We start from the raw sequence: 103,330 nt of genomic DNA on the forward strand, positions 1-103,330 counted from the left end.
GGAGCACAATGGCCTTTGGTTTATAAAGCTACCCCAGTGCCTGTGGTCTTTGTCTCAGTGCCATTAAAATTCTGTGTATGCAGCAGGGGACCCGGCTGGAGCAATGCCACCATTCAACCTCAGCTGTCAGGTTAGAATAAGGTGTTTTTATATCTGTGGTGAATGGGCTGTGGTGGTGCAGACTGACTGTTAGGGGCAGCTGCTCTACACAGCAGCCACATTATAAAAGCCCTCCTGGTCCTTCCATGCCAGTTTTTGGTCATCCATAGACCTGCTGGCTTCAGTTAGCGTTTACCTCTGGTCATAGTGCTGCAAGAATTGTTAGTCTATAAGGAGTTTCCCCTAGCTTTCCATCTGGGTTTGAAATCTGCAGGTGGCACTGTTATGCACCTGCCAAACACAGCACTATCACTTCATGCTTCATGACAAGGGAAGTAGAGGGAAGAAAATTTCTTTCTGGCTAGTGCTCATTCTGAGGTCCTTTGCGATCTGACTTGTTTTGTTCAGCCTCCCATCAACCATGACCAACATGATGCTGCCCCCATTATTCTTCACTGTTGGGATGGGATCAAGCAGGTACTGAGCTTAGCCAGTAATGTGCCCGGTTTCCTCAGAACATGACATTGGGAATTGAGGCCAAACATTTCAGTATTGGTTTTATCTGACCAGAGAATCTTGTTTATCACATCTTTTTGCAAACTCAAAGCTCATTGTCGTGTGTTTCACTGAGAAGAGTCTTAATCTGTCACCCAAATCAGTGGAATGTTGCAGTGTTGTTTTTCTTACATTTACACAGGGCCTTAGAGTGACTATGGGGCTCTTTGTCACATCTCCTACCAGGGTTCGTCTTTCCCAGTTGCTCGGTTTAGCCTGGCCAACTTCAAGTTCTAGGAAATATTGTGGATGTTTTAAAGGTCTTCTGTTTAGAACTTCTGGAGGCCACCGTGCTCCTGGAATTCTTCACTGAGCAGCAAAATAGGAGCCGTTTGAGTTCAATTTCATGCACCTGCCAAACCCTAACTATGACAGAGGGTCTGAAATGGTTAGGGTTTGGCAGGTGCACTTCTCTCTTAATCCTTTGAAAACACTTTTAAAATTATGTTTGTTTGTTTGTTTGTTTTTTTGTCTTTCTAGGGTATTTATTACAGACTGCTTAGGAAAAAAAGAAGGAATTTGTGGGAAAAAATTATTTTGGGCATAAAGGAATTTTAGAATGGAGCTATAAGAAAACAAAATGTGACATAAATTAGAATCTGAACACTGTCTGAATGCAGTCCATATAAAGTGGTGTGTGTGTGTGTGTGTGCAAGTGGTTTATATAGTAGAATTGAGTCCATGAGGTCGCAGTGGTTTATAAAAAAGATGACTCCCGAGAGAGATTTTGGATCATGTGAACTCTGACAGCAGAGAGTAAGATATAATACACAGTAGCAGTGGGCTGAACTCCAAATCTTAAAACTCTATTGGGTGCCTGGTCTTGACAAATGTGAAAACAAACAGAAAACCAGCACTCACTGCTAAGTGTTCTTTTTAATATTTATTGTTGAGCAAGGTGAACCCGTTTAGACTGATGATGAGTGGGAGATTGTGCTGATATATCACAACCAAAACATGTTTTTCTTGCTAAATAAGAAGAAGAATGCTTGTCAGTGACTCAAGGTATTCTGTTTGCTCTACTGTACACACTCTGTATTAACAGAGCCTTGTGCTAGTATAGTAGCATGCATGTCAAATTTCACATGCAAAAAAAAAAGACAGACATTCTTACCTTGACATATGCACGGAGGGTGCATGTGTTCATATGTGGGTTTTTTTTTCTGCAAAGGCTGACACACACACACTCACGCACGAAAAAAAACAGAAACATACTTGAAAATGTAATCCAGCTATTGACACCAGACATGCAGTGCCTACCACTGATACAAACATGGATCAGCAGCGTGTGTCCTCAGCGCTTTGCTGTGAAGATCAGAAAGCACAGTGAAGGAGAGAAGAATCTACGTCAGACAAGAGCTTCTCCACTGGAAACTCATTAGATCGCAGAGGCCAGTCTGCGGAGGAGCTGACCTTGCCTTCTGTCAGCATTAAGAACTGTTGGCAGTCACAGGTCATTTAAGTTCTCACAGAGTATCAAAAAGACGATCACTTCAGTTAGGTGTTGTGTGGACGGCAATCATTTCTTGGGGTACACAGCAGACATTCTGCACACTGTCATGCAAAACTGACATCTTCTCCTCATGCTGGCTTTGGTCCTGAAAATACGCACTTTGCTCTAGATGTGAAATTGGTCGCAAGTGCCACAGATAATCAGTGTTCGGGGAGTCATTATCAAAGCTCGTGTGAATGTGTCATATGAGGCAGAAAAAAAAATATATGAACGCATGAATGGTGCTAAAACAGGTAACTGTGGTGGTGATTACAGGGCGCTCAATTCTGTGGTCCACAATTTCACATCAGTAAGTTGGTATTATGTATTGCCCCAGACGATCGATGTGTGAGTTTAGGCTTTGCATGTGCAGGTCTCTAATGGTGGCTTGTTGATGGAGCTGTGCCGCTAAGTGCACATAGCCACCAAAACCCCAAACCGGCTGGAAGTGGTTGGGTATATGTTTATTCAGCCATAAGTGTATGTTTTGGGATTTTTATTTGTGTGTGTGTGTGTGTGTGTGTGTGTGTGTGTGTGTGTGTGTGTGTGTGTGTGTGTGTGTGTGTGTGTGTGTGTGTGTGTGTGTGTGTGTGTGTGTGTGTGTGTCAAGTACAAATGCATTTGCTAGAGGATGGAATTATAGTAAAGCCACCACTCAGCAGCTAGTGTCTGGGGAAAAATAGGGATGGCTTCTCCATTTGGGCTCAGACAAAGATCAGTTTCAAGTGGTTGTTGGGTTTAACAGTGTTTGTTTTTGAAAAGTTGACAGCAAGGGTGACAGAAAGAACAGATTAGCCAGATAGTTTTATCAAATCAAAAAAAATTCTGGTCTTTTTGTGTGGTAGAAAGTGGGATAAGCTGCAGCTAAATATAGTGTGTGACAGTGTGTGTATATGTGTGTTTTGTTATATATTTTTGTGACGCGTGCACTGCAAGCATGGTCGCCGACGTGAAACACAAAGGCGCGTAGTCATTCTTTTATTTTCCGTTTCAATCAGATCCAATTTGCTGTATCCCCTTCTCTGCCCAGCCAAGGCTGCCCTCGCGTTCACCCAGTTCCGCCACACCATCCTCTGCATTTACCACCATAAATCTTGGGTGTGAACTTGCATATGGGTGTGGAGAGCAAGGGTGGCTCCAGTAATCAGCCATAACAGTGAGTCAGCTCGTAGACACAGAACCAGGCATGCTCCAGGCCACAGCAGTATACTGCAGCTATTAATACAGACTTTAATTAGCCCGCGACAAACACTGGCACAATCAGCTCAGTGTCGCCCATGGCTCGTGAGGCAGACAGATCAATAGGTCTGATCATGCCTTTTTCATCAGCTCAAATGAAAGCACTTTGTCTTCAAACTCAGCCTTGGACCTTGCATATCACCTTAAAGTCTTCTTGTGGCTGCACTAGCTGTGTGCAGTGTTGCGGATGGGGCCTGTATAATCTGGCTGCATTAGGGAACTATAAAGATAAATGAAGGGAGGCACAGAGTATAACTCATCCTGTCAGAGAAAGGATTTTAAGACGGGGAAACTTTGTGTTTTCTAAAGCAGCCCCTATCACCCCTACCCCCTATTACTTCCTAATTTCTCACTCTCCACCTCTAACTTGCTTTTCTTTTTCTTTTTTTTTTTGCAGTGTGTTTTTTGCTTTCAACTTATTCCTCCTTCCCCCTGCCCTCCATCTCACTCTTCTTGCTTGTCTCCTTCCCCCATCCTCTTTTACTGATGTAGAGGTATGGAAGTGTTCATTTACACTTCTTCTGCTGCACAAATTGCTCTTCTGCCTCTTTGCCAGCACATTTCAATTTGAAATAAAGGAGTAAGCTGCTTTCACAGTAACAACTTATTCCATGTGCTTTTTGGCAAGCTTTTCTGTTGACCTTCAAGTCCCAATCAGTACAGAAGAAAAATGGAAATAACTTGTTCTGAGTCCTCTTTTTCTGTGAATTGCTCAAATTGTGTTGTGTCTCCTCGCAGAGGTTACTGAATCACTGAATCACTGCCATTTTTACTACCCCCATTCACTGCTTCACTTCTTTTTACTCATCTTTTCCTTTGTGTTTTTAGATGACTCAGTTTTTCCTCCTCTTCTTCTTCTCTTTCTTTTTCTAGTAGATGATGTCCCACCTTATTTTAAGATGGAGCCCCCTCAGACCCAGGTTCACCTGGAAGGAAATCGCCTAGTTCTTACTTGCATGGCTGAAGGCAGCTGGCCCCTGGAATTCAAATGGATCTACAATGGTACTGAGCTTACGCGTTTCTCCTTGGAATACAGGTGAGGGATGCAACCTTGCTTGCCAGAAACGATCTTCTTTTGTACCTCTTTCTTAACTCTAATTATCTTACTACACGAGGACATTTTAGAGGGATTTAATTGTAACTAATAGCACAATTGCTCATTTTTATTCAAATTCCAGACTAATTTCTATGGATTTATTCAGGACTGATTTGGCTGCATATCTCCCTTGAAACATAGCATTTTGTGTGCAAGGGATTATCAAATTTATTCCGATTTGTATCTCACACTGTATTCAACATTCAGAGATGGTGTGAAGAGATAAATATTCTTTACTCTTCTCTCTTGTGGTTTGCTGAAACTATCACTGGTGCAATAAAAGACAATGCAAATTTTTTATCAGCTCATATGGTGTGGATGGGCCACTTTATATATAGCTGTAATAGGCTGTTTCACTTGTTTTGGAGTTCTTCTGGACACCTTGTATCCAGCCTCTAAACACAATGCTGAATTATTGGAACAACTCAAAGTGTGGTAAAAAGAGACCTTCAGTCTGCACTAACAAGTGCTCTGTGTGTGCGAGTGCGAGTGTGTGTGTGTGTGTGTGTGTGTGTGTGTGTGTGTGTGTGTGTGTGTGTGTGTGTGGGTGTGTGTGTGTACCCACTTGTACATGTACAGTATGCTTGTGTTGCATTATGCCTGCATGTGTGTTCACAGGTGACAGATGCTGTCCACAGTGAAAGTCACTTTCAATCCAATTTTAGCGCAGTTTCCTAGACTCCACTCACAGTTAGACTAGACCCCTAGACATGGAGAGACATGCTAAGGTGGTAGTGTCTGATTGCTATCACTGCCCTCCTCCTTCCCAAACCACCCACCATCTCCTCCCTGTCTGTTATACCTATTTTCTTTCACACATCCTCTCTCCCCCTCATCTTTTTCTTCTCTCCCTGTCTTCCCTAAGCATTTGGCTGCGCTCTCACGTGGCTTAGTCTCTGGGTCTGCCTTGCAGGCCAGCCCCTCTGCTTGTTATTCTTCACCAGCCCTGATCAAAGAGGAGAACTGGAATCCATTTAATCAGACCCCCCACCCACCTACCCCCCGAATTGCAGTGCAGTGGGAACATGGCTGGGGTGGAAACTACACTCCTAAGTGGCGGTAGCAAACCAGTTAAAGGGGGTGTAAGCTCTTAGGTTATCTTGCTAGTATTTCACATGCACCATTTAACATGAATGCACATAAGGGGGAGATACAGAGCTGCAGATGGCCTGAACATGTGATTGGAGTTCGTATGATTTGATGGGTGCTTGTATGATTTAATTCATCTGACTGAAGATGGAGGAATTGAGTTTTGTGAGTCAGGACCTGAGCTATTGCTGCATTAAAATTTCATTCTTCCGTCTTTGGTTTACTATCTACTGTCCAGTATTACATCAGCAACAAATAACACTTCAAAGTTGCTCTGTTATATTCCTTTTTTAGAACATTTATGTCTCATTGCAAAGAGGAATGTCATTAAAGCACCGTTTCAGGTGCCCACTGAAACATGTCAATTAATTTAGCATCTTGAGTGTGGGTGATAATAGCAGCGTGATGACAAATGTTGCTGTCTGTCATGTTGATGATGACTAATTGCAGTTGTGTTGTGTGTGTGCCCATTAGGTACCTGATCCCCTCACTGGACCGATCGCACGCTGGCCATTATCGCTGCATTGTGAGAAACCGAGTTGGTGCTATAATGCAGTGCAGCACTGAAGTGCAAGTTGCCTGTAAGTACAGGATTCTTCCCGTGTATCCCCAATTCTGCCATATTAAGGCCAGACACCGCTTTTGTGAAAGGCTAGTCATGCACAGCATGTGGATGAGTCACTTTGATTTAAGGCACTTAGCTTTTAGAAAAGTACATAACATTAATGCTAATACTGACATTTGTTTATTTCCATCCTTGGTTTTTTTTTTGTTTTTTGTTTTTTGCTGGCATGCATTTCCAGCATTTTCTCTTCCAGTGTCTCCCTCGTTTTAACTCACTTTTTATGTCTTCCAGATATGGGTGGTTTTGTGGAGGGTGAGAGGTCTCAAACTGTGTCCCAGGGCGAGGGTGCTCTAATCCGTGCACCACGTATACACAGTTTCCCCAGGCCCCAGATTACCTGGTTCAGAGATGGGCGTAAAATTCCCTCCAGCAGTCGTATGTAAGTCTGCGTTCACCCCGGTTGGATTTGTTTAGTTTAGACAAAGCATTTATGCATGTTACCTGTGTGTTTCTGTGCCTGTCTCAGCGAGTTCTCTCATATATGAGCTGTTGATGAATGCAGGGCTGCTGAAGCAGAATATCTTTCACTTTAGAGAACTCCAAGAGGTTCAATACTGCTCACAGATTTTTTCCAATCCCCCACACGCCATGAGTGAAGTTGAGCAGAATAGTTGATAAACGAATGTTGGCGCAGGCCTTGTGTTCATCATTGAATCGCCTCTCAGTGATAAAGCTGGTTATTATATTGGCCCTATTGACTTTGCAGGCAGAATGATTGAAGGGTGGAGATAGAGCAGGCAGCAGAGGAACCAATTAGACAAAACTGGACAAAAGGCCTCAATTGATGATACGTTTGACTGACAGCACTCACCCCTGGTTGGATTTCTGTCTGAGAGGGTATATGTTCGTGTGCATATTTTGCACAGTGGGCGCCAGTTTATGCGAATGTGCCATATTCCAATTGCAAGTCTGTGTTTGGGAGCGTTTTTTTGTTTTGTTTTGTTTTTTTGTTTGGAATCCTGCGTCTTCTGATATTTAATTTTCCTGAAGGAAAAATTGTGACTGTAATCACCTGAGATTAATTTTAGTTATCCAGAAAAAAGACGTAGGCGGTCCGTAATTTCACAGAAACCACCTTCTTATCTATTATTCAGCAGTCTGCTCCATCATGTCGTAGCTGACATGAAGACTTTTACCCTGGGTTACATTCTGAGGCTAGCTGTAAAAATTACAGCAGAATCACTCAGGGATATTCTAAGAAAAATATCAGTTCCTTCCATGAATGTTCAACCAATCCCAGAGCTAGTTACCATGTTTTTTTAGAGCTGGCTCTTATTAGAAGCGAAGCAGTGAAACTTTGCACCGTGACGATGAGAGTCACTGACAGGATACTCTACATTTACCGCTTGTTTGCTCGCTTTGTGTCAGGCCACATTGATATTCACAGTTGTGTGTGCATCCCTGTTTGTGCATTTGTGTCTGTTGAGTCTGTGAGAGCCTCAGCTCCTAATTGTCCAGGAGCGTGTCTGTTTATCCTGCACCGATCAGGTGGATGCTGGCAGATACAATGAACCTAATCTGGCCCCATGCTTGGCGTCAGCTCTCATTTTCACAAGTCCGTCAGCCTAACCCACATTCAGTCATTCAAGAGGCTGCTGGGCCACAGCAGTGACAGAAAACACTGCAAAGGACTTTAAACGCTGCACTTTTAACACATTCATGTTTTGTGTGTATAATCTGAAGATTGTCAGAATTACTCCAAATGTAATTACTATGGGAGAAATCCATGTTAAGTGCAATAAAAAAACAGTCAGGTGGTTGATACATTTATTGCGATTTATTGCAAAGTAGAGCCAATATTGGATATTTGCCGATATATCAGGGTCTGCATTTAAAACAATCAATAAATTCAAAAAGTAAAAAGAAGAGATGGGAGAAACACCCTTCAACCATGCTATGAGTGTCGATGTTGCATAGTTTGTCCACCAGAGAGCATGCTTCTTGGAAATACGTGTTGGGAATGATACAAAGACAACAACCAGCAGAATCAGGCAGAGTATAAATGACTTGTGACAATTAAATCAAATTACTTTTGAATTGCATTGTCATACTATCTCACTAAGGACTCAAGAATATCTACTACATGTAGTTATAGTATAAGTGAGTTCTTACTATGGACAGATGTTACTACTAACAAATGTATATCTGCAAATCTGATTATGTTTCATGTGTCTGCGTATATATATATATATATATATATATATATATATATATATATATATATATATATATATATATATATAGGACCCTGACTATGTCTCACATATACCTCAAATATATTTATTAGATTAGTTTATTAGATGCACCAAGCTGTTGTAGGACCTGACAATTTCTCTTGAATTATTAACAAAAATGACCAACAGAGCCAATCGCCAGCCGAGCAACTGCTTCTATGGACAAAACTCAAGACTGGCCAACAGTATGTTTCTGTAGCAACCCTCGGGGATCTATAACAATTAAAAATGACAGCGAACCCTTTAATGAAGTACTTTATATATTAAGTACGTTATAAAAGCAGGACATATTCTGAGTTATTTCCTAAATACACTGTGGTATATTGTAGATAGAAGTGCTCATAAAATTGTCTTTGTGTGCTTCTTTCTCGGATTTAATTTATGTGATATGTGCGTCAGTTTACCCTTCGGATTTATTGACTGTGTGAAATAACTACTCACTGGTTTAATGATTTGAGTGTTTCTGTGTGCTTGTTAATGCGTGTGTGTGTGTGTGTGTGTGTGTGTGTTTGGTTTGGTTTGGAGTTTGAGGACAAATTCTGCAGTGCACAGCAGTTGACTGGAATGAAATGGACTGGAAATTTCTATTCTTATTGACCACTCATAGCGCCTTTTAATTGGAACCCAAATTGGTGGCCTTAATTTGGTTCAGCTGCATTCTAACTAAAGGCAGTTTGTGTCTTTCTGAGGCTCGAATGATTGCTGCAGGAATTATTATTCGCTAATGTGGTGTCCCTAAAACTAATGCGTGCTTCTATTTGCATGGATACTCAGTGCCATCACCCTGGACAACACACTCGTCATCCTGTCCACTGTGGCCCCTGACGCAGGACGTTATTATGCCCAGGCAGTTAATGACAAAAATGGGGAGAACAAAACCAGTCAGCCCGTCACTCTCACAGTGGAGAGTAAGTACTCACACATGCACATACATGTGTACATGCAGAAACACACATCTAGGAAACAGACTTCTTCGCCCACACACTGAAAGCCGCAGCAGATTGTTTGTAGCATCAGTTGATTGCAATAGCAGATTGTTGCAGATGAAAATGTAGTTTTTAAAAATTGTTCATTTCCTCTTGGCTCAACACTTAAATACACATTTTTATTTAACACGGCGGCAGCACAACAGGTTGTTCAGCCAAACACAATAGAAACAGAGATAGCGCCCTCTACTGGCAGGCCATTTCTTTATTATTTGAGCTGTCTCTGCCCAACATACATAATTACACCCATTACATGCAGCACAATAGATGTCCTGCAAGGCCTCCTCATCCAACATCTGGCTTTTTTATATGTTGTGTTTCAGGTACAACTCCAGCAGCACCTCTCTGAAAGGTCCGTAAAGTAGACCTTGGGTTTAAATGGATTTATGAAAATGACGCTGAGCAAACAGGGAATGATTAAGCATACACACGCCCACATAAACACACAAATCATAATAGAAGGTCGGCCTCACTTATAAAACACACATATGCACGACTTCTAATAAAGTTTGGCATTGGTGGCGGAAGGATGGTTGCAAGTCAGATCATTACGTAGTTTAGCTGGGCCTGATGCCTGATCCTTGTCCTCCCACCTACTGTCACTGTTTTATCGAAGCAAAGTCACACAAACGCTCCCACCTTTTTTTACTTACTTTCATCTAAACAAAATCAGCCTTTCTCTGCTTACCTCGACAAGCCAATTAAAGGAGTCACTCAGTGACTCCTTTAATGGCTCCAGAAAGTTTTTCCCTTCTCGCTCCAGCATCCGCTCTTCATGTCTTTAACGCAGCATTTGTAATTCAGTCCTCAACATGCATGATACAGCAACGCTTGGGGATCAGATATCACAGGATATCACCCAGTTTGACCTTGCACATAACACCGTTGTAGTTTGCATCTGAAAGCCAATACATTTATTTATTTATTTTTACAGCTCCATTTCTTCATTTTAGCATCTAGTTGGATAAAAGACAAAAAGAAATAAGCAGTACAGCGAGCATCACATTCCTAAGGGAGCATACAAATGAGACAGAGCTGAGGTTAATAGTAAAATGCAAACTGGCGTTGCATAAAGCTCCATGCATGCATCCTTTTTAATATTCTTCAGATTGACTTGAGTTTACAATTGTTTTTAGATACAGACAGATGTAAACAACATGGTAACTTTAGTAGTGAGAATTTGCTATGCAAGTCACCACAGCAATTTTTGCATTACACACTTGAGGTCTCCTCAACGCTGGGAGTTCATGAACTGCAATGCATTAATTACTGTCTGCTGAGGAACCAGTCATGTCTGTTGGGAAATGAAATGAGTTCTTTGATAAGTCAAATGGAATCCCACTTTTTTGCTGTGTTGTTGGCAAACATAGGCTACATTTTCAGCCAAATATGTGGGCATTTCACTTAATTAAACAAAATTGTTCAATTTGTATGTTTACACAGATTTGTAAAACATTTCATAAAACTCAAATAGAAATTAAAGTGTTAATGGCCACTCTGTGTAACAGGGAGTACTTCACACAGCATGCCAATCATCACTTTTTCAGCCGCTTCAACATGACTCTGTCAAGAGTTCTAATTAATAAATCATTCATAAATTATACGTGATCTTGGTGATTTTCAGCTCTAAGTCTTCTTTGTAGAAGATTAATATTAATGTTGCTTGAGTGACTCTTTTTCACCAGTTTCTTTCTTTTTCTCATTTTCTCTTCACACTTACTTCTCAAAACCTACGCCAATCAAACCATACACAAAGTCTTGCTTGTTAATTAGGCGCAAAATTTACACAGATCTGCCAAATTCTGTAATCTCACAGAAGTATACCCAGTAACTGCAGAACCAAGTGGCTTCGATTTTTTTCCTCACCACTCTTTTAGGCTAAGGCGAAACATTTTACCACATTTAATTCTTTTTTTTTATAATATTTTTTATTGATTACTTAATTTTCCCACATAATAAAGAAAAAAACAAACAAAAAAAAAAACACACAAAAACCACCTCCTAACCAAACACACAACAGTGGGAGGACATAAAATAACAGGTGCTATAACAGATACATAAAATACATACAGAGTGCATATTATTTAAATCTCTCCATCAAACTAAGTACTGGTTGCCAAATATCATAAAACACACTTTCTCGGTTAGTCAAGGTAAATCTGATTTTCTCCAGATGAAGCACGTTTCCTAATTCTCTCAACCACATTTCAAAAGAAGGGGGTTTATCTGAGTTCCAACAGAGAAATATCACCTTCCCGGCCACTAGTGTAGACCATGACATAACCTGTGCCTCTTTCTTGTCCCTCACCCCTCCTGGTTCAGTCACTATATAAATCCCAGCTCACCAGCTCGGTCTATTTTGCCCTCCAAGCTCGGGTCCCCTACCAGAGGCCTGGGAGGTTGAGGGTCCTATATATATTAGGGGTGGGACTTCAAAATTTTGTTTATTTTCCCACCAGTCTACTACACAGACCAACGAAGGTTGGAAGTGCTCCTGTGATAAGCAAACTCCTGAAATTAAAGTTAAGCATCATAACTGGATAGTTTTATTCAACATTAATGACTCACTTAATATAGTTGGAAATTAATCATTCGCTCAGCTGTATTCCTTGATGTTGAAATGTGTTATGCTTGTTTTAACAGCTTATTTTGAATTAAAGATTTAAAATTAAACCACAAAAAGGAGAAAAAGTTCGTTCTCCGTTTAACCAGCTACTTTTACACAGCTGTGCTTCACACTCACGGTTGTTAGGCGACATGAGCTACGCAGAGGTGAGGACAGGTGACGCTGATATGAAGGCTAGCCGCTCACTTCCGGCCTTTGCGGTCTTTGTGGGCTGCGAAGGACGTGGGCCGGGTCCTTCGAATGATGCGGCCACTGAATTTTTGACATTGTATGTTCCGGTGCAAAGTGCGATTAAAATGCGTTAAAATTTTTAATTCGTTAATTTCCCTGTAAGGGCAGCACGGTGGCGTAGTGGTTAGCACTGCTGCCTCACAGTTAGAATACCATCTGGAAGGCCTGGGTTCGATTCCACCTTGGCCCAGGCCTCTCCCTCTCTCTGTGTGGAGTTTGCATGTTCTCCCCGTGCTTGCGTGGGTTTCCTCCGGGTACTCCGGTTTCCTCCCACATTCCAAAGACATGCACGTACTGGGGTTAGGTTAATTGGCTAATCTAAATTGCCCATAGGTGTGAATGAGAGCATGAATGTGAGTGTGAAAGGTCGTCTGTCCCTCTGTGTTGGCCCTGTAACAGGCTGGCGACCTGTTCAGGGTGTACCCTGCCTCTCGCCCTATGACAGCTGGGATAGGCTCCAGCCCCCCCGCGACCCTTAACAGGATGTGCGGAAGCGAATGGATGGATGGATAATTTCCCCGTAATTAATTAATCGAAATTAACGCGTTAAAGTCCCACCCCTAAGATATATATTTATATTTTTTACCACATTTAATTCTTACCTTTAATTTAATCCCCTCCAAATTTTCTAGGGACTAAAAAGCAGCTGTTTTACATGGATTGATTGGTCTTCATTATGCTGATTATTAATAATGTCAACAATACATTCAAGATGATATCTGCATCACACTGATGAAAGGATTTGATTAATAATTGTAATCCCTCAGACAGCTGCAGCACCACAAAATTTAGCAGTTGATCAATCGGTAATTTTCTGTATTTTTGAACAAAGGTTCAAATAAACAATATATTTACCTGATCATCTCCATCTCTAACCAAATTTCAGAGATGGTGAATTTTTTTTCTGTCTGTCAAACATGATAGCAATGATTTTTGCTTTCACTTTTTTTAATATCTGTGCTGCGATGAAGTAAATATTTGGGTATTTGGAGATTCTTTTGGGTTAATTTAAATGCTTTAATTTTGAAATGTTGAATTCATTCTCAAGAAATGTCAGCAGCATGTTAATTTGATTTTATTTGTCTTTTCCTTCCGTGTTATGTTCTGGAAAGTGCACAGCTTAATATAATTAATGATATCTAGATCAGCCAAACATCTGCGAGCGTTGGTATTAATTTGATTTGCATAAAGAAGAATTTATGCAAAAAGAAGATTAAAAGATACTTTGCATGTTAATATTTTTAGCTATTTATTGTATGTATTTGAGTGATGAGCTGGAGACTTGTACTCGGTAATCAAATGGGGAGTGGAACCAAAGAGCAGTAATAACCCACAGGAGGTCTATTTTTAGACGGTGTTTGTAGAGAAATCATTGCTATGATACTGTAGAGATTCTGCAGGAATGAGCCGGCAAAGGCTGTGATTTACAATTAGGTGTTAGAAAATAACATCAACAATAATAAAAACTTAATTAGAGCCCTTATTAACCTGAGGTAGCCCTGAAAATGGTCTCACATGGGCATCCGGAAACAAACATCAACGCAACACACACATACAACACACTGTAAATGTCCAATCACTCAGACATATACAGGTTCACGGGCCCGTACCCGTACTCCGGGGAGGTGGGGGGAAAATGAGATCAGATTCAGAGAGAGATCACTGATTGAGGGCAGTGAATCGATGGTTGGCTGGAAGCTCTGTGAAGCCCGTGAGTGATGGTGCCGCATTTAATCGCCTTTTGTGTTTGTCTCAATTATGTTACATAATGGCTTCTTAACACCTGGGCTAACACCATGCACAGTAAATGCTGTGTGCACTAGAAAGAGGATCTAAAGTAAAGACAGGAGTGTTAATAGTTGGGTGATAGCATGCCGGCTACCTGCTGGTGATGGTGACAAATTGTCAATCTCTGTGCAAGGATCTAGTCATGCTCAGTTGGCTATATCAGGCAGAGGCACAGGCTTAATCTGAGACTGGCATGCAATTTAAAGATTTCTTTCACTTTTGTGCGTTTCTGTGTGTACGATAGATGTGGGAGGACCCGCAGACCCCATTGCCCCCTCCATCATCGTCCCCCCAAAGAACACAAGTGTAACAGTCGGGAGAAACGAAGCTATCATGGAGTGTGTGGCCAATGCAAGGTAAATGTTCACAAAGAGGCACGTAGATACCGAGAAGAAGACTGCAAACACACACAGTCAGACATTCACACATTATCAAAACACCACCACCTTCTCTCACCCACGCATCTGATATTTTGTGATTTAAATGAATCTTGGAATCTTTTGTTTGAACATAATAAAAAGTGTTTTGCACATCTCTCATTTTGTACCTCTCTTCCATTCTTCCCTTTGATTCAAGGCTTCGCTCTGTTCTTCCAATCTTGCACAATCCCAGTTCTGAATTCTGACTATTATCTCAAATTCAAAGACTTAATCAGAATGACAGATGTATCCCATTGCTCCCCCAGTGCTCTGTAACCTTGAAAAAGAATATAAATCTATATTAAAAACCACGCTCTTGGTCTCTTGCTCTCTTTTTCTCCTTTTCATCTTTTTTTTTTTCAGGCCCCTTGTCAAAATGAGTATCACTTGGAGGAAAGATGGGGCAGTGGTCAATACAGGGATTCGAGATTTTGGCCGTAGATTGGTGATCAGCTTGCCTGCAGTGAGCGATAGCGGCTACTATGAGTGCGAGGCGTCACTCCGCAGTAGCAGCGTCCCCTCAGTCACAGCTGGGGCCTACCTGCATGTTCTTGGTAAATGACCCTACATTACACATTTTGACCCTGCTCAAAGCAGCTTAGCCTAAATGATCAAAATATTGCCTGTTGCAATGCTAATATTCAAGCTGAGATACTTTTCAGAGATGGCGTTGAAAGTTTAGATTTCAGTAATAACACTAACGTTGTGCAAATGCTCTATTGCCAGATAAGGGTGGTGATAACAACAGATTATTTTTGGAGCTGTTTTTAAAGGCTGTTAGTGAGCAATCGCTTTTCTTCTTCAAAACAGAATATCCTCTGTTTGTGAAAGAGCCGCCAAGTCACATCAGCGCAGAAATGGAGAAGGTAGTGGATATCCCCTGTCAGGCTCGAGGTTTGTGGTGTTTTTTTTTCTCGATGCTCGTGCATGTGTGAAAGACCGGAGAAAAAAAGGACTACAGGGTCACAGTGACCAGAGACAAAAAATAAATAAATCCTCTCCTCCCTCTGCAGGCACACCACAGCCAGAGATAGTGTGGTATAAAGATGCAGTGCCCATCAGCCCGGTGAAGATCCCCAGGTACAGGGTGTTGGTAGGAGGCAGTCTACAGATCAACGGTCTTCTGCCAGATGACACAGGGATGTTTCAGTGCTTTGCTCGCAATCTAGCAGGAGAGATCCAGACAAACACCTACCTTGCTGTTACTAGTATGTCCCCCTTGAAATCTTTTTTCAAAGTTATCCACCCGCCTGCTGCTTCATTCTGCTTGTCTTTCCATATCTGCTCCCTCCTTCCTCTGTTCTCTTTCCTAATCCTCTTGTCCCTCTTTCTGTCTCTCGCCCCCCCCTACACCCATCTATCTATATATCTCTTTGCAGTAACAGATTTGTCAACCTTGGATGCCCGGGCAATTATTGACTATTTTTGAATCAGAGAATGAGCAGGAGAAGCAGAGAGATGGAGGTGCCTTGTCAGATTCTCAGACCTGTCCCTGAGAATGAGACCTGACAGCTGCCCCTTTTGTCAAGTCCATTAAGCGCTCAGCTGCTGCCTGCTTTATTAGGGAGAAAGCTGTTTATGTCTCTCATTATCACCTCTGTCTTACCTGAATTTGCTTGAATGTATGCGTTTCTCTCTCTCTCTCTCTCTCACTCTCTGTGTGTGTATGTGTGTGTGTGTGTGTGTGTGTGTGTGTGTGGTGTCATGTGGCTGACCCCTCCCCACACCCAGGTATTGCTCCTAACATAACCGCTGGCCCCTCTGACAGTGCAGTGATTGACAGCATGTCAGTCATCCTACATTGTGAAACCTCAGGAGCCCCACGGCCAGCCATCACCTGGCAGAAAGGTGCGTGGGCTAACAGCATGAGGTATTGGGGAGATTATTATGCTGCATTTTGGTTTGTCAGTTAGACAAGAGCTATAAAAAAAGATGCAGAATATATATTTTCTCTAAACAAGCTGTTTTTCTTTACTGTTGCTGTTCTGCTTTCCCTTCTGTTTGTTTTCCCTGACATTTCTCCAATACTGTAATTTCTCTTGTTCTTTCCCCACACCCCCTTTTTCCTCCTGTCCTTTCTCCCATATCATCGATCACTTCCACCCTTCCCTCCAGGTGAACGTGTCTTGGCCAGTGGATCGGTCCAGCTGCCCAGGTTTACTCTGCTGGAATCGGGCAGCTTACTGATCAGTCCCTCCCACCTGTCTGATGCTGGAACCTACACCTGCATGGCCAGTAACTCAAGGGGCATTGACGAGGCTTCAGCTGACCTGTTGGTCTGGGGTAAGCATAACAGCAACTGGACACACTCTGTAGAATAGAACATTTTTATTGGAACACAACACAAACACAACATAAGACCAGGTGATGTAAACCTTGTGCTTAATCGCTTTGAATCTCTGTTTCTTCATTGTATACTTTGTTCAACATTTATGTAACATTTTTAAAACTCTGACATCCAGCCTAGACCTTTGGAAAATGTAAAAAAAAAAAGAGGGGGAAAAAAACCTTTTTTTTTATGAAATAAATGATGTGATAAGTTATAGAAGCAGTACATGCTTTTTTTTTTTTCCGGGGTCATTGGCAAGACATTCTGACTTACACATGAGCTCATTTTCTGTGAATAAATTCACATTAGCAGCCTTTGAAACCTTGTAAAATACTTTACCGATTGAAACTAGAATATGATTTATCCTGTTTCAGAGAGACAATGAGTGAAAGATGAGACCAATTCCTGAAATCTCTGTTCAGTTCACTGTTCAAACAGTCTCTGAATAACAGCCTTTGGGCATTTTCATAGCACGTACCCGCATCACCAAACCGCCACAAGACCAGAGTGTCATCAAAGGGACCAAGGCTGTTATGACCTGCGGTGTGACCCATGATCCCAGTGTCACTGTAAGGTAATCTGAAGGAATTTTCTCCCTTTCCCTTTTGGTCTTACCCCACATGCTGTTTATGTAAGTAAATCGCATAGCACCTTTTAAAAAAGCAATTCACTTTCGCATTCTCACACTTATCTTGACCAAGGACATTTTGGTGCATGGAGTTGCCAAAGATCATATCAACAGTGGGAACTGTAGACAACCTGTTCTACTACCTGAGCCAAGGCCATCCCATACTTTTTAAATCACTCCCAGTCTTGCGAATAAGCTTGGGCATCAGTGATGTACTTAATTAGTTTATGAAATCTGCAAGAGATCTCATAGTGTTTATCCACCCTTAGAAGACTTCCTATGGGAAGCATCTGAAACTCTTGGAGTCAGATTTAGGAATTAGTCCATCGCCTTCCCTCACTGATCAGAAAGTCTTGAGCATGACAGAGTGTGTGTACAGTCATCTGTCTCAGAGGGAGTGAAATGATGTCTATGGAGCCCAGTGATTAGAGTGCCTGTCACCTGTGGGCCTACGACATTGATCAGATTGCGGGGTAAACAGATGAATATGTAAACAGAGTAATAACTTCAGACAGCGCCTTTAATTAAACGCAACACAGAGGAGATTAGCTGGAGAGCCTGAATGGTTGCTATTAATCAGAGGAGCTCCTAATATTTGCATGGCTGCATGCATGTTTATATGTAATGGGGGGCGTCCATATGTGTGGGTGGGTTAAATAACAGGGAGCGAAATCCGTGGAGAACAAGCGCTGCGCTGCGTGTGTGACAGAGAGAGAGATTTTTCTGATTCAAACACTTCGCTGCCAGCTTCACAACGCTTTTGATTGTTGTCAGCGCCTCGTATGTTTGCTGTATGAACTTGCACGATGCAAACAAATTTGCTGCCACTCCAATCTGTGAAGTGTTAAAGTTGGTGTATGTGTGCGTCTGTTTTTGTGCGGGCTCTGGCATTTATGAGTGTAACGCAGTTTGCTTCTCGCGTACGTGCTTTCAGACACGTGTGGGAAAAGAGCGGCACCGTGATTGATGTGAACACGTCCCCCCGATTGCGTCTGGATTCCGATGGGACCCTGCACATCTCCCAGACGTGGTCGGGCGACATCGGAACATACACCTGCAGGGTGACCTCAGTGGGCGGCAATGACTCTCGCAGCGCCCATCTCCGAGTCAGGTTTGCGTATTTACCTAATGCCTCCCTCATCTTATCATGCTGTTTTGAGTTTAGTTTAGCTTTTTTCCTCTTATTTACATGGGCCCAGGACATGATGGATGGGTGTTTTCTCCACTGTTGTGGTTTATCACTGCTCTCCTCTCTAATCCATCAAACACCTCTAATATTTACAATGCCACACTCTCACTCTGACTGTTCAGTTCTGTTATTTTCTGCCTTCTTGTCTGATTCTATTTCTCTTATCACTTGTTGCCTTATGCCCACATTTGCACATACAGGCAGTTACCCCATGCTCCAGAAAACCCAATAGCAGTTCTGAGTACCACAGAGAAGAGAGCCATCAACCTAACATGGGCTCAGGCGTTTGATGGCAACAGCCCCCTTATCCGCTACATCCTGGAGGTCTCAGAAAATAGTGAGTTTTTCACTGAGCACCACTATCACCTTTAACCATGCACATCCAATTCAGAGTCACAAATTTAATAGTTTTTGTTAGTAATTTTAAAGGCGATATTGCTACTTTATACTCGAAGGGAGCACTAATTTGCAATCCCTCCTATTATATTACATTTCAATTGTGTCTCTAAAATTGGCAGTTGCATGCTTTCGTGCCTTCCTCACTCAAGTATAACTCAATTGCCTCACTTGTGTGTTTCCTTCCAAATGAACAGGGAAACCAAATTGCGTTGCTGCCCAATACGCTTATCTTCCTTTCACGTGATAAAATCAAAGAAGTGGGAATGTTTTCACCCATTGAGAGTAAATTGCTCAACCGTTTCTCATCGAAGCTCAAGCTAACTGATAAGATGACAACTCATTATAAGGAAAATGAATCTGAGGATGCAGATGGGATCTGGGTTTTAGATAATTGAATTGCAATCTGATATTTAGAGGGGCCGTATGCAAAATAAATGATTGTTTTTTATCAGGAGCCGCAATATTATTACTGAAAAATGAAACAGTGGTGTGCAATGATAGCCAGAAATAACAATGAATTTAAATTTCAGTTTGCAAGAGCTGGAGAGATTTTTTTTTTTCTTTCTTAAGAGTCTTAATGCCCTCACAAGGTCATTCATTATTCTCTAGCTACTGCTCACAACTTTATGTGCGTCCTCTCTATCTCAGATGCCCCTTGGACAGTGCTGCTGGCCAACATTGAGCCAGAGTCTACTGGGGTTACTGTTGGTGGCCTCATCCCAGCCCGGTCATACCAGTTCCGCCTGTGTGCTGTAAATGACGTGGGCAGGGGCCAGTTCAGCAAAGAGACTGACCGGTGGGTACTGCACTTAGCTGTTATGCATCTGCTGTATGTTAAAAATACTGCTTGTAGACTGTGTATCTTAATGTGTACACTGGCCGTGAGACAAGCATTGCACTTTGAAGGCTTTTACTGTTCTGGAACAAGCCGTTCTTCCTCCTCGTCTCGGCAGTTCAATAGAAAATCCTGTGATTATTTCCTGTAAGTCCACTTTTTGGTCTTCGCTCCTGTGGGAGTGAGTGAGAGATGAGCCGACTTCAGGATGGGCCTTTTCAAGATAAAGCTGTGAATGAGCTGAAATTGCGCTTTGTGAAGACTTGATGGGTGCGCTGACCCAGCTTCATCTCTCTCCCTCCTATTAACTTCCTTTGCCATACTTCATGAGTAAAATACAGAGAGGCTTGAAAGTGGCAGAGCTCAACACAGACTCAAATCTCAAGTGAATTTTCTTGACTAGCAAGAGGAAGCTGTCATAAACATGCAGGCCCACCCCTGCACGCTCTCACACACATTCTTAGCTCATCACTATTCACCTGTGCACACCACTGTCTGACCTTGTCTGCATCAACACAACCCATTTGCTTTTTGCCGAAAGACCCTCCTCAAACTAAAAGCCACCGCTACCCATTATGCACCTTTTGCACCGCACACTCATTCGTGGTGCCGAATTCCAGTGTGACTCTGCCCAGACAAGAGTGCACCACAGGAGGGTGACTGAGCGTCAGTGAGTGCAGGGCTTTTCTGAGGCATCTCTCTGGCACACCTCTTTGATCCTAAACACTCTGCTTTATCTCCTCCAGAGCAGTGCTCCGGTGCACTGGGAAGAAATCAAGATGTCATCTTAAATTGACTTAAGGGAAAAGTCTGCCTGGATCTCTCTTTCTTGTTCTTTTATATCTTTCGCTCACTCGGCCTGTCTCTCCATTGTGCTGCTCCATTTTTTAAGCAAGGCCTCTTTGATCTTTTTTCATGGCACGGCAAGCTGTCCCTCTGCGGACAGTATTATAGAGAATATGTTTTGGACAAAGACGCAGCAACACTTAACCCAACTTTCCTTTATGGTGTTCTTAAAAAAAAAGAGGAAAAAAAGCAGTCTTTATTATGTTTTGATGTCTATGATGAAATGGAATAGAAATATGCAGAAACCCAGGATAACTAATGCACGGCTTCACTTTGTCTCTGCTTTTACCTCTCTTTTCTTATTTCTTTTCTCTTTGCCGCTGCAGACTAACTCTCCCTGAAGAGCCTCCCAGTGCCCCCCCTCAGACAGTCATCGCAAGTGGCCGCACAAATCAGTCCATCATGATCCAATGGCAGCCACCCCCGGAGAGTCATCAAAATGGTCCACTCCAGGGCTACATCATCAGGTAAGAAGAGCATGACAACCTGCCTGTTTCTTTTTTTCTTTTTTCTTTTTTTTCCAAGGATAGGTGTCTGTCTCACCCTGTGCCATTCAGATGCGATAATAACTGTTATGTCAGTCCCTTTTTCTCCCTTTCCATTTTGCTTCATTTTTGCTCACTGTGTCTGTGGAATAATTGGTGCAAATTAAATACCTTCTTCTCCATCCATCTGTTGTCACTTCTCTTTTTGTAACCATTTTATAACTGAAAATGCAGAAAATCTGCCAGTAAAATCCTAATATATGTATATTGTGTTCTGTCTCTGTGGTCCCTCTCTTTCTGTCTCCCACTATCCTTCAATTACTCTGCACTCAGGTACTGTCTATCAGGGCTTCCCGTTGATTGTCAGATGAAAAACATCACAAACCCAGACCAAACAAGTTTGCTCCTGGAGGACCTCATCATCTGGACCAACTATGAGATTGAGGTGGCAGCCTACAATGGAGCAGGCCGGGGCACCTATAGCCACAAAGTCACTGAGTGGACTCTGCAAGGAGGTGAGAACAACAAACAGGTGTTATTATAGCTGCAAGTTGCTGCAAATGTGAGATCAGTTTATGACCTGCAGGTTAGTCCTGCTGCTTAAAGACAAGCCTGAAGCATGATGCTTGACTCATTAATCTATTAATCTGATCTCCAGTCATGTTTTCATGTGTTTTTGTTTTTTTTATGTATTTATTTACCAAACCAAAAATGGTGACGTGCACACATTTTAAAGAGTAGAGCCAGTACAGTTTTTATTTCCTGTCTGAGGGAGAAATCAGCATTTATCACAGAGCAGCAAAAAGGCTTGTAAGACGTGATGATAAGTCATAGGTAAGTGCAACAGTGCTGATTTTTAGCCTTAATAAATGTGATACAGACTGTATATAGCTATGAACCAAAAGCTTGATCAGATACTTTTCTAAAATTCGGCCCAGGCGTTTACTTAGCTTTTAGTTTTTGGGCTTAGATTCGTTACTTTTGTCTTTGCTGATTTTTTTGTCACATATCTCTGTATTGTTGTGGTAAATGGACTGGTTCTTAAAGCTTTTCTACTCTGCAGAAGCACTCAAAATGCTTTATACAGCATGCCTCATTCATCCATTCACACCCATTCATACAAGCACTTTTTTTTCTACACCGGTGTTTTCTAACATTCACACTCGAGTGAATCCATCGGCGAGAAACCGGGGCTTCGGTATCTTGCCCATGGATGCTTTGGCATGCATAGTGGAGCGGCTAAGGATCAAGCCACCAACTTTCCGATGAGAAGATGACCTGCTCCACCTCCTGAGCCACTACACCACCCCCCATGCATAACACATGCTTACTTCTTTTATTTATTTATTTTTTATATATACTTTGGAAATGTGTGCCTTTTTTGCACAGTGCCTCATTAACATGCATACTGTTATTCAGACGTTTTTCTGACTGCAACACTTAAAAGAAAAGATGTTTAGGGACTTTTTCTTTTTAATTTAGTTTCAATATCAGTTATTATTTTGTTCTAATAATATTGATTACCATAATTATTATTATTATATTAATAGTAGTAGTAGTAGTAGTAGTAGTAGTAGTAGTCGTATCAACATATGGGAGTATACAGGGAATATTTCTCAGGTCCACAATTTAGGAAGCAAAAAGGTATTATAATGCAGGCACATCACCTTTTGAAGACATCCCAGTCTCAGTGAACATCTGCATTAATTCCCAATCATATTTGTTGTATTTGCCCAGATTTCCAAAGACTAAAACTGAAGCTATCTTCTCTGTATTTCTTTGAAGCTCATTATAGTTTATTACACATATTTTTTGTTTTTACTTTAACTTTAGTTGGGTACAATAGCCTTGATCCTGACAGCCCATAGTTTTTTTTTTCTGAGCACAGATTTAATTGTTTCTGCACATAAACTATCAAGTGATGATGAGCGTCAGACTTGTGACATATCTTTTGATTTTTGCAGAGGGAACCTGTCTCGGTTGGCTTCTCTTCTCATTGTTCATGCTGAGTAGTGTAATTAGAACACATATTGTGAACTTTCCCCGGTGTCATACAGCTACATATTTCGACACGCCTACTGATTCCAACACCTTAGGCTTCCTGTTTCCCTGTCTGCTCAAAATCTTCCGAGGATAAAAGTCAAATTAGCAAAATCTGTTTTTTGCCTTTGTGGCATCAGATCTAAAGGGAGCGAGCTTTTAGATGTTTAGCTTTCAGAAATCTGGCTTCATAGCTTTACGACGTGACTTTGCAGCACAGCAACATGCTGACTTTTTCTATGCACCACCTTATGTATTAGCATGATGCAAGGTTAATCCAAGTTTTTAATATAAGATTAAATGATGTCATAATTGCTGACTTAAGTCAAAATCAATTCATAGACATGACAGTACGTCTCAGATGTTGCTGCTATACTTTACCGCACACCTTCTGGTTCAGGTACACTCTGCTGACTCCCAGTCAGATTTAAATTCCTTTAACTTGTATATAAAGCTCTGAAAGGCTTAACACACTCACATATCTCTGGATGCCTGTCATGCTAAATCCATTACACGAAGAGAGATCTCTCCACCATACTCAATATATATTCCCTTGAGCACCCATAAGAAAACTGCGAGTGTTCAAATTTCCTAATCTGTTCCATTTCCTGCTAAGAAGCAGTTATTAGAGGCAAACTCAGAAGTTATTTTTGATTTCTTTAGATTTTACAGGTGTTCAGGTTGTTGCATTACTACTCTGTTAAACTGGTTTCAAGTGTAAATGTCTAAAATAAAAGAGGCTGAGAGCAGGCTCTTAGTTTATTCCTACGGTGTATGAATAAACTAAGAGCCCACAGAAACACACATAGCTCCTGTGTCTCTCTTACTTATTATTATAATTGTGCAGCTTCAGCAGCACATGCCTTTTGTTTATTTTAAGCAACATTGCTCTTCAAATGCCTTCTGTCCCCCCCCCCCCCCCCTCAGTTTCTTCTTCGCATTTCTTCGCATATAGCCCTGCGTATAAATATTGTTCATTTGTATAATGAGCACTACATGTGTCTTTCAGAGGAATAAAGCTGTCTTTTTGAACACTTTGTTTTGGCTGGATAATGACCAACTTTAATTTTGAAATGATGGATTCTGTCTGGCACACCTAAGACTTAAACCTTGGAAACTTGTGCACACATTTTGTGTGATGCCTGATCAATTAGTCGGCTAATGATCGGGTCCAGCTCGGAGTGAGCTGCATCTGCAATTAAGCAAATGTGTCAGATTTCTGGAGAAACACAACCTCGCTGTGTTAAATTAGCAACACTATGAAACCTGGAAAGGATAGCAGACATTGCAATTTTTAATTTCCCCCTTTCTCTTTCACTTGCAAAACAATGTAAAAATGATTTCATCATCCTTGTCATTGTTAGTGAGTACGAGCAGTGAACATGTTTAGCTCAGCTCTCATTAACTGGATGTTTCCATCACTCCATTCAAGACACACGGGCAGATTATGCTGTGAATTTCAATACAATCAAATTAAGAAATGTGCAGGAACATGAAGACCAGTACTGGTCAATCAGCTTCATTAATGTGTAACTCCCTGACTGTTTGCTGGTGTTACATCAGAGTGGCATGCTCGCTTCAAACAAACTGCTGCAGGGTTCACCTGGAAGCTGCCTGAGGCAACTGCTTTCACACCCGGTGTGATTGGCATGTTCTTACCTCCCCAAATGAGCAAAAATAAAAATTCCCTCAGCCTGATTCTCACGCTCTAAATGAGGTTGGTCTGAAAGCTCCTCTTGTAGGCTTTTTCTTCCCCGTCTCATCACTGTTCCCTCTTTTTCTCCCTCCCCTTGCTTGTCTGCCTGCCCTTCTCTCCCTCTATCTTAATCTCTCGCCCTTCCTGCACCTCTTGGTGATTTTTTTTATTTTTATTTCCTCTGGATCAGTGCCCACTGTGCCACCAGGAAATGTACAAGCTGAGGCTGTCAACTCCAGCACTGTACGTTTTACCTGGACTGCCCCGAGCCCTCAGTTTATCAATGGCATCAACCAGGGATATAAGGTGAGCAGCTCCTTTCTGCAAACTAGTGCACTCTAGTGGTCAAGAAGGGCATTGTCGTTACAGTTTACAATCACTGTCAGGCAAGTTGTGCAGAAAGCCAAATTAATTTGTGCATCATTAATTTTTTTTTGTTTGTTTTAGGAGGGGTGGGGGGGGGGGGGGTCCCACTTCATAAATCATAAAAAAATGTCCGCAATAACGTCCTGTCTCTTATAACTTAATTTCCAGCTCCTGGCCTGGGAACCAAGTCGTCCAAATGAAGTCACTGTGGTTCCGGTGCGCCCCAACTTTCAGGACAGTGTTCACATTGGCTACATCTCAGGCCTTAAAAAGTTCACAGAATACTACACTTCAGTATTATGCTTCACTACCCCTGGGGACGGTCCACGCAGTCCGCCTCAGAGGTTACGCACTCATGAGGATAGTATGTGTCCCTATTCAGGAAATGATTTGGTATTTAAAGATAATTATGTGTCAGGCTGTTGTTCTGCTCCTACTTCTTGTTTTTATTGTTTGTTTGTTTGTTTTTTTTATAGCCCCCGGTGCCGTGGGACACCTTAGCTTCACTGACATATTGGACACCTCGCTAAAAGTTAGCTGGAAGGAGCCGCAAGAGAAAAATGGTGTTCTCACAGGTAATCATTAAAGATGACTATATAACAGTGTAATATCCCTTTGCATTGTCCAGTGTTTTAAGTCATCAAGACATAAAAATGTGATTACTCCCCCAACCCTTTCAGGCTATCGCATCTCCTGGGAGGAGTTCAACAGGACCAACACTAGAGTGACCCATTATTTGCCCAACCTCACTCAGGAGTACAAGGTCACAGGGCTCACTCCTCTCACTACTTACACTATCCAGGTGGCAGCCATGACCGCCAAGGGCCAAGGCCAGCTGTCTGCTTCCACTATTTCCTCTGGTGTACCACCAGGTCAGGGCTTTACTGAGTATAAGAACGATTTAGTATTTGGTAGTGTCCTTATATTGGGTTATAACTAGGATAGTCATTCCATTCAGCAGATTTCTGTTCAGCAGTCTGTAAATTCACGTGTTAATTTAATTTGTCTGTTCTCAATTCTCCACTACAGAGTTGCCTGGTCCTCCAACCAATTTAGCCATCTCTAACATCGGCCCTCGCTCCGTCACTCTGCAGTTCAAGCCTGGTTACGATGGCAAAACATCCATTTCTCGTTGGCAGGTTGAAGCTCAGGTGGGATTTACTTGTATTTTAAAATGTTGACATTTTAGGAATGTATTGCATTTTTTAATTCATTTCAAATGTTCTTTATGGTGGCGCTTTGGTTGAACAGTCATATTTGTTTCATTTGCTTAGCTGCTGATGTCGCTTCATTTTTCTGTGCATTTCAGATTGGTATAATTGGAGAAAATGAAGAGTGGCTAATGGTTCAGCAGCTGGCTAATGAACCTGATGCTAGATCACTGGAGGTCCTAGACCTGAACCCTTATACTTACTACAGGTGAGCACACACGCATCAAACCATTGTGCATCCTCTACACACAGAAAATCATCTTACACTCCTGCCTAATGTTAGATCAAAATTATTCTAGCCTTTAACTCTGCTCATAAAAAGATCCAATTCTCTGTTACTACATTCACCAACTTCCTTTTTGGACATCATTGAAGTCCCGTTTTATTCAATTGGAAACAAATCAAATCTAATCTTCTATATTAAACAGATTAAACACCCATTTATCCGCAGTTTTATCCACATCCATCTGGTTTCCTTTGTTGCAGGTTCCGAATGCGTCAGGTAAACATTGTGGGCACCAGTCCTCCCAGTCAACCCTCCAGGAAGATCCAGACCCTGCAGGCCCCTCCAGACATCGCCCCTGCAAATGTCACCCTGCGCACAGCTAGTGAGACTAGCCTGTGGCTTCGCTGGGTGGTAAGACACCACCCTTCATTTAACATTTGTCCTAATTCAGGCAGGCTAAAGTTAGTTGAGTTTTATCATTTATTAGGTCAGGACTCAATTTTAGATGTGTAGATTTTAATATGTTTTTAAATGCATAAGCATCTATAAGCTATTTTAAAATTACTTTTTTTTCTTCTGGAAATGTTGGGAAGTAATGTTGTGATAAGATGGAATTGGGGAAATGCCCTTGAGTTGTTAATATTAAGAGAGGCTTTGTAAAAATCAGATTTAAAAAAAAAAATCCATCTATCCATGTTCTTAACCACTTTATTCAACTTAAAGTTCTTTTTAAATGGACGGACCTACACCCTGTTTTCACAAAGACTCAGTTTAGAAACCTTTTTTTTTAACGTTGGCTTTTCCTTCTTCAAATTTCCAGCTGTTCTCTGGGCTCGGTTATATGTTGAATAAATGAAGGAGATGGTATCCGTAGTGGTTAATAAAGCTGCATGCTCTGTGTCCTTGGTTATTGCTGAGTTCTGTGTCAGCTTTTGGCCAAAGAACTCGTCGTGACATCTCTCCACTGCCATCACTGTGGCATTGCCTGAGTACTGAGACACAGAGACTTGTGACATTCCTGCAGCTCCTTAAAAAGGATTAAAAAAGGTAGATATACCAGCAAAGAGGTGTCAGCTGGGTAATAGGCTCTACAAATTGATGACAGCGCACTGATTGTGGCCTCTTTCGCAAGCTGGGTGTTAAACTGTCGTAAAATTTTGTGGCTCACTTCATGGCTGTGGCATAGAAGCGTCTGTGAATCAAGACGGCATTAATTCCAAAAACACAACTCCTATAAGTTCACTGCATTTAAGCAGATTTTCTCACTTATCATAAATGTACAAGTGCTGGTGTTAGGCGCTATACTCCATAAAAAATAGAGCTATCTTGTTCTCATTAGTAATGAGAGATGGAGCTAAAGAGTGAGTATAAAAATACTGTTGCTTTTCAGTAATAATTCATGAAAAATCACTAAAACCTGTATTCATGCCCTGCTGAGCAACCATGTTTCTATTGTTTTTCAAGACCTGTACTTTCTGAATGAAATAAAAATACTAAATCAGGATCGTGATAATTATTAACAGCTATTTTAAGCCATTTTCTTAAAATGCTTATTTTAACATCTAAACTAATCCCTGCAGTCCCAACTAATTATCAACACCGCTTCTTCTTAGCCTCTTCCAGAGTGGGAGTACAATGGCAATCCAGATCTGGTTGGGTACCGCATCCAATACGCCAAAGCCGGATCTAAAGGGGGAGTCCTTTCCCATGTCATCATGGACCGGCTGGAGAGGGAGTTCACCATAGAGGATTTGGAAGAGTGGACAGAGTATGAGGTCAGAGTTCAGGCCATCAATGGGATTGGCTCTGGACCGTGGAGTCAGCCAGTCCATTGCAGGACAAGGGAGTCTGGTGAGTAAGGAAATATATTATGATGGCATCTTAAAATTACATAGATATGGCTGACGTATTCAAAATGTCAACCTTTTTCCTCTGCTGCAGTGCCCTCCAGCGGCCCCACCAATGTTTCAGCATTTGCCACCACTTCCAGCAGCATATTGGTGCGGTGGGGAGAAGTCCAAGAGACCGATCGCAATGGACTCATCTTGGGCTATAAGGTAGCACACACCATTCATCTCACACTGATACACATTTAAGAATCACATAAAAAAAAAAATCATTGACTTTCTAAGTGCTAATATGCTAAAATTCAAAATTTCCCGCATCTTTCAGGTCGTCTATAAGGAGAAGGACTCAGACACAGCTCCCAGTTTCTGGACAATAGAGGGAAACACCAGTCATAGTATCCAGCTGACTGGTCTGGGCAAGTATGTCCTATATGAGATCCAAGTATTAGCCTTCACACGAATCGGAGACGGAAGGTGCAGCTCACCATCCATTCTAGAGAGGACTTTGGATGATGGTAAATTAAATTAATGTGCAAAATATCTTTTTTTGCTATACCTGAAGTTCTTTATCTATAAACAAAATGTATATTTTTCTTTTCTTAATCACCACACTTCTGTCACATATGACATTCTTCCCTAATGATTCTTCATTTGGTGTGGCAGTACCAGGCCCTCCAGTTGGCATCTTGTTCCCAGAAGTCCGTACCACCTCTGTTAGGCTCATCTGGCAACCTCCCGCGCAGCCCAATGGAATTATACTGGGTGAGTTTACAATAAACAGAGCTTCTGCCACAGGCTTTGATAGCACTGTGAGATAAAGTCAATGCGAGACAAAGCAGTGGAATTTTATTTTTATAACAGCTTTCAGTAAGTAGGAAATATAAAGGGCTGTGAGTGATGTATTAAAGACATTGAGAAAAGGTATAAAAGACATACAAGACAATAAAAAGACACAAATTAATGGGATGTCAAATGAGTAGAATAGAAGAGAAGGTGAGAATGAGCTCAAATAAAAAAAGACAGATTAAACAAGGAAATAAAATCTTACAACTCAGCTACAGTGCTGGACTGTCCAAATTAAATGTAATGAAAATCAGGGGAAAACAGCCTTAAGACTTAAGCCTTGATTAAAATTAAGTCTTAGTCCAAGAAGGGAATCTCCCTTCAAATTTCCCCATCTCCTCTGGTTTGATTTTGAACTGGAGCCAATTTGTTTTTCTTGCTTATCCCTTTTTTATGCGTGACTTTATTTTGAGATGAGTTTGTCTTCTCAGCTTATCAGATCACATTCAGAAGAAACTCTTCAAACAGCAATGCTGCAACCGTGGACGTGCTGAGCCCCAGCGCGCGGCAGTACACGGCAACTGGACTGAAACCAGAAATGGTTTATGTATTCCGGCTCACTGCTCAAACGCGCAAGGGTTGGGGGGAGGCTGCAGAGGCTTTGGTGGTCACAACAGAGAAGAGAGGTTAGTGTAAAATCCTGCCGCTAAAATGTATTATTTAAATTATCCACCTCTAAATATTAAGTCTGAGAGGGACCGCGTGTCTGTCTGTGCCCTTTAGCTCGACCCCAACCCACGAGCCGTCCCACAGTGCCTCAAGAGGAAGTCCAGGCTCGCAGAGTGCTGTTGTCATGGGAACCAGGCAGCGATGGCTTGTCCCCAGTTCGTTACTACACGGTCCAGTACAGAGAGCTTCCAGACAGCAACTGGACTGTTCACTCTGCATCAGTCAGCCATGAAACAAACTCCTATATAGTGGACAGGTATATATCTGTATATATATATATATAAATAAAAGTCTGCTTTAATTTTTGCATTATCAGTATTATTGTTAGTAGCTCTATGTGACACACACTTTTCTCTCTCTCTCTCAAGGTTAAAGCCATTTACTTCTTATCAGTTCCGTGTTAAAGCCACCAATGACATTGGAGACAGTGAATACAGTGAGGAGAGTGAGGCCATCACTACATTACAGGATGGTAAGAATTTGCGACTAAGCCAGCACGTACCACAGAGACATTATCTATTGATTTTCCCATTGAGTTGTACACTTTGTAACTGTGAAAGCATGCCTTTACATTTATGCTTTGACTTTGAATTGTCACAGTGAATACTTTACGTCAACAGTATGCGTATTGACTCTGGAGCTGTTCTCCACCACATTGTTTGAACTGCATATCACTCTCCACAGCTATGCTGATTTGGTAAAGCAATGTTTTCTTTTTTATCTTCTCTAGCCCCAGACAAAGCGCCAACAATACTGTCTGTTACACCCCACACCACCACCTCTGTAATGGTCAGGTGGCAGGTAGGTTGAATGGCTTGAAAATGTTTCTTTTTTTTTTTAATTGACAAAATGACAATAGAAACTAATATTAACTGGCCATCATTAGTATCGGGCATTAAGCAGACTTCCTCTCCTCCTAGCCTCCCCCTGAGGACCACATAAATGGAGTCTTGTTGGGGTTCAGGGTCAGGTACAGGGAGTTACACTATGACAGAGTACGCAGCTTCACTGTCCGCACAGTCAACAGTCCCTCAGCGAACTGGGCTGATCTTACTGGTGAGTTAAGTCCTTTTTGAAAGCTGCTACCTGTTATTTAAATATATTTAACTTCGCTTAATTGTCCTGCTTTACCATCGCCAAATGCTGCAGGTTATTCAAAAACACATAAACAGAAATGTCCTAATATTGCCACTCTTTCCCATTTCTGTAAACCTCCCTTTATCCCCCCAATCTCACCCATTTTCAATTTAAACTCCAGCTCCCTACAGCATCAGGAACTTGAGTGAATCTTCGCTCACTCAGTATGAACTTGATAGTAAGTCTGTGACTCTTTCTTTCATTACCCTCCATCTGTTTGCATGTCATCTGTGAAATTTTATTTCCACAAAATATGCCATTTGTATACTAATTTACAGCAAGTGCGCCTTCCATCCTCCCACTCATCTGTAGCCACTAAGGGGCCACCGCAGTTTCTTGCTGTGTGCAAATGACTTTAATCTCTCCAAGCTTCCCCGTCATTATTTCAGCATGCTTTCAGTCTTTTTAATTACTGACAGATCTTCCACATGTCCCCAAAACAACCTCACCTTTTCACCAGTTTGCTTCACAATTCTAACTCTTCATTGTTCTTCCAGCGGGCATCAGTATGCCTGTTTCTCTCTGGAGTAACTTCTTATTACTCTTTCATCCTAACTGTTCTGTTCAAATGCTGCTGTGGGTTCTCTGCTTGCAGATTTGAGTAAACACAAACGCTATGAGATTCGTCTCAGTGTGTATAATGCTGTGGGGGAGGGTCCTAGCAGTGCACCACAGGAAGTGTTTGTTGGAGAGGCAGGTATGTTCCTTTCCTCTCTGTGCAGCAAGTGTGCAAGTCTACTTACCCTTTTATCTTTATTGAATGTTTAGCAGATATAACACATTAAAGATAATAGCTCTATTACTTAAGTTCTGCCCTTATTCAGTCCCAACAGCCCCGCCACAAAATGTGGTGGTCCAGTCCTCAACAGCCACTCAGCTGGATGTCACATGGGACCCGCCTCCCCTGGATGCCCAGAATGGAGACATACAGGGTTACAAGGTATCAATAATGTGTCTTCTTTTAATGAATCAAACATCATATCTTTCATACTTAGATATTTTCATAAAAAAAAAAAAAAAACATCTGAATCCTGCATCCTGGACTCTTTTATTCTGCTTCTAGATTTATTTTTGGGAGTTTCAGCTCCAGAATGAGACAGAGCGCCTGCGCACGCTGTTCCTGCCAGAGCTTGGGGTGAAGCTTAAAAATCTGACAGGCTACACCACCTACATGATCAGCGTGGCAGCCTTCAACGCTGCAGGGGATGGGCCCCGCTCCCTGCCCACCAGAGGGCGCACTCAGCAAGCGGGTGAGTCACGCAAAATCTGGACGTGGACAGAAAGATTACAGTGATCCTTCAAAAGACTGGAGGGATTTATCTTGCAGCATCTAGTGTTTTGCAGTCTTAGGATCTATATATCTTATTCCTCTTTATCTTTAGTCAACCCCCCCCCCCCCCCCCCCCCCCCCCCCCCGTGTCATCTGCACAAGATGACTGCTCATTATTTAACAACATTGCTTTGGTGTGTGCATGGTTTTCAAAGCTTGTGAAAAATAGAGTGGTACAAAAGGTTCCTGAAAGAGAATAGGCAGTGCTTTCATTGTGTTATACTGCAAAAACTGCAGTAGTTACTGCAGCGTTAAGACAATTAATATTAAACCTGCCCCTCCTATTTAGCAAGAAACATTCTCACTAAAGAGTTTAGTTTTGTCTTGTGAGATGTAGTTTTAGAGATCTAGTATTAGAGTCTTTTTGGCACCTTTTCCTGGTCAAGCCATTGGGGATGAAGCCTAATGACAGCAGAGGAGAAAAGAATATAAAATGCGGGGGACACATGTAGATTAGGTTTGTTTGGGTTTTTTTGGCTACAACTACACAAAGATGTCTGTTTACCAGCTAGTGAAAGTCCCTCCTCTGCTTTTTTTTTTTTTTTTTTTGCACAGAATGGCTTACAGTGTATATTTCTCCCATCTCTTCCACCCCCTTGAAGGCTGTGACATTGGCAAAGGGTACAAAGTGCTGAGAACTTAAAAACACAGGCAGGAATTTTGGCTCCTCACACAACAGGGTACTGGGAAGTGAGCCAACACAAGCTTTTGTGATTTTTATGCAGAATTGTGCCTAAATCCTGACACTTAGCTGGATCTGGGCTGGTTCAGCACTCAGAATTCTCAAAGCTGTTGTTCAAGGTCACAGAATGAATTTTAGTGTCACTTTAGTGTCTGTTTTGGGGTTTTAGGGTATTAGTTGCCTATACTCTTATATGGGATTTTGTTTTGTCCTCTACTACAGTACCCAATTTTTACACACAGAATCATGCTGCATTTAATTTTTGCTGATTATTTCTTTTTAATTTTTTTTCCTAATTCTCCTAGAGTTCATGTTTTGTGTTAATTTGCATAACTTGTTTTTTTTTTAAGTATTCAGTTTTATCTCAGGACTTAGAAAGTTTCAACTATCATTGCAACTTGTCCCCTTTTCTTTAACAAAAGCACCAAGTGCTCCGAGCTACATACACTTCAGTGAGTTGACCACCACTTCGGTCAACGTGTCCTGGGGAGAGCCTAAGCAGGCCAACGGCATCATTGAGGGCTACCGCCTGGTATATGAGCCCTGTTCTCCAGTTGATGGTGAGAAGCTCTTCCTGAAGCCTAACAACTCTGCAATTGCTTGACATTCCTCAGCTTGCTTTTCTCACACAGTGATTTATGACCTCTAGCCTCCTAACCATACTCTTTTTTTTTTTTTTTTAACCTATGCTGCTTAAACTCATGCTCTAATTCGTTACAGATGAGTGTAGGCCCTGCAGTAACATATATGGCATGGCTGATAAAATATGCTGGAATGTTCTTGTGAGATTTTGTACAGCTTTCACTCTTACTGAGAGCAACATGGTTAATAGCCAGCTAAGTGTGGTTGCCTGGATCAGATTGACAAGTAATTGGGAGCAGAGGTGGAATGCTAAGCTGAGGCTGCTGTGGTCCTGTGGCTATCTGCTAATTGACCAAGAGTTAAGCCAATCAAAGTAATAAAGCTGCTGAATTCCAGTTGGTTTCATCTATCACATGCATTTGGTGTTATGCAGTGATGTTCTGGTTTCTGACAGTCAGTTTATCTGGTCTTGTGTGTGATTGTATGTCTGCACTTACGCACAAAGCTTGGCTCTGTGTTGCTTGTAGAACGCAGTATCTAGAGTCTTAGTGTTTCCTGTACAGACTCCTCTCCTCGCACTCCAGGTGTCAGTAAGATAGTGACAGTAGATGTGAAGGGCAGTGCTCCCCAGTGGATGAAGATCAAAGACCTGACTGATGGCGTCACATATAACTTTCGTATCCGGGCCAAAACACTCACTTATGGCCCTGAGGTTGAGGCCAACATCACCACTGGACCCGGAGAAGGTAGGGTGCTAAAGTTCTTATGTAATTTAAATTAATCTTTGTAGGGCTTTGTTGTCATTATTTCTACCATTCTTGTCTTCTCAGGAGCTCCAGGCCCTCCTGGAGAACCTTTTATTTCTCGATATGGAGCCGCTCTCACACTTCATTGGACAAGTGGCGATCAAGGCCGCGCACCCATCACACGATACGTCATCGAGGCCAGACCTTCTGGTGAGTCAGTTACATATATGCTGTTTGAGACTGAATCCGTCCAACATGCAAGTTTGATTTTAATCACATACTTTCGTATTTTGTCTTTAGACGAAGGATTGTGGGATATTCTCATCAAAGACATTCCCAAAGAAGTGACATCCTACACACTTAATATGGACATGCTACGAGAAGGGGTCACCTATGACTTTCGAGTAATTGCCGTCAACGACTACGGCTATGGATCCCCCAGCGCCCCGTCCCCTTCCATATCAGGTTAGCTATAATGTAAAATGAAGAGTTAATACAGGGTTGTGTTAAATAGTGAATATTCCTTTTATTTAGGTATTAACATCTATTATTTGTTTCCAGCCCAGAAAGTGTCTCCCTTCTATGAGGAGTGGTGGTTCTTGGTAGTCATTGCCCTTGTGGGACTCATCTTCATCCTCCTCCTTATTTTCATCCTCATCATCCGAGGCCAGAGTAAAAAATATACCAAAAAAGCAGACTCAGGTATGAAACACAACACTAAACTCTGCTAATATCTCAGTCTCTCTCTCTTTTTGCAGGCTAGGCTATCGAGTGGAATTTGTCTTCCTCTTGGACAGGTCTGCTGAGCACTGCATTTTAATGACTGCTGCATCCAAAGGAGTCTATCTTGTAAAATGGGAGTGTAAAGGCCCACACAATTAGACAAATGACCTTGATTTCCCTCCATTGTCTGGCTGACAGGGGAAAGATGAGACTAAATGTTATCAGTGAAACAGCTGGAATTGGCAGATGAATAAATATTATTGTTTGCATTTTACTGCAGCCTGGATCAATACTGGAATAAATGGTTTGGCAGTGATTTAATGCTCAGGTCATTAGACAGACTGAGAGTAATTATTTAACAGCACCACAAGTTGCTCCTTTACCACTGTATCAGCAGGCCAGCTTTCATGAGTGAAAGTCAAGGTTATTTTCTTTATACACATAAGGGTGCAGTAGAGGATTTTAATCATTGTTGCCCAGTTGTGAACCTGGGCTGCGTAACTGGGGGCTGCTGGTTTTATTTGGCATTAGTACCAAACACTGTGCAGGTCTCTCTTCTTTTGTGTCAAAAATTGTGTCGGCTGAAGAGTGTTAAATTAATCCAAAGGATTGAAACGTATTCTAGATTTGATTAATTTATTTCAAAACCCACACAGTGTCATCCTCATACCCCCGTCCAGGCAACCACTCCAACTGCACATCGCTGCCTCTGACGCACGGAGAGATGGTGCGCCTGGACGAGGGCCGCTTCCCAGCCCTGGAGCTCAACAACCGCCGCCTCTCTGTGAAGAACTCGTTCTGCCGCAAAAACGGCATCTATACCCGGTCAGTCGGCATCACTGCAAATATCTCCTGTCCTCATTATGAGCTGTGGTATTCAGCTAACCATCGCTTTTACATATTGCCGGCAAAGATTCCATTTCTCAGACATATTGCTTTGTCAGTTTTGTCCGTGTTTTCTCTTCCACTTCATTGTGTTACTTGTAATATTTGCAAGAATTAATATTTGGCGTTGTGTGTCCCGCTCTTCCCTCAACAGCAGTATATCATTTTTGAGAGAAAAAAAAAAAAAAAAATGAACCTTGAGGGCACCAGCTGGTGATTTGAGCCTCCTTCATCTCGTCTCATTGATATTCAGTGTTTGAGTGGAGCAAAAATACATATTAGGGGACAACACAATCCCGGCTAATTAGCATTCAGAAGCTCTTTGTCTGCTCATCAAAGCTTTAGGCAAGGAGTGTCATGAATTGCTGGTTGCGGACTCAAATGCAGACTTCTGAGACTTCGTAAACAAATAATGAACCTTTATTGAGGTGATGCAGGTAATCCTAAAGGCAGAAAGAAATAATATAAAGAGTACTTATGAGATAGAACCCACTATTTATTTTTGGCCAGAGGGTCTCTTAAACGCAGTGCTACAAGGGCTGTCACAACACAGAGTAATGTCAGCAGGACTCTGGTAGGCTGCCTCGTTGATAATGATTGTGTAAACATTAGATAAATGGAATTTCACAAGACTTGAGGCAGGAGAAGCTTGTGTGCAGACGTAGGTCAGGCTAGAGGAACGGACAGTCAGTTGTGTTGGTGGATGGTGATTCAGTGTCTGCTCCTTGTCACAACACTAAAAAAGATGTTTTCTGCACATTAGTGGGCACGTTGCGGTGGAATGTGCTGGGGGGTGCGTTAAAGGGCAAATGAATCTGTTATTTTCTCCTTGACCACAGAGGCCAAGGGGATCAAAGAGCCTTGAGCATGTAGCTCCGTCTCTTTGAAGAGCTCCAAACTGGTACCGTACTGTTTGTTAATGATCTGTAGACTAAGGAGGAAGAGCGGAAGAGCTCCCTGTGGGATATTTGAAGGGGTGAAGGAAAGAAGGATGAATTAGACAGATAATGCAAGAGGATAAATACAGTGCTCCTAAATAATTCAAAGCTCAGAATCTATTGCCCCTCCACCCCCTACACTCACATGGCTCCATCCTTTTTATGTCTGGTTCAACCTTGTCTTAATGTAGTTTTTTTTTTTCTTCGCAGTCCACCCCCTCACATCATCCCCTTTAACCCAGAGGAGATATCCCTTTGTTGTGTCAACTTTTTCACAGCTGTTGTCATGTTGTGTCTCCTAAGCTTGTTCTTGACATTCCCAGTGATTTAGCGCCTGCATTTATCTCAGTACATATGAACTTTTTTTTTTTTTTTTTCAGAGATTGTCAAGGTTGTCTGCTTTATGCCTTAATATTACACTTGACATCACAGCATTTTATGCTTGTCTATTCTGCCCCCACACACATTTTCTATTTCAGATCATTTAAACATTTACTTTCATGCAATCCCTAGTTTATGTAATTCTTTAGTCTCTTTTTCTAAAACCAACTGAGCAAACCCTTCTTTTAATGCATTAGCCTGACACACATACTGAGCCCACTGATGTAACGCAGTGATGCGAGGGTAGTGGTCCAGTTTTGGCTTTCGGGCCATCCAATTCAATCTCAGCAGACCTTGAACGCAGCAGCAGCCATTACAGCATAAGGATAAAAATAATTGTCTGCACAGATGTTTCTCTCTGCTTCACTTCATGGACTTAATGACTGGAGCTAAAAGAAGTTAAGCAGTTCTTTTTTACTTGACTCGCATTCATACTGTATGAGAACTTCTTAATGCTCACAGAGCTCAAGTCCACGCTTAGTTAGCCAGCTTTTCTGCATGAATTCTAAAATTCTGACGAGTCACTCTGTGTATTAATTCGGCTTTAATCACCACAGAGTGCTTTCATGATCTTCATCGTCATGCTTTTTTTTTTTTTTTTTTTTTTTTTGCATATATCCTGTTCCTGAGCTGGGCTCGAGTCCAGTGCCAAATGTCCACAAACACTTTGCAAAGATTAGAAGGAAATAGCAAAAGTATAAGATTCAGTTCAATTCAGTTTTATTTATATAGAGCCAAATTACAACTACAGGCACTTTATATTGTAAGGTAAAGACTCTACAGTAATACAAGATCAATTATAATCTCCGACCTGCCTTATGTAGCGGCTTCCAAGTATGCACAAATAACCCATGCTGTGCTTGTCTGAACTGAGCCATCATTTTCATAATCAATGAGTCCATACTGGATCCATTCATGTTGTTCCCACTGAACACTGTGTGGCTTGTGAAGCTTCATTTTTAGAACTGTTTTGCAAGCTTTGCTTTGTTGTCTCTGTGGTGTCAGTCACAGCACTGACACAGCTTTTTTACCCCCCCCCCCCCCAAAAACAGTGAGAGCTTTAGAAAATCAGTTCAGAGAGTGCAATTATCATTTCTTATAATATAACTCTTTGTCATTTTTTTGCTTTTATAACTCATGTACATTTGTCACTTTCTACATAATGTTTTTTTTTTTTTTTTTTTTTTTCCAGCTCTCCTCCGAGACCCAGTCCCGGAAGTCTGCACTACTCAGACGAGGATGTCAGCACTAAGTATAATGACCTGATCCCAGCAGAAAGCAGCAGTCTGACTGAAAAACCCTCTGAGATATCTGACTCACAGGTGAGCAGTGACCCTGGCTTACAATCTATGCCCAACCCTGTGTCTGGAATAAGCAATTAAATTAAAAAGTCAAATTCAACTGTTTAAATTTCTCAGCATGACAAAGTCCTCAGGGCAAAGTTGTAACCTTTTAAAACTAAAAAAAAAATCCTTCTCTGGTTCAACTTTCTTTTACTTTTCTTGCATTTGCCATCTATCCTCTTGATGAGCTCCACTGTTCCTGTCACAGTCGCCGCTTTGCTAGATGCAGAAGCAAGACAGCTGTCTAATTATGAAGCAGCATTTGTGACGATGAATTAATGACATTCTGCAACAAAATCTGCCTCAAGTGGATCGCCTCAAAATTAAATATCCTCTGTCAGCGTCGCACAGCGACGGCTGACATTTCTGGATCTTTAAATACCGATTTCTTTCATGGGAGGGAAATACACAGCCAGTTCTCATGTCTCATGTGTGCTGAAATATCTTCACAACTAATTAATTTTTGTCAACCAGAAATTGTTCGTCTTGGCTGCGATGTGATGATCTGAACAGCTCGGGGTGCGTGTAGAATAGTTTGGCCCAGTGAGGAGATGGGAGCTTTGAAGTGACGAGGGATGGCGGAGACAAATGGCAGAGAAGCCGATTGTAGCAGATTCTGAACATTTGTCTTCCCACACTTGCACCGTGTCTCCCTGGCCAATTTGCCTGGTACCTACACAGGCAGAAAATTGTTCAACCCAGTTTGAAAGAAAAAAACAACAACAACAACAACAAAAAAAACAGATCTCCCAGGAGACACAAACTGGTGTTATACTTTTCCTCTGCGTAGCCTCCCACTGTTTACCTGACACTTGTGCAAATAAATGGCGCTTCAACATCTGCTGAGCTGCAGTGTTTCAATAAAAGTGGTAGATGGGCAAGTGCTCATCAGGCACACAAATGTGCCAAATGTGTAATGCTTTCTGTGGGAGGCTTTTACTGTCTTTTCTTTAAACTGCAGAATAACAAGAGGATTCACTCACACAAGAATTTTCTACTTGGAAACTGACGGTTTGGTGTTGCAAGAAAAGCAGATTAATCCTGTTAACACGATCTTTCTCTAATTCTAGGACACACTTGTTTACATGTATCATATTTGTGCTCCGCAGAGCTATCGGTGAGCTCCTATAGCTGAAATATTCTCAATAGAAGTGATTATCTGCCCCATAGAATTGCACATGGATTCACAGATTTCCCATTGTCAGTAGGCATGTCCTGCTGTGCTTGTGACTCAGTAGCTATTGTGTCATTTGTCAACCAACTGCACAATACTGGAAATAGAATTAGCCTTGATTTGAGAGCATGGAAATGTAGCTGTCATTATTCTTTGTAGTAAGCAACTTAGTGTATGTCCTGTTTAGTGGTCTTGCGGTGCTCATTTTTTTTACTGCCAAAGTAACTTTGAATTGTTTTCCTGATTGACTAACAGGGCAGCGACAGCGAATATGAAGTGGATCAGAGTCGGCAGAAGACCCACTCCTTTGTTAACCACTACATCAGCGACCCCACCTACTACAACTCCTGGCGGCGGCAGCAGAAGGGTGTCACTCGTCCGCCGGCATACGGCTACTCCCAGCCCGAGCCCCTGGTGGAACAAGAGTCACGACAACACCCACCACCCGTGCCCCCCCTGCCCCCTCTTCCCCCTCTCCTCCCCCCGAGCGCCCAGTCGCCGCAGCCCCAGTGCCAAGGCCAGGGCACTCTCTTCAGGCCTAAGGGAAGCCGGACTCCCACCCCCTCCCTGCTGTCCTCCGACCCCCCCAGCCAGCACAGCACCCTGTACCGGCCCCCCAGCAGCCTCGGCTGTGCCGCTCAGGCACCTACCGCAGGCTTCTCCTCTTTTGTTTGACACACAGCTCTCCTTCCAATAACAACAGGACCCTGAGGACGAAACTTTGATTTTTGTTGTTGTTGGTTTATTTGTATTTTGCTCCTTTTTTTTTTTTTAATTTTGATTTTTCCTTATGTGTTACCGACAGAGTTGTTGCTCAATATTAAGCATTGCAGGCATCTTAAATAGTGCTTTCTCCTCTGTGAAGAGTGTATGTATGATTGTGTTGCGCGCGTATGGTTGGTTAATCTGTGTAATATGTACTTTATGAAAAGACAATCATTTGAAGGTTCTTGTGTTGCTTTAGCAAATTCATTTGAAGGATCGGTGATGTAAAGAAGGGTGAAGAGAACCAGAAGTTCTGAAAAAGAAATCCTTGTTTTTAAAACCCCTGTATTATTGTTTAATACGAGAGCTTTATGGAAAACAACCACCTTAGAGTATGGACCACTTGGCTTGCTGAGACTGGACAATGGAAAAACCAACTCTTATGGAATAAGTGATGTCTGACAAAGGGCGAACTGTTAGTGAGAAAATGACTCTTGAGTTGGAGAGAGGCACTTGCGGTCACTGTAGCCCTCAGCTGCCTTTAAGTCTCTCACTCTGCCTAATCATTGTTGGAACTGCATTGTGTATTTACTATATGTACTTGTCTCATATTGTTTACCAGATATTTATATCAAGCAGCTTCAAGCTCAGTATTTTCAGAGCATCACTAGTGAAAATGTTATGAATCACATTAAAGCATTGTGGCACCTTTATCGTAGTGTGAGGATGTTGATTGTGTGCTCATGTCAGTAGATATACAAGCTAAAACGACGCTAATAATGTGCATTTGTTTTCTTTACCGTTGCTCATGGAAAATGACTGAGAACCAAACACACAAATCCCCTCACTTCATTAGATATACACGTTCAAAGGCCATTAAATTAGGTACACCCGTCCAGCTGCTCGTTAACACAAATATGTAATCGAGCCAATCACATGGCATCAAGTCAGTGCATTTAGGCATGTAGACTTGGTCAAGAAGACCTGCTGAATTTTAAACTGAGCATCAGAATGGACAAGAAAGGTGATCTAAGTGACTTTGAATGCAACGTGGTTGTTGGTACCAGATGGGCTGATCTGAGTGTTTCAGAAACTGCTCATCTACTAGGATTTCCCCCACACAACCATCTCTAGGGTTTACAGAGAATGCTCCAAAAAAGAGAGAATATCCAGTGAGCAGCAGAGTTCTGGTGGAAAATGCCTTGTTGATGTCAAAGGTCAGAGGAGAGTGGCCAAACTGCTTCGAGCCAATAGGAAGACAACAGTAACTCAAATAACCTCTTTTTACAGCCAAGGTATATAGAAGAGCATCTCTGAGGACAGCAGATGGGTTACAGCAGCAAACATAAAACACACCAGGTGCCACTCCTGTCACCTAAGAACAGAAAGCCCGAGGCTACAATGTGCACAGGCTCACCAAAACTGAATAATAGGACATTGGGGGAAAAAATTGCCTGGTCTGATGAGTCTTGATTTCTGCTATAAGATTCGGATGGTAGGGTCAGAATTTGGGAACATGAAACATGGATCAATTCTGCCTTGCAACGGTTCAGGCTGCTGGTGGTGATGTGATGATTTGAGGGATCTTTTCCCGGTGCATTTTGGATCCCTTTGTACCAACTAATAAGCATTTAAAGGCCTACTGAGTATTGTTGCTGATTATGTTCATCCCTTTATGACCACAGTGTACCCATCTTCTGATGGCTGCTTCCAAGAGGATAATGCGCCATGTCCCAAAGCTCAGATCATCTCAAACCGGTTTCTTGAACATGACCATTAGTTCATATCTGCAGTAACTTTGAGATACTATTGAGAAAAACTTCTGAGGAATGTTTCCACCACTTTCTTGAATTTATGCTATGAAGAATTAAAACATTTCATTTGCAAATTTGGGGCTGAAAGAATGCATGAAACTGGTCACTTACAAACAGTAGCAAATTATTTCATAATAATGGACAGTATAAGAAAACAGTATTATGTATAAAATCCATCAATAAGCAATGTCAAATATTTTGTTCATGTTATGAAGTAACATTGTATTTATATAATTTCTGAATACATGGTTTATGCTCACAGGACTGTATACACATGAGATATTTTCTATAACATCTTTTGCATAGCTGGCGCTTTATAAAAGATGAATGGAAACTGCTGTGCTGGAGTTGGACCTACAGTATAGTGTGTACACTAAAACAGTCAATTTTCAAGGTCTAAAATATAATGTCTAATTTCCAGTGTGAACATCTCTGTATACATCATTAAAAAAAGCGGTATGGCCATCTTCATGCTAGCGCTTTAAAATAAAGCATTCTATTTTGTAATGGCCTTTTCGTCATGAATCACATTTTATAAAACTGTGGAAAAATAATTACAGGACTTATAATTCCATCATAAAGAGAATTAGTCAAGAACTCATTATAATGAAAATGTAAACCATTTCAAAACCTGTAGAAGCCTGTTTTTGCACATTCAGCCTTAAAGTAGTCTGATATGATCTGAAATGCAAAGTCATTTTTAAGTGACACCTAATCTTACAGTGCAGAAATGACCTGAATCTCAAACAAAACCACATTTGGGATGCAAATGAGCATGAGATACAGGGAAGAATTCAAAGAAGAACCTGATCCGGTGCAAGCATGCTGAAAATCTGGGAGGTTGTGGGACAGGTAATCCCTTTATTTCAGGCCAGAGAACACTGATCTTAACCAAGGAGCAGAGGGATGGACGGAAAGGTTTAAGGAGAAGGTGAAAGTGGAAAACATCTTCACTGCCATGGATATATCTAAATATATTAAATTCTTCAGACTCGGCTCAGCTCATCTATTTACTGTTAAGAGATCACAGACAAATTTTCCTCACACATTCAACCCGAATAGAGAGACAGAGAGAGACGCTGAGGGGGAGACAGAGCAGGAAAGAGACAGATCTACAAATCTGCCACAGTTTTTCATTTCAGTGAATCATCTCCTCGTGGGATTGACTTAAACAAAATTTGTCCTAATTCTGACTGTGTTTGTTGGAGTTCATAAGACCACATTTGCAGCACAGCTAACTTGACTGGTGACTGAAATTGGGACAAAGTTATGCTGTATGATAAAGAGGGAAATGGGAAGTTACAGCTTTCGGATCATTTTAATGAACAAAAATGTTAAAAAAGAAAAAAAATGCAGATCTCTTCTGGTTTATCTTATTTCACATAAGAGCACAGTATATCATACAGTATATCACCGCTATGTACACTTAGCTCTAGCCTCTTCTGCCAGATCAGTTAATAAACCTGAGATGGATAATGATGTTAATTTCATGAACACTGTCAACACCCTCAGCTGTGTTCTTTTCACCACATCTCTCTGCAGTGCGCTGAAATTTTCATTTAACTGTTTAATCAACCAGGACTGCCGAGACATTTGCCCTTATAAATGAATTCACCTAAAACTGTAATCTCCACAGTTAGAAATTTTCTGGCTGACATGGCTAAATGGTCGTCTTGCGTCTGGCAGCTCCGCAGCACAGCCGTCTGCTCACGCTATAAAGTTTAAAATGAACATTTGGGTGTCAAATGCCAGAAATGAGAACAAGTGAGAATACCTAAAGAATGGGGTGAAGTACAGGCCCAGACAGTTTCGGTTAAAGCATCATTTTTTGGTGATTAATTAATTGGTAATTCTAAATTAACCACAGGTGTGGATGTGAGAGGGCGTGATCATCCGTCTCTGTGTGTTGGTGCTGTGATGTACTGGCCACCTGTGTAGTGTGCATCCTTAGGCCTGATTTAGACATCTGCGCTGGGTCTCTGCAGGGCCTGCGTACGTAACCTACATTAATGGCCAACGTCGTTGTCGGTGGTGTGCCAAAAAGTGATCGTCGGCAGCGGTAATTGCAATATAACATTACAGTTCCATAAATATATTTTAAGTGCCCAAAAAGTACTGGATTGATTATAATGTAGGTACAATAATGCAGCATCATAAAGATACTTGCAAAACAGTTCATTTCTTTCTTTTAAATATAAGCCCTTCATAAATCCTGTTTATTATAGTCTATTTACCCATATAGACAAAGACATTACACATAAAATCACTTTTTGGCACAACACAGAAACAAATTAAATGCTGGGAATATTTTCCCTCCTGGGTCCTCGCTCTTTGTGGTCAGCTTTTTTTTCAGGTGCAAACAGATTTGTCCCTCTAGTTTTTTTCACTTCTTTGTGCATTTCCTCACGTCCATTCCAATAGTTTCAGCAATTATTTGTGAGTCCTTATATTGACGCTATAATTATGTCACAGTGGGGGTGGGGGGCTGTGTGCAGGAAGGGGTGGATGCAAATGCAGGACGCCACGCAGACTTAACTAAAACTATTTTATTTTCAGGTACTTGAATAATATAAACACAAAAAACTCGAAATCTCAACCACGGCATAAACAAAGTGGAAGCCTGGGAGAAAACTGAAACCAAAACTAAACTATTTTTTTTTTTAACCTTTATTTATCGTCAAAATGTCACAGTAACAGTAGTCATGGAAGAACAGTGTACAATAATAAACAAGGACATAAAATGAAAGAGGAATATAGTCATAAAATATAGAGATAGAAAACTGTCAAAAAGGAACAGAAGCGGAAAAAAATAAATAAAAAAGAAATAAAAAGAAATTACACAAATAAATGCGAGTTACAACAATAAGTTATAGTCTTTCCAAATACTTATTGTTTTTATAGCCTTTTTGTTAACTGAGTTTGAGATTGAGTCAAGATACAATTTTACATCTGTTACGAAGAGGTCAAAAAGTGGTTTCCTGTGCATTATTTTACTTTTATGAATATGAAATTTAGCAAGCAACAATATTAGATTGATAAGGTATGTGGGAGAGGAATTTTTCGCCTTGAAATCTGTGATACCAAGCAAAACATTTTCAAAAAAAGAAGGAAATCTGGTTGAATATAGTTGGATAGAGTGACAATGTCTTTCCAAAACTTCGAGCATGTACAGTTCCAAAACAGATGAACAGAAGTTTCTGGGTAGAGCTTACAAAAAGAGCAGGAAATATCAATATCAGCTTTGTATTTCTGAAAAAAGTGCTTAGTTGGATAAAATTTATGAATTAATTTAAAAGAAACTTCTTTGATTTTATTAGTGAAAAAAACTTGTGTGGGAGAGACCAAACTTTTTTCCCAATTAACATTCTGCACAAAGGAGTTCCAATAAGATACACAAGATGGGGATGAAACCAGATTTTCTTGGAATAAAGAACGGATTTTGGAATTAACAGCTTTTAACCGAGTTGAGAAACAGAGCTTACCGACAGCGGTCTGTTTAGCGTCAAGAGGGCTCATAGGCTGGATGGAAGGAAAGTCAACATCTCTGAACAACATAAGCAAGCCAGATGGGATAGCATCAAAAACAATACTATATTCCCTTGGAGTGACAGGAATCTTATACTGTGTAAGAAATTCCTCATAGCGATAAAGAAGGCCTTTATTATTAAATAGCTGATTAACTTGAATAATGCCATAATTAAACCACCTCTGAAAAAATAATGACCTGTTTTGAATAGTATGTTAGAGTTGTTCCAGATGTAACATCTCTGTCCAAAAAAACTCCAAACTAGAAAAACACACAGCAAGGGGGGACGACGCAACAAAGAACAGAGGAAAACTAAGGGCTTAAATACACACAAGGGGATTAGGGCAAGTGAAAACAACAGGGGACGACAGGTGAACCAGATGAACCTAATGACAAAGAGGAAGCAAAACTAAACACAAAGCACAGAGAACACGAGACTGTCAAAATAAAACAAGAAGTGACCAAAGGGAACAGAGACGCAGACCTGACACTGAACACAGGGAAACACAAGGAATCAAACGTAACCAAACCCCACAACAAAAGAAAAACCCCAGAACAGACACATTAAGAACAAACCAAAAACACACAGGGTCCAACGGACCCCAGACCATGACAAATTATTATTCCTTATATTGAAACAATGATTGTTACAAACTGCAGTGAAAAGGTAGCTGGAAATGCATGGGAGGAATTGATCTTGCTGAACAGGCCAATCAGAATCCTCGCAGGCTGCATCAACATCTCTACAAGTATTACAGTAACTACACGTGGGATTGACGCAGCCCACAAGGACTGTGATTACCGTGTAGGGTTCAGAGGGGTTTCTGTATGTAGACCCCGCAGAAGTCTAAAGAGGCCAGATAGAACTAAATAGAACTAAATAGAACTCTTACCCAGTGTGAGCTGTGATCCTTAATTGGATGAAAGGAAATCACCTCCATTATTAAAGAAAACACTAATTTTGTTCCACCTGACATCTTTATATTGTCAGCTGATAAAAAGCTCTCCATTATACAACTGAAATTTGACAAAAGTTGGAACACTGTGCAAAATATAAATGTAAATGTCTTAAACTCATTTTATTCACAGCAGAACATAGAAAACATATTAAATGTTTAAATTGAGACATTTTACTATTTCAGTATTTGCTCTTTGGAATTTGATGGCAGCAACATCTTTCAAAAAAGTTAGAACAGGGGCAATAAAAGGCTGGAAAATAAGTGATATAAAAAGAAGCAGCTAGAGGAACATTTTGCATCTAATTAGGTTAATTGGCAACAATTGGCTACAGTTCGGTAACATAACTGTAATATCTTTTTATAGAGCATCTTAGAGAGGTTTTCAGAAGTAAAGATGGAACGATATTCACTGATCTGTAAAAAGCTGTGTCGGCAGATTGCAGAACAATTTCAGAATAATGTTCATCAGTGTAAAATACTTTGAAAATCTCATCATCTACAGTAGATAATTTCATCAAAGGATTCCAGGAATCTGGAGTAATCTCTTTGTGTAAGGGACAAGGCCAAAGGCCAGTACTGGAAGCCCCGTGATCTTCAGGCCCTCAGGCAGCGCTGCATTAAATTCTTCTCTCATGGAAATCACTGCATGGGATCAGGAACACTTCTAGAAATCATTGTCTGTGAGCAGAGTTCACGGTGCCATCCACAAATACAAGCTGAAGCTCTAACATGGAAAGAAAATGCAATATGTGAAAATGATCCCGATATGCCACCATCTTCTTTGCTCCAAAGCTCATTTAATATGGACTGAGGGGAAGTTGAAAACTGTTCTGTGATCAGACAAATTGAAATTCTAAATTCTTTGGAAATTATTGACACCGTGTCCTCCATACTAAAGAAGAGAGGGACCATACACCTTCTTATCACCACTCAGTTCCAAAGCCTGAATCTCTGATGGTATGGTGGTGCACCAGTTCCTATGGAATGGGCAGCTGGCACATCTGGAAAGGCACCCTCAATGCTGAAAGGTACATACAGGTTTCAGAGCAACGTATGCTCCCATCCAGATGGGGTCTTTTTCAGGGAAGGCCCTTCATATTTTAGCAAGACAATGCTAAACGGCATAATGCAGCTATTATAACAACACGGCTTTGCAGTAGAAGAGTCTGAGTGCTGAACTGGCCTGGCTGCAGCCCAGACCTTTCACAAATTACAAATATTTGGTGGATCGTGAAATAAAAAATACAGCAAAGAAGACCCAGGACTGTAGAGCAGCTAGAATCCTATATCGGACAAGAATGGGACAACATTCCTCTCCCAAAATTCCAGATACTGGTCTCCTCAGTTCCCAGATGTTTATGGACTGTACTTCTGTCTGCATATTTTCAACATTTAGAGCTGAATGTTTTCACATTCCAGGTTACTGCCATTCTAATGATTGCAAAATCAATTGAAAATTAATGGAGGTCAAAGTGATATTTATCATGTAATGCCGAATCATCCTTGCATTTCTTGTATTAGGGTATGTATTCAGATTAGCTCAATATCGTTACGTTATTAGCCCCTTAATGTCACCATGTTACTGTTTTTAGGCATAATTTTGCACAAACAGGAACATTAGACATCGAAACACTGTGAAAGCTCATGTTATGGCGAAACAAGCAGCTTAAGATTACACTTAAATTTTTATTATCCATAAGAAGAGAGCAGTTAAACTGAGTATTTGGTGGCATGGGGGTATTAAAAAAAGTAACAGAAAAGGACGTCAGTGCAGTTATATTCTCATCATAAATAGCCATGTTCTCTCATCAGCTGGTAGAACAGATCCTGGGAAAAAAGCCAAAGGCAGAAAAAACTTTAAAATATTTGTGAAGGACACCAGCATGCGCAGCTGAGTGCAGAACATTGCGGTTTCGGAAAACAGCATGGAAAGACAGACTTACATCACTACATGTCTTGTGAAAGACAGAAGTGAACAGTCACCTCTCTGGGTAGAGTGACTCATGTCCTTTAGTAATTATCAACTATTCACGCATTCCTTTCTCTTGAGCTCAGGGTAAAACCTGGGGTGTACCTTGGCAGATTTCTGCTTATTTGCATTACAGAAGTCACTAATGAGTGGACACTGACCGAGGTCAGCTTATCAGCCACAAGGTCAATACACAAGATCAATGCACAAGATCACAGGGTTCATTCACTCAATGAAGTCTTTGCTGCCGTCACACAGAGAAAAATGTGTGGATGTGTAACTATTCTGACTACAATTCTTAGGCTGGAAGTGTAAAAGAAAGGAAGCCAGAATAAAGCTCACCTTAAAGTAACTGGGAAATTACATAGTGCTATATTGGAAAGAATGCAAAAAATAAAAGCTTATTGCTCCTTGCAATATAATAAAATCCTTAAAAGGCTCGATTTATTCTTGGGTCTGGCAACATTGGCTTTAAATGACATTATCTAATTCTCTAATTATTAAGTATTATGTTATTGATTAGTTTTATAATAAATTATTTTCCAGGTTTCTTTTCTGTCAGTGTGTCGCCCCAGTCTGAGCGGCCTCATGCTGGCATCCTGTGTCTTTAAGGAGCCGAGTAAAGAGGGCGTGTTCAAGCGCACTACCGCAGCAGGCATTGTACTGAGTTATTGCGCTTCAGAGTAGAAGCAGCGTTTGTAAGGATGTTGTGACAGCAGCTGTAATATTGCTCTAAAAAAGCGCTACACTCACTGGTCTGACTGCGTTGTTTGGAGTAGAAAGAACCAATCTGAGCGCCTCACATCGCGTTTCGTTTGATGAACGCACCCCCATTGTTGGTCCGCTGGGGGCCTAAAAGTGGAGCAGCACCCGGCTTTTATGAATGGGGATGCTCGGTAAGGGTGTGCTTTAATATCTGTACTTGCACTTAACATAAAATGAACCTTTTCCTCTGTGTGTGCAGTTCATTTATGCATTTTATCCGACGTTTTATCGGCTGGTTCACCTGAGCGCACGGGGCTGCTCATGCTTTTGCTCCGCTGGCCTATTATTGTTCTCCTGCCTTTGACCCACCCAGAATCAGCGCGCTATTGTAATGTGATCGAACCTCACCGATCAGCGGTGAACACAAAAGTGAATCAAGTGCTGTGGAAGTGTTACTCATTTGCTCGCCACAGCATTTCTTTGTGGAGAGGTTTGCTGTCGACAGAATCGAGCCATTTTGTCTTCAGCATCTCAGAAACTATAAATGTATTCGTGTTTTTAGTTTGTCTGCGAATGCTTTGAAGCTAAATCTATAAACTATGTTTCCTTTGCTTAACTTCTGACTTTACTACAAATGAAAACTCCCATAGACTTCCTTTTTTTTTTTTTTTTAGAGAACGGATGATAAACTTCAAAAAATGGTCAGAAATAGGCCAGCAACGTGTTTGATGGCTGCGTTCTGGAGTAATATGGTTGCACAAATGCAGATTTTCTTAAAACGTTTTGAAATGCTTGTGTTAACTAATTCTATAGGGAGTGGACTGTGATAGAAGGACGTGATTTGGCATATTTTCTCAATGTTGGAGGTGGCTTTTGCATGATCAGATAAAGGTTGGGGGGGGGTCATACATTATACAATTTCTGTCTCCACATGCAGTTCATTTTGTCCAGGTCATCATACACGGTTTACTTGGTAGCTGTTCAGTTTTCCTGGTAAAAATGGCATCTGATGAGTTCACTGTCTGGCAGTGTGAGGTAATGGGCCTCAGGTCTCCAAGCTATCGCTCAATCACCACTGCTCTGATAAGAACTCTCAGCAATCGTTTGGAGAGATAATGTTATCAGAGGTCGCTGCTCTTGAGGAAGTTTAGGAAATTTGACCTGCCTTGTTCAAGCTGTACAAGGCCTTTTTGTGAGATGTGAGACTGTGCCATAGTGTGATGGAGTCAGGTTGATGACACTGCAAACAAGCAAACATAGTTGCCAGCATTTACATGTTTTCGGCTGTCTTTAGTGCCCCCCCCAAAACCCCCAAAAAATGCCTCTGAAATGCCTTTCAGACAAAGTGACATTTTTTTTTTTTTTTTTAAACCAGCCTGCACAAGTCCTGCTGAGTTCTGTTTCATAAATTACAAAGTTGGTGTCTAATTGCCTGCAGGAGATGGTTCGTGCCTGAAGGTGAAAGTTATCCTTCCTCCTTGTGTTGTTGGACACCGGTGCCAAGCACCCTGTTATTATGCACAGCACAGTGCAGACAGCATTTGTTGGCTCACATCCCAGGAAGCGCAACCTGCTAATAAGTTTGTTTACAAAAGCAAGCAAAATTGTTCACTTTTAATGTGGAGGTTCCAAAATACGACTGTGGTAATGCTGGAAAGAAACTCAGTTATTAGTGGGTACTGGCTAAATAGTCCTGCACCCATGTTTGAACATGTCTGCAGTTTGTGTGCTCATTTGAGGCTTTGTGTGTGTCCTGTCCAGCCCCTTCGCATTCCAGGAAATACCAATATAAACTGTTTTTTTTTTTTTTTCTTTTTCTTTTTTTTTCTGGAATTCCACTGGGGATGGTAGCAGGGAATATCTGGGTTACTGTGCAGGAAAGACTTGGATTTGAACTCTCTCTCAGTACTTAAAATGTATTTTGGCTTTCTCTTCTGCCATATGGCAACAGTCATTAGTTCACTGCCTCTTACCTTTTTGTAACCTTGGGCTTCTCATATGACAGTGTGTGAATGCTGTGTTTGTTTTTGTGCCTTTTGTTTGACTGCATTGTGTTCTGGTCCTATCCTGCGTGGTGCTTTGTTGCCCTCTGTGCTGGGGTTTGTCAGCATGAGGAAAATGTTTATTCTGTACTGTCATCCTGTTTCCTTGTTACTGGATGCAAATATTGCATGGAGTTGATGTCATTGTAGCAGAAGACAATGACGGGGACTTGTAATGTTTGACTCCAGATGTGATCCGAGACAGTCGTCATCTTATCAGGGACATTCTCTCATTTTTATTTGATTTGTAATGCAGTTTTTGCATGATGTTTATAGTCCACGAGAGGAACACCATCGATGCACAAGCTTGTTTGATGTGCTTAAAATAAAATTTAAAAACCTCTTTAGTAAAACAAGTTCTTCTTCGTCCCTCCAGCCTGTGCTTTGTTTTGCTTTTCCGCTGCACTTTCAATCAAGATTCTCTCAACCCCATCATTTTTCTGACTTCCTTTCCATCGAGGAGAACAGTTTTCCTCCCAAATGCTTCAAAATAGAACCCCACTCGCTCTCCTGCAGCACATAAAACACCCACCACACAGACACCTGGGCCTGAGGCCAGAGCTGTCATCAGCTGCTGTGACTCAGCTACCTGGTGTGGTGAAGATCCTGTTGTAATCCTTTTCTAAAATAATTAAAGTCACTGAGACCTGAAGCTCTCCCTGCACTGATACATACTGCATCTGGAGTCTGCTTTTGCACACACAATGTCCTGCATCCCTTATTAAAACGGAGTGTTGATGGAGATAGGCTGTTCAAACAAACAACTCGTGTCTGTAATGCAGCATGATGGAGAAAAGCCCTGTTTACATTATGAGTGGTCAGGAAGGGCCGGCTGAAAAGATTTCCGGAGTGATGGGAGGGTTTACTGCCTAATTTTCTCCCTACCCTTCCTGTGGATGTACCCTCCAACGTGTTTCTTCATTAACTGGCTCCATCATGTGCAGCTATGTATGTCCAGTCTGTCCTTTTGGGAAGCTGTTGGTTAATTGCTGTTTTGAGGATACTGGTTTCAGTGATGTATCTCAGTGGTAATTAAGTTACAGTTTTGCAACTGTGTGCATCCACATTTTAAGGATGCTCAAATTTCTCCGTGCATGCAGAAAGGGACAGTTATTAATTGCTTGAGACTGGTTGTTGATCTTGTAGATCCAGCTGGAACAGAATTTGGGGGGGGGGGGGTTGGAAAGGTATTAGCTTAATGCTGAGTGGTTGTGTCTGGCATGCTCCCTCATTGATATTGCCAGTGTGAGCCTGCTTTCTGTTCATTCCCTGTAATAATTCGGAGACACTCAAAATGCCAAAGTTGTGCCTCCCACCCTCTGTTTGTATTTAGATAGCATGCCCAGTACACAGATGACGTTGATGTCCAGCCATGCAGGCTCCATTTTCAGTAGTGCAATAGTAACTTTTTATTCTGATCAGAGATGATAGCTGAGCCGGGATGGATAACATTGTTTGTCTATAAAAAAAAAAAAAAGGCATTGTAGATCCATGAAAATGATTATCAGCCTCGTATAACCCACAGAATACTTTTCAGCATTATTGTTTGCCATCCGCTGTTTGTGCCTGTAATAGAAGCTGTCAGTTTGATCACAGCGGAGGATGGAGAGAAAGAGATGCTGTGTCATGTCTGGAGGCTGTGTTGGTTGTAAATGTAAAAGAGACAAGTCATCCCCTCGTGGGTATCTGAGTTCAGCTGGTACGCGTCGAGCACGCCTGTTTTCTGCCACAAACCCTTCCAGTGGCTGTCGAGGTGTCGCCTTCTGTTCTGGTCTTCATCACTTTTCCTTATTCCTGCTTGATGATTTGCTCTACTTGTAAATAGCAGGGACTTGAATAGTCAGCTTATTGGTGAATACAGTGACATTTTCAAGTTTCAAATGTTGCTTCTTAAATGTAGGTAGTTCTATACAGTACTAGCTACTTTTGCTTCTTATGTTGAAAAGGGTACCTACAAGTTTTGTGGTGAATGTGATGTTTAAAAATAAAGTGAAATAAAATAGGTTTGCAGGAAACCATGTGTCCAATATAAGCTTCTCACTGGCACGTGGTGATTGCCATCTAAACAAAACTAAGCCACAAGTCTCAAGTCTAGCTAACCCCACATGTCAAATATGAACATCTGTGGTAGAGTAACCCGCCTCAGGTTTGTTTTAGTGATGGGTTTACTAGCAGGGATGGGTCATATAGCCTCAAAATTATATCACAATATTTCAAGAAAAACTGCACTAAAGATATTTATGACAATATAGAAAAAAAAATACTGAGCGTTTTATCAATGCTTGCTGGCAAAAGCATTTGTAAGTGGAAACAAGTAAAGGGTATTTTCTATACTTTCCCAATGAGCTACTCTCATTGATGAAACGCCTCCTAATTTTCTATTGAAACAAGGTGCCAACAGCGGAAGCAGCAGCAGTTTAACAATAACTAAACTAACTTAACCATGTCACTCATCAGGAGCTGCACAATATTGCCAAATATTCATAAATACAGTGAAAAATATTTTCTACCAGTTGTTTAAAGTCCTGCTTTTCCACCGTGTTGTGCACACTAGGGAATATAAATGTTTGGTGTTGCTATGGCAAATATATCACAATCATCCATCCATCCATCCATCCATCTTATGCTTATCCTGGATGATTTAACATGGCACAGCCCTGTTCTCTAGTAAACTTAAGCATGATCATTTCCCAATGCGGTGTTATGTTTTTAACAGTGATAAATGTTCTTGTTGCTTTGTTCTTGCAGCCTGAGCCACTTGCCTCAAATATTCCTCTCACTGACGATCTAAGGATAGAAACAGATTCAGTACTCACAACACGAATACCAATTCAAAAACCTACAGGTGCTTTTATTAGCAGGAAGGCTCTAAAAACCTGTTGTTCTTTGATCCCTACAGAACGGAGTGCCCCGCTGGGCGAGGCGTGACACTAGCATAACATACCTCCTCATAGCAGCTTGTGAGGTATTTGTGGGCACAGAAGAGGAGAAGAAAAAAAAAAAAACCAGAACCAGGCATTTTATCTTCTCTTCCCTGTGTTAATATCAGAGGAACTGCATTGCTGATGTTTATTCAGCTCCCAATGATTATTGATGTTTCAGCATTCACCATTTTCTGGAAAATGGTTGTCTTAGGATGTGTGATTTCCTGATTTGATTACAATGTCCATTTAGGGCTGTCATTTTCTAGAGTTTCCTGGAGTGCCTGGTGGTGATCTCAACTGTCTTGTGTTGGTCAGCCATTGATGTGCACCCCCCCCCCCCCCCCCCCCCCCCCAAAAAAAATGTCTGGATCAAAATGATGTGCAACAGAGAAAAACGGCTTATTGTCAGACTGGATGAACTGAAACAACCCTCTTCTCTTCTACGTATCAGCAAAGTGCTTATTAATAAATATTGATTTGCCATTTTAGCCCCATATCTATCTGTTTTTGTTTTGTTTTAAATAGAGCTGACTGCAAAAAAAGAAAACTTAAAAAAAAAAAAAAAAAAAAATATTATTCATTCTTATTCATTGTGATCATTTCTGTTATCATGTCTGGTATTTCCTCTTCGTACTCATACTTAACAGATTTCACATTTGCTTTGGTCTGTAGACCAGGGAGGATTCCCCGCACTCAAAATGAGTTTTCAGCTTTCTTGCTGTATTGGAGCTGCGTGGGGGAAAGTGGTGATGGGGCATAAGGGCACCAAAGACACGCTTTAGGGCACCGACTCTGAATCTCACACGTAAATGGCACGTCTCTTTGATTGCACCAAATGGACCATTTAAGCAACGGCTAAATTTGGCTTTCACGTAAGAACAAGGGCTTTATTTGTAAATTCTCATTAGAGCAGCATGTTTTCTCATTGCTGTATTTATCTCAGAGGGCATCATCAGCTTGACGTCTGTTGTCCCCCGTTTGTGTGATTGAGAGATAATGTGATTTCCACTGTTTGTCCTTTGGCTGCTCCTTCCTAAATGAGATATTCAGGCCCGCTAACTGAGTTGCATGGCAGATACCTCTCTACTTAGAGGCCATTTGTCTGCGTAATTAGGATGTGTGTGAGTCTGCGCAAGCCTATTACTGAACAACTGTGTACCTCTTGCTGGTGTTGCACTTAAACATTTGGGAATAAATTAGGGTTTTTACAAGCAATCAGAATGTTTACAAATTGCACCATATTCAGAGTATTTTTCAGGCAGAGCAGTCTTCATGTTTTTTTTTTGTTTTTTTTTCTCGCAAATTTACAGTGCATGTTGCTTCCCTCCCCCTAATGTCAGTTCACCTTCTGGTCATTCAATTGTCCGTCCAGGTCAGTGACTTCAAATGATGCTTACAGAGAGAGCAGTGCTGCAGCAGCCCCCTCCGACTTCCAGACAGTAGAATGCACACAGCACAAAGAAGACACATCAATACTTAGTTCTGGAAGTGGAACATAATTCATGTTTGAAAGTGGGCTCGTGTGTCTGAGTGATCTCTTGTGTTTCCGTATTGATTGGCGTAGTGTGAGAGTATTGACAAGTAGTGAGAAGTTATGTTCGTATAAGGTTAGCTGTAGAAACTTAATGGATGCAGGTTAATTATCTCAGTGAATTTTGACTCGTAGGTTAAGCTTGCAGCTACTTTTCCCCCACCCACTTCCTCCAGTGTACAACTTGTCTAGCTGTCAGAAATGACTCCAGTGTTGTTGAGGTTACTGTATCATTTAGCACTGTCCTTCTGACACCATTGTAGAAATAAAACAACAGATTTTTGCCCTTTTTTTCCTCAGTGGGGCTGAGAGATTTTTTTTTTTTTTTTTTTTTTTTCCCCCATAGCATGGAACATCTCCATAGCATAAATACATCTGACAAAATAGGTTTATTTATGAAAAACAATGTGAGATCACTGAAAACGTGGAGAAGCGCTGCAACTGTTTGGAAATATTCCCAGTGTAGTTGTGGTTATGCATGTGTTGTGCATGCATGCATGCATGTACTGCTGCTTTTTACTTAGCAGCTAAAAAAAAAACACCACATCAAAGCAGGTCAAGTCAACCTCCTAATCTACACATATCTGTTCAGTCTGTGCTGGTTGTAAGAAGCTTCACTGTCAAACTGAAATGATACAGATGTGCTTCATTTGCTTGCCAGGCCTGTTCCTGTCCCACATTTTGCATCTCCAATGGACTCTGTTGCAGTTAGACCGTGAGTGTTGTGAAAGCCTGTTTATAAAGCCCCCCCCCACCCTTGACCCCTGTTGCTGTGATCCAATGGTTCCCACGCTAGCTGCTGTCTTCTCAGGCCCTTTCCTACTTTTTCATTTATATCTCGCCCTACTCGTGCGTGCATGCACTTCCACAAATATGATAAAGCTATAAATATAGAGTTGGTGTCTGGTTTGATGCAAATGTGGAACTGCAAAGTTTTCTGGTATGATGTAGTTTAGATTAAGCTGACAAAGAGAAGTCTGTCTGGAAGCAGTGTGTGGTGGTCTATAGCAAGTTTCTGCTCCCATATCCCTGCAATGGGCGGCATAGAGCTTTTCAGCCTGATCCTGGCCTAGAGGGTGATATAGAGAAGTGGGAGGGAGGCTTTTAGTATCTCCGCTTTTTTTTTTTTTTTTAAACCACTGTATTTTTTTTTTTCTTCTTTCCATGTTTATGCCACCCAGGAGCAACTAGTCAGGAAAAAAAATGCTGTTATTTTGGCTGGGTGTGAATATTTGGCCTTCATTATTTCCCTGAAACAAATCAGAACAGGCAGCTACAATAATAAACATATTTCAACAAAAAAGTGACCTTGTTTATGTATCTTGTTAAAATCGTTCAGAGTTCATGGAAAGTTTTGTCATTGCATCGCAGCCTCTGGTTTATCTAGCTTGTTTTTTTGTTATCTGCAGCACTGGAATATTTCTGTGTTTTAATCAATTTCCATTTTGGCCAATAGAAAGTAATAACATGAGCTGAGTGAAGTAAACTCCATGGCTGACATAAGGCCATACGTTGCGTTTGAAGCCTGAAGCTTCCTGTGACCTCTGACAGGAAATGCTGTCGTTTGCACTCGGGAGGGTGTTTCTATGGAAACCAAAGCAGGTGAGGGCATTAACAGGAAGACAAGAAGAGGCTCAGCTGGCAGACGGGGGGGGGGCAGAAGAATGAGGTCAATGCACTCAAAAGCGTGCCACTTGAAATAGCTAAAATCACTTCAAGTATAAACAGCTGTGACTTAAATATGTTTTAAAGGCTTGCTTTTAAGACAGTAAAAGTCAACATTTGAGTGTTCATCTTCCTGTGTTAGAGTGAGTAAACAAAGAAAAAGGCATTGTGATCAAGCCAGAGAGATACATGCTTAAGGCGGCAAGGTAAATCTTTTCTTCAGGCATGCGTATGCACAACCACAGAGATTTTTCCATCCACAAGTCAGTCGTGCATCTGTTTTTGATGTCTTTATGTAGAAACCGCTTGCACTTCACTTTGTAGGCCACCATGAGAGTGCTCTTTTCATGTGTATTTTATATTATGGGATAGATGGTTAATGAGACACCCTGCTCCTGGCCTCCAGTGCATCACCTGACAAAGCAGCGGTGTCTGGCTGGCAGCCTGTGGCGGGGTTTCCTCTGTCTGAGCTCTCAATAATGTAGAAACACATTTTCTGACAGCTGTCACAAACCTCTAGGGGCTTAAACGCTGTTGCCTAAGAAGAAGATAGATGGGGAATACTTTCTGTCATTTCTCTGTTGTGATAATCCATCTCTATAGTTAGATGACAGGGGTATCATTGTTTTTGATGCATGTATAAGTGACTTTTTGTTACTAGAAGATAAGGTTTTGGTCATGCAGTGAAGTTATACTTTGCAAAAATCTGGCAGCCCTCAGCTATCTTGCTTTGATTCATGTTGGTCTGTGGCTGGTTGTTTTGCTCTCAGTTATAATACTGTTTAAATAAAATCCTGTGATCTCATTTTTTCCAGTGTATTTTAGAGGTTATTTTCACAGAGATTTTTTTGAAGAGTTCTGCTTATCATTATAGAGCTGCATAATTGATAGCTTCAGCTCTTGCAATTAGTGGAACATTTGGAATTCCTTCAAATGTTTTCTTTTTCCTTTTCATGGAATTAAAGAGCTGAATGCTAAATTTCTTAGCAACATAATGTAACGTCTGTGCTGTAGTCGGACTGTATAGATTTCTATACATTTCATTCATTTATTTATTTGCTTTGTTGCGTTTGATCCAAGTCAGTATTTGTTTGAGTGGGCACTTTTTGAAGTAGTTTGAATTAGCAGGGTTTATTTTTTGACTGTCAAAGTAAGTAAACACACAGTATTTTGATGAGAATATGTTTACTTGATGTTTGTCTTTTCTTTTTCAGGTTCCCTGGCTGACTGGATTTAAGGACCATCAATATTAATTCCAAGATTTCAAACAAAGACTCTCCCAAAGATTCTAGCTGCTGCCCAGCTATCTCTTATTGCACAGCAAAACAAACACTTAATCAGCCACCATGCCAATCTTGAAACAGTTGGTGGCATCCTCGTCCCAGACCAAGCGTCGCTCCCGTATGGACCTGACCAGGGAGATGATCAGTGCTCCTCTGGGTGACTTTCGCCACACCATGCATGTAGGCCGCAGCGGTGATGCTTTTGGTGACACCTCTTTTCTCAGCACACGCTCAGGGGAACCCCCTCCAGAGTCCACATCCTTTCCCCGCTCTCCTCGACCTGGACTCTTGTCACGCACCTTTAGGAGCAGCAAGCGCTCCCAGTCAGTGAACAGAGTGGACCAGCAGAAAGATAACACCCTACTGGTCCCTGGAGGATCACCCACTTATGTAAAAAACGCCATGTCTCTGCCCTTTCTCAATGATGAAGACAGAGAAGACAGCATTGTGGCAAAGAGTTTGTCTTCAAGTCCGCTGAAGCAGCACAGTGAGTTGGATGGGAGAGGTGCAGTTGCAGCTACTCATGTTTTAGAGCTGGAGGAACGAAGCTTTGGTGAGCTTACTGAGCTGCCAGAGAGCTCTCTTCACTATGGAGGTGGAATGAAGCATGCAGTGTCAGTTATGTCATTTCACGTTGACCTGGGACCCTCCATGCTGGGTGAAATCCTCGGTGTGATGGAGAAGGAGGATGATGATCTTGGTTATGAGGAGGGCAAAAGTAGCGAGGGCCGCACCTCACCACTGCTCAGTGCCCATGGTGAGGAAGAGGTTTACATCGAGAGTGTAAAAGACGAAGATGCAAAGGAGCAGGTGGAGGCAGACAAAGAAACAGCAGAGCTGCAGCAGCAGGCCTCTATGCTTCCAGCCAGCTCTGATGATCTGAGGCCCGAGGATGGAGGGCCTTACACTCCAGAGTACACTCCTGAGATACGCCCCAAACATTTGCAGCACCTAGACAGCTGCTCTATGTCCAGTTCTGGATCTGCTGCTCTGGATGAGAAACCTAGCAGCCAGATGTATGCAGGAGATACAGACAGCGCCACCTTCAGTGCCCCGCCAGAGGAGGAGAGCAACTTTTCCTCTTTCTTGGAGGATGAAGATGATGAGATTCATGTATAAGAGTCCAAAGTCTACTTAGGGGGGGGGTGAACAAGCTGTGGAGGTGGTTTATGTGAAACTGGCAAGTCCTTTGACAGTGTGGATTTGCAGTTAAATGGGTAGACGATACTGTAGTCAGGAACTGTGCGAATGGGACTGTGAAGAAGATGGAGGATTTCTCCATTTATAGGGCTACAAAGAAACTGTGACTACTCCTTTAGGATGTGCCCAAACATCATCTGTCAGACAGCCTTACCCTGCACTCTTTTTCTGTCAATCTGTGCCTCCCTTTTGAACACTGAGGGAACTGACATGGTAGGGAAGACACTTTCTGAATATGGAACATTCCAGAAGTAAGCAGGGAGTAGTGGTTAGAAAGGAACTTTGTAGGAAAAACACTTTCCACAAGTAAAACTCAGCTCAGCCTTTCTCTCTGCCTCTCTCCTCTCACTTGACGTGTCACATGTGCTTTTTTCATTTGGTTCGCCTCTTTTCTTCACTCTGGCTGTGGGACATCATGAGGCCTGAGCTGAACAGAAGGCCTCTGTCACAACAGGATCACTGGTGGGTGTCTTGTCACAATAAAGGGAGCTGTGGTTGTCACTGGTGTGTGAGGCCCTATACTGAGCCTCTTTCATCTGAAAATATTATAGTAGCACCATAGATCTATCAGATTTTTTTTTTCTTCCCTCCCTTGGTCTAACTTACATATTTCAGGGTCCTTGTGAGACTGCTCAAAGGCCACCATTTCCTGCTGTAAAGCTAGACTGCAAAGCCCATACCAAAATTGTCTCCTTTTTTTGGTAATTCATTGAGTTTCACATAGACTTAGACTCAGTAAATTGGAGAAAAACAGGGAAATTAAGGTAATGGAGATGTACTGGGCTAAACTGACAACATAGCAAGGTGTTACTACAGGAAACCAGAAGTGGGAAAAGTAGTGTGACACACTTTTAGTTGCCTTTTTATATCTTTTTTTTTTTTTTCCACCCAATGGACAAACATTTTTCTGATAATTTCCATTAACTAACACAAACTGACTTTCTTCCTTTTTACTTATGTCAAGTTCGACTTGAAACTGAATAATGTCTGATAACCACTTCCTTCCTTTTTTTTCGGCACATCCGAGCAACTGCAGCCGTGCAACTGATCTGTGTAGAAGATTTTCATAACTCAAGGGACTACCTTTTATGTATAAACCATTTTCACCACTACATATGAGTAGGGCTTCACTGTCTGTGACTCGCAAATTGCGTGTACCAGCAGGCACAATTAAATCAGACACTACTAGTATTTAGTGTTTAAAAACTTGTTTTCTATAATATTTGTTTAAAAAAAAAATACAAATCTCTGCCATTTTTGTTATGTGTGCTTGGAGAGTGGATGGCGGGGAGAGACACAGCCAGCAATGGATGCAAGAGCATTAAGAAAAGATTGTTATTTTTGTGCAAGTTGCATAGTCATTGCACCTCGACTGCCTTTCTTGCATCATTAAAAGCTGCGGCCAGAAGTATTGAGGCTTAGTTGGGCTGATTGATTCCACTGCCTTAACTGAAACTGACAGATGTGCCAAATTGTGATTTTTGGGAGAGTCTGCCACATACATTTCACTTCCTTCTCTGTACCAGTATTCACTGTGCAAGTTTTGGCATGCAAATTAAGATGAAGATAAGTGCTATTAGATGTGATATCCTGTAAGAAAAGGAAATAGAAGAGCTTGCATAAGTGAATATATTTCACTCACGCGCCGCAATATATGCGAGTAAATCCAAATGTTAAGTGTGAATGAGAAGTTGTCTGTTTTCTGTATGTTATTACACCTTATTTTTGTCTTCTCTGTATATTTACAGCTTTTTTTGTTTCTGTACTACTCAAAATAACCTATATTTTTCAATAAAAGCTTGAATACCTCCACTGTTTCATATTTGATTGTTTTATGTGAGTAAATCAGAAAGCAATGTGTGTTGAGTGCGGCCCACTCAGCAGCATTAACAAAGGAATTCCTTAAGTGTCTCCTGTTTCCTGCCGCTATTCACTATCTCTCCCAGCAGAGGAAGGAAGGAAGCAATTGAGACCTTATTGCCCTTAGTTGGGCACTTTTCTTAAATATATAAGCTGAAAATGTTGAGTGCATGTGGGAGAGAGAAGCATCTTAACTTTAAGGCTTATTTTAAAAAGTAAATCATTTTGAAAACTCTGCAGATGGGAGACAGGTGAACGATGGATTCGGGACGAAAGGTTTATCATCGAGGAGAGCTGCACTGACAAAACGGCGATGACTGGTAATTTCTCTCACCCTGGTGATTGGAGGATGGATGAGCTTTGTACTCACCTGAGACCGGGATCCTGTTCATCATTGCTGACTCAAAACTGCTCTGTCACTTTTGATTTTAAGGGCAATGCTTTGGCTTTGCATGCCCCAGTGAGCCCCCTCACAGTCCGGGCCAAAATCCAGTGCACTGTTTTGTTAACTCACACTGTAGACAGTTCAAGGTCCTGTCCTGCATCCCTCTGCATTGAAACTGCATTCTGAAAACAGTGCGCCATTTCTCTTTGGTGGCTCATTTCCATTGAGTCTTTCATCTCCACTTCAGGGAATGTTTAATCTCTTTCCACTTTGAGTTTTTCATAGTCACATTATGCCAGTGTCCAATCTGCCGGAGGGCTAGAAAAAGTCATTATTCTTACACTTGTGGTAAACCAGCCCATTTATATTGATTGTTGTGGTCAATACAAACCAGTAGTGGTATTGATCCTTCTTTTCTCTGCCTTTATAAAGTCATTATTCTTCGCTCAGATTGTTAGGATTTTTCTTTGAGAAAGGCTAAATCTTCCCTGTGTACCACTTTGGCATTTGATTCTGAAAATCTTCATTTTAATCGTTCTCTATAACTGAATTATACAAATGGGTGACAGTAAATGGAAAATCACACAAGAGTGATGTTTGGGGGGGGACCACCAGGAAGCACTTCAGTGTACCTTAGCACTGATTCTTCAAGTCTCTGGAAATCCACTGGAGGGATGAAACCTCATCCTTTTGATAGGTAATCATTCATTTGGTGTTTTGGTGATGGAGAGCTTTATCTAGCATCATTTAAAAAAAAACAAAAAAACAATTACAGCACAGGCAATGGCTCATGTTTCACATTTTGATACTCCTCAAGCCATTCAGTGCCACCTCCCCACCCCCACCCCCACCCCCATGGTTGATGGATTGGGGCCTTTTCAGCTCAAAATAGGCCACTCGCATTAGGAGAGAAATATTTCATCACAGGATAAAGGTGCATCATTTTGAGGAGACCTCTCTCTCAAAGTGGACAGATGTACCCAAATGATGCCTGCTTTGTGTCTCCACAGTATAATGGAGCCCCCAGATTGCCTCACTGTAGGGTCAAGAGCTCAGGTTTTTCCTTTAATTTGTTACTCATCTGTTTTATCATTCTTATGGGGCTCACTGCTATAAGCACGAAAGCTGTTGTTTACTGCCATCTAATGGTTGTAATGGTTATTTACTGCCATCTAATGGCAGCTCAAAGCTCACATGTACTGTAGTAATGGGTGTGTCAGGGTAAAGGCTGATTTGACTTTGGGTTTTTAAATTGATCTTATCAATACTTGGGTTTCAATGCAAACCCAAGAACATATTGGCTGCTGTTGCACTTAGCTTTAAAATGTATGTAAATGTCCAAAAAGAATATATTTTTTAAAATCTTTTGGACGTGAAGACAACTGTCCCACACTGGAGACTGCTGATTTGTTCAGGGGGCTTAAGCCACCTCCCTTCCCCATAGAAAATCGTTGTAATTTGAGGCTTGCCTTGCAGCTGTTACACTCTCTCAAACACCCATTATGTAGTTTCTCATCTGCTTCGGAGGCTGTCAAATGTCATTTCCCTTTCGTTTCCAACTTTCTTTGAGAACTGTATTTTTTTACTTGAGCCACCAATGGGAGGCGCTCATCGCCTTTAGGTTTATTAGGTTTAGGAGCCCCTGCTTGGACTCAACCTTTTTCTGCCAAATTCCATCAGCAGACTTGCAACTCTTCCAGGAGGCTGAAGGCATGCTGAAATCTGGAAAGTATTAAACAACCTGCTGGTGAAGGGGGCTAAGGAAGGGGAGGGGTGGGCTGGGGGGTGAAGGCGAGAGAGAGAGGGGAAGCAAAAAAATGGGGGGATGGGGGAAAATAGGAACAGAATATGAAATCCTCCATATACTGCCCCCCCCCCCCCCCCTTCACACACACACACACACACACACACACACACACACACACAAATTCCAGAGCACTCCCCAAAAAGCTAGAGCATTTTCTTTCATATCTGCAGCAGCATTTCGCAACTCCGTTTTTTTTTTTGAATAGGTCATAAACAAACTGCCGTTTCTCCAGTGTAACTGTGCTCAGAGGGGGAGAGGTTCGGTGAGTGTGTTGGTGTGCTGTGTGTATGAGAGACTGTGTGGAGATGTTTGCTGGAACACAAGTGGAAGACGAGTGCCAGAGTTGAAAAGCCCCAACTGTATGTTTGTGGTTGGTAGCAAGAATAAAAAAAAAACACTGGATGGAATCCAGACATCCTTTCCCATGCTTTGATACACACATCTCTGAGCTAATGTATGCATGGTGTGCAGAAGGGTGGACTAAACCCCACTGAAAAGACCTGCCCTTAAAGTATGTATAGAATTATAATCATAATTATTATCGTGAATATCTCTGTATTAACAAAAACAAAAAAAGAGTTATTCCTTTAGGAGAGTGAGATGTAGTACTGTGGATATTGGTGTTAACAGGAGCTGCTAAGATAAACACTCCAGTACCCAGTATTGACCTCTTGACCTGTAAAACCCAGCTCTCCAGCAGCAGGAGACCACACACGCACGTGGTGGGGGGAGGAGTACAGAGGATGCAAAACATCTCTGGTGACCTTGCCGTAAAGCGCCTCAGATGCCATAGCTGAAGACTGTGAAAGATTAGACCGTACTCCAAATGTCAGTGCAGCTTTCCTGCCCAGGGATTTTTGTGAATTTGTCAGAATGTGGGTATGGCTTCCTCACATGGAAAAGTTATTCTAAAGGAAGCAGCTTCTGTCCCTTTCGTTCTCCTCCAGTTGTTGTGCAACGAGCAGTTTCCGTTATAAATGTGGAGACTATGTCATAGCCTCCTCGGACCAGGCTCAAATCTTCATGGTAAAAATTTGTTTTTTTTTTCCCCCTTAAGCAGGACCACATTTCCTGAAGTCAACATAGATTTAGCAGACGTAGATCATTTGTTCAACAAAGTTTTATCACTTTTATTGCTGTCAATTGAAAATCAAATAACTGGAACAATGTAACACTAAGGATAAATGGTTGAATTTTTTTTTTTTCTGTATTCACCACGTAGTACTTAAATTTGAACACAGAAGACTAATTTTTGCCATCAGCATAGAAAACATGATTCATACTCTTATTTTCCATTTTTTGCTTCTGTTTATGTGGTACGGTGTTAACCCCATCGCACTCAGCTGCAGAGAACAGGTCCTGCAGCCATGTGTGTCCCCTGGAGGTCTGGCCTGGCCTGCACTCAGCCATGACCACAATGGATAGGACTGGAGGGTCTGCTGATCTCTACACTCTCATTCCTGCCCGAGGCTGTTTTCCTCACGGTGCTTATCCACAGCTGGTTGAAGCTGAAGGAAGGCGAGCATTCTATATACCTCAACTCCAGACACCCACGCATTAGGTCTCTCTCAAATGTAAACCTTTCACACATAGAATTTTGGACTGTTATTGGCAAAATAACACATTTGCTATTCATTAGATTCTTTAAATACAGAGTTAATGGATTTACATATAGAAAAAAAACGGGTTTTTCTTCATTCATCTGGGAACCCACAACTGATAAAACAAGGCCTCAGGTGTTGATCCCGCAGTGAGACCTGGCGCCATTTCCACAGAGGCAGCGTGTCCACACAATGTAGCCCTTGTTTGCTAGGGACAGCGTGCCCACAGTGGGGCAAAAACTGACCTGGAAATTGACCACGGAGGGTCACTTCCTGTTGCCCAACTTTAAACTTTGACCTTCCAGTCCTTCTTCAATTTGATCTTCCCCCTCTCCTGACACAATGAGTAATAGTTGTTTAAGTTATTCACAGCAAGGGCAGAGAGAACTGAAGAGCAGACAGAGATCAATGCCTGGTGCTAATCTGGAAATAAGTGCATCCTTTCATACACCACATTTCATTCATTCAAAATCTCTTCTATTCAACAATCTGAAGTTCTTTTGAATATTTACTAGCCTGCATTAAGCACATTTATGAGCATCTAAGTAATTCCAGCTCTCCACATCAATCATTGTACTTCAAAATTAAAGTCTACATGAGCAGATTTTGAAGTTTAATGCCACCCCAGCCCCCCCTCCTTTTTTTTTCTTCTTTTTGTCCAATAAAGTGAAAAATATGCAGCTCAGTAGCGATGGTGTTGTTTCAAAAACTGTTTGAATTCCCAGCTAAGATGAAAGATATTTAAACTAATTCTCATTCACATCACTTGGTCGAGTAGGATTAGGATGTGTTCAGGCTTCTGCAGTTACAAAACACAGAGCCCACTGTTCATTTCATACTGCACTCACTAATATCAGCACTGGCAGAGGCAACCAGACAGACTTTCCATTACAGACTCCAATCACCTTCCTGTTTTCATGCGACTTTATACGCAAGCTCTACTTTGCTAGTGGAAACACTGCAGCAACCTAAAGCCTCGTTCACTTTCCTCAGATCTCAGCAGCGTCATAAATCAAGGCGTGTCTGGAGATAGAAAACAACACTAGGCTGAAGAATCCCAGAGCTCCATGTGTGGAGATGATTTTAAAACACACTGTACTGGGTGTTGGTCCGCCATTTAACAACTCCGTCATCCAGTTTATGCGCTACTCCCTTTGGCCACAGTTCCCTCAGGGTTGAGCTGGAGAGGAGAGGGGGAAAACTCCAGCAGATGCTGGCTCTCTTTATCGTCGTACAGGCCAGGCTTAGACGCACCTCCTCCAAGTTCACATGGCCAATCAGAGCTGACAGACCATAAACAGATGTATTGTGTATACTAATGTGCTCTCTGTTGGGTTGGGTTGACTTGAGTTTATTTTGTTTTCGGTGATTATTTAAATGATTGAATTAGATGTGAATCATGTTTTTACTTCAGTAAAACAATTAAAGATGTGACTTTGAATTCAAAACAGCCATCACACCGACTCGAGAGGATGATATCTGAGTTCTTAAATAAAATTCAGCATCCCGCAATAATGTGCATTATAGCTTACACACATTCAGTTCACTCATATACAAGTTCTGCCTTGTTGAATTAAAGAAGTCACACAAAAAGCTCAAACAGCAGTGGCAAACATCCGCTACGATCCTAAAGGGCATTCACGCTACAAATGTAAATGCTGGATAAAAACCAGTGTCAAAAACAGCACCGCACAATTATTTGATCTTTTAAACAACCTTAACGTTCTCACATCTGTCATGAGAATGTTTCTCTTTTTTTTTTTTTTTCAGAGAGGATTTAGCCTTGAAATTTAAATCTATCTGCAGTGTTTATTTTAAACATAAACACTCAGTGTGACGCTTTGCATGTGATGTAGAGGCGTGTCTGGCTCTGAGCTCAAAAGATCCAGCTGAGCATGAGGCCATCTCTTAAAATTCCTGTATCAAACAACTGCCTTCTGGCAGAATACCTAGCATGGTAAAGCCTGGTTTAAGCTCCCTCCACCCTCTCCATCTGTAGCTGTTTACTTTGATTGGCAGCACTCTGCAATGCTCAAAGAAAGTTGTTCAGGATTCATCTCAAGCGAAGGATTGGCTTACGCGCAATACCATCCCAGGAAAAATGTCATGTTGACAGCAAAAGCCTCAATCTTTGACAGCGAAGCCTCAATCTTTATGTGAGTGGGACTTGTATGTCTGTGTGTATTTAGGAATGTAAGAATGCTTACATTACGTGGGCGTTTGATCGACTTGGTGAAGTATAGTGAAGTTGGACATAATGTGAATCAGAGCAGGGTGGAACAGAGAGAAGGAATGGATCAGTAATCACTCCCCCAGCCCCCTTTAAAAAAAATTCTCCTGGTGCATGATCCAGCTGTGCTGCAGCTTTGGGCCAGCCAGGAAGTATTGGAGCCGGATACAGGGTGGAGGGAGGGTGAGGTCACACTGCTGTTGGACCTGGGATGGGAGGATAGCTGTGGAGAAAGAGGAGACACTTGGCCCGCTGCTGCAACTCTATCCATTCTCAACTGCACTGTTAATTAAGCCATTCATCAGAAGCATATGAAATACCCACACTCTTTCACCCAGTACTCCGCACAGAGCTGCCATTTTGAACACTATCAAACACTGACCCTCTCTTTCACATGTGGACCCATGCACACACAGATGTGCGTAGTGAAAGTGAGTCACCCACAGAGCCCTAGGCATATTTAGAGACCACTGTGTGAGTGCCTGGCCCTGCATGCTTGGGATGCCTTGGGTGTGACCAGGGTGGCTGTGTGTGTGTTGTGTGTGTGTGTGTGTGTGTGTGTGTGTGTCTGTCTGTTTACAATCGTGGCTCCAGCTGCCTGTCGTTTCCAGCTTGTCCCATCAGCTCTCACTGAAGGAGAAGAGCCAGCCAGACAGTGACTCAAGCAGACACACGCACGCACACAGGGGGAAGAGGTAGTCAATGGAAAGAGCTGCAGATATTATCTGGAATTTCCTGGTCACCAGCAGTTTCTCTAGTGTCATTTTCAGCCTTTCATTGATCATCTCATATTACTGTAAACGTGCTACATAAAGTTATAGTCATTGATGAAAATAACAGATCTGTTCTTCTTATTGGAAGTGATAGAGAGAGCTGAAATGTTTTACATGATTTTCCATTGAGTTTCAAGTTTATGCACTGTACAGCAATAAGCTAAGTTTGTATGGTGATTCTCAGGAGTTGGCCAGCACAGCCTGCTCCCTCCTCCCACAACCATGTGTGTCGTTTTTACAGACTCGAGATCTACAAACCCAACCATGACCTCAGAGAATTAAATATTCTCTGTGGAAAACCCCCGTATCCCCAAAGTGGCATTTCAGACTTGTCAGCTGCGTTGAATGTGTAGTTTTCCATTTGCGAGTGTATAAGGGGCAAAAAGAGCGAGAGAAAAAGAGATTTTGTTTGTGACTTCAAAGACGTGACAATTTTTCATGAGCCTGCATCTCTCCGCTGTTGTTTATATAGTCAACATATGTTTGTAGTTGTGGTATTTATGCAACACACAAGTTATTAAAAAGAGAGTGTCTTGCAGGAGCCCAGCTTATTTAGCAAAGCTGAAACTGCATTGTAGGCTCAGCGTAATGAGAGCCCAGGTAATTGTTTTGAAAGGGTAACTTTATAATGGAAAAATATAAAAGCAACCCCTGTTTTCAATTAAGTCTTTCCATCCCATCCCCCCACAACTCTGAAAAGTGCAGAGTTCTGTCCATGTATATTTTCTTCTCTCCATTCACCACTTGCCTGCACCGTATGACCAAGTATGGGTTTTAATGTAATTTTTCCGGCTGCACATTCTAAACCACAGTTTTTGGCCATGGAAAAAAAAGGCCTGAGTCTGCATTTACAGCCATTCATTTCCATTTTGCATTGATTCAAATAAATATTAAGAGAAAATGGAAAACCTACAAAGTCAAGTAGAATTTTTCTTCACAGCTCTGTGTGCTTTTTCCTGACCACACCCTACTTTTTTTTGTCATGAAAGGGAACTCGGCAGAACAGATGTTTTGAAAAACTCAAATGGGTGGGGGGGGAATAAGCTATGGTCTCATCTGGAATGCGTAAAACACAACAATACATCCCACAGAGTGGGCGGGAACTGTTATGACTTAAATCCTCCCAGAGCAGTATAGGATGACGGTGTGGGCTGTACAGATCAAGATGTTCTTTCTGTGACTCTCTTCATATATTTGCAAAACATACAGAGGTCAGGAGGACACTGTCTTTTAATTTCATCTTATGGTTTCATTAAATTAGCAAGATGTGGTCTCTTGTGATTCTGCCTGGGTGTGTGCCATGTAAATACTGTCTGCTGAAGTAATAATGTCGCAATGACCACTGAGTTCTTGTGAATCAGAAGGTCAGTGTTTTGACAGGCATGTCAGGCCTGGTGTTATCCTGTGGATAGCCTGTAGGCTTTTCACATCATATATTAATACATTATTATGTTAATGTCTGAGCTACTCACCACTACTAAAACCATACCTTCCACTGCCAGCAGGATAGCTTTAACCGCCTCTGAATAACCATTGCTTCTACATGTTACTGCATCCATCCATCCTAGAGGGACCCTGTGTGACTGCATGGGCACAGACCTGCTTTGGGATGAATGGGAATTTTAAATGCTCAATATGCTCACCAAGGTCAAATTCAGTATCTTGTACCCTGTTAAAATGTGGCCACAATTTCATTTCTTATATCTTGTGACCACGAAGTAATAATTATTTCCCCACCCATAAACCAATGTGTCAAATAAAATTTTTGATGTAAGAAAGATACAATAATCACCAAATTACATAAACACATACTTGATGTACTATCATAAACCAAGTTATTGTCATTGGCACATTTCACTCAAAACTACAAACATGAACTTCCCGGTTAAACTAGAGGAAGATAGGGGGAGTCTATAAAATTGGTCCTTCTGGGACTTGAAGGTTTATGTGAATGTTTTTTAGTCTGAATTATATGACAGATGAACTGACCGAGAATCAGCCTGCTTGCAAGTTCAAAGTGAGGAATAATGGGGTCAGGAAAGGAGCAAAAATACTAAACTGGCTGTGAGTTTGTTGATGTTTTCAGCTGTGTGTTTGTAGTATATGCTGATGCACTGAGGTGTCTGCCAGAGTTTATCGGTCCATCCTCACTTCCTCCTTCACTCCACCACTGAGAGGAGCTGTCAGTGGGTTTGGCGCAGATCTTCTGTGAGTGGGCTGCTGCCCAGACTGATGCCAACATATGAACACACACACACACCGCACACACACACACAAACATCTTTGCTACAAGCCAGGCTTTACAGCAAGGCCACAGTTTCCTTTGGCCAGGCCACAGTCGCTAGGCTACCCAGCACATATGTATGTGTATCACCACATTACCGAACATTTGATCAGACACACTCCTCTCCAAACACTGAGACTGAGCTGAGGCACCGTGAGCATTGTGGATTCCATTATCAAGTTTGGTTTCATGTTTCAGCAGGAGTGACTCATAGCTAAGGCAGTGAGTCAGATCTAGAGAGATAAAAAGTGAAACTTGTTTAACAACATGCTAATGATTGTATTTTTTTTTCTTTTGCATCATTTCTTTCACACATATTGAGAGCTTGCCCTTTGTTAGTTGTCCGAAAGACAATAATCAGCTCAGCTGTTTTGCACAAGGAATTTATGAAAAGCCACTGCCAAGAGTAAGGGTGTGTAAAACCCATCTGATGCACCAGCTATGTAAAGCATCGTCCTTCATAAAGTAAATGAACTCAAGTTTTTACTCTGGTGTATCTTGACATTTGACCTTCGAAGCAGCTCTGAGGATAATTCCTACAAAGCTACAACAAATGCTGTGCTAATAGCCAGTTAGAGGCAGGTTCCTCCAGGTAACCCTGACTTACAAATGCTTCAAAGTGCTGGCAACATTTCAGGAAAAAAAAAAAATTTCCTTCCCAGCACCTTTCTTCTGGTAAAATTTGAATTGGCAGCCTGTGAAGTAAATGCTGCGATGTTAGCTGTCAGAGGAGGACAGCTACACCGCCTGGAAAAGATAGCACAGCAACTGGAATGAGTAAACTTCTGATAACAAGAACACAGGAATTATTTTCTTCACTGGGAGTCGGAGTGGATTTCAGCTACAGATTTGCAGATCTCAGAGAAAATGAATCATATGACCACGAGTGTTTATTGCGACATACTTGATTGTAATTAAAAATAACTAGCATGGAGTGTGTCTGATGCAGCTTAGATGCTTATCCATAGATAACAGAGCTGTGAGAACTGAGTGGAAATGAGAGCAAGGCAATTCAAATTGAATTCTTTTATAGTTTTTATTGCTTCATTCTAAACCCCCGAGGCCAGAATCACTGCGATACCAAGCAACAGTCTGTGTTACGGTCTTGCCTTTTGGGATGTGTGTCTTGATGACATCGACTCCAACAGGAAGCCAGGGGCTAATGATTACCACATGTTTAGGATCGCTAGGGTGCCACAATCTGGACTTTGTCGTGCTGTATGTCTCTCTTTTATTTGGTTGTTGTTTCTTCATATGGAGGAACAGAGTCAGTCCTAAAAGGAAGGGAAAAAAAGTCTTTTAAACATCTTTGCCTCTTTAATCTGATTTACAACTCAGCCAATGGAGATCTTCAGCTCAGTCATGGCTCTTATTGCACTTTTGAAGTTTAAAATGAGAGCGGTGACACCTCATCCTTACACTTGCACACACATTTAAGATACAAATGCTGTGGATTAGTGGCCTGGTCATATATGAAACCCGTGCATATTCATGAGCATTGTCTGCTGTCACTGGGTGTCAACACGTTCCCATGGCCACGCAAACCTTTCACACAGGTCAGCCGGCGGAGGCGTTCTGCTTCAGCTCGTTCTATCTGTGGGATGTTATCTGATAGTCACTGAGTGGCAAAAAAAACAAAACAAAAAGAAAGCACGGCACAGAAGGCCAGTTCAGCCCGAGGCTCAAGAAACACACACAAAAAAGTGTCATGCACATCCTGGAAAACATAGACAGCATATGCAAGAGGAATGTCACTGTCAGCAGGTTCATGTGTTTGAAAGTGAATCACAATGAAACCAGGCCACAGCACAAACAGCCTAAATGAACAAAAAGTTCTGTGAATAGTGCAGAAAAGCATCCAATGATTTCCAGCTGTGATGAGCAAAAGATGTGATTTTTTTTTTTTTTTTTTTTTTTTTTTTTTTTAGCTTCTCAGCAGATGGATGTCAGAGCTTCAGTTTTTCCTCAGCTTCCCATAGGTGGAGGGGCTTCCTTCATTCCTTCATATTCCCACATGTAAAATCGTTAACTGTCCCACTAAGACGTCCTTAAGGCAAGCAAGTCAGGGTCAGATCCAAAACCAAGCCCCAATCCACAGTTGTATCACTGTTTCCTCTCTCACATGTTTGCTATTGGAGATGAAGCAGTCCAAAAAGTCATTTAGCCACTCCTGCAGGTGGAGACCAGCGCTGTAAAACTGGGCTGGGCTTGAGCTGAGGCTGCGTCACTTTTATTACTAAACATTAAGCTATTCCTGTTAATCCAGTTTGCCACAAGTCTAAACTTGACTTCTGGTAAAAAAAAAAAAAAAAATCCTGATACAAGCATATAAAAACGAAACTAACTTACCCGAGAAAGAAAACTTAAAGTAGCTCTGAGCTCTGAGCCTTTAACACTGGATCCAGGAATTCTTGTGTAATTACAAATGCAGATGAAAATGTCAGCAGCAATGGAAATCAAACTAAATACAAAACAATAGCTGTTCATACTGGAGATGCTGAGTGTTATCTTGGGGTTACTTTCATTTTTTTATTAAAGCATTCTTTTTTCAACAAGACACAGTCTAACTTTTCATATTTTTTGTTTGTATTTTCATAAATACAAACCAAACAGTACAGTCACTGTGATTTGGTTTGAGGTCAGCTGTTTCGCCTGAAGTAAACAGGTCTCATAAATAAATGAGGTTTAGTTAAGGAAATTTTTTTTTTAACCACCCTCTGAAATGTCTCACGTGTCTCGGAGAAAGTCTTAGTTAAAATGATGTTTATTAAATTCATTTGCAGCCTCGCTGCAGTAACCTTGCTGTTTTCACCGGTGTCGAGTTGCTTCTGCAAGTTTGCTTTGTGATCCTCTGAAAAGACAAGATCTGTGTTTTTATTTGATGGGGGGGGGGGGGCATTCAGTGTGCTATCAGCTGTGTAACAGAGATCATAACTCATCAGGGTTACAGTTGAGCTATCACTGAGTGAACTAAGTAGTCAGTCAAAGAGAGCAGCGATGGCTTTCAGAGCATTTCAGGATATGTGATGCTTTTCTTTTTTCTTTCTTTTTGTCAAAGTGTGTTTCATACAGAAATATTTATCACAAAACTTTAAACATTCGCATAAAAGCTTCATTAGAAAAGCAATTTCGGCCTGTTTTCATAAATATGATTAAAAATCCAATGACTACATAATGATATGTTTATTGCATTCTTATTAGAGATTATTATACCAAATGAAGTAAAAAAGGAAAGGCTGGGACACATTAAGGCTCACTGCAATAATATTTCATTTGCTGAGAAATGTATCACACATACTACATTATGAGAGTTCACGACAGCAGCAGCAACACTATAACTTTATAATTTAGGTTCTTTATTGGTGTTATTCTTTGAGTGTTTTCTAGATTTTCAGCCAGAATCAGCTTTGTCCCGTTCTGCTCTGTATCCACTTTTTAAGTAACAAAGCAGCATTTTCTGTGAAGTCTCTCTGACTCAGAGGAGTGTTACACCGCTGACATTTATAGTCTCCTCTCACACCTGCTCAGGCTGGGCAGCCCGGTTCATCTTTTCCCCCCTGCTTCTCCTGCTGCTGGCAAAGCCTGCCCCCACTGACCACTGCACCAATTACATCTTCATAAATAGCGGCACGTCCATCCAGTGGTCCGGGTGCTTGTCAAAGAGCTGTCTCTGTTTGCCTCTCCAGCTCTGCCAGGACACACAGTGCCTCACCGGGCATCCCGCAGGGAGGCTGTACAGCAGCCCACAGTTCATCCCTTTGCGTGTTTACAAACACAGACCACAGGAATCCACCTGATGGGCCAAAAACAGCAAGGGAGAGGAAAGGGGCAGGTACGAGCTCTGTTCTCGCGCTGCAGCAGCTGATCACTATCACGTTTGAACTGTGATGGTTTCAAAACACCAATGTACTCTTGTTCTTTGACCACTGTTGTCACTGGCATTCTGGTTTGGGTTCACAACTCTGTCACTGTGAGGAAGTGGCATGAGACCGCAGTGTAATGAGGGATGCAGAACTATGGCCGGCTTTGGCCTGCAATCTCAGTAATCCTTCCTTGGACCTTGATTCAAGCCTTCAGTTTAGCACCACCAAAACATTGCACTGTTTTAATTCCCCTTGGCACTGGACAAGCTCTCCTGTCTTTTCATGGACGCAGGGAGTACACATGAGGCTCACACACAACAGGCATTCTGGGCATACCACGGGGCCTCCAGAGGGCTGGTCCATTCACATGCAAACACACACACACGCACGCAAGCACACACGCACACGCACTGCTTGAGGTATGTCCATGTGTGTTTCAGAAAGATCCGTGAGGGAAGCCAGTCACTGAGGGTCAGTAGGGCTGATTAAATGAACTCCTCCTGACTGTCAGTGTTTCAGGTGTGGCTTCTGATGCAGTGTGCAGTATGTCAATAATGAAGTGATTAGGATGTAGGATATGACTCATCAAATCCTAAGCAAATATGACTTTTTTTTTTTTATATCAACAGTTTTTTGTTTGTTTGTTTGTTTAAAGGTGTGAAGGCTTTAGGTAATGCCACAGGATACCACAGTGCTGCAGACTTCAGTGAAATCCAGATGATAGGCCTCCACGGGAGCAAAGAGGGGGGGACAGAAAGGAGTAGGCCTCTGGTGACGTGCAGGGCCTTCAGGGCGGTGTTCAGGCGGAGAATGAGACAGACTGGGGTGTGTGAGCCACATCTGGAATAGTAGCTAAAGAGAGTCGCGAGAGCAGAAGCACGGTGAGACTTTCCCAGCTCTTCACTTCAACTCGATCCTTTTAACGGGGGGGAAAAAAAAGCAACTTTTGATTTGCCTTTTTTTGTAAGTCGGATTCGTACATTGGAGCCTTTTTCCACGCTCTTTGTTTTAGTCAGTGATTGTTTTTGTTTTCATTGACTTTTACCCTCGTACGGCAGGACTTTCTCCTCGGGACTTAAAATCGACCTTGGATTTACTTTTATGACGCAAAAACCGTTTAACTGTATGAAGCCGTCACTTTGCGTGATTGTCTCACTCGTCTGTCCCACTTTCAAATTTGGATGCTTGTACTCGAAAATACCGAACATTAAAAACTGTGGGTCGTGCATGGCGGCAGTTTGCTGGAATGTTTTTCATACAGATGGGTTGAGGTTTTCCCAGCAGCGCACGCTGATTATTCAGGAAACAGTCTCTCTTACTCATATCGACAGCTACTTTATAATCAGGGTTTTCCCTAAAGGTTCATGCAAACCCGCATTGCTTTAATCAATGGGTTAAGTCATTTGGACATTTAAATAGATCGAATGTGTAATAACTTGAATCACCATGAAAAAAAGATAAATATGTGTATTAGAGAAGCCTGATTTTAAACTGGACATTAACTATTAACTGTTTTCGGGAAGAAGTCCAAGCTCCTTCCTTCTTCGTCCCGTGTTTGAATGTAAGGGAACACTTTCATATTGAGGTAAACATTGCGGTTGATGAAAAGTGAGGAAATGCCGCCCTCTGGCGTGGAGATAAGCTGATGCTGAGTCGCACCCCTAGAACTTGGTTTGTGTGATGGCAAATTTCATATGAAATGTCTTTCTCTTTCCTTTAGATCCCTACAGACCTACTTGAAAAAAAAAATGCTGCTCATCCTGCTCGGAGTGCTTATCTTGCACATAATCATTCTCATTCTTCTCATTGTGTCGACAGCTGCCAGTGTAAGTTCTGTGGGACCTTTGGTCAACTTTTAAACTGTGAAAAATGCAGAATGGATGATAGGGATATGATCATGAATAGACAAGCATAAACTCCAGTTGTTGTAGTGATTAACTGCTATCGAATATTGTTGTTGGATGTACTGCAGCATATTTAAATGGCTCTGCGTTGTGTTTACCAGGCCTGGTCTGTAGCTGATGGAAAAGGCACAGATCTATGGTACAGCTGCATAACATCTAATGGAGGCTACCACTGTGAACCATCCAGCAATGAAGGTTTGGTTATGTTTATAGTAAACAAAATGCAATGTAATTTGCTGCTGAAACGTGATGTGCAAAGTGAATTTCATGCCATCCATTTTTCTGTCTTCTAGACTGGATCCAGGCGGTGCAAGCTCTCATGATCCTGTCCGTGCTCTTCTGCTTCTTCTCCCTCATTGCATTTTTATATCAGCTGTTCAGACTGGTCAAGGGTGGACGCTTCTTCTTCACTGCCATCTTCCAGATCTTGGCGAGTGAGTATGACTTCATCACATGCTTGCGGTCACACCCTGAGAAGAAATGGGTGGAGTGGTGAGATCATCTATAGTCACTCCAGTTTCCTTCAGAGTCCCCTCAACTCTCTTCTTATCTTTCCTAGGTGTGTTTGTGATGTGCGGGGCGATCATCTACACTGTGATGAGTCCGGATGATAGGGCCCATACAAACTTCGGCTATGCCTACGTGCTGGCCTGGGTGGCTTTCCCTCTTTGTCTCATCAGTGGCCTAATTTATATCGTCCTGAGGAAGAAAGAATGAAAGAATCAGGGGAGGAGGAAAGAGAAAGGGTAGTTAGGAGATCCCTTACCACAACATCGCACTGTGCTTACTGCCCACAGACCATAGACTGACATCCCAACAATAGAACAAAAGTGCATGTGTCACCAACAGTTGTAAACACCTTTGCTGTATTTCAGTATCCATCATTTTGTCATGCTGAAAGCATCACACCTGTTTGTTTTGTGAATGTCTTGTCGTGACATAGTGTCTTCGGTGTGTTTAGAAATGTGTTGGTGACATATTGACTTTTGCTGCATGCAGGCACTTGAGTTCCACAAATCCATCATGTGTGATGACATGAATAATCCTGCATTGCTTCAGTACAAAGATGTACATAGTGTCTGTGGTTTTTAGACATATTTATAACATTTTTTTTTCATACATTGTGTACATAGTGTCGTCAAGTTAACATTGTCATTCCCATTTACGTGATAGAGTTTGTCTCTCACAAATCATGCAGCTGTGCCAAAGAGATGTCGCTTCAACTGCCAGAGTATCATACTTTTTCTTTTCTTTTTTTTTAACATTGTTTTGTGTGTACTGACTGCCAGATGCTTTGAACCATGTGCCTTAGTTAATCTGTGTAATTCTTGAAGGAAGTAAGAAAATTCTTAAAGTACGTGTTAATAAACACATGAAGTTTTGTTTTTTGACTTATTGTACTTGATATACCAAATTTTTTTTTTTTTTTTTTTGCATTTTGTAATCTAGTTTTGAAAAAGGTGCTTTTAAAAAAACAAACAAAAAAAACCCAACAAAAAATAAATATACTATCCTTGAAATGTATAGCCCACTTTGTGTTGCAAATATGTCGTGTCCTGTGATTAATTTGTTTTGTACAAACCTGAGTTTGCCTTTCTGTCAGTATTCTAAATAAACCTTTTGAAAATAACCGCTGCTGAAAAGCTGAATCATCTGCATTCATCACAGAAGTTAGTAGGTTGAGCTTTATGCAGAAGTACACTATTATCCCAAGCTGATTAATAAAGATGCTATTTTCTTACTGAACTAATGCATTATTAGAACGAAGGGCATTCTTGCGAGTGGCTTGTTTCTTGCAGTATGTTTATTGCACCTCTTGGTGGCACTATGACATAAAACACTCAAATACCTGGGACTGATGCATGTTCATTATAGTCATATAAATTATAAATAATTCCACTATATGGGCATGATGCTACACCATAGTTACAGGGTGTAAGATGGATAGTGCATCCTAAATGATCATGTAAATCAAAGGTTTTGAAAAGTTAAAAGTCCCTCTCGTGCTCATTTATACAGTATCTGTGAAGTAAAATGATTTCTCAGGTAAACTGCTGGTTTTTGTGCCGTCTTCATTTAACATCTGTTGATTGTGAAGCTTGTGTGAAAGGAGAACCAACAACTTCTGAAATGGAAATAGCTCCACCTGGCTACATTTCGAGGATGTGCTTATCAACTGCTGGAAACTTGGCACCACATGCAGACATTATTTCAGCAAAACAGCATAAATCAAAGAGCCCAGTAAAATGTGGTTAGGGAAAAATGTCTCAACAGCATTTCTGAGGATAAGTAAAAATGAGGAGAAGAAGAAAAAGAAAAATCAAATAATGTGAAGCTCCTTGTAAAAAAAGACATTGATCTTTCGGTATTCCTTAAATGTTCTTATACAGATTCTCCCCAGCATCCTCTGTTTAATTTTTTTTTATTTAATATGACATATTTGAAGTATAATATTAGATTTATGTCATTTTACACAATGCTGTAGCAGGAGAAAGAGTGGTGAAATATGTCTTCCAGCAATGCATGCTATACCATTTGTCTACAACTGAAAACTGCAATTCGTGTAACAATAACTTTAGATTGTTTAGTGTTAACAACACTTGATAATGATCATTAATCACTGGTTATGATTAATTTGCCATTTGTGCAACACAAAATCATTACTTTATGATTTATATTTTAGTGTCATACTGAATCATAGCTGATAAAATAGCATTACACTCTGATGATACTGGAGCACATAAAACATTTATACTGAAATACATTATTTGCTAATGATAACCAATTGCGATAACGATTTCATTACTGATCAGCGAGCCTGTTCCCTTCCCCAGAGCATTAAATAGATGAAGTGTTAATCTTATGAATGGCAGCATTTTAACCCAAACCACAATCTTTTAACCTAATAGCAAATAACAAATAACAAATTTACAATAACCATATGGGTGATGTTTATTGATAGTTTATAAACCAATTACAAATTAATTATAAACATTGTTACCATTTAAAAAAAAATGTTTCCTCTTCTTTATTTCAGGCTGGTCACTTTAGGGGTCATCACACTGGATCATCTGCATCCATCTCAACCTACGCCTAGCATCATCTTCTATCTCACTAACCTTTTAAACCTCTTTTCCTCCATCCTTCCTTCCTTTATTTATTTATTTTTTTTAACTGCTTGCTAGCTTTAATAATAATAATAATAATTACTACCAAAGCTGAATGAACTGTTTGGAGGAGTGAAAATTAATGACATGACAAACAAAGTGTGTTGCACTCACCACCCAGTGGAACTGTAAGCAGTCCTCAAAAAAAAAAAAAAAAAAGTAAAATACACCAAAAAGTAAAGGTTAAGATGTGGACTTGAGGGTGGTCTGAATATTCCCAGGTTTTCTAAGACCTCTCACGTTTAAAAAAAAAAATACTACTACTCATGAATAAATCTTAATATTTCTTTTAATCATTCTTGCAGAACTTTACTTGGACAGGTAGCATACACACATGGCAACAGACCTTTGTATTTAAAGTTGGAAAGTTGTGAGGAAGTGAGATGGTGAGGATGCTATGCCACTAGGTGGTGACTGCAACACACTTTTGTGTTAACCATGCAGTACGGAGGCTACAATTTGCTCACTGAATGGTTTTCCAAAGTGGGAAGATTGCAGTGAACTCATTAATATTTGTTTTAATATATAGTGCCATTCCTGTTGTGGGACACAATGAGTTTAAAGTGTAACTATGTGAAAATTCAAAGTTGTAACATATGGCGGTTTTGTGCTTTTGTAGTGCTCCTGTGACATGCTGTCTGCTTTGCAAATGAGTGGTTCTGTACACACAGTTTCACATTTTGAACATATTCAGGCCATACAGTACCAGTCAAAGGTTTGGACACACCTTCTCATTCAATGTTTCTTTTTCCTACATTGTAAATTAATACTGAAGTCATCCAGACTTTAAAGGAATCATGTAGTAATCTTAAAAGTCTTAAACAAACCTAAATGTGTTTTAGATTTTAGATTCGGCTCCTTTTGCTTTGATTCCAGCTTTGCACACTCTTGGCATTCTCTAGATCAGCTTCATGAGGTAATCACCTGAAATGTTTTCCAACAGTCTTGAAGGAGCTCCCAGAGGTGCCGAGCACTTGTCGACTGCTTTGCCTTCACTCTGAGGTCCAACTCATCCCAAACCAGTTGGGTTTAGATCAGATGATTGTGGAGGCCAAGTCATCTGATGCAACACTCCATCACCCTCTTTCTTGGTCAGATAGGCCTTACATAGCCTGGAGGAGTGTTTGGGGTCATTGTCCTGTTGAAAAACAAATGATGGTCCCACCGAGCTCAAACCAGATGGGATGGCATGTCGCTGCAGAATGCTGTGGTAGCCGTGCTGGTTAAATGTGCTATTTATTTGAGTTTTAAATAAATTACCAATAGTGTCACCAGTAACGCACCTCCATACATCACACTACCTTTTCCATACTTCACAGTATGTATACACGTATACACGTGTGGGAACCATCTATAATACAGACAATTATTTTTTTTTAATAATGAAAAACCACTGAATTAGAATGTGTGTCCAAACTTTTGACTGGCACTGTGTGTTTTTCCAGCAAATGACAGCAATGACTTTGATATCTTGAGGCTATGCCAGATTTTTTTTTTTTGTTTTTTTGTTTTTGTTTTATTGTTTTGTGGCTTTCAGAATAAAGCAAAATTGTAGTTGTAAGTTTGTACATTTACTTTATACATATGGTATAGCATATATATATATATATTACTTTTTTTCTAAAACATATATTTCCACTCTGTTGCCTGTTTAAAGCATATGGACTGGGGTGACGCTGTTCTTCTCTAACGCTCCCTGTCAGAAATTGTCACCATAGTGGAATGAGACAGGCTCCTGCCTTTGATCCAAAATAGTCTGTAGATGTCTTATATTCACATTAGTATGGGTGAAAGCTCTTAAATACATAAAACAACAGTGTGCACATGGTGTTTATGCAAAATGATTGCTGAATTTTCTGACAGCCAGCTTTTGCTGACTGATGTGGTTGATGAGCATTGTCTATTTTTTTGATTCGCATTTTTTTGTTTTTTTTTAGCTGCTTACGAGACATCATGTTGCAGTCTTAATAAATTCATTATCCAGCACCGTCACTACCAACACTTGTATGCACACATGTACTCCTAATAAATGCAGATTAATTCACAACACAGAAAACATGTCATGTCCAACATAAAATGTGTACATTCTGTCTGCTAAACATGCAGGCAAAAGACAGAAATCTCCTTCTCAGTTTTTTTCTTGGTTAAAAGAGCTCTTCCAACTTTATCAGTTGGGACACAAAAGAGATCCCAGTTAATGTTACCCTGGTAAAAGTCCCTGGGCATACAGATAACATATTGAGGATGTCAAGAAAACTCTGGAGGCCTATAATGGCCTCAGTGCTCCATTTGAAACATAGTTAACCTTAAGGGTTATTTATCACTGCTAGGGTCACTGGGGGCACTTAGTATTTACTGCAGGACATGGAGGATAGAGGAGAGGGGATTGAGAGGAAGCCATCCTTATCACTATCCACTGGGTAATGTGGTTGCTGTATACATACATCAGAATTGTTTAACTGGTTGATAAAGACCAGGAAGTTTCCCTGACATGCCTGACTCTTCTTAGTGTTAAACTGTTTAGCAGCAGCCAAGGACCTTTACATGTTGGCAGCCAAATGTTTTCCTGGTATCCCAGGAACATGTCAGAAAATTTTCCATAAATCTTCAGTTGGGAATTTCTCTGGAAAGGCAGTAATGGTCGTGAAGCAGAACATACAATGGGCTGCAGCCAGCTGATGGGTCCCTCAATGGGACATGTGAGGACTTCAGAAGAAGCTGCAGCCCTCCTTTCTTCTTTCTCTTTAGATTTGCTGCCTTTTATCCAGGGTGTTTGTCTCCCAGAACAAACCCAGAGCCTTCAGATGTAGTTAAATGACAGAGAAAATAGCCAAACCCTGTTTATTCAAAGTTGATTTCATCACGCCCATAAATCTCTAAGAAATCAAAGCCCATCTTATACCCTCCCCTCAACTCTCCCTTTGTTTTGCTAATACACATTAGCGTGCGGCTGGCTGCCCGCTTTGACAGCGGCCCGGACAGTCTGGGCAAAGTTGTAGATGTGGAACCTGAAATTCCCCTTTGGCTCATGACTCCTGATGCTAGATTCTGCAACTAGACCCTGATCGTGCACAGGAATCGCCAACAGTCGTTTCCTTCCTCACACCCATAGGATGCAGGAAAACGCATGAAATATAGATGACAATAATAGACATAAAACACTCATTGCAACAAATGCTCATGGCTACAAATACTATATGGATGCAAACACCCACACAAACACTTACAGTGAACCATAGAAACACATTTATATAGTACATTAAACATGATCATATTCTATCTAAACAAAGCTTGAACTCAAAATTGCTCACCATTCAAACTCTTCATGTGTTAGTTTCCAACAGCAGTCAGCTGTGGGAAGCAACAGGGTCAGAGGTACTACATGCAACACTATAATGTCATTTTTTTAAGACCACATTTTCAGTGGTGTTCTTTATTAAAGCTGAAAAACAATGTCAGTGTACATTCACTGATTTCAAGTGACAGAGTATTTGATTCAAAACATTGCTCCTGTAACTCGAGACTTAATTAAACCAGCATCTTGTTAATAATTTAGTCCTAGCAGCAAGATTCATGATCGTTGAGTGAGAGGAGAAGTGGTTACATGTGTGGGAAAAAAAAAAAGGAGGAAAAAATCAATTATTGAGTGGTATATAAAATTGGCTTCATTAATATCAGTCAGGAAATTTGGGAAGTGAGGCTAACATTTGGTGCCTATATGTCGTCTTTCCCTTCATATTTCTGTGCAGGTGTTCTCTCTCACATACAACTCATACACTCATACAGCTTCAAATGTTATGTGGCCAGCAACAAAGACCTTCTAATTCAGTGCTGGTGGCTAACAAGGGTTTCTGTACTGGTGTGACAAGGCTACTGAGGCAAACATTTCTTCTTTAATTATACAGCAGTGAATCGGCGAGTGCGTTGTTGCTCTCTGGTGTTTCAGGCCTGAGCAGAGATCCTCCAAATTAAAGAGTAGTGTGACAGTGCCGAGATGCATCTCTGTTGGGAAACATGGATCAGCGGTTAGACTGGCTGCTGATCCATTTATGTGCTTCAAATGCGCTTCCCACATTTAGGTTGGAGATGAAAATATGTGGATAATTTGAGAGAGCTTGTGAGCGCTTGCACATGTGAAGATAATTACACATAAAGTGGCACAAAAATGATTTGAAACCATGATGCAGTTGAGAGGAAAGAGATTTGGATCTCTTCGCACAGAAACAAAGGGGTGATCTTCATCACAAAGACAGAATTTGTCCCATTTGATCACGTCGTCCATGAAATGTTTGGCTGTGACATACAATGAGTCTCTTATCATGCGCTGGGAGAGTCAGAGGGAGGGTGTACACAAACAAATGCAACCCAGAAGTAATGCTTACATGTGTTTCACTGCTGGTGATCCTCTGTGCATTAGTCATTCTTGATAAATACTCACTGAAGCAAACAATGAGTTCAGAATATAACACATAAGAGTGGTGTCTTATATCATATCTCCACTTGGTTTGTAGTTCTTTTCGCAACTGACAATGCACCTTTAGAAAATCCCTGAAAGCCATTAACAGACAGATAGACACATATAGTTAACATACATACATGGATCCATTTACTTCCATGAATTGGTCAGCAGACTAGATAAGCCCATAGATGTGATATCTGCTGGCAGATCAAATGAAGGATGGCGGTCATGGCCTAATCTGGTGGGTCAAACTGAAGTAGCTATGTTGTTTCAACCTCAGTGACCCAGGCCAGTGGCTTAAGTCTTCCCAGTGGATTTCAGAGTGGATGAGGAGTTGAGACCAGAGCAGCTAGAGGTGTTTGGAGTGGGTGTTTTTGTTTGTCTTCCCAATCTGAATGCTTTTCTCTATAGTGACTGATCACCTTGGTGTCTGCTAAAGTCTCGAGTCAGGAAAGCTAGAATTACACCTTTAGCAAACACTTCACTGCACAAAGTTCACAGAAGGTGGATAGCATGGTTGCTTACGCCACATAAAAGCGTCACATACCCAGACCTGTGCATTCAGGTGAGTCCAGAAGTCGCCAGTTTCCAAAATTGATGCTCATACAGAAAGCAGTAAAACCCCAGTCACAGTCTGCATACTCGGATTGGACCTGTCATCATCTTCCTCTTCTTCACCAGATCAGCTTCAAGCCAGGTTAAGTTTATATGAGTGACCTGTTTTGTTTTTTTTTTTAATATAAATTCATACATACAAGTATGTTAATGACCAGGCGTACCAATAGAATAGAATAGAATGCCTTTATTGTCATTATACAGGATGTACAATGAGATTGGAGGGCCACTCCTGTTCAGTGCCATTAAGACCACTTTATAATACTGGCTTTGTTACCGTGTGTTTCAGTGACTTCTGTGTGATGACTGATTATGACTGGCTGATTGACTGTCTTGAAATTTTCAGTCATAGAAGGAATTTATTCCTGTTTACAAATTCAATCTCAGAATGTATGGGCAAGAAATCCCAATTAGGGTTGTAAAGAGTGTTGATATGCTCGAGACTGGACAATGTAAGCAGCACAGAGACTAGAAAACCCTTTTAAAGATGTCTATAAACAAGAAGGGATCCCAGTTGTAAGAGACTAGTCTAAATATTGTTATTCCATAGTTAACCCTGCCAGTAAGACTGTTCAAATACCTAAACAGTAAGGGAGAAGACTCTATCTGAACCTCTGGTTCAGAGTGGGTTAATAGGTTCTCCTAAATGTCCGTGTAGAGCAAATATTGACAGTGACTCCATGTTCTCATCTAATGACCTGCTCCACGTCAGATCTCTCCTCTTTTCTTGTTGCTTGCAGCCTGAGAGGCCAAACAGCTGCTCTTTGATTGCTTACTTGGACAATGAGAAAATCCAGGCTGGACTCAACGCAGTATGAACAATATCATTAATGATTACCCAGACTGCCCACAGCTGAAATGGAAGTCTAAGAGATATTCCAGACTCATGTCTGTAGTTCATGTCCAACAGAAGAAGTAAAGATCCCAATCATTTATCTTGCATCATTTGATATGTGTAGTAATATCCTCTGCTATTAAATCCTTTCAGAAGGTAATGAAATTATGTCCGGGGAGGGACATTATAAATTATTAGAATAATGTAATCTCAATTTGACCACAGCCTAAGTGGGTAGCAGGTATAAACATGTGAGCAAATGAACATTAAATATATGATGTGAAATGCTGTTATGTCTCTCAATCAGGCTCACATTTCACATAGCAATTAAATCTGTTTACTTAAGCTTCACTGCTAAATGATTTACTAAGGGAATTATGTATTGGATCACTATCCCTTTCAGAATCTCCCACAGGCAGAGGCAGAGAAGGTTATATGCAATATACCTATGTATACACACACACACACACACACAGCTATTCAGTGCAGCATGTGTAGTAATCCAGAAGAGATGAACACAGTCAAGTGTACTGCATTGTAGCTAAAATAGCGCAAGATTTTTCTTTTTTTTTTTTCCTTCAAAGAACTGTAGTTCTTTGTTATTGCCAGTTCTTGCTGGGCTGTTACAGTCTGAGATATTGCAAATCTGTTTCTTTGTTAATTGTGGTTGCCAGCCTGAGAAACCGTTTCTGGATCTAGACTCAATCTCAGCACGCTGAATACAGGTGGCCTGCAGAAGCTTCAAAAAAATCTGGACCTTGAACATAAAGGAGCATAAATACATATTGCGTTTCATGTAATCTTATCTGAGAATAATGTAAATCAATTCTATTGAATAAACTGACGCCTTGGTCTTACAGAACATGATGAAGGCCAGTCTTATGGAGACTGCTAATCCATGACAATTTACCTGATTTTCTTTAATGTGTGTGTGGGGATGTTTGGTCTGCATTGAAATCCACAGACTACAGAAATCGTCAGATAAATGAATAAAATAAATGCTCTCAGGTCTGGAGAAGTGTTTTTCTGTTGTTTTTCCTGTATCAAAGTGCCAGGTATCTGCAACAAGCCTGGTTATATTAAATGTACATATGTCTGTATAAATGCCCCTAATTTATGGTGTCGGGCAAACAAAAGTGCCCCAGGCACACATGAGGCTCAAAATGTGTTTTGGAAAAGTCTGAACTGATGAGTGAGTTGTGGTTAAGCAAGAAAAAACTTTTCAGCTACATGTGGCTTTCACAAAAACAGGGGCACACTTTGTATAGCAACTAAATTTGGGACACCCACAAATGGATATTGCTTAGAAATCCATCAAGAATGCAGCCATCAAAAAGAAGGAAATTCTATTAATCAAATCCATACAGTCAAAAAATGTTTCAGTCAAAACCATGCGAAGCTTGAATGATCATTTTCTGGACATTTGACAAAGCCACGAGTGGTAAAGGCAAACAATGGTGATCATTAGCTGTATCATAAAGAGCATCAACTAATGATCCTGCTAACCTTGTAGCCTGGATACAGAGGTCCTCTGCTTAGCAGGGGAAGTCAAGCATGAAAACTTGAGGCGCCTCCATCAAACCAGATTTCCAGAGCTGTGTGGAGAGAAGAGAGGTTTGTTTTGCTGTTGTTACCAAGTGTTCACTGAGGAAGCACACATGCAATATGTACATACTTTCACAGTGCTTCATGTTGCATGGCATTATGCAAAATTTAGCAATCAAAGAAAGCTGCAATGTGGTCTGATGGAAAGAAGGTATTGTTTTGGTCTGTATTATGGCTACACCACGGACAAACCTCTAGCCTTTGAAATTCTTTCCTTTCAGCCATTACTACACTACACTTCTTGAGCTCTCTGTGGATGTATGGAAAACTGGCCAGTGATAAACTTGGTAATTGTTTCTTCTGAGTTCGTAGCAGAAAATAATTGCTGTCAGAGCCTTGACCTTTTTTTTTTCTAGCTGCATTTGAAGGAAGACTAGCCTGCATATCTTCTATTGATTTATCAAAGAAAAATGCAATCTTCCAGTGCTCTTTGTGCAGTGCAGACACATTATGACTCAGCGCTGACATTATATGGCATTAATATCTTCAATTAACCACTAGTACACAAAACCTTCATGCATTTATCCATTTTCTAAACTAAAAAAATGGTATATTTAAAAGCTTAAAGGGTGGGGGATTAAAAACAAATATGCTAAACGTGCTGTCATGCTGAAAGCTCTAGTCTAGTGCGTTTCATATTGTCTTCAACGAAAGTAACAAGTGTTTTTTTACAGTTACATTGACACCTCAAGTGTGTTTATGCACTCTAACAAGACTTCTCTGTCTGTGGCTGTCAGCATGTCAAGAAGCCTTCTGACAGTGCTCAAGTTCACACCATGTTTATTTTGTCAAGTTTATCCCCCTCCCCAACACATGATCAGCAGCAGAGCAAACGTCAACACTAAACCTCTGGATCATAAAAAGCAGGATTCACGAGAAGTTCTGGGTTAGCCAGGGGTAAGATGACGATTTGTTCACTGCAAAGCTGGAGGTGAAGCACAGTGCTGCCTTGACATGGCCTCAGAGCTGTACATCATCACAGTGAGCTATTACAGCTGGTAGCAGCTAGGCTCATATCAAATTTCTGACTTTGTTTAAAAGATGCCCTTCAAAATGTAGCATGACATGAATGATGACCACAGTAAGTAAGTAGTATATTTAAGTCTAAACTCAGAACAACACAGTTTGCAAAATAAAGGATAAAAAGGGGAAGTAAAAACATATCGATGTTATTGATTAGCAGTCATTTCTCCTCTCAATATTGATCAGAAGGGTCTATTAATCCTCAGTGTGTGATAGGAAGCTGTGCAAGGACAGGACTGTATGTCACATGCTCGTACCTCTGCTCCTATTTCCCACAGGACATAAAGCATCATAAATCTGATCTGGCAGTAAAACTCCACCTCAACTGAGAAAGGAGTTTTGGGCAGAGGTAAACACTGTCACCAACACGTTCCTTTGCACTAGTTTGCCTTTTAAATTGTATTTTTTATATTTGTGTGCACTGTTCCAGTGTGACATGTTGAGATGAACATAAACCAAACAATGACTCACAAAACCACTTATAAATGTTTGTCATGACCCAATTAAAAACAAGCTTCGAGGTGTATAATAACTTCCAAGTGAACAGAAATACTCCACATCAGTTTCTTCATTCAGTGCCCAGCGCTCGCAGCTATTTCCTACTCAGGCAACTGGATCGCAGCAGCCTCATCTTAAGCATGCGAGAGTTCACAGGTCCCATTCAGCCACTGCTAAACTTGAGTCGTGAGTGGAGCTGACGAACCCTGACAACTGTGGCTCTCCGAGTTCTGTTTGATCTGGGATCAGCCTGCTGAAATCACTGCAAGGCAGGATGTCGCCGGATGTGTCTTGTGGGCGATGTGAAATAAGTGTTGACAATTTGAAAGACGGTAAATTAGCAAATCAGAAATGTTCTCATCAAGTTAACACGCCTGGAAGATAAACTGCTGCCAGCTGAGTCTTTTTAGTTTGTCGTAGCGATAAGGAATGAGTTTCTCAGTCAAAATGATGTGTACATTTCTACAGAGGACTGTTGATATTTTTAACTGTAGTGCAAAAAAGTCTGACACATTCATGTGCTCAAATTAAATCTGCATTTAATGTGTGTAAGACATAAGTGCACATAACCTGAGAAGAGACTTCACAATGATGTAGGAGTGATTCTGTGTGAGGCTTTTAAATATTTGGATTGTATTTTTATATTTCAGTATTTATCGGTGATTGAGATAAGGTAGAGAGTAGAGTAGAGTAGAGTAGAGTAGAGTAGACAGAATTTTAGTATTAGAAAGTTGGTAAGAAACATGAGATGCAGTGTTTTAAAAACACATTTCAGAGGGTCTTTAATTAAGTAATTATACCCAGTGAGCTAACAAATAAAATTATTGTAGTGCTGCAATAAAACGGTGCCATTAGAAAACAAAATGCTTCTCATAGGAAACCAATTTATCTTTCCTTTTCAGATTGCATGAATTCACACTTCACACTATGTAGATCCCAGAGTGTTGGGGAATTTTCATATGGATTTGTGCTGTTCGCTGGAATAACCAGTGTGCAACAAAGATGACGGTGAGAGCAATGCAGCCATGTCAACTATTATACTGCCTTTAGTTTAAATTAAGAAATTGTTGGTGCACACATTCCTTCTTTCTAAAGAAGCTTTTTTTTGTTTTTTTGTTTTTTCCCTAAGATTAATAGCTTCAGACCGGGCTCTTACAATGTAGGTCAGATATCAGGCTTCATTTTCACATGTTCATTATTTGTATGGAGACAGGAGAGAGGGAGCAGAGGAAAAGAGAAGATATTGTGAAAAGAGAGAAAGTGCTTTGAAAGGAGCAAAAGTGCCTCTGAACCTTCATAGTCATGCTGTTTCTGGGTGGAAGCTGAGTTCTTGATGAGCTAAAAGCAATTTTTCAAAGTTTGTAGGGCATGAAGCCATCTTTAAAGCTGACAGGTCTTTGATCCTGTGGTTTGCCATGATTTGTTTCTGATTAATGTGGAATTTGGTCCTTCATTCATGTGGATACATCCTACACACGCACACACGCACGCACATGTATGTGCACGCACATACACATGTACTCTTCCCGAATTCAAATTCTGCCTCTACACAGTCACAGTGCAGTGAGAGACGCCAGCGTGCAGCTGACTCCAGAAAACTGCATCCCAGTGCTGTAGGGAACATGACTTGTTTTCCTCTAGTTTAGCGTTTGGAGAACGAGTAAAGAAAAATGTCCCCCTGAAGGCAAAATTTTAGATTAAAAAAACAAAAAAACACAGGGAAAGAATTTGTTAAATAAGGGATTTATGACTATCATACTACTGGGAAGTGGTTTCCATAAGAATTTACTGCAGTGTATAAAATACATTGCAGTTCATGTCAGGCCACAGTAAACAGAGAATGTTCCAGGTGACATGGGGAAGCATTATCTTTAATTTTATTTGCTTTTAGAAATAAAATCCATGCCTACAGGGCAAAGAAAATAAAAATGTCAACACTTTTGTGAGCTCCTTCTGCGTCTTTAACTAGAGCAGACAGCTGAACCCTCTCTGTCTCAGTTTGAAGGAAGTAGACAAATATTCTAATCCTGACCTGAAAGTGGCATCCATCCATTTTCAGCTGCTTGTCCTAGTCAGGCTGGTGATGACAAAACAGAAAACAAAACACTCCAAACACCATAAAGTCCATTTATATTTATAGCACGATTCATATACAGGTTTGAAATGCATTAAAACATTAAGCAGGTGAGATAGAAAATGATACTACACACACTGCGTGTTTGTACAAATCACACACACACACACACACACACACACACACACACACACACACACACACACACACACACACACACACACACACAGCGAGAGAGAAACATATACACTTTTATTTCAAATCACTGCCCTGTTCTGACTACTACACTGACCTACTAATTCAGTGCTGAAGCTCATTCTGCTCTGGCAGCCAGCAAAGTGTTCAGTACAGTTATAATATGCTTTATTTTACTCAGCCCATGGCACTTTTTTTTTAATGATTACGGTGCCTTACCATATTGGCAGTGGTGGATGTCAATTAAAACACTCTGGTTTCAGCCTTGGTACTTTTTGGCATGTTATTTCTTGAAGCTAGAAGAAGTGGGGGTTTTTTGGCCACAGCGGCTTTTATCAGCAGTGGAGAAAGACAGGAAATGGGGGAAGACACGCAGGGAAGTTGGCAATAGGCTGGGATTCGAACCCACACCACCCGCACCGCAACGCAGCATATAAATGTGAGTGCCAGCTTCACCACTAAGCCCCCAGGGCACCCACAGCTAGATGAAGTTTTGAAATATTGAGTGTTTGATATCATCAGTGCACCTTTCAAGCTCTATTACAGGTTGTCTATGCAAAGTAACACATACAGCTGTGTATCATCAGCAGACGAATAACAGGATTCATTGTGTTGCCAAGAAAGAGCAAAGACTGAATAACAGTGGACCAAGAACTGACTCCCATGAAACAACTCAGAGAACGTTATCAAGAGATGCAGCTGAAGTCCGTCCATTTTCTTCCACTTATCCAATTCAGGGTCACAGGTGGCTGGGGTCTATCCCAGCTGTCGTGGGGCAGTAGGCAGGGTATGCCCTGGATAGGTTGCCAGTAAATCTCAGGGCTAACAGAGACAAACATTCAGTTTACGATTGCCAGTTAATCAAACCCATGTATGTCTTTGGACTGTGGTAGGAAGCATACAGTCTGTGTTCCCCATACAAGCATGGGGAAAACATGTAAACTCCACACAGAAAAGCCCGGGCTAGCCACCGGATTTGAACCCATGGTCTTCTTGCTGGGAGGTAATTGCACCTTACCATTCCACCACCATGCTACCTGCAGTTGACATCCTTCCTTTTAAATATGCTGAGAATATGATGATTATCACAGCGGGAAGGACACATATGCTGAATCACTGAGGAAATTGTCCAGATAAGCCATCACAGTGCCAGTACAGCCTATTTAGTAAAATGACATGATTAAAAGTGGTGAACATTCTAACAAGAGCCATTTCAGCACTAAAATTCAGTCCAAAACCCGACAAGATGAGACACAGGAGAAACGTCCATTGCAGTGACGCAGCCACTTCTATGCAATGGGACATGAAGTGGTTCAGAAGCCTTTGACTCCTTTTTTGGCGATATGAGGAATTGTGGCAGTATCATCTACACCATGCTTGGGATTGTCTATGAAATTGTGTTGTCATGTTAATCATGCCTCACTGGAAAGAAGCTTTTTCAATGTTTCCAACTCTGATTGAAGCAGAACTACTTGCCTTTACAGAGTGGGTGAGTAATAACAGAACAATGGAGATGTTCTACTTCCATCCTGGGTCAGGTGTTACTGATAAGTCAACATGAGCAGATTGATTGAAATAATAATATTAATAATAATAATAAAGGGTCTAGAAATGTCCATAGATACTCTGTGATCCAAAAGGCATGACATAGCACATGAACTAACAAGAAAAACAGGAGAACGTAAGTGACTACTTTCCAGGGAAATTTCAAGATACTCACCTCAGCTCCTCTATGTGTGAAGGAAATGAAGTTTCAGCTAAACACACTAAGGCTTTTTCCTTAATTTCAGAGCTTCATATTCCATCATGTAGAGTGAAGGCAATTGTGCTGCAGAAAACCCTTTTCTCCTCCTCCTTTTCTTCCCATTTCCCTAAGTCTTGCAGTATTATACCACATCTAAAAGCCTCAGCAATTATTCGGTTATTCATTCAAACCTTACTCTCTGCTGTGTTTCTCTTTGATGACTTTCATTAAGTCACTGTGTGAGACAACAGCCTGAACCCCAAAGCCCAGTTGTCCCATTCTGTGGGTGTGCACCAGCTGGTCCAAGTTATGTGGGGAACTATTATAGAACCTCCTCTAATCTGCTTTCTTTTTCCTCCCGTGCAGCATAAAGAAGTTCTGTTACAGTTTTACAACCACTGGACTACAACACATAGAAGCTGCGTATGGGTGCTGCTGAAGGTTTTTAAGTGGTTTGTAGTAAGATGCTCAGCCTCTTTTTCTCTGTTTCAGTCAATGCTTTACAATTGGGAAAGAAGACCTGTCATAGTATGGACTTTAATTAATTTCAGCTTTTAGTGCAAGAGAGAGCTTTATCTAGGTCATCCATCTAATGTAAAGGATGCAGACAGTCGGTTTTTTTTTTCTGCTGTTTTCCCTCATGTGTCACTTTGTATTTGGCTTTTCAGTTAGTGAGTGTCTTTGGAACACATTTGCACCAGGCTGCTGTGCAAGTTTAAGAAGGTGAGGCTGCAGACCCATCAAGATATGTTTAAGTCAAATACCTCCAGTCTGGCAATCCTTTTATGCAGAGGCATTCTCTCCTAAGTGATTTATAAACAGTTTAGGTTTAGAGGTACTTAACACATCAAGAATTCAGCATAAATGCTGGAACAGACAATTAAGGGTGTGTAGGATATTTACTATTTGCTCTATTTACTATCCTGTGGATAAAGAATATGTATTTCAGGTCCTGTTGTGTTTGATTTTAAAAAGACGATATATCAACTTGTGACCCTTTGTCAGAGGTTGCATGCCTGCTTGACACATGTATGCATTGCAAGAGGTCAGTACCCACTAAAGGTGGAGTGCATTTCAGTGTCTGAATCACAGACTGTATATACAAGAAGGATACAAGCCAGAAGTGACCATATTTGGATGAGAGGGTGGAGCACTACCCAAGCAGGGATGCATCCATAACCTGCATATATGGATTGCACAGACACAGATGCCTGCTAGTTAGTAACATATGAATAAAAACTGTCATTTTATTCACCAAAACTACAATATAGGTTTATTGGACAGTCTGTACTACACATTAAGCCTTATTAATTGTCTGATGTGATTGCATGAATTAATTTTATGTAGTCAACACTGCATATACAATTAATAAGTTCATTTCAGTGACTCCAGTCCTGTCTTGCAGACAGCTGGGGGGGTTCCAGCAGCCTGTGTCAGCTTCTACCTGTCACTCAAAGTGGACAGGTAGGTGCTGACAGGTAGGCGCTGGCCCTTCAGAGAACTGCAGTTAATAGCTCTTTGTGTTGGCTTCATTTTGTGTCTGAATGTGTGACTTCAGTGATACCCTGTTCCTGTTTGACATGTATTTCTATTTTAACTTGGAGTTTGATGCTGTGAAACAATTCACCAAAAGGACGTGAAAAAAAAAAATTACAAAACAAAACAAACAAAACCCCAAAACATTAAATAAACAAAATAAAATATTACTAATGCCACTGGTTTACGAGGAGTGCTAAAATGTGCTGCTTGGTTGTAGTGGAACCATTAAAAGCATTATAAAACAGCACTCCCAGGATAAAAAAAAAAAGAAATAGGGTAGTTAGATATGTTTGAGAAATATTACATTTAATGGAAACCTTCAACAGAAGGCCAAAAACATTTCCTAACCTCAAGTATAGAGAGGTTTTATGTAGGCTTGCAGGCGACCACCCACTCAATCCTTCTCTCTGTTCAGCTCTTACCCTCCTGTCTTGGCCACTGCTGTAACCTTCAACAGCACACAGAGGGAAAAAAGGTGGAAGAGACGATGATGTGGGTGGATGAGTGGTTCATCTTTGTGACTGCTTAAATTCTCGCATGCAAGACTTTCTAGCTGATGTCATCCAATGGTACAACAACATTAACCCTGCAATGTCAAGTTGTTAACTTCATACCATTAAAGCGTTTGCATTCCTTTCAAGTAAAGCCTTTCCACCAGCCACTGACCCATAGCTCAGAGGACTAGGACACGCTCTGGATTAGGAGAGACAAGGCAGACTAATTCAATTAGTTCTGCTGTGATACAGTTCTCATCATGATTGGAATGGCGATTATATTCAGGAAAGTGGCTGTTTTGTGTGATTTGGTACTCTTAATTAGTGCAATATTTTTTTTGGTGTCTGTTTAAAGTTTCCTGGAATTTACTAAAATTATTTCAAGATTATATTTGTGAGAAGAGTTTATTTGTAGATCAGACATTCAGCTTCATCTTTCTATTGTTGTATTTCAATGATAGAGAGATGAAGGGGCCAGGATGTTACCGACTGGGAGGGGGCAGTAAAACCATGGCAGTAAAATCATCTTTAAAAAGAATATTGAGTGCATTTTGACATGTTACTGATCACAAAATCTTTAAAGGCACAGATCTTCATATCCAGAGTAATTTGGACCTAAAAATAAATTTGCATTTTTATATAGTTTTTTTTTTTTTTTTGATTTGAACAACTTGCTGGGTTCTAAAAATACTTTTAACTTTCTGTACATTTTCACTCCTGTGCAGTAATAATGGCAGCATACTAGAAAATTGAAGTTATGAATGATTCCTTCACAATTTCCATATTCTTCAATCCAGTTGCCTACATTGGACCTCTGATGAGTAATCGGTAAAGGGAGCATTTGGTATCAGTGGCAGCTCTGCACCTTGCACAGGTCTTGCACTATCTCCATGGCTGCATTGAGCAATCCAAGAAGAGCAGCCGTCAGGCAGTGGATTTAGCATTAGGGCGTTTGACACCTGGATTGTGTTAATTGCTGCAAAGATGCTGATGTTATGTCACTCTCCCCTGCTCAAGTTCACAACCACAAAAAGGAAAGAATGGGATCTAAAGGGCAGTTTGGTAGATCTGTGTATGAGGGAGCTTGACTTGGGATACATTCATTGGCATCAACACTTGGCTAATTAATGATTACCATTTGATTGGTAGCAGAAAGCCATGTTTCTCTCATATTATATTTTGCATTTTTGCTTAAAGTTGGAGCAGCAACTTCTCCAAAAGGCAAATTTAGCAGCAGGAAAAAGAAATGAGAGCTTGTCACCTCACTGACAATGACTGACAGCACTCCCCTGATACCATGGCAACATAAGCAATGCTGCTCAGTAGAACCCCTGACGAATCAGGACCTCGATGTTCGCTGCTTTCCAAGTGAGGACAACAGGAGGGAGGAAGATCAAGGACACAACTCATTCAGATCAGGAATGGGTCACCAGCTTTATAAAAGAAATGAAATGTGATCGCAGGAGTAGATTTCCTCCTTATTGGAAATCAATTTAATCCTCAGTGCTGTGAATCACAAAAGTACAAAGAGTGCATCAAGATAACGACAAAGAAAAGTTGTTACACCCGAGGCTTTCCTCAGGTGCTGTATATTATCTGTGTAAACACGTCAAATTCCCATTTAGTTTGTAGTATTTATTCCCTAATAATGAATATGTTGAGTTTGCACTATATAGCCTCCTGTTGATAGCACTTTTCACATTGTTGGGGATGTTGCAGGTATTAAAATAAAATCTGATCCAGTGACTGAGTTGTTGTGTTAATTTATTTAGTCATCCAATGTGTTCAGAAAATGGGAAACTAAAAAAAAAAAATCAAGAATTCAAATTTGCAGTGCTCAGCCTACTTCAGGGACTTTGAAAATAAGCACCAAAAACACTTACTGAGAGATGACTGATTGCGTTTTTGTATGGATGGAAGATAACCAAAGTCTGGTGGAGGGACTGTCTTGGGAAATTCCCTGCTCTATTCCGGAATTACTTTAATTTCCGTTTAATCCCGGGAGCAGGACTTTAACGAACCAGTTAATTGCAAAATCAGATTAAATCCCTAAAAGCCTCGAAATTATCTCTGTGTGAAGTGTTTCTCAGATGCACAAGGCAGACGTATTATTGTCCCTAGTTAATCTTTATTGTGGCTTCTCTAGTAGAAGTCAGCAGGTCCTTAAATCATGAATTCCCACTGCTTTCCATATTTATCCTTGTCCAGAATCATACTGAAATATGTTTTGCAATACAACTTCACTGAATATAAAGCCTCAGGGACTTGTCTCTGCTGCTGCCAGAAGGAATATTGTATTTAAAAGCTCTGTTTTCCAAATGATTCCTATCATTACACATTTATGTGCCGATAAATATATCTAGCTGGGTCTCAGCCAATACTATACCTTGCTCTCCAGATTAGCAATAAGCTAATGGATCCTTATGCTCTTTCTTCAGATTTCAGACAGACAACAGACCATGCAGCAGACAGCCCATTTAGTAATCCCACTGAGGGTCCCATATATCCCTCACCACTCTGAGTCCAAATCTTGGATTATGAAGGTGACATTGGTGCATGGAGAGTAGAGCTATACACACCTCATTACAGAGAAAGCAGGATAAGACTGAAAAAGCACCGACATGTCTGAGCTGGGTGAGGTCACAGGTGGTGAAGTCTGAACAAGCGAGGGGGGAAAAAAAGCTGGTACTTTAAAGACAATGGGGTTGAATTAGGTTAGCCAAGTATGCTTTGGGTTGTTCTCCAACAGTACATTACCTTTCAGAAAATTTATGGTACAATTCCAAAGTCAAAATGGTTTTGCGATCAGGGACCAGCTATGCTGAGGTACACTCTCAGTAACAGAGGTACATTTCTGTCCACGCAGGTGCAATCTACACATATTTATTCCCGGGTTTAAATACTGGAACGAAAGGTAATTATGGGTACATTTTTGAGGACGGAAAAGGTAAACAGATGCTCCTATACTGTAAAAGGTAACTCTGTACTATTTCTGTTAGATTTTCAGCTGCAATATCAGGAGACAGTCTTTTTCTAGCCAAATACACAAAGAAATGAAGCTCTCTCTGTATTACTCTTAGACCTTAAAGTTTTATTGCGTTCAGTGTGTAAAACAAATAAGTCTAATGTCTGCACATTGGCAACATGGCGGTCATGGCCAACAAGAATCTTCTGGGTTCAAACCTACATTTGTTCCCACTGTTCACTGTGCAGGTGTAAGATAGATTAATGTTATAGGGATCAAGAAAAATGTTATATGATAAATAAATGAATGGGTGCCCTGTCCCTGATTGTACTGCTCTGTTACATTAAGATACCAAATTGTCTTTGGAGGTTCAAGACTGGTTTCTGTGAGACTCAAACCACAAGGATACAACTGAAGGTACCACCCTGGCGACAAGCTGTTATACCTCCAAAGGTTCAATAAGGTATTTTATTTTCTGAGAGTGTAGAGTGATAAAGTCATTACTGTGGCATACCACTGGGATTTGGATAGGTCTGGCCTAATGGAGAGTCCAAAGTGGTACCAGGCAGGCGGGCGACTGCAACAAATAGTGCTAGGAGACCACAGAATGAGCATTAATGCTAGAAGTGCCTGCACTGGTTAGAGGGCACTTCTCCCTTCATACCATTACTCGAGGGAATCTCTGGTTACAACAAGTGGATTTCACTGATGGCGATGCAACTCCCAGCATTCACAACATCAGAGTATCTGCTATTGTCCTCTGAGAAGTCTTTTATAATAACGTAACAAAATCTGATCAAAGATAAGCTTATAAGAAAATATTGATCTATTTGTAATGATCGGTATGATGAGAAAAGGAAAACCTGGGCATCTTTGAAACAGAATCTATTGGCCGTGCAGAGTGTTATATGCAAAGTTACACACCCTGCAGCTAAAGCATTTTGAAAGTACTGACAGTATCATCCATGTAAGAATGATCATTAAAGGAAAAGAACAAAACATTTTCTGGACATCTGAACTGCTCCAGAAGCAAACATAATCAAAAATTTTGTGGGGACAAGATGAGAACATTTTGAAGTGCTACAGTTTGAAACAAGCACCTGAAGTGTAGCTATGCTAATGCATGAAGGCTAATTAAAGTCAAAGCAATTACTAAATGAAAAATGTGATTAAAACGAGACCTGAGGACTCCTTACACTTCTGTTTCAGCTTCTGATGAAGCTAAATATAACCCATAGATCAAGAACTTGTTAGAGAGCTGATTCCAGCTGCTGCTGTTAGGTTAAAGGACAAGGTTTTAACAATGAAAACAACACAGATGTGGTTGTTTGATTTAACTGTTTCCTGTTTGAAAAGGAGTATTTAAAAAAAAAAAACATTTTTATCAACACTAATTTTCACAGATGTTCACATTCACAGATGTTAAATAAAGGAGTTCAAGCTTAATCAACTTGTAATGGGCTTTGTTTTGATTTTACAATTAACCAAATCTGCATATGAATAGCTCTGCTGCATTTAAACAAATACAGAATCTGCATCATTACTTTCAGCATAACCTGCTGAGAGATGTTTAGCTTTGCCACATGTTATGACAATCTGCATTCACGAGTCTAAATCCTGCCACCGAGGAGATTGCGTGCAGTAGCAACACATCAGAATCTGACATGAATGCAGTAATTAGATTTGACCCGACAACTCCAATGTGTGGGAGTTATGCACAAAATCAGTACTTTAGAGGAACATCTGTTTCATCTTCAAATATAAATTATCTCTTGAGTTTGAAGTTATGTAAATCACGTTGGTCCCACACAAAGCTAAAAAGCTCTTTTGGTAGAGGGATTAGAGATGGATTAGCTATGTCAGCACATATATGCCAACTCCAAGTCTACTGTCTCAGATTAATGCTTGCCCTTCCTATCAGATTAGGATTAGGGTTTGGACAATGTATAATAAAAGATTAGGGGCCAGTGAGGAAGGCAATTTTATTGTTAAGCTCTAAAACAAAGTTTAACTTAGAATGTTGTGAATTTGTTGTGATTTGGGATCTTGGTATTTTTTTGTTTTAACTTTTGTCCCAGAGATTATGCCCGTTTTTATGTTTTATTTTTTATCTAAATAAGAATAGGAAGTACAGCAGCAAAATTATGTGAACATATGTTGATCTTTAGCTGGTTACAGCATTTGGGATTTTTTTTAAAAGACTATCTGAAGATGGAAATAATTTTCAAAACAAATTCAAAAAAATAAAAGGACAGACTAGATCTGGGGTGGTGCCACTGGATTGGCAGACTGGGGTTGTGGTTCCGATCTTCAAAAAGTGGGACCAGACGGTGTGCTCCAGCTACTGGGGAATCACATGCCTCAGCCTCCCTGGGAAGGTCTATGCCAGGGTGCTGGAAAGGACAGTGCGTCCATTAGTCGGACCTCGGATTCAAGAGGAACAATGTGGATTAGGTCCTGGTCGTGGAATACTAGAACAACTCTTTATTGTTTTGAGGATTTTGAAGTGTGCATGGGGCACATCCGGTCTACGTGTTTTTTGTGGACTTTTGTGGCATTCGACCACTTTCCTCTGGGTATTCTGTGGGGGGGTGCAGCAGGAGTGTGGGGTGTCTGACCTATTGTTGCAAGCCATTCACTTCCTGTACAGCCACAGTGAGAGCTTGGTCCACAGTGCCAGCAATGAGTCAGACTTGTTTCTGGTGGGTGGGTCACCGATTCTGTTGATAATTTTTATGAACAGAATTTCTAGGCGTAGCCAAGTGGTGGAAGGTTTCCACTTTGGTGACCTCAGGATCAATTTTCTGCTTTTTGCAAATGATGCAGTCCTGTTTGCTTCATCAGGTGGTGGCCTCCAGCTCACACTGGAGTGGTTCGCAGTCGAGTGTGAAGGGGCAATTATGAGAATAAGCACCTCTAAGTCTGAGGCCATGGTCCTCAGCCAGAAAATGGTGGTGTGTCCACCCTGGGTTAAGGACAAGTTTCTGTCACAAGTGGAGGAATTTTGGTTTCTCTGGGTCTTGCTCACGAGTGAGGGGAGAAGGGAGTGGGAGATTGACAGACGGATTGAGGCTGTGGCTACAGAGATGCAGATGCTACACCAGTCTGCTGTAGTGAAGTGAGAGCTGAGCATAAAAGCGAAGCTGTCTATTGGATGATCTATGTCCCTCCCCTCACCTATGGTCATGAGCTTTGGGTAGCGACCGAAAGAACAAGATCACAGATGCAAATGCAGAAATCAGCTTTCTCTGAAGGGTGGCTGGCCTCTTCCTTGGAGATAGGATGAAGAGTGCAATCATTCAAGAGGAGTTCAGAGTAGAGCCCCTACTTCCCCCATATCGAAAGGAGCCAGCTGAGGCGGTTTGGGCATCTGACTAGGTTGCCTCCTGGGCGCCTCTTGGGTGAGGTGTTCTGGGCATATCTTACCGTGAAGAGGACCTGGGGCAGACCCAGGACATACTGGAGAGATTATATCTCTTGGCTGGCCTGGTGTTCACCCGGATAAGCCAGAAGAGGTGGTGGCTGGGGAGAGGGATGACTAAGTTCATCTGCTTAGGTTGCTGCCCCTGTGACCTGGCACAGGATAAGTGGAAGAAAGTGGATGGATGGATGGATGGATGGATGGATGGATGGATGGATGGATGGATGGATATTTACCTGCAGTCCTGTTTGCTTGTTTTTAACCACTTGTTTTGTTAACTGCTGCTAGCTGGTGTGAAAATGTCAGCAACTGACAATCACTGCTGGCTACTGCTGAAGTTAACACTTTTCAACTTCCACTGAGGCTGTTTGAACCATTTTTTAGAAAAAAAAATACTGCTAGATAACAGGATATGATAATATTAGACTTTACTGCTTGGTTAACGTGGCATTCGCCTGCAGCAGCGCACTGGTGTTATTGCTAGTAGTGTCACATCTCTTTAAACCACCTGGGACCTTTCTGTGTTTAGTTTGCCTGTACGGGTTGTCTCCAGGTGCTCCAGCTGTCTACAAGAGAAGTGAATGTGAACATAAATAGTTATCTGACTGGTAGTCCAACCAGGGTGTGCCTTGTTCCTTTTCCTCATGTCAACTGGAATACACCCCAGTCCCCTCAAGGACCTCCAAAGAGTAAACAGGTAGATTACTCCTGTCTATTGAGACAGCTGTCTCTGTAGGTTGAGGCAAACACCAAGTACCTGTATTATTTTTAGTTTGAAGTCAGCGTGGCCTCTCTGAACATGCCCTCTCTCAATTCTTCCTGTCAGCTGTTTCATTTTGTTTCTAATGCCACTTAAATGCAAAATTTTAAAACTCACAGGTAAATTTTGGAGAATCCAGAGACTCAGCCCACAAGTCAGATGCTGAGTAAATGAATCATTTGCAATGATTTCTGCATGTGTATATTAAACATGTTAATCAATTCTTGCATGACTGACATCTTGGCGCAATATGAAGACATCTCATTGACATCCTAATAATCCTGCTGCCTCCACCCAAATTACAAATGTCTGTTCATATGTTTGCTAAACTGAAGTGTCTGCTGTTGTGAAATGCTTTATTTTCATTCACTTTTGTTCAGCTTCTCTGATTCTGTTCCCCAGTGGTAGCTGGAAAGCTGATGTTTGAAGTCACTTAATTCTCAAGGCTGCCAGGTGTCTATTTTCCTTCTTCCTAACCTTCAAACAACAGCAGCCTTCCTTACAACAGCCTGTAGGGATGTACGCTAACAGCAATTCCCCAGCTGGGAGCCTAGCAATTACAGCACCCCTCATCTATTCCTTTAATTGCAAAGGGAGCTGCTTCCTGGGTGATCAGACTTCTTACCTGCCACCAGGGAGACTGGCTTCATCACCGCTGGCAGCCTCAGGTAAATGAGGGTATTTTGCTGGAGAGCGGAATAAAGGTTGTTTGTTAATAGAGCAAGGTGATTCATACCTCTCTTGAACCATAACCTTAGCTGAGTGATTAGCTGTTCTGCACGATGGATGGGTTGTGTTGGTTGACGCTAGTTCAAGGACAACACACGGTGCCTCGACAGTATGTCTAAGCATGATAAAACATATAGACAGAAGGCTCTAAATACTTGTGGAATAAAA

General features: G+C 41.2%; 3 protein-coding genes across 5 annotated transcripts; all 3 read left to right on the forward strand.

The window, feature by feature from the left end:
* The first annotated feature begins 4,266 nt into the window (after positions 1-4,266).
* Positions 4,267-41,378, forward strand: LOC115784506 (protein sidekick-2-like). The gene is made up of 44 exons (XM_030735748.1): positions 4,267-4,421; positions 6,045-6,151; positions 6,427-6,574; positions 9,204-9,337; positions 14,305-14,416; positions 14,843-15,033; positions 15,290-15,373; positions 15,493-15,687; positions 16,211-16,327; positions 16,595-16,762; positions 17,280-17,382; positions 18,371-18,547; positions 18,826-18,962; positions 19,673-19,820; positions 21,032-21,172; positions 21,524-21,705; positions 25,117-25,232; positions 25,461-25,656; positions 25,769-25,867; positions 25,973-26,164; positions 26,322-26,443; positions 26,602-26,711; positions 26,990-27,140; positions 28,343-28,580; positions 28,671-28,786; positions 28,902-29,091; positions 29,240-29,338; positions 29,851-30,045; positions 30,143-30,344; positions 30,457-30,560; positions 30,819-30,889; positions 31,009-31,144; positions 31,347-31,403; positions 31,821-31,922; positions 32,050-32,165; positions 32,289-32,475; positions 33,660-33,797; positions 34,404-34,565; positions 34,650-34,775; positions 34,866-35,030; positions 35,127-35,267; positions 35,969-36,113; positions 38,685-38,814; positions 40,265-41,378. Exons 1-44 carry the CDS (start codon positions 4,285-4,287, stop codon positions 40,682-40,684), a joined length of 6,507 nt encoding a protein of 2,168 aa, XP_030591608.1. The 5' UTR covers positions 4,267-4,284; the 3' UTR covers positions 40,685-41,378.
* Positions 41,379-49,651: 8,273 nt separating this feature from the next.
* cdc42ep4a (CDC42 effector protein (Rho GTPase binding) 4a) lies at positions 49,652-62,135 on the forward strand. The gene is made up of 2 exons (XM_030734851.1): positions 49,652-49,878; positions 59,064-62,135. Exon 2 carries the CDS (start codon positions 59,196-59,198, stop codon positions 60,249-60,251), a length of 1,056 nt encoding a protein of 351 aa, XP_030590711.1. The 5' UTR covers positions 49,652-49,878; positions 59,064-59,195; the 3' UTR covers positions 60,252-62,135.
* Positions 62,136-75,939: 13,804 nt separating this feature from the next.
* On the forward strand, positions 75,940-78,666 carry LOC115784589 (peripheral myelin protein 22-like). Of its 3 annotated transcripts, XR_004020283.1 has the most exons (6): positions 75,949-76,098; positions 76,856-76,961; positions 77,141-77,234; positions 77,333-77,473; positions 77,599-77,849; positions 78,016-78,666. XR_004020283.1 is itself a non-coding variant. In XM_030735871.1 (5 exons), the coding sequence occupies exons 2-5, from the start codon at positions 76,884-76,886 to the stop codon at positions 77,754-77,756; spliced, it is 471 nt and encodes a 156-aa protein (XP_030591731.1). In that variant the 5' UTR covers positions 75,940-76,016; positions 76,856-76,883; the 3' UTR covers positions 77,757-78,666. The 3 variants fall into 3 exon arrangements, 2 of the variants coding, with proteins under 2 accessions (XP_030591731.1, XP_030591730.1); XM_030735871.1 differs by having other exon boundaries at positions 75,940-76,016; positions 77,599-78,666; XM_030735870.1 differs by having other exon boundaries at positions 77,599-78,666.
* Positions 78,667-103,330: the final 24,664 nt, after the last annotated feature.

This window comes from Archocentrus centrarchus, chromosome 8 (assembly GCF_007364275.1).
Source record: "Archocentrus centrarchus isolate MPI-CPG fArcCen1 chromosome 8, fArcCen1, whole genome shotgun sequence".
NCBI lineage: Eukaryota > Metazoa > Chordata > Actinopteri > Cichliformes > Cichlidae > Archocentrus > Archocentrus centrarchus.

What these genes read in the sequence shown, in the direction of transcription:
- LOC115784506 (XM_030735748.1), top strand. Translation starts at nt 4,285, where the DNA reads ATGGAGCCCCCTCAGACCCAGGTTCACCTGGAAGGAAATCGCCTAGTT. An exon ending in CTGTAATGGTCAGGTGGCAG is followed by an intron (nt 30,890 to 31,008) that starts GTAGGTTGAATG and finishes CTCTCCTCCTAG; the next exon opens with CCTCCCCCTGAGGACCACAT. An exon ending in CACTCAGTATGAACTTGATA is followed by an intron (nt 31,404 to 31,820) that starts GTAAGTCTGTGA and finishes CTCTGCTTGCAG; the next exon opens with ATTTGAGTAAACACAAACGC.
- cdc42ep4a (XM_030734851.1), top strand. Translation starts at nt 59,196, where the DNA reads ATGCCAATCTTGAAACAGTTGGTGGCATCCTCGTCCCAGACCAAGCGT.
- LOC115784589 (XM_030735871.1), top strand. Translation starts at nt 76,884, where the DNA reads ATGCTGCTCATCCTGCTCGGAGTGCTTATCTTGCACATAATCATTCTC. An exon ending in TGAACCATCCAGCAATGAAG is followed by an intron (nt 77,235 to 77,332) that starts GTTTGGTTATGT and finishes TCTGTCTTCTAG; the next exon opens with ACTGGATCCAGGCGGTGCAA. An exon ending in CATCTTCCAGATCTTGGCGA is followed by an intron (nt 77,474 to 77,598) that starts GTGAGTATGACT and finishes TATCTTTCCTAG; the next exon opens with GTGTGTTTGTGATGTGCGGG.